Here is a 144179-nt window from a genome sequence, read left to right as displayed (position 1 = left end):
CACAGTCCAAAGGGTTAGCTTGATTGGTCATGCTAAATTGCCCCTTAGTGTCAGGGGAATTAGCAGGGTGAATGTGCAGGATTACGGGAATTGGGCCTGTGTGGGATTGTGGTCAGTACGGACTCAATGGGCTGAATGTCCTCCTTCTGCGCTGTAAGGATTCTATGAGCTAACAATATGTTTCTTTGAATATGTTCAAAAAGGCAGAAGAAGGGACTGGGTGCTGAACATGTTGATGAATGCGCAACAGAACTCATCTTTTGTTAACTAATTTGATCGTTAAAACACTTGAAGCTAAGAGAGTGGCTCATCTTCTGAGCCACCTTCAGCCACATATTCTTTCTAAGAGGAGCAGATTTCTTCCTTCCCTGTTGGGGAAGGGTACCTATCTCTTGTTCTTGACTCCCCCTAACAGTCTATCAAGTGAGGCACAACTGAAGCAGAATGCAGAGTTTGAACATCCTGAATCCGTTTTTAAACAGCTTAACTTTGATTGTTTCCAACTCCAGCTACTCAAAATTCCACCTGGGCCTCCAAACAAGGTGTTGGGATTGCAATCTGCAGATCTTCATCTCACTGGCTGTCACAGAATCATTGCCAAACTCCAAAGTAAAACCACACTGAGCTGGCTTTGTTGAATCTCCCCCAACAAACATGTTGAACGCGTGTATGTCTGGATTTCCCACATTAGCAAGACCAATCAACCTAACCCCACACATCTTTGGGGAGTGGGGGGAAACTGGGGCACCCGGAGGAAGCCCACACAGACGTGGGAGAACGTGCAAACTCCACACAGACAGTGACCCAAACTGGGAATCGAACCAAGGTCCCTGCTGCTGTGAGGCAGCATTGCTAACCACTTTGTCACCGTGCTGCCCATAATAACAAAAAGAATTGGTGGCGGTTCATTGTTTTTTCAAAAAAAATCAGTCGTAAACAGTTTCCCCTGGCCTACCTGGATTTCCTCCGAGTGCTCCAGTTTCCTGCCACACTCCAAAGTTGTGCAAGTCAGATGGATTGGCCGTGCTAATTGCCCCTTATTGCCAGGGATATTAGCGGGGTAAATGTGTGGGGTTACAAGGATAGGGACTGGGTGTGATTGTTGTTCATGCAGGTTTGATGGGCCAAATGGCCTCTTTCTGTACTGTCGGGATTCTAGGATTCTAAACTTTCCTGAACACACACGAGAAACTCTTGCTCCTCTTTGCAACAACTTCTTGTCATTGCTGACTAATAATTTATCTGCCTCTGAAGACTCTCATTTAAAATGTTAAATGAGATTTTGTTCACCTTTTGCCTTCCACGTTGACCTGTGACAATGTAATAATGGAGTCCTGGCTAATAATGGCAATCGGTCTTTATCAGTGAGCCTACAATGAAGGGCAACAATAAGATGGACTTTGCTTGCTGTGTGGTGAATTGCTGCATGAAATATGGTTTAAAGTGACCATTACCACCCGAAATGGAAAACATGTTTACATCTACAAACCTTATAACAGTCAAGGGGCAGGGAGGTCCCCTAATTTCTACATAAATCTGGTAAAAAAATATATATTTTAATGACAGGGGGTTTTTTTATCTTATGTTTTATTTATAATCTGTTGCAAGTTTTGTAATTAGATTGCATCTGACAACTCTTGTGCACAATAAGATGAGATGGATATTGAACCATTTCCACATTAAAATATTGACACATATTAAATGAGTTTCCCTGTTCTATAAGTTTCAAATTCATCCTGAAGGCTACTCACTGAGATTAATTTCAGTAATGCTGAAAATCTAAGGTATTGGCATGCAAATTTTTGAAATGTTCAATTATCCGATTCCTCTCATTTAACGGAATCATAGAATCCTACTTCAAAAGGAGACCATTCAGCCCATCGAGTCTGCACCGACCACAATCCCCACCCAGGCCCAATGTCCATAACCCTAGCTAGTACCCCTGACACTAAGGGCCCGATTTTACCATTGCGTCGCACCCATTTTCGGGCACAAAAATGTGGTAAAGTCGGGTGTGAGGCCATTAACGCAATCCGCGCCCGTATCCACGCAGATGGCCACTTTACTGAGACCTGGGAATGGCCATGATCCGATTCATGCTCAAAAGAAGGCACAGCAGTGATTTAAATGTATTTGCATGCATTTAAATTGAATTAATGAATTGCCCACCCAACTTTATCAGCATTTCCCCCTTTACCACCACATTTGTCGATCCAGAATCGCACCAAAATGGACATGCTGGGCCCAATTTTACCATTTTCATTCTAAGTGCTGACTCCAGGTGCAATTCAGATCCGACTTGGAAATCTGCTCTCAGGAGCCCCCATACGCACTTAGCCTGAAAAAAATCATATGTCTGAATCACATCGTGCGTGGGGCTTAGCGCACTAAGAATGCTCGAAGCTCTAAACTGTGCATGTGCAGTTAGAAAAAAAATTGAAAAAGCGCGCCCGTATCAGATTGCTCTTGGACCACAAAAAAGTAGAGAAAGTGGCTCAGGAGTGAAAAGCGGGAGCAATGGTTCCCACAGACATTACTGTTCCCCCCTATCCACCCACCCTCCCCACTACCCAGGCTGATCACAATCCCTGTCCCCTTCCCCTCCTCCGATTGTCTGCACAGTGGCAGCGGATCCCCTGCCCCCTCCCCCCAAACACAGTGGGTGTTTGTGGATGTGATGCCATTCAAGCAGACTGCTTTATCCTGGATGGTACCAAGCTTAAGTGTTGGAGTTGCACTCATCCAGGCAAGTGGGGAGAATTCCATTACACTCCTAACATGCACAATGTTCGGCAATACTGATCCTCGGACATTTGCAAGTTTTTTATTAATTATTTAGATATGTTAGGTGCCATTTGTAGACCCTCAGTCTAGTGAGGTACCTTCAGAAAATAGCTCTTTGAGTTCATCCTGTGTGTGTGGACCGGGCCTGCCAACCCTTCCTATTCACTGTTCTGCTCCTGCCTTCGCTGTGTCCTAAGGACTATTCTATGTCCAGTGATCATCTGAAGCTCCCTCTCAAAGCTCACTAACTCATGTACTGGCCATCATATAGATGCCCAGTCCTTTATTCACATTCTGGTTTGGCAAGACCTATAACCGCCCTTGCCCTATATCACATGATCAAATGGCCATAGCTTTGGCCACTCTGCTGCATTCTGTACTCTCATGTAATTGTCCCAATTTCCACTCCAAGGCCTTGTGCTCAACCTAGTCTATTGGGGGATGCTTCTCAATTCACTCTTCAGCACTCAGCCAAGAGTTAGGAGCAATCTCCTTGGGCAACGCGCCATTGCCAACTCTCTAAGGGAATGTATTTGCTTTCCCAGTTAGTCAATGGTACTGACACATGATGGCAGTCAGCAATTTTGGAAGTCAGTGCATCCAGGTTTAATTGTTGAGCAGCAAATAAAGGCACTCACGCATGTAAGTGGTGCTCGAGTGGGTGTAATGCTTGAGTGGTTAGTCTCCAGGCATGTCAATTAAGTTACAGCTGAATGGTCTCTGACTTGTTTTTCCACTCGCCTTGCCTTTGTTAACATCCCGCCTCCAGCATTATCCCTCTTTCCCCAAGATGAGTAGGTGAAGGCTCCCCCATCCCCAATCACTAAAATGTCACAGGCTTTGCCTCCCTTAGTGAGGTACTTCCAAGAAGTTCCGAGCCCAGCAGCAGCAAGTAACCTCAGGAGTAGTGCTTTTCAGACTCAACAGTCTTTCCCCAAACACTCATCTCTCCCATATCAACCCCAAAATCATCCCTAAGTTAACCCCCTGTCTTCCCTGAGATAAGCACCAGATCTCCCTCACAAGTCAACCCTTTGGTTTCCCTAAAGTCAAATAGTCTCCTCCCATCTAGACTCCAGGAACTTCCCCTTGGTACCATTTAACCAGGCTTTGGGATAATGTAATCATAGAATCATGGAATCCCTATTGTGCAGGAGGCCAACTGGCCCATCAAGTCTGCACCAACCACAATTCCATCCAGCCCCTATTCCTGTAACCCCACATATTTACCCTGCTAGTCCCCCTGACACAAAGTTTCAATTTAGCATAGCCACTCAACCTAACCTACATATGTTTGGATTGTGGGAGGAAACCAGAGTAGAAGAAGGAAACCCACACAGATACAAGACGAATGTAGAAACTTCACACAGACAGTGAAGAAGCCAGGTCCCTGGCGCTGTGAGGCAGAAGTACTAACCACTGTGCCACCGTGCCATGGGTCATTCCCCTGTGACCCCAACTAGGACTCTGGTGCCTTTCTAGTGTTACCCAGGTCTCCAACTAGGAGACTCTGACCCAACTAGGACCCCGGAGCCCTTCAACTAGACCCTTCCAGTCTTAGTCCAGTCTTGCTCCAATCAAGCAGGTCACCTCTATTCAGAGTCTGTTCACTTTGAGTCAAATGCTGGTTACCCCCCAGCCCCCCGACCCCAGTCAGAGCCAGTACCACAGAGTCAAGACACACAGCCACTCCGCAAGCACTGTGTTCACCTCCAAGCTCCCCTCAGTTGGGAGCTCATCAGCTGCCCACCTTTAGAAGTCAATCATGTTTTGCGATTTTCTGATGTCACATCGCTGAGGAGGGAATTTTTGATGGGTGGTAGAGGGTGAGGTGGGTGGGCATATGGGCCTGAGAATGAGATGTACGTGTATTCGAATAAGGCTCTGATTGTTAGAATGTACAAAGAAGTCTCACAACACCAGTTTAAAGTCCAACTGGTTTATTTGTAGCAAATGCCACAAGCTTTCGGAACAGGCTGTCCCTTCGTCGGGTGGGATTTCTGATCACAAACAGGGCACAAAGACACAAACTCAATTTACATGAATAATGATTGGCATGATAGAATGTAGCCAGTGACAACTTTGTAGTGGATGTAATGTGGCTAATGGAAACAAAATGTCAGCTGACCCAGTAAACCATGGAACCAATTAGAGTGATGTAATAGTCAGCTGACCAGCTGTATCAATAAATAGGGAACTGTGTAGAATTGTGGCGAGTTTGGAGTAGCCCAAGTTTGGAATAATGATGTTTCTTTATTAAACCCTTTCTTTGATTTATGAGTTGGAGTAAGTTTTGTTGCATTCTCATTAGCTGCATTTTGAAGGGTTCCTTTTGAAGAAACACTGACTGCTGAATAGTAGGAAATATGGCCCGCTGCTCACTGGGGGAGGGGATGAATGCGGCAAGCGATGTAAAACGTGACTTCGGTCTCCTCGTGATATCACCCGCCCCGCCCACCCCTCCAATGCTGAACCCACTTGATGACAACGGCCGAAGTCATCCAAAGCTTAGCCCACTTATAACAAATCCTTCAACGTCAATTCCAGAAAATTCTTCATTTTACAGTGGTCCATTAAGACAGCATGCAGCTGTTCAAACTCAAGCCTCATGGAAGATTAACGTTGTAAATCAATTAAGTCTTTGTTTGCCACAGACAGCAGCTGCAAAATATCGCAACTGCTTTGTCGCACTAACAGAAATTCAAAACTAAATTGTTTAATAATAATGTGGTTGACGATAAAATTAATTGATGTTACAAACCTTAAAACTCAGTAGCACTATCAAAATCTTACACAAGAAATGTCATCACAATTCTGCAACTGTTTCAGACCGATATAGCCGCAACTATTTTAATTGAGAAATCTGAAGTAGTTTTTTTCAAAATCAGGGCGTGTGTCAATCAAGGCAGCACGATAGCTCCCTTAATATTTACAACCTACATGATTGTGGCTATTCACCTTTACAACTAGTGTGGGTATTAAATACCTGCCAGGTGGAAAACTCCTTAACCTCGCCTCTGTGCTAAAAGTAAACTGACCACAATAGTTGAGCGATGATCTATAGTGACTCCAGCATCATTGCCCGCTTGGCAACAGATTTGCAAGCCATTCTTGACCTCTTCAGAGGCTTGGCCTGCTCTTGAAAGTCGCTAAAACAAAACTCATATCAACTCAGGCCTTGCCAACCCATATAGAAGAATCTCTGGAATATATTCAGCATTTTTCCTCCCTTGGCAGTCACTGCTCTCAAAATTGATGACAAGATCTAACATTGAGTCAGCTGTGCTAATGTAGCCCTCTACAAACTACTGCAATGGAAGTTTGACCACAAAGATCTCTGCAAATCAACAAAAATACTAACGTACAGAGCAAATGTTGTCATCACACCGTGCGATGATGCTGTGCTTTTAAGAGATATATTTATATTGTGTTTCTTGAAAGGGGTATGTTTAGAATTCAGATCTGTTTTACAGGACATGATTTGTCTAGGAAAACCTTTAAACTAGTAGCTGGGAAGACACGATAAGTATTTGTTTTAGACATTGTAGGCGAAACTTTACTGCCGCTTTACAACCATTTTGCAGCAGGAAAATGCCGTAAAATTGGGGGTAAAGCGGCTAGCGCGAGTGGCCACTGTTTTTCGTGACTGGCTTGATTTTACAACTTTGTGATAACTTCAACCAGGCTGAGGTTGGCTTGCTAAGGTATTGCACACCCTTTTTGGTTTTCTCAAACACCTTTTACTGATGTTTTGTTTGTACTTCAGTCCCATGCTCCTAATCTATGGGCACCTGGTGCGGATCAGGATGGCGACCTCCTTGTGAACCTGCTCCTGGGCCTGGTGAGATGCACCACCAATAGGTCCAGGCAGCAAGCAATCGACGGGGTCGTCCATCCTGACTGTCTGCTCCTCTACCGTGGCTACATTCGCGGCCAGGAATCCCTGGAAAGGGAGCATGCGATTTCCACAGACGCAGTTGATGCCTTCCATGCCCGCTGGGCACCGCAGGAGCTGGGGTGTATTATAGACCCCGACAATCACATTTTAATTTGATGTTTTAAATTTCCTTTTGACTTTATTTTTTGTTCGGGCTGTCCCTGTTTCCTTTTGGGAAGCTGTCCTTTTTAAGTTGTCCCTAAATTAATTTGAGTTTGTTTATTTGGTTGGTATGAAAAGAAATAGCTGATGAGTCTTATTTGATGGTTAAATCAGGGAGCTTCATGCCCCCTATTTAAAGCAGGTGTGACAGACTCCCAGCCTTCATTCAGCAGGGAGCAACTAAAGAGCTGGCTTGTGCAGAGGTGTGGTGTAAATAAAGTAACTTGGTGACTGGACTTTTGCCTCTGTGGAGTTACTACACATACTTGGATTTCCAGCTTAATCAGCCTCTTACTGACAGACTGACCATGGCATAAGCATGCACTCGTGAAATTCTACCAGATATGCCTCTGCGCTATTGTGTGTCTGGTCTCTGTCTCTTTAGACAATACAACAGAAGTGAGTTCCAAAGGAGCAAAGGAGATTGAGTTAAAGCAATCATACCAGAGGGTGGAATCCTCCGGTGGGCAGAGTCATCAAGCAGCCATGTAGTAGACGTGTAAAGGCTGCTGCTCCAGGGCAGCCAATGGCTGCAATCATTCCTGTACCAAGTTCTCTCATCAATAAATACCTTTCTTTCCCAGCAAAGGCTGAAATCTCTTGACACAACATAACGGACACAACTCCAGGATTCGGGGAGGTGACAGCCCAGTGGTATTGTCAGTAGACTATTAATCAGACCATATGCTGGGGACCCAGGTTCGAATCCTGTCGCAGCAGATGGTGGAATTTCAATTCAATAAAAAAAATTGTCTGGAATTAAAAAATCTGCTGATGACCATGAAATCATTGTCGATTATGGGAAAAACCCATCTAGTTCACTAATGTCCTTTAGGGAAGGAAATCTGCCGTCATTACCTGGTCTGGCCTACATGTGACTCCAGAGCCACAACAGTATGGTTGAATTTCAACTGCCTTCTGAAATGGCCTAGCAAGCCATTCAGTTATATTGACCAAGGGCAACTAGGAATGGGGAATAAATGCTGGCCAACCAGTGATGCCCGTGTCCCATGAATGCATAAAAAAAGTGGGAGATCTATTGAATAAATGCTAATGTCCTTCATGAAGTCAACACGATAAGCTTGCACGCAAAACTCCTGTACGCCCAACTACAATTAACGAGGCATTGCATTGGGTTGGCTGAAAAGCATTTGTTTTCTCAACTCTCCAACGGCCAGCATTCCTGGGGGGATAGAGAAACAAAAACACTCAAACTCTCCTGGAAGTCTGGCACCATTGACAGTAATGAGTGGGCGGAGCTCCCTACCAATTGTTCAAAATGGCCACCAACTTATCCATCAAGCTGTGACTTAAACTTTGAGTCATAACATCTTAATGATGAGGCAGAGCGTTGGAAGAGAAGTAAAACAAAAAATGGGGGCACATCTTGTACACTTGTGGCCAAACAGGCCACTGAAGATGGCTTGCAAGAGCATACTGAGCTGCAGCCTCAAAAGAAATAGGACAGAGAGAAATAGGCTGCAGCTGCATGAGCTGGAATACACAGGATGTAGGCCATCTCCGGGACAAAGGACACTATTTGGTCAAACTGAGTTGCTTACCAGACATGGAGTGCTTTTACTCTTTATTTGGGAGGGAGGTATGTGACCTTTGAACCTCCAGCACCTAGAGGCATGGCAGTTGGGTACACACCCAGAGATCAGGGGGTGGGTTGGCTGGCAGCACCTGATTGGACCTTATCAATCAGGGTGATCAAGTCCTGATCAACTGATTGGCAATGGCCAAAAAGGGCATGAAAACCAATGAGGTAGAAAGGGTGCTGTGCAACAGAAGTCTCTCTCTTCCAACGAACGAACGACAATGGTGACCATTGCCAGCAACAATCAGCACGAGGAGAGCCACCACACCCAAGAAAGAAGGAAGACCAGAGCCAGAATCTCAGGCCAGACCAAAGGACTAGACTACACAGAAGACTACAGAGACCAACACGCAGGTAAAGGCCAATATCTGTCTGGGTATTTGCCAGTCACTCAAAAAGTTAAGTCAAGGTCTAGTATTGAAGTTGATTTTAGTGATCTGTAAGATAACTTACTGTTGATTGGGTGTGTGATTAATAATTGTGTGTAAAAAATATTGTTGCATTAACAAGAAGTCTACTTGCAATTCTTTGTCCACCGTATAAGAATTAAAACAGACTGTGTGGCAGGCGCAGCAACACTCTGAATCCCTCAACCCCGTGAAACCTCATCCTGCCCCATGTGCCCAATGATCTGCAAGTTAAAACTCACATGGTGACCCATGGCAAAATCTCACAACCCTGAGTTGATGTCCTCAGAAGAAGAACAACTGACAATGACAGCTACTCCAGCTAAGTTTTGAGTCAGTGGTAACCACCAAGGTTGTTGATGGTGTACGATTTAGAGATGGATTGCATTCGAAGTCAAGTTGAGATTGTTGGGCTTCCTATTGATAGAGATGGGAGTTAACTGGCAATGCTGTAGTGTGAATGTACGTACTACTTGTCAGCCCGAACTATCTAAATCCTCCTCCAGATAGGAAAGGATCACATCGTTATCTGTGAGACATGCGAAATACAATAATTCTTAAAGAATAACAGGAAGCAGTAGGGACCCATTTCTCTACTTTATTTTTTGGATAATATACATCATGATAGATATTTATTCCAATAAAAAAAAAGAAGTGGCAGCATTTGCTGATGACTAGTTTGTTATTTCAACCTTGAGCTAAAACCCTTTGTGTGTTCTTTGACAGGATGTGGCATTGCTGGTAAAACTAGCACTTATAACTCATAGAAGGTGGTGGTGAGTCATCTCCTTGCACCACAGCAGTCCACAATGCCATAAGGAAGGACATTCCAGGATTTTGTTTTGTTGTAACTGTCAGTTTTATGAGTGGTTTTGCTTTAGCTGTCCTCACTGCCTTTATTGAACTGTTTCAGTTGCTGTCTGCTGGAGTGAAATAAATGAGAATGTAGGAAGTCCAGCACCAGTTACCACAACCAACAAAACTATTCTTGTTTGTGTTTAGCTGCCGAAACAAAATTTTGACTGTACAGAACTGTAAGAGCCCCAGGAGAACAAGATTGCAAAGCAATTAATGTGACTTATTATTGGTTAATGAGACAATGACTGAATTACGTGATCTCACAACATCCCAGGTGAATTCACCACAAGCATTGGCTCAGGGGTTTCATCAGTAGCAGAGTAGCTATCTCGCTGTGATCTATTGAAAGTTGTCACCACAAGTATTGTTCTATTTATTCTTCTGAAAACAACCATCACCGTCACCCAGAATTGTCACATCAAAGGATTCTTCTCAGACTTTCTGACAGGCCCCTCACTGCACCGTCTGAGCTACAGCAGCAGAAATCTAGGCTGTAAAGCCCTTTTGATTGTTTTTCGAGAGAGTGGGGCAATATTAATTGCAACCCTTGACCGTTTGGGTCTCAACAGCATTCTACAGAAAGTTATAAATGATAGCAACCACTATGCAACAAGACTAGCGTGTCATACTGAGCATCATCCACATCAGTGTTAAGGTCCTAGGAGTTTCCAGGAATGCCACAGACTGAAAGAACATTCAGGACCAGCTTTGTGAAGGCAGTGGGCTAGTTGGATGGTTCCTGAAGATTACGCCTGTCCTTCTTTGACTTGACGATGGTTAACAGTCACTGTGCTATCCAACAGGCTGGTACCAGTTAGTATCAGCAACAAGTGTCGTGGTTCCCCAGGACGACAACTTATGTAGCCCGATTGAAACAGAGAGTCTGAGTTGTAATCCTCCAAGCAGTAGACTTTATTTTCCAGTACAAGAGAATAAAGCCGGGAGGTCCGGAACACTCCACAGAGCCCTCGGCTTACAGTCTTTTTATGCACATTTCAGCTCCATATCTCAAGATTCTTATCTTGTCTTTACAATGCGACCTCGTTTAGCCACCATTGTTTCTGTACTGACCCCTTATTTACCTTGCTTGAGATTGGTCACCCATTGTTACATCTCTTTTCCTCTCGAAACCATGGTAGTTACATCCTTTGCCCTTATCTTTACGACTCTGCTTGTACAACAATAGTGGTTTAGCTGACTTAGGCCGAATGTGAAGAAAAACATGCTCACTTTATTCTTTCCTGCTTGTTACGATCATATATTAAGCTGGACAGCTGTATAGTACCCATTGTCTCCCCAAGTAACTGCTGTTTGCATTTGCTAATAAGTAACTGCTATACTACTTCTCTGGGTCTCCTGCTCTGATCACATTTGCTACACTTGATTATATTAGGTTACTTACTTATCAACTATACTTGATTACCCATCCCAATTCTACTTCAAGGAAGACACTCTAATACTATCCGTGATTCCATATTTCATACCCAGTTTAGGTACAATTATTCAGTACAAATTCTCTGAGTACAAACATGCTTACATACTGAGTACAAATTTCCTTACACAAGTAGCTACTTGTGCACTTCGAATCATAGAATCTCGACATGCAGAAGAAGGCCATTCAGCCCACTGAGTTTGCACAATAAAAACGATGCCACCCAGCCCCTATCCCTGTAACCCTAAATTTACCCTGCCTCTCACCCTGACACTAAGGGCCAATCAACCTAACCTAACCTGAGAGAATGTGCAGCCTCCACACAAACAGTCACCCAAGGCTAGAATTGAACCAAGATCCCTGGCACTGTGAGGCAACCGTGCTAACCACTGTGCCACCATGCTGAACCCTGTTACAACATTGTGAAGTAATGGTTCTGTTTGTTGCAAATGGTGTGTTGACCTTGATAGTGAGAGGATTTGAGTATAGGAATGGGGATGTTATACAGGGTGTAGGTGAGGCCACACTTGGAATATTGTGTGCAGTTTTAGTGTCCTTATCTAAAGAAAGGTGTCCTTGCTATAGAGGGAATGCAGCAAGGGTTTACCAGGCTGATTCCTGGGATGGCAGGTCTGTCATATGAGAACAGACTAAATCAGTTAGGATTACATTCATTGGCATTTCGAAGAATGAGAGAGGACCTATAGAAACTTACAAAGTTCTAGATTAGACAAAATAAATTCAGAAAGAACGTTCCCAGTGGAGGACAGTCCAGAAATCCCCCACCACGAGTTTGAGAATAAGGGGTAAATTTTTTACGACTGAGGTGGGAGGAAATTTATTTACCCAAAGGCTGGTAAATATATAGAATTCACTACCACAGAATGTAGTTGAGGCCAAAACATTGAGTGATTTTAAATAAGAAATTTGATATAGCTCTTGGGGCTAAAGGGATCAAAGGATGTGGGGGGGAAGTGGGTGATCAGGTGATTGATTCTGATGATCAGCCATGATCAAAAATGAATGGTGGAGTAGGCTCGAAGGGCTGAATGGCCTACTCCTGCTTCTAGTTTCTATGTTACTTCCTAACAATCAGCAGAAACAACAGATATCTGCCACACTCTGCTCTGCTGACAGACAATGATCCTAAGCTTGAATGGCCAGGTTATTTAAAATATAGAACAAAAGGGCAGCAAGGAGCGTGGCACCAGCATGCAAGTTATCCCGTCATGTATCCTATCCCATATCTATTAGGTGGAGGGAACAAGTTAAATAGTTTATTTAGTACCAACAGCTGCTATGATAATGAAAGTGACATCATTCTGACTATCTGAGTGCTGCATTTAAACAAACACAAGGTCTGTTGACTGATCAGCCTGTATCCAGCCGCAGGTAAATACAATTAACAATGCAAAAATCAGCCATGGGATACTTTGAATATCTTGTTAACCTCAGTAAATGCTGGACTAACTGAGTTTGGTTTCTTGTCTTTGCTGCCACCATCTGCACAAACCAGTAACATCTGCTAAATTCATTTTCTGGATAATTCTTTCATTGTCTCAAAGATAGTCTCTTGCAAAGAACCAATAAAGCATCATTTTCTTCTCCCTCCCACGCAACCACGGCATTTTCATCCACACCAAAATTCGGTTGAAAGTTAAATTTTATCAGCTTTCATCTCAGAATGTCGAAAGTTCCTGAACGTTATTGCCTAAACATTTGGTTCTTGGAGCAGCTGGCAGATGAAAAATGTCAAAGCTTAGTGGTTTCTTTTATTATGTAATTTATGTGCTTGAATTATTCTTAGCGTGGATGAGAGAATATGCTCCTAGCAATTGTGTGTACAAACTAAATGGGTGCAGAAATGAGATCCTTACAACACTGTTGGCTCAAGGATCTGACATCAAACTGAGATCCCAGGTGGGATTTTCCAGCCCCGCTCGACCTACGACTGGAAAATCCTGCCTGAGGTCAATGGACCTTCCCATTGTCCTGTTCCGATTCCTGTGGAGGCGGGCTGGTAGATTTCCAGCGCCCATCTCTCCATTCAGGTCAGGATTGTTGTATTATACCTTCAAGGGATAGGAGGATGTCATCACTCCAAAGGGAGTTGTGTGTCATAGAATCATAGAACCCTACAGTGCAGAGAGGCCCTTCGGCCCATCGAGTCTGCACCGAACACAATCCCACCCAGGCCCTACCCCTATATCCCTACATATTATACCCTCTAATCACTCTAACCTCCGCTACCCTGGACACTAGGGGGCAATTTCTTAGCATGGCCAATCAACCTAACCCACACATCTTTGGACTGTGGGAGGAAACCAGAGTACCCGGAGGAAACCCACGCAGACACGAGGAGAATGTGCAAACTCCACACAGACAGTGACCTGAGCCAAGAATCGAACCCAGGACCCTGGAGCTGTGAAGCAGGAGTGCTAACCACTGTGCTACTGTGTCATGTGATCCCGTCTCAGTTTCACTTCTGCCGATGAGAAGAGCACAGCACACGCAGCTCTGCTGCTGAAGCCTTTGAAGCTGTTTTGTACAGATAACGTGTTGTGATTTCAACACTCCCCAAAACTGCAAACTCATGTTTCCACCACAGCAGTGAGGATTGTCTCATGCCATATAACATGATTCAAAGTTGTTCACCGTGTTATTAGATCTGTGCTGAAACTTGCTGCCCACTGTCCTTCACGTTAGGAGAGTTCAGTGAAGGGAATGGGAAATATTATGAGAAGGCCAAAGTTGCGTTTCATTATGACGGAAAACTAGGAAGTGATTCCCCTTCCCCTGGCAGTGATGGGCTGCATATCCAGACCTTCAATTATTATAATAAATAAACATGCCAGAATCATACCCCATGTCCAAAAAATCCATCCACAGCCACATTGTATCAGAACGGCGAAGTATTACTGGTCTCAGAAGGCGTACACCCATCAAGTACCAGGCGAGTTTGGAGGTGAGTGCACAGAATCAAGCAGTGCCAGGTCTGTGTCCATTTTATGCCAAGTTGTGCAAGGATAGTGCTATAGGAATGCCAGAGGGTTGCTGGGGGGAAAGTGGGGAGGCAGTGGTGGTTGCACCAGGATGAAGATGGTTTTTCTGATAACCCCCAGGTCCTGCATGGGGAAATCGCTGACTCGCCTCCTTATAAGACTCGTTGAATACAAGCTCCCTGATGATTGGTAATGACCTTACCAGGTGGAGCTCATATCATAGAAATGATCATAGAAACCCTACAGTACAGAAAGAGGCCATTTGGCCCATCGAGTCTGCACTAACCATAATCCCACTCAGGCCCTATCCCCACGTGTATACATATTTTACCCACTAATCCTCTAACCTATGCATCTATGGTCAATTTAGCATGGCCAATCAACCTAACACGCACATCTTTGGACTGTGGGAGGAAACCAGAGCACCCAGAGAAAACCCATGCAGACATGAGGAAAATGTGCAAATTCCACACAGATAGTGACCCAAGCCAAGAATGGAACCCAGGTCCCTGGAGCTGTGAAGCAGCAGTACAAAACAGCAGAGGAAGGGTCACATGACCAATAAGGAGGCATTATCCCATGTTGATGGAGGTTCCCACACAGAGACATTTTGACAGCTGGCTGTAGCTGTGAAGCTGCTGGACAATCTAATTAATAAAGAATTTATGTGTTCATTAATAAAATGTCTGAAAATGCATCTTTACACCTGGCGATGTGGATAAATTATCATAACGTTGCCTCTGGCCCGACACCTGTGAGTTTCCTGTGAAATGGAAGTCTAGAAAAATACTCATCAGAATGCCTCTCCTTGGGTGAATCGACACATTTGAGATATTGCCAGACCCTGAGTAACGTAGAATCAGAACTGATGGACAGTTACAAGATTAGAGAAAACACAGCAAGACCCCCAAGGATGAGAATGAAAAAGAAGGGCGAGTGAAAGGTAGAAATGTATCTCTACTTACATTGTAGGCTAGGTGTGGTCCAGGAGGCTCAGTGCATTAAAGAAGCTGAAAGACAGACGTGGGAAATTAGACATTTAAAATTATCCGGCAGAGTCAAGGGTTGAAGAAAGAAAAGTACAGAGTGAAAAAAACAACAACTGGAAGCTGGAAAAACTTCAAATTTAAAAAGAAGAAATTTGCAATATAAGGCAAAGATTTGCTGCAGTTAAAAAGCTCAAAGGCTTAAAAATGGCATGAGAAAGTAGTGCTGCAGCCTTAAGAGTGAAAAAGGAAACAGCTCATAAAACTTTGTGCCTGCATTGATATCTTTGTCGCAAAACACATCTGCAAAGGGACGTCATCTGTGTCCTAAAAGCTGCAGCCTGTGTGGGGAAAATTATTCCTAAACAGTCTTAAAGTGGCAACAGCCTGAAAGAATTAATATGTTTTAAGTGGCACATGACTTAAAGCAACAACCACAGGAATAAACAAATGGCTATCGACAGGAAAGTTAGAAAGACACCAGACAGAGGACAACACTCAAGACCTCAAGATAGAGGCAACTAAGATTTCAGAAAAGAGGAACAAAAAAACCCAGAAAGAGAGCAAAAGACAACCTCAAATAGGCAATAGAAGACCCCAGAGAGAGGGCAAGATACTGAGATTACGAAAGAACTGTTAAGACAGAAGACTACGTTGTATTATGATGATATGTGCTTGCATGCGTTATGATGTAAGGTGCTTGGCAGAGCAAGAATTAACATGCAGCTGGTAAGTGGGACCACCCACCGAGTGTTGTGTGTAGTCACATGGAACAGTTTGGGACAAAATTTGGGTAAGCAGTAAGGCTGCATGCAACAGCTCCTTATAAGATCATATCTGGAACTGTATATAGTTATAACCTACCAGTAAAAGTGTTTATGTTTAAACATACAAGCCTCGAGATCTCATCAATGAACCATCCCCACCGCAACATAAAAAAAACTCATATTAAGTACATGTAGTGGAATTTTGGTCGTAGATCACGGGGATCCCAGAATTATTGTCTCTGAGCCTGGACCCCCATCATACCCAGTAGATTTGGAAGGATGGATCATTTGTAAGCATGTGGATCAATGGAGGAGTAGAGAGACACCCCAGCAATCAGTGTTACTGTCAAAAAATATTTTTGAACCCATAAGCTCTGAAGTACCTGATCAACCTATTACAAATGTAACTGATGTCTCCTAGGAAGCAAATAATAATGAATTGCATGTGTCAGAATGAGCACCCATTATTGTGTTATTGCAGTTTCTGTTAATGTTGATCCTGTGGAAACATCTCAGACCACAGAATTACGGCACTCAACAAGGAACAGAAGACCCCCTCAAAAACTCAATTTATAATTGTCCAACTCACGTGCATAATGTTAGTTAGTATTCGGAAATGAGTGAATAAGCTATTGAAGACTGTATAAATGACTTGAAGGGAGGGAGATGTGTGTGATTGTCCCTTTAAGGAAACACAGCAGAGTAAGGATCACATGGTCCTGTAGAACCAATCAGGACTCAGTGTGGAAATATCCCATGTTGAGTGAGGCTCCTTGGCCAAGACATTTTGGGAGCTGGCTGCAGCCAGGGGGCTTTCTAATGGAGTCTGTGAAAGAATATATTTACACATACACCAGTATGTGACCAGATTGGTCACAGCAGACAAAGACAAAAACAAACCAAAAATTGAATTCCAGAAGAAAATACATCCCAGGAAGGAAGGATCATGGAACCATAGAATCCCTACAGTGCAGTAGGAGGCCAGGTAAAGACTGACTCTCTGACAAAGTATCTTACCCAAGCCGTCTCCACCACCACCCTGGGGTAGCACAGTGGTTAGCACTGTTGTCTTACAGCACCAGGAACCAAAGTTTGATTCCCAGCTTGGGTCACTGTCTGTGTGGAGTTTGCTCATTCTCCCTGTGCCTGCGTGGGTTTCCTCTGGGTGTTCTGGTTCCCTCCCACAGTCCAAAGATTGGCAGGTTAGATGGATTGGCCATTCTAAGTCACCCCTTAGTGTTAGGGGGACTAGCTAAGGTAAATGTGTGAGATGATGAGGATAGGGCCTTGGTGGAATTGTGGTTGGTGCAGAATCGATGGGCTGAATGGGCTCCTTCTGCACTGTCAGATTCTATTATTCCATGATTCTTCCTTGTAAACTGACATATTTCCCATAGCTAATCTATCTTATCTACACATCTTGGGACACTAAAAGACAATTTAGCATAGCCAATCCACCTAACTTGTATATCTTTGGACTGTAGGAGGAAACTGGAGCAGGTGGAGAAAACCCATGAAGACGTGGAAAATGTGAAAACTCCATACAGACAGTCAGCCGAAGCCAGAATTCACCAAGGGCAACAGTGCTAACCACTGTGCCACCTTCCCTCTCTATGCCACTGTGCTGATCCGGGACATGGGACAAAAGGTCGAATTATGAAACAGCCATGGAAAATCCTGGACAGGTATGAGATCCCATGGCACCAATTCAAAGAGGGGCAGTGGAGCGGAGTCCTCCCCACTGTCTAGTCCAATAGCTATCCCTCAATTAACATTGTCTGGTGTCGATTACTTTAACCACACACACAAACGTTGGCAGAATACGGATGTTAGTCTGTGACGGCAGCACAACTGAAGCAGAAACAAAGAATCCAATGTTACATTGTCAACTTAAGCAGTCTGGATGTGGTTTGCTGTATGTTAATTGTGAATTGTGTTCATGGAAATAGGTTCAGATATTTCCAAACAGTTAATGGCTTGTTAAGGTTTAGATTTCTCTTCCTTGCCCTCTGGTGCACAGCCTGAGTAATTACCTCCGACTTTACATTAATTTTTTTCTCAGAGTTACAAAGTCAATTATGCAGAGGTGACAGAGCAAGCCCTTAATCCAGCTTTTTGCTTGCTTCAAAAACTAATTCAAATTCATATTAAATCCAAATCATGGTCCCTATATACTAGATCCACGTTAGCAAGAAGATGCATTATATCTGATTTCAGGCTTGGTCGTACACTCGATCTGAACCAAAGTGCCAAGAAGCGATAAGAGGAGAAGGGGCTTCCTTTGGGCCAGGCCAGGATGATGTTAGACCAACCACTGATAATGGTAGTTGGATAATTTCACTATGGTCTATAGCAGGATAAAGCTTAGCTAATCTGCTCAAATCTCCAAATTGAGATCACGTAGCAAAATAGCACTTCACTCACGTAGGCTCTTAGATAAATTCCACTGTGTTCTTTTTATTCTTTCTGCCTGCTGTGTTAATGGACCTTCACATTGATATGGTCTGATGTCGGCCAGGTCCCACCAGAGTAGCAAGTTTCCTTCCCTAAAGAGAATTGGATTTTTTTAATGCAAATCAGGATTTTCATGATCACAACTGCTGGTAGGAACTTTTTGTTCCAGATTTATTTTCATTAATTGAAATTAACTTCTCCTGCTGTCACAATAGGGTTTGAATTTACACCTTTGGATTTTCTTTATTCATTCGTGGGACGTGGGTGTCATTGGCCGGCCAACATTTATTGCCCATCCCTAGTTGCCTTTCAACTGAGTGGCTTGCTAGACCATTTCAGTGGGCAGTTGAGAGTCAACCATATTGCTGTGGCTCTGGAATCATATTTAAGCCAGACTGGTTAAAGGTGGCAGATTTCATTCCAAAGGACATGGGTGAACCAGATGGGTTTTTTCAACAATTGACAATGGTTTCATGGTCACCAATAGATGCTTAATTCCAAATAGTTTTTATTGAATTTGCCCAGTTTACGGACTTTTTGAAAGTTCAGTGAGGTGCAGGGGTGGAGAGATGTCAAAAGAAAATCCCAGGGTGCAACCAAGAGGAGACTGCAAGTTATAAAGATGGATTCGCAGCAGACATTCAGCAAGGTGCTTCACAAGATTAATATGGGAGAAAAAATCAGCAATATGTCGAAAGAGAAAAGCTAAGAGGTTGGTAACTGGATAAGAATTCAAGAATCAGGTTAAATAGGTAGTCTCAGACTTGTTATCCAGCTGTAGTGTACTCTAAGGGTGACTGTTGTCAAGTTTTCCTCTCAGTATATATGGATAATCTGGAAATTTTGGACATTTTTCAGGACGGCAAATGCTTGGTGCCCACAATGTTGTGAGATGGTGGAGAACCCATTCCCACCAATCTCAAAAGCCCACTGCCATTTTATGGTCAATTAAGTGTTGAATAGCAGCAGGTAGGACTTCCTGAAAAGACCACTTCAAAATGGTTCCTGTCATTGCTAGTTATTATTGTATTTTTTGGTGCGGGGGGATTGACAAAGTCACCTGTGAGAAATTTAGTTGAAGAAAGAGAGAAAAAGCTGGAAAAGAGGCATAAACAGTATTTACGTCATTCTTTTCAAGTTTGAAGAGGCTGCCAGAATGAGCTGAAGTTCTGATAAACAAAGGAAACGGATGAAAATCCATCTCTTTATTCTCAATTAATTTGATGGCCCTATTCTCTGGTCATTAGGCAAACTAGCAAAAAATACATTAACAGCTACAATGATTGTGCAGTTAGTTCATCCTGCTCAAAACCTGCTTCATAAAAAGTGATCCCTGCTGTGAATGAGCAAACTGCACGCAGATAGAGGTAAGATACAGGTCAGCTGTGATCTAATTAAATGGCAGAATAGGCTCGAGAAGCTCAATAACTTACTCCACGCTCACTAAAATACCAACTCTGGAAGGCACTTTACAACTTAGGAAAGAGCAAACACAATAAATCTCCTCGTTTGAAATGTTCTAAGGCTCCGGACACTCGGGACAGCAAAGGGAACATATTGTTCAGTGATTCCAGAATAAAATAACTGCTGAATTAATGACAGGCAGTGAACCGCACACTGACAGTCCAGAGAAATCACTATTGAGGGCAACTTCCTGGATGGAGTTGGCATTTTGCAGTATAGCCAAACTGAACATGTAGCAACAGAACTCACAGAAACCCTTTACTTCAACTTGGAAATATATACATGGGAGCCAATGGCCTTGTGGTATTGTCATTAGATTATTAATCTACAAAATTAGTTAATATTCAGAGGATCCCGGTTCAAATCCCACCACAGCAGATGGTGGAATTTGAATTCAATAAAAAGTATCTGGAATTAAGAATCTACTGATAACCATGAAACCATTGTCAATTGTTGGAAAATCTGGTTCACTAATATCTTTTAGGGAAGGAAGTCTGCCATCCTTACCCGGTCTGGCCTACATGTGACTCCAGAGCCACAGTAATGTGGTTGACTCTCAACTGCCCTCTGGACAAGGGCAACTAAGAATGGTCAGCCAGGAACACCCATGTCCCATGAAGGAATTAAAAAAAAGACCAAATATAACTATTTTCAAATTGTTCACTAAACTCGAAAAATGCTATTGTGTCCTATTGTTAATGTTTCATTTACAAATAATCACAATTATTTTGCAGGGGTGACATTGAAAAATGTATCTGTTGCAGTCAAATCTTTTGACAGGCACCAAATCCAGTTACACTGGATGAACTTAACCATCAAAAACAATCCACAGGTACAAAAGCATATGGGATCCTTGACTTTATTAATGAAGATGTAGGGTAACCTGAAGCAACAAAATTGTAAATCTTTACATATATTTAGCATCAGCAAAAGTAACATGGCCAATTCTGGGTGTCACACATTGGGAAGGATATCTAACATTAAACAAGCTACACAGAAGATTTGTTCCAAGGGATGAAAAACTTTCATTATGTGGAACGACTAGAGATGCTGAGATTATTTTCCTTACAGCAGAGAGGCTTAGTGCACCTTTAATACACTTCTTCAAAGTTACAAATGGTTTTTAGCAGAGCTGATAAGGAACAACATTTCACATTGACAGGAGGATTAGTAATAAATGGACATTGTTATGATGTAGAGGTTAATCCCCTTTACCTCGCTTCGTAATCTGGTAAAGGTGTTTGGAAAGGTGTCCCATCTCAACATTTATAGGTTCGTTAATATAAAGACCAGACACTCGCTTTAAATGAATAATTAACAAATTACTTTATTCAACCAACCAGGAACTTTAGCTAAACCAGTAGCATTTTAATTAAAGGATGGTTCGACTGAAATGCTGTTCAAATAAAGACAAGGACCAGTCAGTATCAAAACTGATAATAGAATCTTTGTCGCTCTCAAAAACTAAATACAAATAGGTCTGATGGCTTGGAAAAGTTATGGAGTTCATAGTTGTCCACTGTCTGTAAGCACTATCTAATTTGGTGCTGTTCGCTGGTTAGTGTGTGAGTCATCTTAAGACCTATCATAGAATCATACAGTGCAGGAGGAGGCCACTTAGCCCATCAAGTCTGCACAACCACAATCCCACCCAGGTCCTATCCCCATAACCCCATAACATTTACCCTAGCTTGTCTCCCTGATACTAAGGGGCAATTTTTAGCATGGCCAATCCACCTAACTCACACATCTTTGGGCTATGGGAGGAAACTGGAGCATTCGGAGAAAACACATGCAGACACAGGGAGAATATGCAAACTCCACACAGACAGTGACCCAAGGCTGGGAATCGAACCTGGAGCCTGGGTACTGTGTGACAGCAGTGCCAACCACTGTGGCACCCACCTCTATCTGAAACTGGCAGAGTTAAGAACTAACTGTTCCAGTGGATCTATCTGCCCTTAACTGCTTCAGCTAGTTTGGCCCTGCGTCTAGTTGATCTCTTGGTTCAACCCCTGGTGGATTTGCCTTCAAGTTATTTGAATTGCTCTTTTGTAATCCTTTATGGTCTATCAACATTCCTGTACTCAGATTGGCCTGAGGTTGACAACAGCAGCAAATTTAAATCTGATAGGTTCCATTTGGCTGAGTGCCTTTTTTAAACCCATTGGCTAACAAAATGCAAACTTTCAGAGGCAATCCTGATGCTTTCGGTCTCTGAAACAAACATTGCAATTTAGAATCTGTATGTACTCTGCATTTTGAACATCTAAGCATTGAACTAAACCCATGTTTAAAGCGACTGATACAATCAGCTTTAAAAGGGACCATGCGCTGTTGTTTCCACTGTGGTATTTTACATTCTTTACAGACATTCTGTATATCTTTATAAACTCAACTTCACAACAAACAGAGTAAGATAAATGCTAAAAGTGCCCGGGATGAGATGAGAGAATTATGTTTACATGCCAAACTGTTGTGATCTGGAATGTGCTGTAGAAAGGGTAGCAAAAATAAATTCAATAGCAATTTGGATATACACTTGAAAAGGAAATATTGGCAGGGCTTTTGGGGAGAGGCAAGGAACTGGAACTTAGGTGTGGAAGTTAAAATGCTCCGGTTAAAAAAAGAATAATGCCTTCTTTGTAACAGCTCTGTAACAGCTTGTGAGAATGTTATCAGTTGCTTCAAGGGAGTCTGTCTGCTTTCATAGGCGTCATAACATTTGCTTTTTGACATTCACCGGAGGGTAAGCAAGAGCAGATATTTTTCCATAACAAATACCAAAGGCAAGATATGGGGATATGCTATTGCAAATGAAGGATTAGCAGAAGTCAATTTTTCTTTGAATGAGAAAGGATGAAAAGTCAGGATTTAATTGGCAAATGTGTAAGTCAATGAAGAATGTGAAAAATTGCTTGTTCCTGATTTGCTATAACTGCTAAGTTGTTTTTTTGTGTAACGTCAGAACCACGCCAGTCATTTTGATGGCTTAGAGGGGAGTTCTTCTTGTCCTTGTAAAGGCCGTGCATTGGATGCATGGTGTCTAGTACTGTTTGTACAAGAGTCGACTAAGAGTGCTTAATGTTGCTGGTACCCAGGATCTCTGACTCGGGCAGCTGTTAAAACTGCGTTCACCTCATAAGGCCATGACTCTGTGAAGCTGATCGAATCTTCATACTTGTTAAAGCAACTTAGACTGGGGATGATTCTCCTTTTATCCAACAGGCTTCTATAGAAGCATAAACCTGATGCTGTGGGCAGAAGGGCAAGGAACGAACTGCACTCTCCAATTGTGTCCCTGTTTCCCTCCACAGTTGCCTACTTGCAGGTGAGGGGGGTAGGAACATGAGGACATGAGGGTTGGGAATGGGCTCAGGCTGGGTGGAAGGGGTTGACTTTGGGGATCTCTCCTGGGATGGTGGTCCAGTGACTGTATTTATCCTGTTGTCTTGGAAAAAGTGGTATTCACTCTCAGGATCCCAGAGGGAATCCCATTCATTCAATTTTACACCACCCCTACTCACGTCAGAACCCACCCGGGTGTTGGGGGTAGGGAGACACAAAATTCCGCCCCAACTGTATAAGGCAGAAGGTAGAATTATTGAGAGAAACACTATATTGAATTAGTTCCAGCAAAGTTCCAGTACAGGTATGATGGCCCGAATGGCAACAGTATGCATTGCAAAATTGGTACTGGATATGCTCTGAAATTAGGACTGAGCATCAGCCAAGCTTAATATTTTATTCATAGAATTCCTACAGAATGCAGAAGGAGGCCATTCGGTCCACTGAGTCTGCACCAACCACAATCCCACCCAGACCCGATCTGCACAATTCCATGCATTTATCTAGCTAGCCCCACTGACACTCGGGCAATTTAGCATGGCCAATCTATCTATATCGCATATTTTTGGACTTTGAGAAGAAACCAGAGCACCTGAAGGAAACCTACACAGACCCGGAGGGAATGTGCACACAGACAGTGACCCAAGCTGGGAATTGAACCCAGGTCCCTGGTGCTGTGAGGCAGCAGTGTAAACCACTGCAACCCCATGCCACCATTAAGCAATTATCTGATATTCTATCAGAAAACGGATTCCCTTCCTTCCAGCGTCAACGAGGGTGTTAGGATAATAATTGCTGTTTAGAATTTTAGGGATTTTTTTTACACTCTCCATCTCATTGTGATAAAGCAGATTAAAAGTCAACCCTCTCATTATTACTTTTTGCATGTAATAGAAACATAGAAAAATAGAAAAACTATAGCACAGTACAGGCCCATCGGCCCACAAAGTTGTGCCGAACATGTACCTCCCTTAGAGATTACTAGGCTTTCCTATAACCCTCTATCTTACTAAGTTCCATGTACTTATCTAAAAGTCTCTTAAAAGTCCTTATTGAATCTGCCTCCACCACCGTTGCCGGCAGCCCATTCCACGTACCCACCACTCTGAGTGAAAAACGTACCCCTGACGTCTCCTCTGTACTTACTCTCCAGCACCTTAAACCTGTGTCCTCTTGTGGCAACCATTTCAGCCTTGAGAAAAAGCCTCTGACTATCCACTCGATCAATACCTCTCAACATCTTATATACCTCGATCAGGTCACCCCTCATCCTTCATCTCTCCAAGGAGAAAAGGCCGAACTCCCTTTAGATGTGTTAATGCATAATCTTGAAATGCTGGTTATATTTTTGGTCATTGAAATGGCTTGCTAGTTAATTATGTATATAGTTTAGCCAGAATTTGTGGTTTTTGCGGGGGTACTCTTTCCATCACGTCATGGGTCAATTTGCTACCTTAACCAGTCAAAAATAGAATACATTTCCTTTTGCCTCTCATCAAACGTGGATTATGAAAGTCATCGGGTCTGTTTCTATATTATAGCTTGTCCCTCGCACTGGAATAAAGATGAATGATAGAAAGAAGACATTCTCGGGTACAAACTGTCCGTGGAAATAGAACGATAGCTCGATCTCCGAAAGTAATGACAATTGAAGTAGGAAGCATGTTGGTGCAATTAATTCTGCTCTTACTTTCAGGGTCAACTATAGTGGGTAAGTGATCTAAGCCATCTAACATTCAATGAATGAATTGAATTTACTTGCTTCAGACTCAGGCCAGTTATTTGAACCGGCTGTTACTCAGTGCAGGATATTCTTAAGTATTTGAAGGATTGGTTAGTGTTCTGAATCAACAACATGCAAAGAAATAAAAGCAAATTACTGTGGATGCTGGAATCTTTGACAAAGAGTCACTTTTGGACTCAAAACATCAGCCCTTTTCTCTTCTTACAAATGCTGCCAGACCTGCTGAGATTTTCCAGCATTTTCTCTTTTGGTTTCACCATCCAAAGAAAGTTTATGCTGGTAAAATAATTTTGGAAATACATTAATACAGAAATTTCCTTGATAGATTACTGTTTCAATAAACGCAATGATTGAACATTCTTCCAGTAAGGACTGCACTGATGGGCCTAAACATTTACAGGGAAGATTTCAATGTTTGTTGATTGAGATGACTAAATTCTAGAGTCCAGGTTGTTTTTGTGCAGCAGTCCATGTGTGCAGCCATACCAGGCTATTAATCACCTAACATATTTTGTTATTACAATGCTATCATTTGTTTTACTATTGTGTGAATGCTGTGAAAAAGATGTAACATTTTACATTTAATGATAACGTAACTGTCTGTCATGGGTCAATGTATCTGAGGGCTGATTTTTGTTTTCCCAATATATGTCCTGTTCACTGGGTCGTGACATACTGACGAGCAAAGTGCCTTTCTCTTCCTCTACACAACATGAACCATTTTGAAATAACACAATAAATCAAGAAGATTACCATAGAATGCCTACAGTGCCAAAGGAAGGCCATTTCTCCCTTTGAGTCTGCACTGACTATCCGAAAGGGCATCTGACCAAACCCACATCCCACCCTATCTCTGTTCATTTACCATGGCTAATCCCTCTAACCTGCACATCTTTGGACACTATTATCATGACCAATCCATTAAATCTGTGCATCTTTAGTCTGGGGGAGGAAACCAGATCACCCATAGGAAACCCACACAGACACGGGGGAAAATGTGCAAACTCCACACAGTCACCCAAGGCTGGAATTGAAACTGGGTTCCTGCTGCTGTGAGGCAGCAGTGCTAACCACCCTGCCACCCACCTTGATGATTCCTTGCCCATCTTAAAGATTCTATCTTTTAAAGCTAATATCATATACTGTGTACAAGAATATTTTAATCACAATTAGATAAGCAAAATGCAATCTAATAAACCAGACGATTACCATCATTTCAGCATTGTGGAATCCATCAATCTTGTTTGACATTTTTTTGATGTAATTTTCTTTTGTGCCCAATAACTTCCTCTCTTTGTGGCAAAATTGGGAACAGGCAAATTTTGCAATTTCACAATGAATAGTAAATCTCTGTTATTTGTTGTCTGATGGTAATCTTAAATTCAATCAACAATTGGAACATCTTATCTCATGAGGAAATTGAGCAACTGGGAGGTGACTCGCAGATCTAGTTAGCATCCAGTTTGGAAAGGCAGTTACATTATTAAAAAATCCATTTAATTTCAATGCACATCATAGTGATTGGATCCATACAGTTGAGGTAGGAGTTCTGCAAGGATGATTGGTAGTATTGAGAAAGGGAATGATCTGACCTGCTTCCCTAACATTGATCAGGGTTGATTTTAGCCGCTCTGCTCTCTTATTGAATATGGGAGATTTCTAACATTTCCTTTGTTGAATATTATTCAAAGTAATACCGACTTCTTCATAGAACAGGAAGCAAAGATCCCCTATAAATTATTAACGTGGCATTCTGATCAAAATGTTTAAGATGAGAGGGGAGAGATACAAAAGTGTCCAGAGGGGCAATTTTTTTCACACAGAAGGTGGTGAGTGTCTGGAACAAGCTACCAGAGGTAGTAGTAAAGGCGGGTACAATTAGTCTTTTAAAAAGCATTTAGACAGTTACATGGGTAAGATGGGTATAGAGTGATGTGGGTCAAATGCGCGCATTTGGGAATAGCTTAGAGGTTAAAACAAAGGGTTGCATGGACGAGTTGGGTCGAAGGGCCTGTTCCCATGCCATAAACGTCTATGACTCTAATCGATGATAGTTTATGTGGAATAAAACAGATTCAACGTTGTAAGAAAATATTAATGCAGAATATCAAACCTCAAATGCTCACTTAGTTTAGAACTAGTTTAAAAAGATAAATACGCTAAGGATTTTTCATGTTGTGTCAATTGAGTTTTTGATGTTAACAGTTTATATTGAAAATCAGGACAAACTCAACTTAAAATGAAAATAACAAAGCTTTTTAATCCATCAGGTGTGTCGATCATTGGGGAGGTGACTCAGCCAAGTCTGGTCAGTGTTCTGAGTGGACAGTCAGTCACAATAAACTGTACATTTACTTATAATGGAACTTCTAGTCACTGGATTCAGGCACGCTGGTACAGAATCTCGCTGAGGGGTTCCAACTATTCCTATGACAGCAATGAACCGACCTGCATTCCTGACGTTGCTCTGGGTCATTTGAATCACTGTGTTTCGTCGCTGAAGCTTGAAAATGTTTCTTCTGATCAGTCTGATTATAATTATGTCTGTGTGGTGAAGATACCAGTTGTCTACCCGCCAATCGAGAGAAGTGGACCAGGAACACGGATACAGAGTTATGGTAAAGTGTTTGCATGTATGATTACAGTTAGACAAACAATAATTGTATTTTATACACACACACACACACACACAAAATATAATCACAGAGGCCAATTTCAGGCTTAGTGTAATGTGCATTAATAGGACATGTTGCGCTTATCCAATTGGGTGACCCTGACACTCTGTAAATCTGTGCTTGGGCACTAGCTCCTCGGTCTTTTGGCTAAGGTCAATCTTCAGATCAAGCCCAATATGGGATGCAATGCCTTATCTTGTGAGCTTGTTTGTATCTCTTGTATACCTTGAGTGGGGTTCAATTGGATTTTGAATTTTGTTTTAGTGTTTGCCTGCTCCATTCTGAGTACCTGATTTGTAACTCTAAGGATGGAGTAAAAAAAAAACAAAAACAGTTCCTGAGGACACTGAGCAGCTGGCTATTACTGTTATGATGGAATGGGTGCCATGGTCCACTTTCTGAACTACATTGCGTTGAAATGTTGCACTTGAGCTGTTGTATCTCGAAGTATGAAGAAAAGAGAAAGGAAAGCAGCTATTGTGATAAAAAAATTGGACGCTGAAATTTATCAATCTGAAAACTTTCCTCAGCTAAACAGTAAAGCTCTGATTTCAGTTTGTGTTTTAAATATAGGAACAGAGTTTTATGGGTTTAAATGCACAGATTTAAAGTTTTAAACACAATCCCTTTTAGTAACAAAGCATTTATATTTTAGAAAGTATACGGTCACTGCTGTTAAAACAGTGTTTCAGATAACTTATGAAGAACATTTACAAAAGAAATCTTAGGTAACAGTTAAAGATCTTGATTATCAGGCATTTTATATGTCTGAATTATGTAATTTTGGAATTGATTTACAGCTGATGCTTAATGTAGTGAAACATTCACAGGAATTCCAAAACACCTTGCTGTAGTTTTACCATTCCCTTCATGTTGCCCACTTCATCCCATCTTCCCTTACATCATGGTATACGTCCTTTTGTCAACCAATCTTGGCCACTAGTAAGACTATAAGACCATAAGAAATAGTAACAGGAGAAGACCATTCAGCCTCTTGAGCCTGCTCCTGTTATCAGGCTGATTCCTCATGTTCACTTTCCTGCCCTTTCCCCATCACCCTTGATTCCCTTACTGATCAAAAATCTATCTATCTTAGCCTTAAATATACACAAGGACTCTGGCTCCACAACTCTCTGTGCCTAAGAGTTCCAGTGACTCACAACAAGTACAGTGAAGTGTTTTAAAATTCTGTGTGAACTATTCATTCAGCTGTAAATGCTTTTGCATTATGATAATGAGTACGTTTCCAAAATACTGGCACTAAAAATCATTACAAATGTCGCCATTATATTCAGTTATTACATTTTCACAAGGTTGGGAATTAACTTTGTTTTAACCCATTATTTTCTCCTCCCTCAGAACCCCCTGAAGTATCCACTGTGGGTGGTGCTTTGGTAGCTGGACGTGAGGTCAAACTGATCTGCTCTGTCAAGGGGCTGTACTTGGAGAATATCTCTTTTAAGTGGGCATGTCATGGAGCAAACACCTTCACATATGTCAGCATGCTAAACTCAAGAACAACAGTGAATGGTACACCTGTTGTCACCAGCCAGTTTGAGATCATTCCAAAAGTGACTGACCATGGAATTGTCTGTAGATGTGAGATAAACCATGTGACTTTCAGACAGCCGGTAACAAATGAGATCAAACTGCATGTTACGTGTGAGTACTTTGCAGTAATGGTTCTGTGCTTGAGGTATAAGAATAATGCTTCCTGTCCAGTTAGCAATTCCTCTTTAGTTTGTGGTTTACGCTTGGCTGAGCTTTGTTTGGTTTGCAGTACTCCCATCTCTGCATTAGAAAGTTAAGGCTTTGAACTTCATGCCAGGACATGAATACAATAGCAAGAAAGTGTTACATTGTTGAGGATATCCTCCATTAGGCATGTTAAAACAAGATCCTGTCTGCTGCTTCAAGTGAATTTCAAAGATACCCTAGTCCAAGTTGAAGCCAAGTTTAGAGTTATTCTGCTGACCAGTATTCACCCAAACATCAAATACCATTTGAGAAAGAATTTAACCATTTGTTCACCTCATAGTTGTTTTGGGTTATTCTGTCAGAGAACAGCTGCTGCGTTCAACTACATACAGCAAGGATATTCTAAAAATACAACTCTTTGCTGATTTCACAGAATCATAGAATCCCTACAATGCAGAAAGAGGCCATTCGGCCCCTCAAGCCTGCACCGACCACAATCCCACCCAGGCCCTATTCCCATAACCCCACGTTTTTACCCTGCTAATTCCCCTGACACTAAGGTCAATTTAGCATGGCCAAGCAACCTAACCTGCACATCTTTGGACTGTGGGAGGAAACCCATGCAGACTTGGGGAGAACATGTAAACTCCACACAGACAGTAACTGAGGCTGGAGTCAAATCTGGGTTCCTGATGGTGTGTGGCAATAGTGCCAACTACTGTGCTGTCCCTGATTTAAACTGACTATACAACATTCAGCAAATATTCCCATTTGGACATATGTTCTGTTTGGGATCAAAGTTTAGTGTGCTATCCCCTACTTTAATTCAGTCTCTGTCAAGATCCCTGAGTTCATGGAATCATAGAATCCCTACAGTGCAGAAGGAGGCTATTCAGTCCATTGAGTTTATGCCATCCAAGCCCTATCCATGTATTTACCCTGCTAACCCCTTCACACTAACGGGCAATTTAACATGGGAACTCATCTAACCCACACATCTTTTGGAGTGTGGGAATAAACCGGAGTACATGGAGAAAACCCATGCACTCATGGCGGGGTGGGGGGGTGGGTGCGGGGGCGGGGGGATTGTGTAAACTCCACACAGTAAGAAGTCTGACAACACGAGGTTTAAGTCCAACCAATTTATTTGAGAGTAAACTCACAAGCTTTTGGGGTTTGCCCCTTCGTCAGGTGAATGGAGAGTTCTGGCCTCAGACAGAGCATACAACAGCACAGACAGTTTACAGATAACTGATTAGCATGCGAGTCTTTACAACTAACCTGCTATTCAAACCTGGCACTATCTGTAATCCCCATGACTAGCCTGGGTTTGCAAAACCTCACTTACTATACTGTCTGGAGACAATACACATCTCTTTAACCTACGCCTAATGGTCTTTACACTCACATTGTCGGCATCTTTAAGACTCGAATAGCAGGTTAGTTGTAAAGACTCACATTCTAATCCGTAATCTGTAAACTGTCTGTGCTTTATATGCTCTGTCTGAGGCCAGAACTCTCCATTCACCTGACGAAGGGATAAACCCCGAAAGCTTGTGAGTTCACTATCAAATAAATTGGTTGGACTTAAACCTGGTGTAGTCAGACTTCTTCCTGTGTTTACCCCAGTCTAACACCGGCATCTCCACATCATAGACTCCACACAGACAGTCACCCAAAATTGGAATTGAACCCAGGTTCCTGGCGCTGTGAGGCAGCCGTGCTAACCACTGTCCTACTGTGCTGCCCCAAGTTATATGACATCTCATCCAAGTTCTTCCTTTCAAAATATTTTGAAACCAAGGTTGGGCCTCATTTGCCAACCAGCACCTGAGTAATCTTGTTGACATTTTTTTAACTTGCTCATGTTCCAAACCAGGGGCTTTGACCCTTCAACCAGATGTTACATATGAATGAGAAGTTTTGATATATAATGGGTGAGAGTTTTTGGCCACCCTCTCCCCGAGGGTACAAGATCCCATCTGTGATCGACGGACCTTTTAATGGTCTGTGTCCCACCTGGTACAATTCCCGTGGTGGGTGGGACAGGAAAATTCTAACTGAGGTGTACTTAAGCATTAATTTGCAGTTGTTACATTTATTCATATTTGATACATTTTGATTAATTTCTGCACAAGTATCCTTGGATAAATTTTGAATTTTATTTTGCTGTTAGATGGACCACGAGATCCCATAATCATGCACAGGATTAGCAACAGTGGAAGTTACCATCGAGGGACCAATAGTTCTATTACTGTTTTAATAGACTCATTCTTGGAACTGAGATGTTCTGTGGATAGTAAGCCAGTCTCTTCTGTGATCTGGGTAAAGGACAGTGAAAACTACACTGAAATGTCGCAAATTGCAGCTGGATTAAATAGTTCAAAAGTAAAGATGACAAACATCAAGCCTGAAGATACAGGAACCTACTGGTGTATGGCAAAAAATAGCTATGGCTGGAGAAATGCAAGTATTTGGATAAAAGTTGAAAATGAAGGTAATTTTTTTTTTAATCATGAGCATGGTATATGAGTACAAAGGTAGAATTTGTCCCTAAACTTGTCCACCATCAACAAGGCAGGAGTCTACTGAGTACGGAGCATAGATGAGTGCGGTTCCAACTACACTCGAGAAGCACAACACCGTCAAAGACAAAGCAGCCCGCTTTATTGGCACCCCATCCATAAATTCACCTACCACCCCTTCCATTACCAATGCACATTGGCAGCAGTGTGTACCACCTGTAAGATGGATTGCAACTATTCATCAAGTCTCCTTCAACACATCTTACGAACCAACAACCTCTGCCACCTAGGGACTAGGGGCAGCAGGGACTAGAGGCAGCAGATGCATAGGTAAAGCATCGACCGCACATTCCCCTTCAAGTCACACACTATCCTGACTTGGAGTTGTATCACCATCCCTTCACTGTTGCTGGATGAAAATCCTGAAACTTCCTTCATTACAGCGCTACAGCTGCACAGACAGCACATGGACTGCAGTGGTTTAGGAAGTGACTGAAAATCACCCTTGCAAGGGCAATTCAGGATAGACAATAAATGCTGGCCTAGAGACCATAACAAAAATCATTCTGTGATAACTGAATTTGCAAACCTTTCCATGATTATAGATCTGCTGGGTGTGTGCTACATCATGTATAGCATATTTCTATTCCATATTGTGTTCATGTAAAAATGTAGCCCGAATAATGCTCTGAATTTACACTGGTACTCTTTCCATTGCTTTAAAGGAATTTATATTGCTTTGAAAACAAAATCATAATAAGTGGAGAATACAGTTAGATTTAATAAAGTATCAGATGTGACTTACCTTTCTATATTTTATTAAACAAATAATAACCAGGTTAAAGATCGGTGATTAATATTTCTAGTTTGTGAAACTGTTGGCATGTTAGCTACTATAGATAGAATGGAGATCATTGGCCCAGAGTTTGCTGTAGAGTGCATCTCATGGCATACCCTGTTGGTTAGATTTATTTATGCATATTTAAATTTCAAAGTATCTTCCTATAAAGTTGCTAGAAATGTGAGCTAATGTAGACCCTATGGATAACAGGGAATCTTGAATCTTAGTGAGCAATGGCGCAGTGTTTTTTCATAACCAAGGAGGAAAAATAAGTGCTTTAAGATTTGATGTGTAAAGAAATTGCCAGCAACAATTGACGACCAGAAGGAATAAGAGTCTACATTTAATTGTCCATTTTCTAGGCAAGATAGATTGATTGGCAGTTATTAATAACAACCTGACATTAATTGGGTAATTACGATGTTAATTATAGGAGTAAGTTTTTATGATCAATTTAATGGACAAAAAGCAACAACTTCATGAAAGTCATGGGAAGATTGGGGGAAAATTGGAATTTTAGCAAAGGTCATGTCAGAATATTGCAAAATGGATATCAGTCTGTGACAATGAACAATCAATGGGGTATGTTTGCCTCATCATGAACTGCTGTCCAATTTTCACATTAATTGCAGCGTGTATTGTTCCGATGTTGTTTATTTTCAACATACTTTGGACTAATGTCCAGACAGAAAATACCAAAGTCTCGAGAAGATTAACCAACCCTCTCCTTCCCACTTACAAGAACAATGGGAGAGGGTCTAGCGAGAGATTGAAATATTAGGGGCGATTCTCTCAGCCCACTGTGCTGCTCTAGGACTAACAGGGAGTTGGTGACCTGACCCCACTGAAGTGAAGGAAGTCCATGAAGGCTCCCCGGGAGGTCTAGGATAAGGGGAGTATCCCCTGGGCAGTGCTAGCCTGGCCACCCAGCACTGCCCAAGGGACAAAGTGGCAACGTCCAAGAGGCACCTTGGCACTGCCTAACAGGCATCAGGCAGTGCCAAGGGTGGGCTGATTGGGGGAGCAGGGGGGATTGGTGGGGTGGGGGGTCCCGCTGCCACTCTGCACTTGGGATCAGTGGCAGAGGGAGGGAAGGGTCTGATTGGGGCTGGCCATCAGGGTATGGATTTGCCAGGGCAAGGGGGCGGGGTTGGGGTTGCCGGGGGAGGGGGGCGGAATAGGGGAGATCGGGGCTGCTGGGGGAAGTGGGGAGAGGAGGGGGGGAAACACTGGTGCTGTCCCAGAGACATCCAGGAGGCCAGTGATCAGGTGGTGGCGTCGGGGGGTGGGGGCCCCCCATGGGCAGCGATGCAGGGTTGCCAGCCTGGCCAACAATCCAGTGGCCAGCGATAGGGAGGCCGGCAGTGCAGGGCTGCTGCACTTGCGCTGATTTTGGCCCAGGCATGTGCAATGACCCGCTCAGCACTATGCTGCCGGCCTCTCTGGTGGGAATAGGCCCCGCTGCTGAATTGTCAACGTGAATCTGACTAGGGAACTCTGCAGTGCTCAGAATGTGGGAAATTCACTTTGAAAATCTCGCTAAAAAAACAGCTGGTTATTCCTGTATTCACTCAAAATCAACACTTAGAATTTTCTCTGGGAGAATCCTGGCCATTGTGTTTCTGGTCACCAATTTGAACATTTTTGATTGACCGTGCAATAAAGTAGATGAAATCTTTAGGACCTACTGTTTGCCTTCTTTAAAAATGATATACTAATCCTTCACAAACTTCTTACAGGTCACACACGGTTTTGGATTTTTATTATACGGCTCGTTGCAGTCGCTGTATTCATTCTGATTCTAATCACGCCGATTTGTTTGGTTAACTGCTGAAAACCAGGTAACGATGTAAAGCTTAAATCTCCAAGAAACATGACAGCTTTGATATTTTCCTTTAAATCAATAATGGTAAAATAATTCAACTTTCACATCTAATGCAATCATTATAATCTTTTAGAAATATACCTCACCTTATGAATTGCTCTCGACTAAATCAGTCGTCACTTCTTATATAACTTCCCATTAAATTGCTGAGATGTGTGAATGTATTTATGTTCACATGCCAATTGTTTTCAGATTCAATAGAAATTCAATAGATGAGAGAAAGACCATGTTCAAAGAAATAAAATTAACTGGGGGAATGGTGACTATTTTGTTCTTCTTTCTGAAATTGTCTCACAATAAAACAAACAGCAGAAAAAGGATACCACATACATATGAGGGATGGCACGTGGCACAGTGGTTAGCACTGCTTCCTCACAGCACCAGGGACTCAGGTTCAATTCATAGCTTTGGTCTTACTGTCTGTGTGGGGTTTGCACGTTCTCCTCATGTCTGTGTGTGTATCCTTTGGTTTCCTCTGACGGTCCAAAGATGTGCCGCTTAAATGGATGGCCATGCTAAATTGCCCCTTAGTGTCAGAAAGATGAACTAGGGTAAATACTTGGGGTTATGGGGATAGGGCCTGGGTGGGATTGTGGTCGGTGCAGATTCAATGGGTCAAATGGCCTCCTTCTGCAATGTAGGGATTCTATGATTCATAATTGAATTTTGACAGTAAAATTTCTATATCTATTACTAAACAAGATGTAAATTCATCAATCATATTGGGAAAGATACAAGTATGATTCCTCTCAAAAGACAGTGCAATGGCATATTAGAAGCTATAGTATTTTTGATGAACTTAATGGTAGTAATCAAAATTTGATTTACACATTACCTGAGCTGGTGGGGCAGCATCACATTTTGGGGTTTATTTTCATCAGCGCTAACAGAAGCATTGCCTATAACACTTCCAGGCTATGGAATGGAACACAAAACATTGTAATATTACTCCAAACAGGCATACTTCAAAGTAAGGTTTTGCTTTGATGCCTTTGGAACTTTGGAAAAGCCCTTGCCCAGACATGGAGCTTAAACGTCTGCTCAGCTAACTTAAGTTCTTTGAAAGTGGCAAGAGATATTGACAGAAGTGATGCTGATGGACGATGTCAGAGTTTGTCTCCTTTTGAAACGCCTAGGAACTAGGAGACCTGTGCTTTATCAGGTAAACTCTGTATTTAATTTTTTGAGCAACAATTTGAAAGAAGCCAATAACTGAAGTGACTTGGATTATTTAATTGTTCTGCATGGATTGTGCATGTGAATATGAAAGAGGGCTACTATTCCACTTATTGGTAAAGCTTTCAAAGGCACCAACAACATCAACGAGGAGTGATGGAATTACCACAGAAATTTAAATATATGGTCATTGTGAAGGACTCTCTGATGTCCTAGGCTGAATAAAGGATTAGATGTCACATTGGACAATTGTAGCTAAAGGTGGATTTGGATCGGACATCCAACTTACCTTGGGGGAAAGAAAGGTCTAAAAATCATTGCAAACGGGATGAGTTTAGTTATCTTCTGAATGGTGCATTGGATAAGGAGTTTGATCACTCATGGGGTGATATGTTTGATTTCTTATAACATGTTTGTGACAAATAGCTGTATTTTTAATGAATGTATTATCGGGAATGTTCCATGATTCCGATGAGAGTGGGATCAGATTATTCAAACCACAGAGATCGGGGCTGTTTCTGCTACACTCACCCTAGTTTTTACAGAAAGTGGCTTATAATTTTCCATATCAGGTGCGAAACCTACCCGGCAGTAAATGGATTACCTGGGATGCCCAAGCGCAAGGGCGACCAGAGCAATGTTCACCTCCCCATCCAGTCTCCAGCAATGTTCATTCTCTGCCCGTCACCCAAAAATGTTCACACTGCCCACTCCACCCAGCTCCCAGCAATATTCCCTTCTTTCCACGCCAGCAAAGTTCTGACCAGCCTCCTCTCTGCCTACCTCCAGCAATGTTCAATAATGTACAGCAGGGTCACCTACACAGATGAAATGACTCCTCAGTGTCCAACGTGGGATTCCTTTGGAAAATGTCAACAAAAATTGGCAGCAGTTTATTTTCTTTTCCCCTAAGGCGGGGATGTGGGATCAACTAACTTTATTTCCAGGATTCCTGAGCTGTTTGTATGGGCCCCTATTGAACTTATATTTGGGTTGCCAACTCTGGCTGGTCTTATTCTGGGAGATGTCGCTGAAAGTGATATCAGGAAAACCCGCTGGGGCGATGATAATTCCAGTCTTTCCATCGACTGAGCCTAATGCTGGGCTACTAGTACTCAGTGGAAGGAATCCGCACAGACTAACTTTGGATTCAAAATGGAGTGTGTGCTTTGTATTTTGACACAGCCAATGTGTGCTCAAAGGGACTTTGTGTTACTGAGACCATTATTAGCTTAAGATGTTCTTTGTAGTCTGTGTTAATCTTAAAATTTGTATATGTCTGTGACACTGGAATTTGGGAGGGTACTGTAAAGGAGTATTGTATCATAATCCAATGCATCATGATTAATAAATGTTCTTTTTCTTGTTAATTGTAATTTGTGATCATGTGACTCTGTTCCTCCACCTTTTCTAACAAAAAAGGTTACTGTCTGAGTTAGGGTTCCATTCTGGGATCTTCCCATCCAGTTATAACTGGGATTGTTACAGGTGGCAGGTGATATGATGCCAGCTGGTTTGAGTGATAGGAGGGTGGGGTGGTAGGATGACAGGTGGGTGAGTGGGTAAGGTAGGTTGATGGTTTGCATTTGGGAGCATAGTATGTCGAGGGCTAGTTAGGTTGGGTCCAGGAAGTTGTAGGGGGGAGAGATCAGGGGTATATTTTGAGAGGTGGGTAGAATCATAGAATCTCTACACTACAGGGAGCAGCCATGCAGCCCATCGAGTCTGTACCGACCACAATCCCACGCAGGCCCCTTTCCTGTAACCCCACATATTTACCCTACCAGTTCCCTGACACCAGGGTTAATTTAGTGTAGCCAACCAACTTAACCTGCACACCTTTGGACTGTGGGAGGAAAACAGAGCTCCTGGACGGATCCTGTGCAGATACGGGGAGAACGTGCAAACTTCACACAGTGACCCGATGATGGAATTGAATCTGGGTCCCTGGCACTGTGAGGCAGCAGTGCTAACCACTGGAGATGGGGAGTCAAGGGGATTTGGCAGATTAAGAGGGTAGTTGGGAGATCAGACAATGTAGTCATGAGTCAAGGGGTGGTCAGGTTGTAGTCAAAGGTTTTTCAAGTAAGTCAGAACTATCCGGGTTTAAGCAACACAGAGTTGGAAAATTTTCAGTGTTCCAGGGAGTATGAAAATTGTCCATCAGAAGTTCCAATCACTTGGACAAGTCTCCTGGAGCTGGTGCATTCCAAACTTCCCAATACGTCTCTCCTGGGGTCTCTGTTGATCTAAGATCTGGGCCAATATCTCCTGACAACTCCTGTTTTCAGAGTCTAATCTGCAAAGAGGAATCAGCATTGCATTAGACCCAGCTCTCCCCAGTGCCAAGAGCGGTTCAGTCTTCTATTAGATGCGGCAGTAATTCTCATGAAAACAGAAAATTGTGTTGACCAAAGAACGTGCTGTTGTCAAAGTAGAAGCGGGACTAAATTAGGTACCAACTTGGAGAGAAGTGAGGGGTGAAAATGGAGAAGAGTTTCAACACCTTCAGTGTTTATAGCTACCCCTCAATATTTTGTGTGAGAAGTTTATTTTTTTCCTTCAATACAGTGGTTAACTTTACAGCCTGAGTAAGAAAAGAACCTTCATACCTATTTATACTTATAGGCTTTTAACCCAGAGCTGTCAGCTCTTTTTGAATATAAATACAATTAATTTAGAACTTCCCAATATCAAAAATAGAACTATCAACAAATACAACAACAACATTATCATGTAGAAACCAGGAACTGAATTTCACCACAAAGACAGTATTAACCGCTGATGGAGAGACTGAAGTTCTCCTGCCACCTTGTGTGCACAATGGTTTCTGGGTGTTAGACAGAATGAAACCCCATATGATTGTTGAAGGGTCTCTCTTGAAAATTCAAAGTCACTTCTGCATTCGACAATGAACTGTCTAAGAATACAGTGAAATGGGCCTTCAGCGCTAAAGTTTAGGGGTCGAGTTATTTGAAGGAAACTACTTTGAATTCAGAGGAATGTTTTTAGGCAGTGCTGCATTCCTTCTCCATTTGCTGAGAAGGTGGCAGTGAGCCGCCTTCTTCAACAATTCCAGTCCCTGATGTGACGAGGCAGCCACAATGTGGCTAGGTACGGCATTCAGGATAGTGACAGCACAACAGTGAAGGAATAGCAATGCATATCCAAATCACAATAGGGAACGGTTTGGAGAGGAACCTGGTGTCCCACATTACTATTCCTATACTCTCTTTTTGTAGAGAACACAGGAAAATGAGTCACCGCAATAAACCCCATATCTTTCTTACTCAAGCCACAGTCGAGAGGTAGGACAGGATTTAAAACTGGGCTTAATAACAAATACCAACTGCTTTGTGGGAACGGTATGAAACCTCCTGAGTGCTGTTGAGTCTGTAAAAGAAAAGACATATATTAAAATAGTGCCTTTCACAATCTTAAGGTTTTCCAAAGCCCTTCAAAGCAAAATGCTGAAAAAGTCTGGCCACTGTTATAATGTAGAAAATGTGGATCCACAAACAAGAATGTGGGAATGACCAAATAACCCATATTAATGATGCTGCTTGGTAGATTAATAAGTTTTACTTTTACGAGCAAGAGGGATCTCAGTGTAATGCACCATCTGGAAAACAATGACAGTGTAACTCTCCCTCTATTCTGCACTGGTGTGTTCGCTTGGATCTCCTCCTTCACAGTGGGAGTTTAACAACCTTCTGATTCAGAGACAAGAAAGCTATCGCTGAACTCCAGCTGACACTTCTTCAGGTGAGTGGTAAATATTCCATCACACTCCTGCCTCAAGATAGTTGAGAACATTGGAGAGGTCAGGTTGATAAGAATATCCAGGATCTGCCTTGTTGTTATTTCAATAGCTAGGCTAGGCTCCCAGTTAGCGATGATACCTACAAGAGATTAATCATAATAGATCATAAAAATTGAAGGGGAGATAGTTGGCCTTTCTTTTTATTCAAAATGGTCGTTCTCTGGCGTGCTATTAGTGACTTGAATGTTACTTCCCTCTTGTCGACCCAATCCAAACATGACAGGGTCCGTTGCATTATTGGAGTGTTGTGCTGAACAGTGTGGAATGGAAAGGGAACGAGGGAAAGTGGAGTGGCACGGTGGCATAGTGGTTAGCACTGCTGCCTCTTAGCTCCAGGGATCTCGGTTCAATTCTGGGCTTGGATCACTGTCTGTGTGGAGTTTGTACATTGTCCCCGTGTCTATGTGAATTTCCTCCGGGTGGTCTAGTTTCCTGTCTCAGTCCAAAGATGTGTGGGTTAAGTTGACTTGCCATGCTAAGTTGCCCCTTAATGTCACGGGATGCGAGGGTTAGAGGGATTAGCAGGGTAAATATGTGGGGTTATGTGGATAGGACCTGGGTGGGATGTTGTTGGTGCAGACTCGATGGACCAAATGGTCTCTTTTTGTACTGCAGGGATTCTATGATTCAATCTATATCCTGTGTGATGCAAGGAATGTCAATGATGCAGAAGCTAAAGCTATTGGCCTGAAGACATTTTCCCAAGGAACTCTTACAGTGAGATTCTGGAGCTGTACAGATTGCCTGACGAGGTCATTTTCTTTATGACGAGAAAGGGTGCCTTGCTGCTATTTTAAAGAGGAAAGGAGGTGATTGGTGTTAATTGGTATGGGGCCTGCAATAAGCAAGCAAGCATTCAGTTGTTTCAAAATAAAGGAATCCAATGTTTGGGAAATTAGTGTGTGTGGGGGAGGGAGGATAAGGGATAACACATGAGAGATGGCTGAAGTGAGGGCACCCATGAGTTTAAAAATTGGTAGCGCTGATGCTTTTCAGTGGCCTGTCATAAATAGTTTCCACCAGAAATATCCAGCAGTATTGTTAGAATGGCACAAAATCATTAAAAGATTCACGCTCAACAATCAATTTAATGTTTAGGATGATCATGTCTGCACACTTACAAATCTTCACCTAATGAGCATTACTGAATAGAAGTGTCAGATCCAGGATCTGCCTTGTTATTTCAATAGCTAATCTAGACTCCCAGTTAACGATGACACCCACAATAGATTTGGTACTGATATCATAAAAATTGAAGGGGAGATAGTTGGCCTGTCATTTTATTCAAAATGGTCATTGCCTGTTGTGCTTTTAGTGTCTTGAATGTTACTTTCCTCTTGTCGACCCAATTTAAACTTGCTAATGTAAGCACATGTTTAAAGAAGAAAAATCAATGTAAGTATGCAACAGAACATTTGCCTCCAGGTAAATGAGCTGATCATTATTTGGCCCGATGTCTTTGATTTAGATCTGTCTCACTGTCGTGCTTAATGATGTCAATCAAGAATTTTTGTTTGGTATTGTTTTCTGTCCCAGTTCTACCATTGTGTTTACCAGGGTCTGAGTAGTTAAAACAGAACTTACTGCTTGTCTGAGTCTTTTAAGAAATGTGTTTTCTCCCATGTGAATCTATGAGATAAACGAAACACATTTATTCGCCTCTGATGCAAAGACCTGAATTATATGTGTTGGTAATTTGATAATGTAAGGTTTGAATATTACTGAAAAAAGCACATATTTTCAAAGCTTTTCATCTTGCACTCATCAGGACAATTTGCAAGAGTATCAAAAGTCATGGGAACAACAGTTTATATCGCATAAGAAGAGAGTGTTCTTAAACAAAGCTTGGCTGTTAATTAGTGTATTCTCTATGACAATGCCTTCACCAGTCAAAGTCTACTTGCCAAACAGTCGTCATTGCCTTCTCATGCAATATAAATTGTTGTTGACTTTACATTTGGTATCATACACACATACAAACATACAAAGTAAGAGAAGTAGGCCATTCAGCCCCTTGAGCCTGCTCCTCCATTCAATGAGATCATGGCTTGTGTTTCAAATTCTGCATTCCCATCTACCCCCATAACCTTTGATTCAGTTGCTTAACAATAATCTACCTATCTCCATCTTAAAAATACTTACTTAGTGACCCCACACACCTCCATTGCCTCCTGCTCCCACTAAACAGCTGAGGATTGTGGGTCTGTACTCATTGGAGTTTAGAAGGATGAGGGTGGATCTTACTGAAACTTACAGGATATTGTGAGGTCACGATAGAGTGGACATGGAAAAGATGTTTCCAGTAATAGGAAAAACTAAAACTAGAGGGCACAACGTCAGGCTAAAGGGACGATCCTTTAAAACAGAGATGAGGAGGAAGTTCTTCAGCCAGAGAGTGGCAAATCCATGGAACTTTTTGCCGCAGAAGGCAAATGAAGGAAGACACCAGGTCATTGAATGTCTTTAAGACAGCGGCAGAGAGGTTCTTGATTAATAATAGGTTATGGGGAAAAGGCAGGAGAACGGGGATGAGGAAAAATTCAGCCAGGATTGAATGGCAGAACAGACTCGATGGGCCAAGTGGCCTAATTCTGCTCCTATGTCTTATGGTCTTATGATCCTGTGGGAATAGCCTGGGAGGTTTGAACACCCAATCAGCATTTCACCTGCTGCCTGGGACCCTCTGAAAAAGTCTCTCAGAAGAAATCTCTAAGCATCTTATACATAAAATTCTATCTGCCATTTCCTAGCTCAAATACTGAGCTGTTTGCTATCCTGAATTTAGAAAGCGATCTGTTTGAACCATTCAAGTGTTGACATTGAGGGTCTGATTCCCTTGGGTGCAAAGTCTAGAATGAATGATTCTATCCATTTGCAGCAGTGATGGGCAGCCTAGGCTAGTAAGTGGGCAACATGAGTGGCCCTCCTTCATCACAGTGGGCCGTACGATTCAAGTCCAGCATGTTCAGTAACCACAAATAAGATTAATTACATTGAAAACACGCTGAATAATTCATAATGATTTATAGAAAATGCTTAATTGTTCTTATCTTTTATGGAGCTGTCATCAATTTCAAATGATTAAAACAAAAGAAATATTTACACTTTGGACAAAGAGGGAACGCACTGCTCTCACCGTAAATGTTGTGTACAATCAGGATGCATCTCATTTCACTTGCCTTTGCTTTATGTGCATAGCACATTAGACACACCAGTCAGGAAAGATACTACATGGATGGAAATAAGTGGAATCTGGCAACTCCACGGGAGGCAACGGTCAACAAAATGTTTTGTGGACTGCATGTGGCCCCTGGACTGCAGGTTGCCTACCATTGCTTTGCAGCCGTATTGTCTCCTCCTTAGGGCTTACTTTCCCACCTAGCTTTGTACTGCCAGTAAACTTGGATGTATGACACTCAATCTTCCTCCCATCTGGGTCATTGCTAAATATGTAAATAGCTGAGTGAAATGCACTGACTCTTGGGCACAATTGCCATCCCAAAAATGGCCCATTTATTCCTACTCTCTGATTTCTTCATGAATATGTCCACAAATTCTGATAATATAATACCCCATGAGCCCTAATCCTAACTCTGGGGTTATAGATAATTGTTCACATTGATTACGGGGCAGCACAGTGGTTAGAACTGCTGCCTCACTGCGCCAGGAACACAGGTTCAATTTCAGCCTTGGGTCACTGTCTGTGTAGGTTTCCTCTGGGTGTTCCGGTTTCCTCCCACAGTCCAAAGATGTGCAGTTTAGGTGAATTGACCATGCTAAATTGCACCTTACGGTCCAAATATGTATAGGTTAGGGAGATTGGTGGGGTAAATATATGGGTTTACAGGGATATGGCCTCTATTGTAGAGTTGGTGCAATGGGAGGAATTCCCGCCACAGGAATCATAGCAGGTGAGGGGCAGACCATGGGAAGGCCCATTGACCTCAGGTGGGAATTTCCAGTTTCAGGGCGAGCGTAGCCAGGAAGTCTCACCCAATGGGCCAAATAGCCTCCTTCTGAACTGTAGGGATTCAATGATTATGATAATAGAACATTCTTATTTGAAATGCCCTTCCTCTGCTAAATCAGAATATTTCTTGCTTAGTTTCTCCCATCTCTTTCTCCTTCAGTGTCTTTTTGCCAGGGTACATGCCCCGAACATGGATGAGTGCTGATGGGTTAATTTAACACGAGGAACATCAGAAACCTATCAATGCTATGTCCCAGTTATCCACGAGGTGGAGCACTGGTAGTTCACAGAGGAACAGTGACTGCAGTGACTTCAGGCTGCAGTTGTGTTTTCTAATATGCCATTAGAAAGCAGTTTCTGACGTGCATTGATGTCACTGGGACAATGTAACAGGTCAACTCTCAAACTAACACCAGTGTGCACGAAAGAAACTGGTGTGAAAATCTAATCAGAAAGATATTTCACTTTCACAAACTGTGTGGTGAGAAGCCCAGCATGAAGTACCTTTCATACAGTGTAAGTGCTTTGTGTGGGATTTTCCTAATGTGATGAGGAAAACAATGCTTCCAGCCCCACCTTAGAGATTCTAACTGAACCACCAGACAGTGGGGTTCTAAGATCAAAGACTACAGAATCCTACAGTGCAGAAGGAGGCCATTCGGCCCATTGAGTTTACGCCAAACACAATCCTACCCAGGCCCTATTCCCGTAACGCCACATACAACCCCACCCTACTAATCCCCCTGATACTAAGGGCCAACTTAACATGGTCAATCCACCTAACCCACACAACTTTGGACTGTGGGAGGAAATGTATGCAGACACAGGGAGAAAGTGACAGTGACCAAGGCCAGAATTTAACCTGGGTCCCTGGTGCTGTGAGGCAGCAGTGCTAACCACTGTGCCATTGTGCTGCCCATATGGAAGTTGGCAGGTCCCCACTCAGGGAATTGAACCCCGATCTCCCGCGTAACAGACAAGGATAATAACCTCTACACGAATGAGGAAGTTGCTTTCATTAAGAACTCAAGGGATACTCAATGGTGTTGTAACTCCCAGCCTGTAGGCTGCCCCTGACAATAATGATTTTGGATTAGGTATCAGTGGATTAATGCAGCTCTGGTGCTTGGGTACAAGGGATGGGGGTGGGAGATGTGTGAGCTATTTATAGTTTGAGAAAGGAAAAAATATTCTCCTGACCAATTTAACTGACATAGTTCAAGTAAGTAGAGGATTAGTGTTGCAAATGTAGAAAATAACAACAGTACTCCTGGGATGATAAGTGATTTGAATCAATGTAAAACTGATAAGTAAGCCTGATGTAAACCTTGTAAGGCGCCCACTGAATTATAATTGGAGCATTGAAGTTAGTATTGAAGCTATTAAATCAGCACCCTAGATTATGGAGCAGAAATGTGTTGGCAGGATTCTTTAATTTTTTTTGATTAAAAAGCTTCCTCAACTTAGAACTTTACAACACCGTTAAATCAAAAGAGAAAAGAAAGCAATCTTCGCTTCCCACGTAACTTCCTTCCTTAAGGTGGCAGAAAGTCATGGTATTTTACAGTTGTTGCCGGTTGCAGGGTGAAGTTCAGGTTAATTATCGGATGGAACATCCGCATTGATGTCTCAAACACACACGCACAGGATAATAACTGGTCCTGGAGCCTGAGTGTTTAAACAGCTTCGGGAAACACTGAAAAGATGCAATTCATGCTGAAGCTGCTCTTCATTTTACAAACAGGAGTTCAAGGTAAGATACTTTCTCTCTCTGCTCAGGAGATGTGTACATTTTCGGAGTGCTGGGGTATGGATGTTAGAGGCAATTGACCCATTTTTTTTTAGAATATTTCAGCGTTTTTAAAGAATGTTGTACTGCAGAGGGAGATTGCAAGTGAGGCTGAACTTGAATGATTCGGTTAAGAGCACTATTCAAAGGCCCACATCACAGTGGCTGGGTTAAATCTCCTGCTGTATAGTTTATATTTCAGTTGAGTTGATGCTTTACATAAGGATTGCCAATTCTCTCACTGATTAGGGTTGGATTATTTAAAGTTGTGTAGATCCTTGGTAAAAGTGTGTCATTCATTGCTCAGTGTTCACGCTGATATCAACAATTTCACAGAATTGGAAGCTGAAGAGTTTAGATTCTTATGGTGACATCAGAAATCTATACATTATTTGTGGTGACATCTGTCTAGTTTTACAAAGTGAAACAAATTTAAAATGGAACAAAATATTAATGTAGAACAGCTGGTCCCAAAGCGTTGCATAGTTTAGAATTAAGTCTGAGAAAAAATTTTTTAACATTAGATCCAATCGGAAGGTTATTGCAACTCGACACTGTTTAAATTGAGATTTTAATATTTCTGTTGAAAATAATGAGTAAGTAACTTCAAAATGAAGATGACAAAGCTTTATATTCCATAAGATATCGCAATCATTGGGGAGGTGTTTTAGCTAAGTCTGGTCAGTGTTTTGAGAGGACAGACAGAGACAAGAGATTCAGCACCGTAAAAAAAAATTAATGTAGAATATCAGGTCTCAAATACTCTCTTAGTTTAGAACTCAGGCTTAAAAAGATAAATAGAATCCTTACAGTGCAGAAGGAGGCTGTTCAGCCCATCAAATCTGCCCTGACAGCAATCCCACCCAGGCCCTATTCCTGTAATCCCACATATTTACCCCACTAATCCTTCTAACCTACACATCCCAGGATATTAAGGGGCAATTTAACATGGCTTCACATCTTTGGACTGTGGGAAGAAACCAAAGCTCCTGGAGGAAACCCACGCAGACACGGGGAGATCCTGCAAACTCCACTCAGACAGCAACCAAGCCGGGAATCGATCCCAGGTTCCTGTTGCTGTGAGGCAGCAGTGCTAACCATTGTGTCATCATGTTCCATGTTTCAATTGAGTTTTTGATGTTAACAGTTTATATTGAAAATCAGGACCAACTCAACTTAAAATGAAAATGACAAAGCTTTTTATTCCATCAGGTGCGTCGATCATTGGGGAGGTGACTCAGCCACGTCTGGTCAGTGTCCTGAGTGGACAGTCAGTCACAATAAACTGTACATTTATTTATAATGGAACTTCTAGTGAGTGGATTCATGCAGTCTGGTACAGAAACTCTCTGAGGGGTTCCAACAATCCCTATGGCAGCAATAAACCGACCTGCATTCCTGATGTTGCTCTGGGTCATTTGAATCACTGCGTTTCATCGCTGAAGCTTGAAAATGTTTCTTCTGATCAGTCTGATTATAATTATCTCTGTGTGGTGAAGATACCGGTTGTCTACCCGCCAATTGAGAGAAGTGGACCAGGAACACAGATACAGAGTTATGGTAAAGTGTTTGTATATCATGTAATAACTAAGAAGACATTGCAACTTTAAAGATTTACTGTAGAGTCTGCATTAATCATACGTTATAGAATCCTATAGTGCAGAAGGAGGCCATTTGGCCCATTGAGTCAGCACAATCCCACCCAGGCCCTATCCCCATAATCTTATGCATTTACCCTAGCTAGTCCCCCTGACACTAAGAGGCAACCCATCTAACCCCCACATCTTTGGACTGTGGGAGGAAACCAGAGCACCCAGAGGAAACCCACACAGACACGGGGAAAATGTGCAAACTCCACACACAGTGACCCAAGCCAGGAATCGAGTCCAGGTCCCTGGTGCTGTTAGGCAGCTGTGCTAAAACTGTACCACCATGCCACCCCTATAGATGCAACATGTTCACCACTTATACAATCAATAATTATTAATAGACAAAAAAATGTTGCACCAGGTTGTTTAAGCAAATTGTGTTGCTACCCAGAAGAGTACAAGTAAATGAGTGAGAATGATGTTCCCTAAACCTGGCTTGTGATCACTTGTTACTATAGAGTCTGAGGAGGTACAAAGGCCATCAATAAGGTGAATCCCTTCCATTTTCATTATCTATTACATTCATACCACAAGGATGGCACGGTGGCACAGTGGTTTGCACTGCTGCCTCACAGTGCCAGGGACCCAGGTTTGATTCCCAGCTTGGTTCACTGTCTGAACGGAGTCTGCATGTCCTCCCCGAGTCTGCATGGGTTTTCTCTGGGTGTTCTGGTTTCCTCCCATAGTCCAATGATGTGTGGATTTAGGTTGATTGGCCATGCTAAGTTGACCCTTAGTATCAGGGGGATTAGCAGGGTAAATACGAGGGGTTATGGGAATAGGGCCTGGCTGGGGTTGTAGTTGATGCAGACTCAATGGGCTGAATGGCCTCCTTCTGCATTGGAGGGATTCTATGATTATCCCTCTGTTTCATATTTGTTTGTTATACAATCATTCAAACATTACTCTTTTCAAGATTTACTGGATTTGTTAAACATGTTTAGGTGGGATTTTCCGGCCTCACTCACTCTGAAACTGGAAAATCCTGCCTGAGGTCAATGAACCTTTCCTTCTTCTGCTTTTCGCATGCTGTGATTACCATTGCGGGTGGTTTGGTAAAATTCGCCAAGTTAATAACGTTCTCGGTTAGCTTTTCAAGACTTTGATCTTGAGTTCAAGTTAATAGTCGAAATACCTAAAGCTATTCATTATTACATGTGTTGAGGCAAAAGATTGAAACCATTCCAGTGTGTAGTTTACAGTGACTGACACTCTATTCAGATGTGGAGATGCTGGCATTGGACTGGGGTAAACACAGTAAGAAATCTCACAACACCAGGTTAAAGTCCAACCAGTTTATTTGATAGTAGACCCACAAGCTTTCGGAAACACTGTTCCTTCGTCAACTGTGTGGAAGGTTCTGATCAAAGAAGGGCATATAAAGTCACACACAGTTAACAGAATACTGATTAGAATGCAAGTCTTTACAACTAATCTGCTATTCAAGTCTTAAAGATGCAGACAATGCGAGTGGAGATAGCATTAGGTATAGGTGTTGTCAGGCTTTTTACTTTATTCAGAAACATATCTGAGAGACAAATAGTCCTGCTCCTACAGAATGTCTGTCTGACACCAAGGCTGTGTAATATATTTATATCTTTTGGTTATAGAAAAACAGGAGGTCTTATACATCGAGATAATAGAATCTCTACAGAACAGAAGGGGGCAATTCGGCCCTTTGAGTCTGCACTGACTCTCTCTGACAGAGTACATCACCCACACACTTTCTCCCATTCTATCCTTGTAACCCTACACATTTGCCATGGCCAATCCACCTACCATGCACATCTTTGGACTGTGGGAGGAAACCAGCGCACCCAATGGAAGCCCACACAGATACAGGCAGAATGTACACGGATAGTCACCCAAGGCTGGAATTGAGCCTGGGTCCCTGCAGTAGTGTTAACCACTGTGCCTCTGTGCAGCAATAAATTGGTCACAGAGCTGATACAGATGGTCTCTTTTCTGCATTGTGTGATATTCCCGTCTCACAGCAGGGATAGCTCCCTGTCAGCTTTACCATCTCTTTATTGTTTTGGCTACCTTTCCCATCATGCTGCAAAGGCTCCCACAGCTGATTCTGAAACTATGAATATTCAAATTAAATATTGAAGTTGTAAATACACAACTATGTGAGTTTCAATATCAAATTATTTCACTTCAATGTATGCCCAGTAATATAAAATCAATAATCCAATAAAAGTTTGAAAATGTTAAAAATACACAGCAGGTCAGTCAGGATCACTAAAGGGAAAAGTTACCATAGAATCTCTAGAGTGCAGAATGAGGCCATTCGGCCCACTGAGTCCACACTGACCCTCTGACAAAGCATCTTACATTCCCCCCAACCCCCTTAATGCTTTGGTTCAAAGCTTTAATCAAAGCTATTACATAAAATCAATTATGATAAAATTGCACAAGTGTGTGATACATTGCTATTTGTAAGAAAGTATCAAACAGGGGATTTCAGAAAGCAAATAGAAATTTGCCATGGAAAGATTACAGCTTGAGACTAAAAAGGTCATGTCAGGAATCACAACCTGCCCACAATGTCCAATAGCATTTTCAAATGCTGATACTGTTACAGCAGGAGTGATACACAAAGGAATAATTAATGCAATAACATGCTTTATTGTGTCACATACACAGATATAAAACTCAGTTCTCAGAGAAAATTATTAACTTTAACCGCACTGGCAATAAGTTAGTGCAGTTTTTCCAAAATGGTTTTGTTGATGCCATTTGTAATTATTCAAAGATCTCCATCATGGTTTAGGGTAAATTTTCCATAGCTATTTGGATTATGCAACATTTTCTGCTGATCATTATCTCTAAGAATTTACAATTTTTAAAATTGGTTACATTGTCTACATTTGTAGCATCAAAATCCTACATGCATTGCGATGGCTTTTGTATAATACATATTAGAACATAGAACATTACAGCGCAGAACAGGCCCTTCGGCCCACGATGTTGCGCTGACCAGTTAAAAAACAATGACCCTCTAACCTAAACCAAACCCTTTCCATCCATAAACCTATCCACGGATCTCTTAAACGCCCCCAAACTAGGCGCATCCACAACTGCAGCAGGCAGGGCATTCCAATCCCTCACCACCCTCTGGGTAAAGAACCTACCCCTGACATCCGTCCTATAACTACCACCCCTTAATTTAAAGCTATGCCCCCTCGTGCTAGCTTTCTCCATCCGAGGAAAAAGGCGATCACTGTCCACCCTATCCAAACCTCTGATCATCTTATATGTTTCAATAAGGTCCCCTCGCAGCCGCCTTCTTTCTAATGAAAACAACCTCAAATCCCTCAGTCTCTCCTCATAGGACCTCCCCTCCATACCAGGCAACATCCTGGTAAACCTCCTCTGCACCCTCTCCAAAGCCTCCACATCCTTCCTATAATGTGGGGACCAGAACTGCACACAATGCTCCAAGTGCGGACGCACCAGAGTTTTGTACAGTTGCAACATGACGCTGCGGCTCTTAAATTCAATCCCCCTTCCAATAAACGCCAAGACACCGTATGCCTTCCTAACAACCCTATCTACTTGATTCCCAACTTTCAGGGATCTATGTACACATACACCTAGATCCCTCTGTTCATCCACACTATTCAGAGTCCTACCGTTAGCCCTATACTCTACACATCCATTATTCCTGCCAAAGTGAATTACCTCACACTTTTCCGCATTAAACTCCATACTCCACCTCTCGGCCCAGCTCTGCAACTTGTCCAAGTCTCCCTGTAGACTAAGACACCCTTCCTCACTATCTACCACACCTCTGACTTTGGTGTCATCAGCAAATTTACTAATCCACCCAGCTATACCCTCATCCAGATCATTTATAAAAATTACAAACAGCAGTGGCCCCAAAACAGATCGCTGAGGCACACCACTCGTAACTGAACTCCATGTCGAATACTTACCATCAACCACCACCCTCTGTCTCCTATCCGCCAGCCAATTCCTAATCCAATTTCCTAAATCACCCTCAATCCCATACATCTGCAATTTCTGCAGAAGGCTTCCATGATGAACCTTATCAAACGCCTTACTAAAGTCCATATACACCACGTCAACTGCCTTACCCCCATCCACCTCTTTGGTCACTTTCTCAAAAAACTCAATAAGGCTAGTAAGGCACGACCTACCCTCCACAAAACCATGCTGACTATCTCTAATCATTTCATTACTCTCCAAATAACTATAAATCCTATCCCTAATAATTTTTTCTAAAACCTTGCCCACAACAGAAGTAAGACTCACCGGTCTATAATTCCCGGGGAAGTCTCTGTTCCCCTTCTTAAACAATGGGACAACATTCGCTAACCTCCAATCTTCTGGCACTATACCGGTGACCAACGACGACCTGAAGATCAGACCCAGAGGCTCTGCAATCTCCTCCCTTGCCTCCCAGAGAATCCTAGGGCAAATCCCGTCCGGCCCAGGGGACTTATCTATTTTCAAACCCTCAAGAACAACTAGCACATCCTCCTTGTCAACTGCAATACTGTCCATCTTACAACCCTGTAACCCAGTGTTCTCCACAGCTACATTTATGTCCCCCTGCGTGAACACCGAAGAGAAATATTGGTTCAATGCCTCTCCAATCTCTTCCGGTTCCACACATAAATTCCCACTGCTGTCTCTGACTGGCCCTAATCTTGCCCTAACCAACCTTTTGTTCTTAACATATCTATAGAACGTCTTAGGATTCTCCTTAATTCCATCAGCCAAAGTCTTCTCATGTCCTCTTTTAGCCCTTCTTAACTCTCTCTTTAACTCCCTCCTAGCCAATCTAAAGCTCTCTAGTGCACTACCTGAGCCCTCAAGTCTCATCCGGACATAAGCCTCCTTTTTCTTTTTAACCAGCAAAACAACTTTCCTAGTGCACCATGATTCCCTAGCTCGACCAATTCCTCTTTGCCTGACAGGGACATACATATCAAGGACTCGCAGTAGCTGCTCCTTGAAAAAACTCCACATTTCGGACGTTCCGAGACCCTGTAGTCTCCTAGTCCAACCTATGCTTCCTAATTCTCTCCTAATAGCCTATTGGAATTAGCCTAGTGTGAATTGGAATTCACACTAGATACTGTATACTCTTATGTTGGCTTCAGTCCCAGTTTGTCAATCGCTTCAATTCAAAATATTCTTCCTTGTCTTCAAGTGCATCCGTGCCCTCACTCCTTTCTTTCTGTGTAACCTCCTCAAGCCCGACAATAATCTGAATCTGTGTTCTTTCAATTCTAACCACTTGTGTGTGCTGAGTTGCTTTGTCTTACCATTGACAGCTGTGTTTTCAGTTATCCAGTATCCAAGTTCTGGATTTGTTGTAGTTTTAAGTTTGTCCATCTTATCCGCAAATGCGGTTAGCTTTTCCGGACTTTGTCCTCAAGTTCCAACGAATGTTCGAAGTGCCTAATGCAGTTCATCATTGTTACTTGTATGAGCAGCAATATAAAATTGATAATCCAGTAAGAGCTTGAAAATGTTGTAAATACACAGCAGATATGTTAGCATCTCCAAAGCAAAGAGTTCAGTTAATGTTTTGGCTCAAAGTTTTAATCAAAGCCAATACATTTAATTGACAAACCACAATGAACTTGGACAAATATGTGATAGGTTCCTTAAAAACCATTCTTAAACATGTTTCTATTGTGAAGCTTTTGATCAATGTCCTGGTATCTCCGTTTATAAATCAATGTTAAAATTGGTCAGTGATGCTCTGTGAAATGCATGGGTGATTTTGCTATATAAATGCTGTTGTACCTATTGCGTTCAATGAATGAAAAATTATTGGCACTGGGCTCATAATATTTCAACCAACAATTGTGGCATGTGAGAGACTGAGGGGGGAAAAGAACCATAAACCTACTGTAATGACCTCAACGAGGTGCATGAAGTTGGCCTCTTGGAGTATGAGAAAAAAAGGCGGCACGGTGGCACAGTGGTTAGCACTGATGCCCCACAGCACCAGAGACCCAGCTTTAATTCCCGGCCTGGGTCACAGTCTGAGTGGAGTTTGCACATTCTCCCCAAGTCTGTGTGGGATTCCTCCGGGTGCTTCTGTTTCGTCCCACATCCAAAAGATGTGTGGGTTAGGTGAATTGGCCATGCTAAATTCTCCCTTAGTATGCCTGAACAGGTAGCAGAATGTAGTGACTCAGGAATTTTCACAGTAACTTTGCTGCAGTATCAATGTAAGCCTACTTATGACACGAATAAATTAACGTTGTCTTTGAGCCCAATATTCCCTGATTGAGATATTGTTTGCCTGCTCAATCAGGGAGTCTCACCTATATCTATTGAGGAACGTCAGGCCTACTGACACTCCAGAATCTGACTTTGTACCTGAAGCACCCTAAATGTTGGAATTGAGGTTTTGGAGTCACATATAGGCCAGATTGGGTAAAGACAGCAGATTTCCATCCCTAAAGGACATTAGTGAACTACATGGATTTTTACAACAATTGTTTCATGGTCATCATCAGATTTTTTAATTCCAGGCTCTTTTTAAATTCAAATTTCACCATTTGGGATTCAAACTGAGGTCTCCAGAGAATTACCCTGGGTCTCTGGATTACTAATCTAGCAAAAATACCACTACACCACCACCTCACCTGGATGACTGAGAGGTCATCAGGACTCGAAACATTGGCTTTATTCTTTCTCCACAGACCATACTGAAGTTTTCGAATAAGCTTCCTGTTGTATTAGGCTCTATCTTTCGCCAAAGGCTTTTGGGAATTCCTGTGCGTGTCCATTGTTGATGTCAATGCAGCAGAACATATAGGATGTCACCTATGGGAAATGTGCACAAAATAATTGTTCTCAGTGTAAGCATAAAGTAATAATGCAAAAGGTGACAGAGCTATTGGAAGTACCTTATAATAACTTGGGGTTAATCACAGAGAAGAATCCCAATATACATTAATCAAAATACGCTCATATAAGCCAAGTATGTTTCTGCTACCATTAAATTGTCTTAGTGTGTCATTACTGTTACCCAGTAGGTAAGATAAAGCTTAGGACTATGGTGTGTCAGTTACTGTGATCAGATAATTACTACTTAAAAATTACAATATGTAATCCTAATTGAACAGTGATGTAGAATGACGTGTGTATTTCTTGAATGTATCTTATTCCTTGATTTGTTTAATGTAAAGGGAAGGTTACTTTACTTGTAATCTGACTACCTTTTCTTTCCCTTTCTTCTCAGGACTCCCTAAAATTTCCACTGGGGATGGTACTTTAGTTGTTGGACACAAGTTCAACTTGACCTGCTCTGCCAAGGGGTTGTACTTTGAGAACATTACCTTTACCTGGGCATGTCATGGAGCAAACACCATAAAAAACATCACTATACTGGCCTCAAGGACAATAGCAAATGGTACACCTGTTGCCTCCAGCCAGTTTGAAATCACCCCAAAAATAACCGACCATGGAACTGTCTGCACATGTCACATAAAGCATGCGACGTTCAACCAGCCAGTGAGAACTGAGATCAAACTGCACGTTATGTGTGAGTATGGATTTTTTTACATTTTGATTACTCTGTAATGCTATTTTTTTGTTTTAAGTCCGGACCCCCTCTTATTATCTCTTCCATATTCTCTGTTTGCAGCCAGAATTTAGGTATCTGTGCCATGCCTATGTATCCTCAATTTCATAGGAACATAGGACAGAGAAACATAGGATTTAGATCCAGGTGTAGGCCATTTGACCTTTGAACTCACTCTATCGTTCCAATATAATCAGGGCTGATCTGACTGTGGTCTCAACTCCACTTTTCCGTCTACTCCATGTAAATTTTGGCTGTCTTGTTTGTCAAATATCTATTCAACTAAGACTTGAATAAGTTTAAACACTCAGCCTTCACTACATGCTGGTGAAGTGAATTCCACAGATTAACAACCCTCTGAGGAAAAAAAACTCAACTTTGTCTAAAAAGATTCTTAAACCATGTCTCCAATTTCAGTCCCCCCACAAGAAGAAACATTATCCGTCTATCTACTCAGAAAGGTGCCCTCAAAATCTTAAACGCTTTAATATGATCAACTCCAATGGGTATTACTCCAAACAGAGCAGTATTTCTACATAGGATAACCCTTCTTCCAGGAATGGGATTCCTCCATGTCCATTTTGTCTGCTGTTCCAGAACTGGTCCTATTATTTTTATCACCCTTTTCCTTTCTCTTTTCTCCCTCTGTTGGGCCCTTTTTCTCACCCTTCCTGTTACTCTGTCATACCTCCTTTCATTTCTCTCTTCTTGGGTATAGCCTAACGCTAACCTTTCACTGTTCCTCTATTTTCATACTCTCCTGGTGTTCTCTCAGTTTTCATTCCTCCTTAGACAAATCCATAACTGCCCTTCTTGTCTTTCAATAATCACTGCCTCTGTATGAACAGCAATCCCAACTGCTGCACGCTGTTCTCTTTTCTATCTTCCACCCCAGTGCACCTCATGAGCGCTAATGCTGATAATCTGCCTCCTGTCCTGTTTACTTTCCCTCCTCTGACTTTGTGAACTTTTCCAGCAGAATAATAATCACCGTCTCTCTACACAGTTTATGTTTTGAGTTCACCGTTAAGAATCATTTTGGGGTGTTTTCCTATCAGAAATGTGTTATTTAGGAGCAGGTTCTTGTTAAGTAATTCTATCTATGTATGCATTCATTATATTCATATGTTTTTTATGATTAAATGTACATTATCTTTACTGTTAGATGAACCGCAAGATCCCACTATAATGTATAGATTGGCCAGCAATGACACTTATCGTCATCAGACCAAGAGCTCGATCACTGTCCCAATGGACTCGTTCCTGGAACTGAAATGTTGTGTGGATAGTAACCCAAGTTCCACTGTGATCTGGATGAAGGACAGTGAAAACTACACTGAGATCTTACAACTTGAATCTGAATTGAATAGTTCAAATGTAAAGATAAGAAGTTTCCAACCTATAGAAGGAGGAGTGTACTGGTGTGTCGCGAACAATAGCTATGGCTGGAGAAACGCAAGTGTTCATATAGGTGTGAAAGGTAAACATGCTTGTTAAAATACGTGTGTGAAGAATACAGTGTTTCTTACCAGGGAATAATACTTTCAGAAAATTGGGAGCACAGATGAACTGTCAAGTATCTTCTCTCCTGGGCTCATTTGTATTATTTATTCTACTTTAAACTGGACTCGTACAGAAAATAATACGTCCCATCCTCAAAACATGGAAATGTTTAACCACTTATGGGTTAACACACATTTGTCCATGATTGATATTATTTTTTATAAGACCATAAGATATAGGAACAGAATTCGATCATTTATCCCATCAAGTCTGTTCCACCGTTATTCAGTCATGGCTGATAAGTTTCTCAACCCCATTCTCCTGTCTTTTCCCCATACCCTTTGAACACCTTATCAATCAAGAACCTATCTATCTCTGTTTTAATTACATAAATGACCTGTCCTTCACAGCCTTTTGTAGCAGTAAATTCCACAGATTCACCACCTTCTGGCTGAAGAAATTTGCAGTTCTATAATGTTGTCCCTTTATTCTGAGGCTGTGCCCTTGGATCCTAATCTCTCCTACTGATGGAGACATCTTCCCCACGTCCACTCTATTAAGGCCTTTCAGTATTCTATAAGTTTCAGTAAGATCCCCCCAACCCCCCATCCTTCTGAATTCCATTGAGTACAGCCCCAGATACATAGCCTTAACATCAGCAATTTGCTTTTCCACAGCACTTTTTAGTGTTTGGCAATTAGAAGATGAACCTAGGCAATGTTAATGATTAATTGCAATATGTGATGGGTACAAAATTGAAGAAAATTCCTACGCTATTATCATATAAACATTTAAAGAATTGCATTCATACAACATTTATTCGTGTCTCTCAATGATATTCTCTAGCACTTTGAATACATTGTTTAAATGTTGTGGCTGTTGTCATTAATTGTGATTTCATCATGATTTATTATCTCTTTCACAGATATTCGATTATTTCACATTCTCGTTTCAGTCAGTGCTGTTAGTGGATTCATCACTGTGGTAACAATATGCTTGTATCTGATCTGCAAGAGACAATTGAAAGGTAAAACTTAAAATAAGGCATTGGGCATAGGTGTTAACCTTACCATTGACATCAATAGCGAGCTGTAAAATGATGTGGTTTTCCACTAGCTGGTGTGACTCTAGCCCTTTGCAATAATTGTTTGTGAATGTTCTTGCTTGTCAGGTTATTTTTTTCATGTCCCAGTCTCTCACTGGGACTAAATAGGTTGCACACATCAAGCTAGAGCTTTCTAGAATATCTTTTTCAACATTCAGAATTTCGCCACTTGTGTTTTGGATGTTATATGATGATTTGCGACACCAGAAAGTTAGGAGATAAATTGGATTGTGGATAAAGACAAAACTACTATATTATCTTGCAATACTGAAACCAACATTTTCTATTAATCCAGTATGGGAAATATTTAGCAGTCATGGTTGAACTACGATGCAGGAAGTGAAAGGTTATTTCTATCTCAGTAAAATTCTCCAAGTTTCAGTTATAAATTGTACTGAAATATCAGGATATTGAAGGATTCTGAAAAATTTGTACTAAAGACTGAAAATTTTCTAAACTTCTTGGTCAAGAAAATTGTGCCTGGGGAGTGCCTTGTGAAATGACAAGATATTCAAAGGGTAGACAAAGCTGGATTTTGATGGTACACGTGTATTCCAGGAGTCAGCTGTCAAAGAACAGTGTTTTTATTGCACAAAATAAAATAAACAGAAACCACAAGCCTTGGTGAACACATGTTCCATTGGGGACTAAAAGCTAATGAACCCACTCAGGGTCTTGCTTTATATAAGGTTTGTAAAGTTCATTAGTGTCATAAGTAGGCTTTCATCAATGCTACAATGAGGTTATTGTGAAAATGCCTTAGTCGCCACACTCTGGCGCCTGTTCAGGTACAGTGAGGGAGAATTTAGCATGGCCAATGCACGTAACCAGCATGTCTTTCAGACTGTAGGAGAAAACTGGACCACCCAGAGCAAACCCACGCAGGAAAAACATGCAAACTTCACGGACAGTGACCCAAGCTGGGAATCAAACCCAAGTTCCTGGCGCTGTGAGGCAGCAGTGCTAACCACTGTGCCACCATGCCACCACATTGGTATCTGAGCTCCAACTGGTTGGTTAATTACCAATCTCCAGGGAGCTTGTATCCAACGAGCCTGACTGGGAAGTCAATTAGTGATTTCCCCATGCAAGTCATGGGGGTTATCACAATGTGTTGGTAAGCCACTAGACTCTATAATACAGGACAAAATTACTAAGAGGAGGGACAGGGCTAGTTGGCACATAGCTTTAAAGGGCAGGTTATGTTTGAACGAACTCATAGAATCTTTTAAAAACAGTGAGAAATTGCAACGGATGCAGGCAATGTCAGCTTTCAAAAAATATTTGCTAAATTATAAAGAGCTTCACAATAAAAGTAGTGACTTGTGCACTTAGCCCCAGGAATTATTGAAGAGCGCAAAGCAAAGAGTCAAGATAAAGAAAGTTTCTTGGTCAGACTTCATTTGTAGTATTGTGAGCAGTCTTGGGCCCCATAACCAAGGAAGGATGTGCTGGCCTTGGAAAGGATCCACAGGAAGTTCAGAAGAATGATCCCTGGAATAAAGAGTTTGTCATATGACGTACAGTTGACGACTCTGGGTCTGTACTCGTTGAAGCTTAGAAGGATGAGGGGGAATCTTATTGAAACTTACAGGATACTGCGAGGCCTGGAAAGTGTGGACATGGAGAGGATGTTTCCACTAGTAGGATAAACTAGAACCAGAGGGCACAATCTCAGGCTAAAGGGATGATCCTTTAAAACAGAGATGAGGAGGAATTTCTTCAGCCAGAGAGTAGTGAATCTAAGGAACTTGTTGCCGCAGAAGGCTGTGGAGGCCAGGTCATTGAATGTCTTTAAGACAAAGGTAGATATGTTCTTGATTAATAAGGGGATCAGGGCTTATGGGGAAAAGGCAGGAGAATAGGGATGAGAAAAATATCAGCCATGATTGAATGGTGGAGCAGATTCGATGGGCTGAGTGGCCTAATTCTGCTCTTATGTCATATGGACAATTTGACTGTTATTCCACAGAGATCTGTATTAGTTCACTTCTAATAGTACTTAAATTATCTGTTTCCAGGAGTTGAGGCAAAAATGTCAACTTTGGGGTCATGTGAAATTGAAAGACATAGAAACTTGTGATCAGAGTGTCAAAGATAGGCTTAACAAAATTGGAACATGGGTAGCAGATGCAATTCAACATGGAAATAAATTGAGTTAATAGACTTTTAAATGAAAGAAAAGATGATTTATGTGAATTTGATTTTTGGAGAAAACTAGGTGTGCAAATAGACAAGTAAACAAGGAAGGCCAAAGAACTGTAAACAGATTCTGTACTTTAGCATCTGGATTCCTAGGATGGAATTTTCCAGCGCTCCTCGGGTTTTTTGGCCATGGAGATAGCTCGCCATTTGCTGCCGGTGGGATCTTCCAGTCCTGCCAATGTCAACAGCATTTTGCATGGCTCTTACCCTCCGTCACTGGGGAGTCCATGATGGGGATTGCCATCAGCAAGACTGGAAGATCCTGCCAGCAGGAAGGGCCGGAAAATTCAGCCCATAGGATGTGAAAAAGAATTGTGCTGAACTTGTTTGATTTGCCGAGGTTAGAATGTTGTTTGTAAACTTGAGCTGCCATTAGAGGACGAGGAAAAAGGAAGGTTGGAAAAGGTGTAGCCTGGATTCACTGGAGTATTATAAGGAATGAGGAGTTATGAGGACATTTCAGAAGATGGGGTTTTTTGACTAAAGCTAAGGTGATCAAAGTCATTCTGAAAGAAGATTATGATAAGGTAACTGATGAGAGATTGGGCCACATCTCCTTGGAGTGGTAATCAGCATCAGGTTGCCACTCCATATTCAATTACTCAAAAGATTATTCTTCAGACCTTCTCTCACCTGATCTTTGGACTTGGGCCAGGTGAAATCCAGGCATTTCCAAGGCCAAACATCAAAATGCAGGAGGGTGGGAGTGAGAAGGGGTGGTTAGTTAAGGATGGGGGCTGCCCCCTTCGAGATCAGGGATCTGGGGGGAGTCCCCGAGAGGTATTGGGAGGATCCCTTGATGTAGCCAGACTGGGCGTTTGCAATGATTACTCAGAACTTAGGAGAAGTTTTAACTCTTCTAACTTTTTCAGAGGAACTGTTGGTATAGCCTTGTCAAAATCATCCATAGTATGCAATTTAAATTGCATCTTTGGTTAGTATACAGCTGTTTCTTGCATGTTATTCAGACAAAGCGTACCATTCATGGAGAAGGAAAGGAAAGAGTGCCAAATGTAGTGTTACAGTTATGGCCAGGGTGTAGAGGAAGGTCAACTTAATGTAAGGTAGGTCCATTCAAAAGTCTGATAGCAGCAGAGAAGATTAGCTGTTCTTGAGTCAGTTGGTTCATGACCTCAGGCTTTAGTATCTTTTTCCCACCAGAAGAAGATGGAAAAGAGACTGTCTGGGTAGCACGGGGTCTTTAATTATGCTGGCTACTTTTCTGAGGCAGCAGGAAGTGTGGACATAGTCAATGGATCAGAGGCTGGTCTGCGTGATGGACTGGGCTACATTCACAACCTTTTGTAGTTTCTTGCAGTCTAGGGCAGGGCAGAGCAGAAGCCATACCAAGCTGGGTGATACCATCAGAAAGAATGCTTTCTATGGTGTACCTGTAAAAGTCGGTGAGATTCGTAGCTTTAGGGTAGGATTTTCACCTCCGGCATCCCAACCCCACGGAATGGAGCATTTTCCTGATGACGGAGGTAGCTTGCCATTGGCTGCTGGCAGGATGTTCCAGTCCCACCGATATCCACAGTGTTTTGTGCAGCTTGCCAGGCCTGCCGCTGGGGAATCAGCCACGGGTCAGGATGCCTTTGGCAACACCAGATGATCCCGTCAGCGGGAAAGAGCTGGAAAATACCACTCTTTACTACAGCGATGCTGCTGGAACATTTTTTGCACTAATCAGAATCCATGCAACTTTCCATTGTGTTGTGATTGTTCATGACTTTGTTATTGGTGCCAAGTTCAACTTTCCTAATCCTCTTGCGATTCAAATACACTGTCCCACCCACACTTCCTGTTCTCAGCACTGTCGGCATATCGAAACCAAACTTAGCACTTCAAAACCTCAGAAATGTGGAATGCTTTACCTCCCTCCATGTTGCCTTTCTCCTGCAGTTTACAGAGTTTTATAACCAAAGTGTGATGTCACCTGACCACTAATTCTTGCAATTTGTCATCCTTTTCTTCAGGCCTTTCTATATTAATATCATGACTTTCTCAGAAAGGCAGAGCTGCCCAAATTGACGCACAATCTCAACACAAATTCTATTGACAATTAGTAGTTAATCACTTAAAACATTTGTATGGCATTCCTTTGTCACCTGCTTTAACCTTTTGTGCTTTAAGTGGTATAATGTCAGTAAATACGGTAGGCAAAAGAAAAGTCACACAAATGTGAGAAGCATTGATCCATAAATATCAATATCTTGGTTTATCACTGTTAGGGTGACATGGTAGCACAATGATTAGCACCGCTACCTTACAGTACAGGGACCTGGATTCAATTCCAATCTTGAGTGACTGTGTGTGTGTGTGTGGAGGCTGCATATTCTTCCCGTGTCTGCTCTGGTTTCCTACGGGTGCTCCGGATTCCTCCCACTATCCAATGATATGCGAGTTAGGTGAATTGGCCATGGGAAATGCACAGATTACAGGTGTAGGGCAGGGTGGTGGGCATGGGTAAAGTACTCTTTTGGGAGTCGGTGCAGACTAGATGGGCTGAATAGTCTCCGTTCCATAGAATCACTAGTGCAGGAGGCCATTCTGCCCATCAAGCATACACCAACAACAATCCCACTTGGGCCCTTTCCCTGCACGTATTTACCCTTCTAATCCCTTGACACTAAGGGGCAATTTAGCAAGGCTAATCCACTAAACCTGCATATGTTTGGACTGAGAGGAAACCAGAGCACCTGGAGGAAACCGACGCAGACACGGGGAGAATGTGCAAACTCCATACAGACAGTGACCCATGCTGGGAATTGAAACTGGGTCTCTGGCATTGTGAGACAGCAGTGCTAAACACTGTGCTGCCCTAAAAATAAGTATAAGGATTCTATGGTAAATGATGGAGACTAACTGGCGATTGCATTAATGAGAATAAATATCTCAACTCAACAAAAGCTCTTGCTTTCGTTTCTGCTGGTTTCAGCTTGTTATGTGACATCCTCTCAGTATAATGTATAGGTGGCAGATTATTTAAAAATATTAAAAGATTTGTGACTCATTTGCTGAAATTTAGTTGGGTGTTGGTAAGGGTGAAAAGAAAATGTTATTGCATTTAATACCTATACACACTGAGTCATCAGCTCCATGTGAAACATCAATGGAAATCGTGTGGTATGCACTCTTAACTGGTTGATTATGTATACCTGGCTAGATCAGTCAGTAGAGCACAAGACTCTTGACCTTAGGGTCATGGGCTTGCGTCCCATGTTGGCTGCCATTGTTTTGGTGACATGGTGGCATGGTGGTTATCACTGCTACTTCACAGCGCCAGGGAAACAGGTTCAATTCCTGCCTCGGGTGACTGTGTGGAGCCTCACACGTTCTCCCCATGTCTGCGTGGATTCCCTCTGGGTGCTCTGGTTTCCTCCCACACTCCGAAAGACATGCCGGTTAGGTGCAATAGCCATGCTAAATTCTCCCTCAGTGTACCCGAACTGGCGCCAGTGTGTGACGACAAGGGGTTTTTCACAGTAACTTCATTGCGGTGTTAATGTCAGCCGACTTGTGACACTAATAAATTAACTTCAATGGTTTTCATATTTCCACTGAATTTTGGATCTGCTGTTGTGAGATATGAAATATTATAGGAAGAAATGTGGTGGAAAGGCCATAAATATTTGAGGACTTAACACTGGGAATATTTGATGACAAGTGCAGTGAGTGGTTGTGGATGTCACAGAAAATGTCTGGTAGCACAGACTTGGGCATTAGAGAGCATGGAATGTATGATGGCACAGCATTGATGGTACAGATCAGTGGGCTATTGCGGAGGTCACAGAGCTAGGAGTATTCGACAACAAGAGAATATTGCAGCATCTGAAACTAAATTCCATCATATAAGGGCGGCACGGTGGCATAGTGGTTAGCACTGCTGTGTCACAGTGCCAGAGACCTGTGTTCAATTCCCGGCTTGGGTCACTGTGTAGAGTTTGCACATTCTCCTCGTGTCTGCATGGATTTCCTCCAGGTGCTCTGGTGTCCTCCCACAGTCCAAAGCTATGCGGGTTAGGTTGACTGGTCATGATAAATTGACCCTTTGCGTCATGGGCTCTAGCGGGGTAATTAAATGGGGCTATTGGGATAGACCCTGGGTGGGATTGTGGTTGGTGCAGACTTATAGTATCCCTGTAGTGCAGAAGGAGGCCATTTGGCCCATCGAGTCTGCACCGACCACAATCCTAAACAGGCCCTATTCCTGTGACCCCACTTATTTACCCTGCCAATCCCCTGACACTCTGTGTGGAGAACTCCACACAGACAGTGACCCGAGCCAGGAATCGAACCTAGGACCCTGGAGCTGTGAAGCAGCAGTGCTAACCACTGTGCTACCGTGCTGCCCTTTGACAGAAGTTTCTCCTCGTCTCTGTTCTAAACTTGCGATCCCTTATCCTAAAACCATGAGCTCTCATTCTAATTGCCCCCATAGGGGGAAACATCAAGTCCAGAGACTACAATGCCTTTACTCATTCAGCAATATCACATTTAGTGATTCCTCAGTAATGCTAATCAATTCGGATAAACGTTATAAATAATTGTTATTCATTGACATTAATTAACTTTAACTTGAGCAATTAATGTAAAGAGGAAACATTAGGATATTCTTAACATGAATTAATTTCAAATGGTGATTTGTTTTCCTTTGCAATGCACTCAGAAAAAAAATTCAAAGAACACGGAAACTTTCAGTAAAGTGGGTTCAATTAGTGAGGTTTTATGGGTGAGTGACATAGTAATACTGATGGTTGTTTTGCGGTAGTTCCTGAACTGCTATCGGTAATTATTTATCATTGCTTGACTCAAAGTGCGAGGTGGTATTTAAATAAAATCATTAATTTTGCACTGTCGACATTTAAAGCCAGAGGAAGTTGTTTAATTTCTGAGAATCCTTCAACTTTCCTTCTAAAAAACAAGGCAAAAGTTGGGGGTGGGTGGGGGTGGTGGTGGGCAAATGTACTGAGTTACATTGCCTAACAATAAATGGATGGGGGGCGGTTGGGTAGCCATATTCATGCTAATCTGTCACGGTACTTGATGTGTAGAGATTGTTTGGAACATCACTTGGGGAATACTTATGTTTAAAAGCTCCAAGTCTGAAATGCAAACCATATTCAGTTAGTATGGCTTTTTTTTTTGCTTCCATTCACTGTTTGCTCACCGCACTCCTGCCACGAAAGGAAATAACAGCTTATTTTATAAAATATTTTGTTTCTTTCAAGAGAAATCTGAAGAATTATTGTATTAGTTCTGGATCTCAAAGGGACTTTCCAATTTAGTGGACAGTTTCCTTCCTGACCTATTGTCTCAACTTTGAAAGCGTTTTCCAGGATTTTGTGAAAACTTTGGCTCTCCCAGTCCTTCCCCAAAGATTTTATCAGTTGCCAGCCACCTGGGCGGTACAGTAGCACAGTGGTTAGCGCTGCTTCTTCACAGCTCCAGGGTCCTGGGTTCGATTCTCGGCTCAGGTCACTGTCTGTGTGGAGTTTGTGTGCTCTCCGTGTGTCTGTGTGGGTTTCCTCTGGGTGCTCTGGTTTCCTCCCACAGTCCAAAGACGTGCGGGTTAGGTTGATTGGCCATGCTAAGAAATTGTCCCTTAGTATCCAGGGCAGTGGAGGTTAGAGGGATTGGTGGGTATAATATGTAGGGATATGGGCATAGGGCCTGGGTGGGATTGTGTTGGTGCAGATTTGATGGGCCGAAGGGCCTCTTTCTGCACTGTAGGGTTCTATGATTATGATCCCTCTTTCTCTTCCCCTGGTGTCATTCCTTTCTGATCAGATGCTCTACCCTACCAAAGCTGTGCTTGAGGAGTTTATGGCTATCCTTAGTCTCCTTCCTTTAGCCTCCTCTGGGTTACTGTGTCATGTGTTTAAATCTCTAATCTACTGAATTCCAGTGGATGACAAAAGTAGGAAGGAGTTTGACCCATTTCTCAATTACACCTTTTAAATATATATTTTTTAAAGCAACAAACTGGGAGAGAAATTAGGAGCAGCAAACAAAAGTTATTCCATTGTCCACCCATGTACTGAATATCAGACAGGTGGAATAACCAGTGGTCACACTGAATTCCTTCAGCAATGACTCACCAACTCAGGGAAATTAAGCTATAAAATGTAAATGGGAATTAAACTCCATATATCATGCACAGAACACTAGGTAGTCTCGCAATACCAAGTTAAATTCCAACAGGTTTATTTGGTAGCATGAGTTTTCAGAGCACTGCTCCTTCTTTAGGTGAGTGCATTCACCTGATGAAGGAGCAGCGCTCCAAAAGCTTGTGCTACCAAATAAACCTGTTAGATTTTAACCTGCTGTTGTGAGACTACTTACTGTTCCTACCCTAGTCCAACGCTGGCAACTCCACATCATGCACAGTGCTCAGGTCCCAGATTTCCTATCTAATATATTTGTATAATATTTAAAAAAGAAGGCAACTATTTAATTTAATATGAATCTGTTAGAATTTGGAAGAGCCATTTTGTAATACACAAGTAATTCACAGGAACTCAATTTATAATTTTTAAAAAATCCGACAACCGCAGATTTTTAGATATAAATTTGCAGAGATACAATGTTATTGGGGGTGAGGGGGAGGCAGCAAAGTGAAGTCGAGGTTAAAATTAGATCAGTGATGATTTTGTTGAGTAGCAGAACAGGCTCGGCGGTGGGAGTGGGAGGGATGGTGGCAAGTGACCTTCTTTTGCTACTAATTCTGTATTCTGTAAACTTTGCCACCATGCAGTGAATGGGCTTTGAGTGCTAAAGTTGTTAGCACTGCTGCGTCACAGCACCAGGGACCCGGGTTCGATTCCCAACTCGGGTAACTGATTGATTGCATGGAGTCTGCACGTTCTCCCTATGCCTGTGTGGGTTTCCTTCGGGTGCTCGGGTTTCCTCTCACAGTCCGAAGATAGTGCCAGCAGATTCGCACGGCAAATATGTGGTGTTACGGGAATAGGGCCTGGGTGGGATTATGGTCAGTGCAGACCCAATGGGCTGAATGGCCTCCTTCTACACTGTAAGGGTTCTGTGAAAATTACTGAGACAAATCGAAAGCTTTATTGATAGCATGTCAAATTGCAAATAATTTCTGAAAGTATATAATTTTTTCAGGAAACTGTAGATTTTTCTATAAAAGCTTCTTCTTTCTAAGGTAAAACTGGGTTAACTTGTGGCATGGCACACTGAATTGCCCCTGGCTTTCAAAACAAAGTGATAATAAACAGCACCCACTAAAATAGACCATACATTTAGTTACTTTAGTACTTCCTCGCAATGAACAGCTGCATAAAACCACTGAAAATTAATGCTGCAAAGATTGGAAAAGTCAGTAGTTTTGCTCTTGCATTTGTTATGCTTGGAGAAACAAGTCGATAATTTTCGAAAACGTGGTTTACTGCAGCTTGATACGTCCGAAGCAGCATGCTCTATAAAATTAGATTCACCTTCACCACAGTAGAAATCCTCAAATCTCCCTCAGTGATCTATCATGCTTAATATTTTAAACTATCTTCCTTTTTAAAATGCTTCAATGTGCATGAAGATGTTTACATCAAGGAAATCATTGGAGTGGAAACTATGGTCAGACCGATTATAAATTCATTGACAAAGGCTGTACTGATTATTTTTCAGCATCAGGTAAATTGACACGTGCGGCAAGAAAATTAAACGGGCAAACGTCATACCTAATGATTAGGAGTAGTCAGTGCTGTGTATGTCAATATTTTTACATGACCATCGTCAGAACAATTCGCTGGAATGTTCCATGACTAAAATTTGTTTTCAAGTAACCAACCAATGATCACCGAAGAACACCTCACAACAAGAGAGCAAAATGAAAAGCAAGATTTGCATTTAGATAGCACTTTTCAAAGCCACCGGATGTCTCAAAGTTACCACTAATGAAATAAATGTTGAAGTGCACTGGGAGGCATTTGCCCACAGCAAGCTTCCACCAACTCTTAATGACAGAAAGTTTGTTTTTGTAATGTTGGCTGAGGGATAAGTATTGGCTCAAATGCTGGGATGACTCCCATTTCTTCTTTGAAATTGGCATGGGAACTTCTCGATCCACCTGAGAGCTGGAGCCTCAGCATTAACAGCTCATTTGAAAAATGGCACCTCTAGTAGTGCAGCCAGTGTGGGCTCAATGGGCCGAATGGCCTCTTTTAGAGCTGTAGGGATTCTGTGATTCTATGGATCTTCTGGCCCAGAGGTGAGAGTGTCACCAATTGAGATACAGCTGTCACTGTGAGGGAGGAACATCTAAGGAAATTAAGCTTTCCTTTAGCAAAGATTAAAAGATGTGTGCGGGGATGTAAAATTCCACAAAAGGAATGTTAAACTGGCTTCATGATAACCAAAGTTAATGATATTTTAATTTCCATTTGAACGACAGTTGATTAATCCTTGACCTCAAAATAACTGCAAAATGTTACGACAACAGCATTATAGAGCTTTTTTTTGTAGTGAAATAAGCATTTTCATAGATTTTAACAGATAGCAAAATATTACAGGAAAGGTGTAAAATTATAGATGTAAGGTGTTTTGCCTGTAACAGAAGGGGGCATTTTTAGATTAAATGCAAAGTCTACCAAAGGCCAGCAGAAAAAAGCTATGGTTTTGGTGCATAGTTTAAAAAATAACTTTTAAGAAGAACCTGAAGTTTACAGATTAAACAATATTAAGCGAACAAGTCAGTCCCAGTTATAATTGTGTTAATGGTGAGCAGTCAGCTACTGAGAATGAAGGTGCATACAAGAGTATCTGTCACCATCAAAGGAGGAAAGACATATCGGTATTTTCAGAATGTGGTCCAGCCTCTGAAATTGAAAAGCACAATGGCCATGCTGGCCACATACATTGGAGAAGCCTTGAAGACACTCAGTACCACAGCAGCACCAGTCGCCTACCAACCTACCAGTCAAGATGAAAGTCGAGAGCTTTAAGGTTTTAGGGGTCCCGATCGCCAACAACCTGTCCTGGTCCCTCCATGCCGATGCTATAGTCAAGAAAGCCTATCAACGCCTCTACTTTCTCAGAAGACTAAGGAAATTTGGCATGTCAGCTACAACTCTCTCCAACTTTCACAGATGCACCATAGAAAGCATTCTTTTTGTTGTATTGCAGCTTTGTATGGCTCCTGCTCTGCCCAAGACCACAAGAAACTACAAAAGATCGTGAATGTAGCCCAATCCACACGAACCAGCCTCCCATCCATCGACTCTGTCTGCACTTCCCGCTGCCTCAGCAAAACAGCCAGCATAATTAAGGACCCCATGCACCCAGACATTCTCTTTTCCACCTTCTTCCATCAGGGAAAAAGATACAAAAGTATGAGGTCATGTACCAACCAACTCAAGAACAACTTCTTCCCTGCCACCATCAAACTTTTGAATGGACGTACCTATGACAGTAAAACTACATTTTGCACTAATTCCTTTCCTTTTCTATGAACGGTATGCCCTTTCTGTATAGCATGCAAGAAACAATACTTTTCACTGTAGACTAATTAATGTGACCATAATAAGTCAAATGAACATCAGTCAGACCAGTTACTTGTCATCATGGTCAAGGGCTAAGTCTCGTAGGATGAGATTGGCTCCATCAAATCCGATTAAATTTGTTAGAGATCTTCAGCATTAAATAAGGCAATTTTCATGAAAATTAAGGAAATACGAAGAAGTATTTCAGAGCGAACTGGGTAAGATGCAGGGTATCAAGGCAAAAACATACATTGATTTTGAGTCAACAGTCAAGTTGTACAGAGCTTGTCCAGTGCCTTATGCTTTATACCAAAACATAGAAGCTGTGCTCAAGTAGCTGAAGGACTCAGGAATAATTAAGCCAGTGCAGTTTTCTGAGTGAGCTGTCCCAATCATCACAGATGTTAAACCAGACAGGATATGTGGAGATTATAAAATAGCCATCAAACAAGAAGAAAAACTGATGCAGTGCTCTATACTAAAAATGGAAGACTAAATGCCAAATTAGCTGGAAGTTTCACTCAACAAAACTTAGTCAGTCGTGCTTAACAGACGTTTAAATTAAATGAGGCATCTAGGTAATTCATAATGATTAACACCCACGACAGCTTGTATCAATGTACCCAGCTGCCATTTGGTGTATCTTTGGCTTGTGCCACATTCAAATGTATCATGAAGTCTTATTACAGGACCTGCCTAAGATAGTTGTCCATTCAAACGATGTATTAATTGCTAGAGCTTCTGAAGAAGAGGAAGTGCTGAGCAGATTTAAAATAACACGGGTAAGGCTTAAGAGAGAGAGTGTAACATATTTGGGTTTCACAAGGTTAATGCTAAAGGACTGCATGTTATGGAGTCGAAGATTAATGTGATCCAGGGAGCATCAACCCCCAGAAACGTATCAAAACTAAAGTCATTTTTGGGGTTGGTGAATTATTGTGGACAATTTATCCCCAACCTATCCACATTGTTGGCACCCTTACACGCGCTTATGGACAATGCTGTTAGACGAATTGTCTGTGCAAAATCAGGAACAACTCCCTGGCTTCCCTCAACAGTACTCCAAACTCACAACTCAGTTCATCCTTTCTGATTTGGAGAAGTCAAATTATTCGGATTTGCCATCTTGCCAACGGTGAAGGACCACCTGTTTGACTTTAGATAAGATTGGGGTCGCTTTGTTTCTGGAAATGTCTTACTGATACCGATGACATGTCCAGAAAGTTAAGAGTGAGCACAATTTCATGGGGCACTGGTGGCGATGGAATACTTTGCGGCAAAGGAAGACAGCTTGAAGAATCCCGCTATGCCAAAGTTAAAATGTTAACCCGGAGCTGTGTGGTCACCTGGGATTGATAAAGATATTGAAGAACCCATAAAACACTGCAAGCAGTGTCAAGTACAGCAAAGTTTACCACTTCTGGCTTTTCAGCACCTGTGGAAATGGCCAAGTTGGCCATGTGTGTGACTCTGTGTTGATTTTGTGGGCCCTTCATGGGCAGCATGTTCTTCCTCATTATTGATGCTAATTTTAAATGGATGAACATTCATGAGATGAAGACTATGACTTCCTTAGCCATAATTGATAAACTACAGCAGACAATGGCTACACATGGGTTGTCTGAGGTGCTGGTCTCTGACAATGTGATTGCATTCACAAGTGAGGAGTTTCAACACTTCATGCTAACCAACGGGATTCGGCATGTTAGAACAGCCATCCAGTCTCAAATGGGTTCACTGGAAAGGCTATCCTGACGTTTAAAGCTGCTTGTGTTTTTGTGTTTGTACTTGTATTTTTACAAATGCAATTGGCCCGCTTTTTATGAATGTACAAAACAACTCCCATGCCATTACAGGAGCTACCTCTGCTGTATTGCTCATGGGAAGATTTCTTTGGATAAGACTTGATTTAATATTTCCAAATTTGGTGGGGAGAGTGAAAGCAAAACAGAACGCACGTATAGAGATATCATGGTTACACCAAGGTTCAGACTACTTTTCAGGTAAATAATGTTTATGTAAGAAATTTTAATGCTGGTCCGAATTGGGTCCCTGGGATGGTTGTGGTCGAGGCAGGTCGAGTGCCACACGTTGTTGATGTACAAAGGAAGAGAGTGAAGAAGCGTGTGGACCACCCGTGCATAGTATGATGTAAGCTGTCTCTTTCTGCTACACCTATTAGTGTGGATCCAGCGATTGCGAGCGGAACTGAGTCCAACAGCCCTAAAGAGGGATCAAGTAACATTCCAGAGGTTATATGCACTACAGCATGTGAACAAATTGAAGGCCCTCTTGCTTTTATTCAAGACGGAACTACAGTAACTACAGATGAAGTGCCAGTAAAAGAATTACAGTGCTTTCAAAGAATTAGAAAATCACCAGGGAATTACTTTGAGACTGTATTAAGTTTCCACCTTTTGTTGTATAATATTGTAAATAGTTTGGTTACTGTAAAATATTTAATTAAGGACTTAAAGTGGGAGGAATGTGGTAGCCTGCCCCATTAAGGGCTATATTACTGGGGGACACATGACCCATTGGGACAATTTCAGCAAGGTGAGTGAATTGAGGGAGAGAGTGTGGGCTTTTTGACAATTGGAGTCTGGGAGTCATGGAGTTGTGAAGCATTCTTATTTCTATCTTGTATAAAGTGATTTTCCCAAAATTAGCTCCTGTTTGTTTCTCTGCCTTGTTTTCATCAGTTCCTCACAGCTATTACAATCTCCGTACTATAGGGAACTTTGTACAATACCAGCTCACAAATTATTGAAGTGACTGAATATAACAGATCTGTAATAATATCACTTCCACATTTGCCAAGCAACTAAATGCTTATAAAGGGTCAATTGATGCAAAGTTTGTGAAGCAAATGGGATGTTAGCATTCATTACAAAAGGACTGGAGGATAAAAGTAGAACAATTGTATTGGGTGTTGGTGAGACCACATCTGGAGCATTGTATCCAGCTTTGGCCTCCATATTGGAAGAATATGGTGGCATTGGACGCAGTTCAGATGAGGTTCACCAGATTGACTCCGGGGATGAAAGGGTTGACGTATGAGGAGAGATTAAACAATTTGGGTTTATACTCGCTGAAGGTTACAGGAATGATCGAGGTATATAAAATACAAAAAAGGATTGATAAAGTAAATGTAGGCCAAATGTTTCGCCTTGTGGGGAATCTTGAACATGAGGTCACGGGTTGAAAGGCAGCAGATTTAAAACTGAGATGAGGTGGAACTACTTCTCGCAGAGGGTGATGACTTTCTGGAAATCGCTGCCCCATGGTGAGGTGGCGTCTGAATCATTAAATGGTTTCAAGAAGGAGATAGATACATTGCTGATTTTAAAAAAAGATTAAAGAGATGTGGGGAGCAGATGGGGAGGTGGATCTGAGACCAGGGAGAGATCAGCCATGATCTGATCGAATGGCCGAGCAGGCTCAAAGGGCTGAATTTGTCTATTTCTGCTCCTAATTTCTATGCTCCTAAATTTGATACATGAATTAGATTTTCTGCTCCTGTCTTGATTCATATTTATTTTAGTCCATCTTCACTAGCTAATCAGAGAGTTCGACTAGAGGCTTGAACTAGAACTGTCGAATCATATGAATACATTTCTGCAGTTCAACTTGTGGATGTACTGGTGAGACTGGTCAATAGTTAAATTGATAGTCAAGGGGATGGGATTTTCCTTCTGCATTCGCCCCAAGATCCGAAATTCCTGCTGAGCTCAACAGACCTGCAAATAGTCTGCAAGTTTTCTATATCACCTACTACGGTTCCCACAGCAGGCGAGACAAGAAATTTTTGGCCAAGGTTTTTTTTTATGTGAATGAAAGTATTGCGGGTTAAATGAGGAAGGCTTTTCATTCATTCACACAAAATGGTAAATCATGTTCTCACGATCAGATTGTGGGAAAGACTGTGGTGATAATGAGAATTGTGTGTGCTCAAGCCTGTTTCCTCTAAACTATAAGCCCAAATTGATTTTACAGTTTTCATTCTGGGCATAATGCAGATCCGACTTAGAAACCTGCTCCCGGGCACCCCCATACGCACTCAGACTGAAAAGAAAAATCGTGGGTCTGATTCGTGCTGTGGGCAGGGTGTAGAACTGCCGGGACGTTCGGAGCTCCGAACTGCACATGCACAGTTAGAAAAAAAATTTGAAAAAGCGCTCCCATGTCAGATCGTTCCCGAGCCACAGAAGGCAGAGAAAGCGGCCCGGGAGTGAAAAGCGGGAGCGTTGGCCCCCACAACATCACTGTCCCCTTATCCAACCCCCCACTACCCACACAAATCGCTGTCCCCCTTATCCACCCACTCCCCGCTACCCAGACTGATGGCCACCCCTGCCCCCTCCCCCCACCGATCGCCTGCAGCATGGCAGCGGACACCCACAATAGATCCATCTGCCCGCACCCCTCTTACCAATGAGCGATCAGCCCCCCCCCCCCCCCCCCCCAACCCCGATAACACTCTGGCCTCACTCACCCCCACCCCCCAGACAACAATTTGCCACACTCATCCCCCACCCCCAAAGAATGGTCTGGCCTCACTCACCACCCCCCCCTCTCCCCCTCCCCTGGGAAGGAACATCTGACCCGCCTCCTGCTCCCTCACGACCAGACAATGATTCGCCCTCCCCGCTCCCTGGACAATGATCGGTGCTCCTCCCGCACCCCCCCCTCCCCCCACCACAGAGGAACATCTGACCTGCCTCCTCCCTCCCCACCAGACAACAATCAGCACTAACCCCCCCCTCGCCCAGACAATGATCGGCCTTCCACCCCGTCCCCACCAGACATACATCTGACCTGTCTCCTCCTCCTCCCCGACCAAACAACAATCTGTCCTCGCTTCTCTCCCCAACCAGAGAATGATCTGACCTGCCTCCCTCATTTCTTCCCCCCCGCCCCACCACTGATCTGAGTCAGTGAGCCGTTGGAAGCTCTTTAGCAGCTAGAGCGCCCGATTCAGACTTTTTTTTTAGCAGGTTCATTACAGCTCAGTTCCGGATTGGTGAACGTTGTGCTAAAGGGGGAAATGCTAATAAAGTTGGGTGCGCAGTTCATTAATTCAATTTAAATGAACGCAAATGCATTTAAATCGCCGTCGCACCCGTTTTGGGCGTGAAACGGAGCGCCACTAATCCTGGGTTTCGGTAAAGTGGCAATCTGTGCGGACGCGGGCGCAGATCGCGGTAATGGCCTCACGCTCAACTTTACCATGTTTTCATGCTCAAAAACGGGTGGGTTGCAACGGTAAAATTGGGCCCAATGTCAGAATCAGGACTCTGATCTATTCTGCTGACCTTTTCAACTGCACCAATATGTTTTTAGAATAGTCAAGTTCTTTTTTGAATAGAGATAAAATATCATTTTTATTTTCAGACACCATACTTTGTTTCTGCTAACTCACTGTCACCTTTTAAAATGTGAGTGAGATTGTGAGTTCTAATAGTGCTACGGTGACACATACAAACTCACCTACATTTCTTTTTTTCATTCAAGTTAACACTGCAAGGACTGCATCTCCCTCAATGTGAACAACACATCAGTTGACTCCTCCCTTGCCTTTCCTGCACTGTTGCTGACTCAAATGATATCAATTCACCGCTGTGCCTGTTTTCCTGTGAACAGTTAATTTACATCACTTTAATTTGGAAATAAAAATACATTTTTTTTTTGACATATAGTGACTCAATTCAGACCTGACTCATCAAAAAAAATCATTAAAATTTACAAAAGCAAAGCAGGCTGGTAGAAATTATTAATCTGAAAGGATCGATTACTTTGTCACCTAGTCAGTTGCAAAGACTTTCATTTTGGTTTGAACAGCAGCATGAACCAATATTTCCGCTTCTGTTGTTACCTTCAGCTTTTTATTATTCTTTGGGATGTGGGTATTGCTGACAAGTTTGCCCATCTCCAGTTGCATTTGAATTGAAATACTTGTTTGGCCACTTCAGAAGGAATAACCAACCACACCAATGTGCGTCTGTGAGTTACGTGTAGCCTAGGCCAGCCAGAAATGGCAGAACAGGACGTGAGTAAACCAGATGAGTTTTAACAAAAATTAATGATGGCCACCATCACTGATGCAAGCTCTCAAATCAAGATTTGATCGATCAAATTGAATTTAAACTCCACCAGTGGTGGGATTTGAACCCTTGAGCCTGCACCAAAAAAAAATCCCCTCTGTAACCCTACACATTTGCTCTGCTAATTTCCATGTCACTAAGTGGCAATTTAGCATGGTTAATCCACCTAATCTACACATCTTTGGGCTGTGGGAAGAAACCGGAGTACCTGGAGGAAACCCATGCAGACACAGGGAGAACGTGCAAACAGTGATCCGAGGCTGGAATTGAACCAGGATCTCTGACACTGTGAGGAAGCAATACTAACCACTATGCCCCTGTTAATATTAATCATAATATTATTAGGTTATGGAAAGGGATGAAGAAACATCAAATTTAAAAATTTGCAAGTGGACCAGAGCCAATAGGCAGTGATTTGAGTAGAGATCCAGCACAGGCAGACTGGAATTTAAAAAAAAAGCCAGGGTAAGAATAAATGAACAAAGCTGGCCTTCAAGGCAAGTATAATTCAGATACTAAGCTGCCATGTTCTCATCAGGAGAAAGCCATGGCATGCAAAGCTTGAGCTCCCTGGATACAAGAAAATGAGGTTAGAAAATAAGGATGTTTATAACAAATACCAGACTCAGAATAACTAGGTAGCTAATTAAAATTCAGGCAGAGTGCAGGGGTAATTGAAACAAGAAGGGTATAGTGTATGGAAAGGAACCCTAAAATCTTTAAATGGAACACATAATTTAAAGGATGGTTAAAAGAATGGTGAGACCAATTAAGAGCGAGGAAGAAATCTTATAGAGGCAAAGTACATGACTGAAGTTTTGAATGAATACAAAGAATGAGATGAGGTTAAGATTAAAGTAGATGATAAGAATAAATATAAAACCTTTGAAACAATTATTCAATTGAACAGCCTGTATCAATGCATCTAGGGTGAAAACTCACAGTGCAGGCTTCAACTAATATTCTCAGGAATACTCTCTGTGTCATGTGGTAGTGAGGTGAGAATTCGGAAGATAATGCAGCTTAGTAAGTGGCTTGAGAGTTGGTGCAGGAGGGAGGACTTCAGATTTTTAGACCACTGGGATCGCTTCCATGACAGATTGGATCTGTACAAAAAGGATGGGTTGCATTTTAACTGGAAGGGCACCAATATCCTAGAGGGGAGATTTGATGGTGCAGTTCGGGTACATTTAAATTAATAAGGCAGGGGATCCACATTGGTAGGTCAGAGAGTGCAGAGACTGTGGAAAACTCAGTGAATGGGTCCAGTAAGGCTGAGAGGAATAAAACACAGGGAGAGTGTACAAAACATGACAGGACAGATGGCCTGAGGTGTCTTTTCTTTAACACAAGGAGTATGACAAGTAGGGCAAATGAACTTAAAGCTTGGATTGCTACACAGAATTATGATGTTGTGACAATTACAGAGATTGGATGAAAAAAGGGCAGGACTGGCATCCTGCCAGATTTTAGATGCTTCTGGTGAGATAGAAAGGATGACAAAAGAGATGTTTCCTGATTGGGGAGAATGTCACTGCTATATAGGGGCAGGATTAAGGAGAATCTCAAGGCTTTGTAAGTGTATATAAGGAGGAAGAGGGTAGTTAAAGAAAGGGCGGATCCACAAAAAGACAGTGGTGGGCTTTTGTATCTGGAGCCAGATGAAGCGGGTGAGGTTCTTAACGAATACTTTGCATCAGTATTCACAAAGGAGAAGGATGTGGTGGATGATGAGTGTAGAAAGGAGGGTGTTGACAGTTTAGGACCTGTTGCGATAAAAAGGGAGGGGGTATTGAAGGTTTTGAAAAATATTAAGGTAGACCAGTCCCTAAAGCCAGATAGGGATTATCCCAGAATACTCAGAGAGCTGAGGGAAGAAATTGCTGAGGCCTTGGCCAAAATCTTTCTATCCTCTTTATTCATGGGCATGGTACCAGAGGACTGGGGAGTAGCTAACATTGTTCTTCTCATTGTTCATGAGAAAATTTAGCCTGTTTAATTTTTGACTACTCAGTTCCACTCTCAGACTGGTCAATATATTTTGTACCTTCTTCAATGCCTCTATTCTTTTCATAATATTGATGTCAGAACTACTCACAGTATTCCAAGTATGGTTTAACCAAGTTTCTGTACATGTTTAATAGAAGTCAGTGCTTTTCAATTCTATTTCTTGGAAAGTTGTCACCAAACCCAATATGATACATGAGTTGAATTTGTCTGAAGGACTCTTACAATTGGCTGTATAACTTATATATGGGTGGCATTGTGGCACAGGGGTTAGCACTATTGCCTCAGCGCCAGGGACCAGGGTTCAATTCTAGCCTCAGATCACTATCTGTGTGGAGTTTGCACATTCTCCCTATGTCTTCATGGGCTTCCTCCAGATGCTTCGATTTCCTGCCACAGTCCAAAGATGTGTAGGTTAGTTTGATTGGCCATGCTAAATTGACCCTAGTGTCAGGGTAAATATGTGAGGTTGCAGAAATGGGGCCTGGTTATGATTGTGGTCTATGCAGATTTGTTGAGCCGAATGTCCTTCTTCTGCACGGTCGGAACTCTATGAAATATCAAATCACCTCCCTCACACAATCCATCATAACACCTCCACTAAGCAAACTTCCCATTATTTTGTTGCCACAATTTGAAAAAAAAACAAAAATAGATGGTCAAAAACTGAAATGATATTTCAGAATTCTTTGTAGCTATTTAATTTTGTGAACTGAGTAACTGGTGCCACAGACAGTTTTACAAGCAGCAGTCTTTACATGGGTGAGTTGCAATGTAAAATTGGATAGACCCAATTTCTTTAACAGCTATGGGATCAGAGAATTAAGCTATTTTCCGTGATATGTCATGATGTACTTTCCAGCAACAACCAATACAGAGACAAAAGGATGAGATAATTAAAATCTTGAAAAAATTATCTTCTTTGAAAAAAATAACTGGAGCAAATGAAAAGAATAGGTGTCTTTAATTTGATAATGTTCATCTTTTTATATTTCCCAAAGAATTAAATCAAATTATCACCTTTTTGTTAAAATAATGATAAATGCAATTTTGTGAAAATGCAATTACAAGTTGTATTGTCAATATTCAACAGCAATTTCAATCCTGAGTCCTTACAAAGATGAAAGAACAAGGAAGAATATTCTTGTCTTCAGTAAATATGGTTTATATTTCCAAAAATGCAGGAAATAAGTATGCAACAATTAGAAGTTGAATTATCTTCTTTGCACAAATTAAGATACTTACATCACACACTTCTAGTGCTTAGAGTTTTAAACATGCTCACTAAAGTACCACTGCTGAACAATTTAAAGCATCTGGGGAGTCAGTGGTTTACTGGTATTATCAATGGATTAGTAGTCCAGAGACTCAGGGTCATACTCTGGGGAGCCAGGTTCGAATCCTAGATGGCAAAATTTGAATTCAATAGAAATGTGGAACTAAGGTTCCAATGGTGACCATGAAACCATTGATGTAAAAACCCATCTGGTTGACTAATATCCTTTAGGACTGGAAATTTGCCGTCTTTACTTAGTTTGGCCTATGTGTGACTTCAGACCCACAGTAACGTGGTTGACTCTTAACTGCTTTCTTAAATGGCCAAGCGAGACGCTCAGTTTAAGGGCAATTAAGGATGGGCAATAAATGCTGGCCTGGCCAATGACATCCACATCCCATTAAAGAATTAAAAATAAAAATCTTCTGGTTTCTAAACAACAGAAAAAACAAAAATAAATTAGCAAAGCTACTAAAGCAAAAAGACAGCCGTCAAATCTAGAAAAAATAGTTCACCAGTGCCTTAAAATGTTTCTCAGAAATGTTTCATTACCTCAAATAAGTGAATAAGAATCAAACACAGCTTAGCAGAGAAAAAGAACAAAAGATAATGTTGCAGCAATCCATTTGAAAGGTAAGAACGTTGCTCAGTATTTTATAAAACATAATTTCATCGCTCTTAAGCTCATAATTAACTGAAATTGGACGGCACTTCAAATGTTACAACGCACCTTATTCTTGTCGTGTTTTAAAATAACCACATCATTTATGTGCTCTGCAGCTTGCGCAGGACTTGCTTGTGATGGTCCTGCGGTTCTCAGTGTTTAAGTTCCAGCTTCATAAATTTGCTTCACCGTAGCTTTCACAGGCAATATATTCATGGTTCTGCTAAGCAAATTGTGCTGTTGCTGTTAGCTCTATGGGGTTCATGTTAACACGTAGGACAACAATTACGGGAAGGTTACTGTGGTGCAAGGAGGTGTAATAATTTAATAGAATTAAAAGCAATATTAATTGAAGGAAAACATTCAAAAAGAAAATTGGAAATGGAGCATTCAGTGCTCAATATATATCGATATTATATATATATATATATATCGATACCTAGCTAAAGTAAAGATTGCCCTTAGGAGATAGTGATCTGATCAGTTTCTCTCAATATTAATGCTGAGAATGCATTAGGTTTGTTAATGCTGCATTTATCTTGATGATTTATGGTAGAATAATGCTCAGAATTGAAGATTTAACAAAATTAGGACAAGTACTTTGTTAGTATTCCAATCTATTGAGAAATCAGCATTTCCACCACTTTCTTACATTCTGTGCAAGATTTCAGTGCTTGGGCCTGAAGATTACTGCATCTGTAGGCTTTAGTTCCTCCAATTATCCCATTATTTTGCCGCTTTCATGCTATAATTTCCCAACCTTTTTTGTTTGGTCCTTCTTTGTCTCATTTGTCGCATCAATGGTCATTTTTGTACTTAACACCGTCACTTGTCAGTTGGGTTATGGTTCAGATTTAGGGGATTTCAAAAAGTTAACTTGTCTTTTTTCTTCCTTGGTACTGATTGGCACACTGTGTATTTCCAAAAAAAAATTAAATTAATTTTGTTTTGCAGATGACAGCTCTTTTTAGTAAACATAGGCATTATGATTCTATTACGGTAGTTATAAAACTGCCATAAATCAGTACACAACAAATTGTGGTTTAAAGTTAGCCTTGTTGACTGCTAAGGTGCAAGGGCAGGCCAGGAATACGGCAGAAAGTAACTCACCTCCTGACACCCCAAAGCCTATCCACTATCCACAAAGCACAAGTCAGGAGTGTGCTGGAATACTCCCTACTTGCCTGGGTAGGTGCAGCTCCACCAACATTCAAGAAGCTTGACAGCATCCAGGATAAAGCAGCCCGTTTGGTTGGCACCACATCTACAAACATTCAATTCCTCCACCACTGACGCTCAGTAATAGCAATGTGTACAATCTACAAGATGCACTGCAGCAATTCTTAGATCCTTAGACAGCACCTTCCAAACCCACGGCCACTTCCATCTAGAAGGACAAGGGCAGCAGATAAATGGGAACACCATTACCTGTAATTTCCCCTCCAAGCTACTCACCGTCCTGACTTGGAAATATATCACTGTTCTTTCCCAGTCGCTGGGTCAAAACCTTGGAAAATTCCCTCCCTTCCAATGGTTGATCTATTACGGATCAACCCACAAAAATAAGGACTGCAGCGATTCAAGAAGGCATCTCACCACCATCTTATCAAGGGCAACTAGGGGATGAGCAATAAATGCTGGCCAGCAAGTGATGCCATGTCCTACAAATTAATAAGAAAAATTGTGCTGAAAATCAGGGAAGGCTACTCAACAATGTGTATCTTGAAATTTCCTCATGTTGGGCAAATTGAAACAATAAATTATTTTGTAAACTGCAGTTCAAAGATCATTACGTTAATATTTATAGGTCTAAATTATTATAAGTATATTAGTGAATAATATACATCATTTGTCAATTTGCACATATACTTTCTGTAGCCTGTTGTGACGTGTTTATTTCTTAGTGTCACAAGGAGGCTTACAGTAACACTGCAAAGAAGTGACTGTGAAAATCCCCTAGTCGCCACACTCCCGTGCCTGTTCTGAGAGAGAATTTAGCATGGCCGATGCACTAACCAGCACATCTTTCAGACCGTGGGAGGAAACCAGAGCACTGAAGGAAACCCATGCAGACATGGGGAGCATGTTCAAACTCCACACATGCAGTGACTCATGGCAGGAATCGAACACAGGTCCCTGGCACTGTGAGGCAGCAGTGATAACCACTGTGCCACTGTATTGCCCTTACCTTTACTCATTTTCTCTTTCATGTTGTATAAATTTGGGATTTTCATAGAATCCCTAAGTGCAGAAAGAGGCCATCTGGCCCATCTGCACTGACCACAATCCCACCCAGGTTCTATTCCCCTAACCCCACATATCTATTGTGTTAATCTCTGACACAAAGGGTCAATTTAGCATGGCCAATCAACCTAACCCACACATCTTTGGATTGTGGAGGGAAACCGGAGCACCCGGAGGGAATCCACGCAGTCACAGGGAGAACATGCAAGCTCCACACAGACAGTGACCGAGACCAGATTTGAACCTGAGTCCCTGGTGCTGTGAGGCAGCAGTGCTAACCAATGTGCCACCATGTCACCCCAGTTTGTGAACGCATTTGGACAAATATGGGTGGCAGCCATCTTCTTTCAAGAAAGGTTTGGAATAAATTTATAATTATACCCATATGAAAGGAACGGCTTCAGGATGCCTCAAGATGTTTTATTGTTAGTTCAGTAATATTTGATACATAGTGACTGTTGTAAAAATCACAGCAGCTAATTTATACACAGCAAGATCTCTCAATCAATCATGTGATCATTACCAAATTAGATGTAGGCTGCGAGACAAATATTGATTAAGACCCTTCGAAATAGTCACGTTAAAACTTTTACGCCTATCAGAGAGGGCAAATGGAATTTTAGTTTAATATCTTCATCTGAAAGATAACTCATTCATCAGTGCAGCGTTTCTTCAGTACAGTATTAAATTATCAGCTCAGAGTTCAGTCAGATCCTTGCTGCGTGACCGGAACCTAAAACTTTCTGGCTCAGAGGTGAGAGTACTACAGACTCAGCCACAGCTGACACAGCTGCACAGCTAGTGTGCTGGTTTCAGTTGTCTCCCTTCTCCATTTCCTAATTAAATGGGACAGATGATGCAGACCACATTTTTTCTTCATTTACAACATGTGGCCATCGCTGGTTAGACCAGCATTTATTGTCCGTCTCTAACTGCCCTTGAGAAGATGATACTGAGCTGCCTTCTTGAACCGCTGCAGTCCATAAGGTATAGGTACTGCTGGTAGAGCTCCAGAATTTTGATCCAGGTGACGAAGGAATGGTAATATATTTCCAAGGTAGGATGGTGTATGGCTTAGCGGGGATCATCCAGGCAATGATGTTCCTATAACCTGCTGTTCATGTTCCTCTATTTGGTATGGTCATGGGTTTGGAAGGTGCTTCTTAAGAAACCTATTAAGTTCCCGCAGTGCACCTTGTAGAGGGTATAAACTGCTGACACTGTGTGTCAGTGGTGGAGGAAGTGAATGTTTGTGGAATTGGTGCCAATCAAGCGAATGCTTTGTCCTGGATGGTGTCGGGTGGTGGAGCTGCAATCATCCAAGAAAGTGGAGAATATTCCATCACACTCCTGACGTGTGCACTGTAGATGGTGGACAGGCTTTGGAGGAGTCAGGAGGTGAGTTACTTGTTGCAGGATTCCTAATCTCTAACCTGTTTTTGTGGCCACAGTACAGTTCAGGTTCTGCTTAATGGTAATTCCCAGGATGTTGACATCTGGGGTATTCGGCAATGGGAATGCTGAATGTCAAGGGGGATGGTTAGATTTTTTTCTTGTTGGAGACGGTCATTTGCTTGAACTTGTATGGCTTGAATATTACTAAGCATTTGTCAACCCAAGCCTAGATACTGCCCAGGTCTTGCTGCATTTACACTCTGACCATTTCCATGCTGGTAAATTGATTACTTACTGATATAGTGTCGTCTCCTTCAACTTTCTTTGACGCATTGAGTAAACATTCCTATTAGTGTATTGTGAAAGTCATAATTCCCATGAAACTACCTTCTATTGAACTCTGAGTAAATTTGCATTCATCATTACCAATGTTCTATATGAGGGTCTCCATATTTGAATTAAACTCTGTGAGACAAGAATATAAAATTGTTTTGTTAGTTGCTTCAAAATGCAAACAAGGATTTATTTACAATGTTCCAATAAAGGATTGGACAATCTAATCTGAGAATTCACCATGACCCAAGTTATAATTTATTGTTTGTCAGTTAAAAAACAGAAGTCCTGAAGTTCCTTGGATTCTGTTTTTGCATTGTCGTAACATTTCCAAATTTCCAGCAAAGATACAGTTTGCAGCAGTAGGAATCCCCAGGAAACAAATGCACCAGCTTGGAAATAGCAACCTCTTTCTTCTGCCTCGTGTCCTTCATTGTTTCCTTCTTGGCTTTTCCTGCGTCCCCTGAACACTCTTGAGCACGGATTTGGGTAAGAGGTCGGGAGGATCAAGAGCAACGTAAATGGCGCCCTGCATGTTCCCAGTTCCTGTAAACCCCAATCATTTACACATCTGCGTTTGAGTCAGAGAGAGCGCTGCAACTCCCGCAATGAGTCAAGTAGCCTGCCATTTAATCTCGGGCCTTAGACATGAATGTTTGCCAACTGGATCCAGGACCTGAAACCACCCATTAACCTGACCTTGCAGATCAGTCAGGTTAGAAGAATAGAAAATGAATAGGAAGAAAGGTTTATAAGGGGAGATAGCAGCACTTGTCATTTAATCATAGCATGGTCACTAGAAGGAAGTACAGCAAAGTTATAAAAAAAGCTAGCAAATATTTGTTTAAAGAGTGCGGTCCTGGTTTAAATAAGTCCCGTGGATTGGACTGAGACAGATTCTTGTGAGAGACCATAGGTTGAATAAACAGATATATCAGGTAATGTTTGTCTATTAGTCACAAGCAGGCTTACATTAACACTGCAATGAAGTTACTATGAAAACCCCCTAGTCACCTATGCTGAGAAACAATTTAGCATGGCCAATTTACTCCACCAGCACATCTTTCAGACTGTGGGAGGAAACCAGAGCACCTGTGTAAACCCACATAGACACAGGGAGAACGTGCAAACTCCACGCAGACAGTGACCCCAGACAGGAATCGAACCCGAGTCACTGACGCTGTCAGGCAGCAGTGCTAACCACTGCGTGACCATGCCGCCCCTCAGTTACCATAAAAAAAACAATAGCTGTAGAAAGCTAAAGCTAATATTTTGTACGTAATGTAGAAATGGGTAGATGGAAAACTTCTGAATGATAAATGCTGGTAAATCGAAGCAGTCTCTAACAAAGGGTCACCTACACTCAAGATGTTGGCTCTATTCTCTCTCACAGAGGCTGTCAGACCTGCTGAGATTTCCCAGCCTTTTTTTGTTTTTGTTTCTAATTCAAGCCTCCACAGTATTTTGCTCTTGAATGGTGTTCTATTTCAGATTTAATGCCAGATTTCTGGTTTAAGTGACTCTTTGCTTTCAAAGTTGTGCTAAGAATTTAAAATGTCTGTCACAATTCTCCCATCCCAAGTTTCTGTTTAATAAGGCTGATTGATACAATGATCTTACTAACAATGCTGCTTTGTTCGCTCATGAGGTCCTGCAAGATTTTAAATCATAGAATCCCTGCAGTGCAGAAGGAGGCCATTGAGTCTGCACTGATCACAACCCCACCTAGGCCCTATCCCTGTAATCCCATGCAAATACCCTGGCTAGTCCCCCTGACACTAAGGGGCAATTTAGCATGGCTGGCCCACCCAGAGGAAACCCACACATACACGTGGAGAATGTACAAACCCTGCACAGACAGTGACCCAAGCCAGGAACCCGGACCCCTGGTGCTGTGAGGCGACACTGCTAACCACTGTGCCACCCTAACTTTGCTATTAGTATCTCATCATATGTCTTTGCAGCACTGTCACATTTTTAAATGCCTGGGACATCATAGGACGAGACCCTCACTGTTGGAGGATCCTTTAACAGGCCTTCAAGTTACAGAAAAATGATTTAAAAAAAAAATGAATATTTTTAATGCTGACAGTCAGAGGGGTTTGGGTATCCTTGTGCCTATTTTAAGATCTTTTATGGCCGAAGATATTACTTTCAGAATTCTAGTTCAAATAGGACTCACTAGATTTCTAAAGCATGCAGTTACATTGATGGCCTTTGTTAATGATAGCTCATATGCAGAAAGATGCTTAGTTGAAATTGTTATATGTACAGTACCCATTGCTTCATGACTTCCAACCATTGAACCATAACATTAGGATCATTTGCATCATTTTTATCAATTAATTCACTGTAATGGTTAAGTAAGCTTGTTTTTGGAGATGGCTATGGTGAAACCTTCACACATTACATTGATCTGTGATTGGAAGAGCTAATGGTTGCACTTCATGACTTTAGCACAGACATCAAGTCACAGTACTGAGGGAGTGCAGCACTGTTGGAGGCGCCACGTTTCAGATGAAACATTAAACTGAGGGCCCATCTGTCTCTTCCAGTGGATGTAAATGATCCCATAGCATTATTATGAAGAATAGCAGAGGAGCTGTCCCATTGTCCTCACCATTTCTACTTCTTGATCAACATCAGAAAAAATTATTTTCGGTTATCAGCGCTTTGCTGTTTATGGGAGCTTACTTTGCATAATTAGCTGTCATGTTTTCTGCATTAAACAGTGACTAAGTATTCAAAGGTGTTTAATTGGCTTCAAAGCACGTTGAAGCATTCAATGGTTGTGAAAAGCACTGTATAAATACTAGTCCTTTTTCCTGTGTCCCCAGGAATTGATGTTTGTTGGAAGGGCAGCCCTTTTAAACACTTTAACATCTCTGATGATCACCTGAGGAATTTCCTTAAGATTATGTTTCCACAGCTAAGGATCTTAAATAAATTTGAATTTATTGTTGGGGGAACAATGTGTTCCAAACAGGTAGACACGTTTCATTAAAGAGTATCATTACTGAAGATAGATTGTAACTTGAGGTTCCAGGTCACTGTAATGTTAGCACAATTTGACATCAGCAATGTTTAATTGAGATGAGTTTTAATTTATGTTTTTCTTTATATGTGGAACTTTTTTGGAAAAAATTGGATGTTACGTGTTGAGCCAACTCGAATAACTAATGAAGCATATTTTCTAAAGGATCAACACTGCTGATAACGAGGCCAGGACCATCCTGGAATTGTAACTGAGAACACTCATAGAATCATAAAATCCCTGCAGAAGAGGCCATTCAGCCCATCAAGTCTGCACTGACTCTCTGATAGAGTATCTTACCCAGGCCCTCTCTCCTGCCTATTCCTGTAACCCTACACATTTACTATAGCTAATCCATCTTGGGACTCTGAGGGGCAATTTAGCATGGCCAATCCACCTAACCCGCACATCTTTGGATTATAGGGGGGCACCCAGAGCACATGGAGGAAACCCATGCAGACACGGGAGAGAATGTGCAAACTCCACACAGACAGACACCCAAACTGGAAATTGAACCAGAAATACAGCAGTGCCAACCATGGGCTGTCCATCATAAATTAAATGTCCACCCTGCCTCCCACAGATTCAGAAGTTGAGGGTTATCAGCAAACATTCAATTTGAAAATACGTTTTATTTCTTTTCCAGATCCTGTTAATGTATCTGTTGAAGTAAGGTAAGAATCATTATTACATTTGGTCGTTAATCTTTACTGTAGCACTTTCTTGCTGAATAATACTTTTAACACAACAGAATGTTATGTTGGTGTGTTTTAAATAATATGTATATATTTTTAATTAGATTCAATTATTTCCTATCCTATCCCTGTAAACACCAGCTGCATTGAAAGTGGTAATTTCAAGAGTCTGAAATTCTGCTGGCCTATCTCACGGTTCTATCATTCAGCTCACCAAATGTATTGATCACAGCGTATGGTATTTAAGAACATAAGAACATAAGAACATAAGATAACATAACATAACATTTCCTGACTGGCATGATATGCTTCTTTGTCTTGACGAGATACATCAAAATTTCTTGGGAAACTCAGTAGCATTTCCCAGAATATACAAACTGGTGTAAAACAATTGGAATTCAATGAGAACAACAGAGACCTGAATAAGGCACCACATTTGGAACCATATTTCTTCTTCAAGTCTCTCTCTGTTGAATAAAATTAATATCTGAAGCCAACAACTGCCACTAATGTACATTTGGTGCTCAACATACAAGAAAATGCAATTGCAGTGTTTTTCTTAATGCAATTAATAAGGGCCCATCAAGTGCTCAATACTTAAATAAAAAAGTATCACCCTCTAAGTGATAGTAAGGTGAATGTATTAAGTTGCTCTTGAAATAGCTTTTCTATTCTCTGTCCTTTCAAATGAAATATATTTTAAAGAATAGTTCCCTCTCCCAACTCTCCTGCGATTTGTGCTTTCTTTCTAACCTTGATTTTTAATCTTCTTTTTAAAAAAAATAATTTGGAAGCTCAAACCTTTTGGCACATTATTTTTGGAAGGGAATTTAATTTGGCGACATATGGAGGTGATTTTAATCTCACCGAACACTCATCAATTTGGATAGAGTTGTGGTTAGATCCAATAATGTTGAGCCAAGGTCACTATTTGGCACATCAATAGATACTTTTAATGAGCCTCTACTGCAAGTAACTCTTAACATGAGCACTTTCTTTAATGTTCTACATAGTAGAACGGAATGATGCCTTAGACTCAGCAGTACATTTTAATCTGACAGACCGTGGCTTTGAACACAAGGGCTCAGAGAAGTTCAAAGGCATCTACGGCCCAGTATTTAAATGCCTGGTGTATTTCTACACACGGCAAAAAACTAATGGATTATGTCAGATATTGGAAACTAGTTTCACTGGAGCAGAGAATGCAAAGAGGTGCCTAAGTGGAGGTTATTAAAAATATGAAGGGTGTTTAATGGCAAATAATGAAAGACTTTTCTCTAAAGGGGAAAAATGAAAGAAAGGGGATCATCAATTTGAAATATTTGTGCAGTGAGATTAACTATATGTATAAGCAGGAGTTTATTGAAACTTGGACTATTTTGTTGCAAGGAATGGTTGAGACAGATAGAATTGCACTTCTAAAGAACAAAGAACAACACAGCACAGGAAACAGGCCATTCGGCCCAACAAGCCCACGCTGCCGTTTTAAAGGGAACGAGGATGAAGATAGAGAAAGATACAGAGTGAAGAATAGAGAAATCATTGCACTGTGACTCACTTAGGCTTGCTCTAGCAAATAGCTAACACAGATATAATGGACAGGGAGGTCTTGTTTTGCATTATATGAGAGTCTTTGCTAAAAATATAATCTCTTAAATGTGACATAGACTTCTGTTGAGATCAGGACAGCAAGACTATAGATAAATTAAGTTAATTTATTAGTCACAAGTAGGCTTACATTAACACTACAATGAAGTTACTGTTAAAATCCCCTAGTTGCCAATACACTGGTGGCTGTTCAGGTACACTTAGGGACGATTTAGCACGGCCAATGCAGCTAATCATCACATCTTTCAGACAGTGAGGGAAACTGGAACACCCGGAGGAAACCCAGACATGGGGAGAAGGTGCAAACTCCACACAGGCAATGACCCAAGCCAGGAATCAAACCTGGATCCCTGGCACTGTGAGGTAACAGTGCTAACCATTGTGCCCACCATGCCGTCCTGTTGCAAATGTGATGAACGAAGTTCATGTGGTTTTCCAACCAGGCATGTGGAATCCTGGATTTTATAATTCAAGGAAATGAGTATAAAGCAACGATGAATCTTTATAAAACACTGGCTGAGCCTCAACTAGGGTATTTAGTTCAATTTTGGACATTTAGGAAGAATGTGAAAACAATTCAGAGGAAAGATTTACGGGAATCGTTCTGGGAATGAAAGACCTGGGAGGGGGATGATTCTCCCAACAAAAGTCAGTGTCAAATCTGTGTGAAAACTGGAGTAATTCACACTTTTTTTCAGTGGGAGTTCAGAGAAGAATCTCCCACACTCTGTGCACTGCAGAGTGCACCAGTGTGAATCACAGCTTGAAATGAATGGGCAGAGCCTATTCCCACCTGGGAGGCTGGCAACATAGTGCTGAACGAGTCACTGCTCGTGCGCTGTTCTGTCAGCACTGAGATCGGTGCACGTGCAGTGGCCCCTGTCTACCAGCCTCCTTATTGCTGGCTACCCCTGCAACGCTGGCTCTTACCCCCTCACAGTCCAGCCTCAACCACCTCGGACCACCAGCTTCCCGTTAGTAGGGAGCTGCTGTAAACCCTGCTGGAGTCAAATACTCCTGGTGGGGCGGGGAGAGGCCAGCAAGCTAGGAAAATTCAGTCCTGGGGCCCTCTAATGATATTTAAATTATATTAAAGTGACATCTTGAATACACCATGCAGCTCCGTGCCTATTTTCACGTGGAGTCAACGGTGCCAGGACTCTGGCGCCGGGAGGCATGCTCAGGGCCGGATGCCCAGCGTGGATTGCGCTAATCCGGCCTCACTGAAATCTCCTGGAGTGGGATAAGAACGTAAGAAACAGGAGCAGGAGTAGGCCATCTAGCCCTTCGAGCCTGCCCCGCCATTCAACAAGAGAATGGCTGATCTGAAGTGGCTCAGTTCCACTTTCCTGCTTTCTCCCCATAACCCTTAATCCCCTTGCCTACCAAAAACCTATCCACCCGCGTCTTAAATATATTTAGTGAGGTAGCCTCAACCACTTCAACGGGCAGAGAATTCCTGAGATTCACCACCCTTTGAGTGAAGAAGTTCCTCCTCAACTCTGTTCTAAACTGCCCCCCCCTCTTATCTTGAGGCTGTGCCCTCTAGTCCTGCTGTCCTTTCTGAGCAGATGAGGGGAGAATTGCCTCCTTCAGTTATGAGGATAGCTTAATGAAGTTGGAGCTGATCTCTTTACAGGAGTGAAGATTAAGAGGAGATTTGATAGAGGTTTTCATAAGCATGAGGCGACTGAACAGAATAGGTAGGGGGGAAGCCGTTCCCTTTGGAAAGGCCGAGAACTAGACAACACTGATTTCAGGTATTTGATAAAAGCAGTGGTGGCTTGTAGAAAAGTTTATTTATGCAGTGAGTGTTTAACGTCTGGAACACACTATTTGAGTGTGGTGGAGTTTGATTCAGCTGTGGCTTTCAAAAGGGAATTAGAAAATTTATCTGAATAGAAAAGAATTACAAGGGTATTGGGAAAAGACAGAGGAGTGGAATAAACTGAGCTCCTGTTACAGAGAACTAGCATGGAAAGAATGGGCCAAATGTTCCCCTTTTATGCTGAAACCATTCTATGATTCATGAAGCAAAATTTTAGAGTTGCTGTGTGCATTTCTTATTGTGAAAATTAAAATGCAGAACTAAAGAATTGTACCTAACCCTGTAACCCTTAACGGAATTCACGAATGAATTTAATTCTTGTTATAGATTTGACTGAGATGAGGGCGCTACATTTAAATGATTAAAGTATTATGTGTTAATCCTGTGACATTTAGTGGCCTAATTTGACAAAGGATAATTGAGAAAGCCACAGTAAATGAATGTCTGACCATATTTTCTAACTGAAATTAAGTGTATTTATGGTCCTGCAGATGACACTAGTTGATACATTACCAGTTACAATAACAAATGCGCTTGCAAGTACCGGTGGGTTGTCTAAAAATACAGCCCTTTGCTCAGTGATAAAGAAATGGTTACTCATTACCACTGCTAAATCTTGGCTTTATGTAACTTGTGGTTTGGCTGTCTTGCTTTTCCACCTCCCTATACGCCTACCTTGATGAATGTAACAGCGAGTTGCTCTATGACTATTATGTGATTCACCAGGGTACCACATCAATCCGGTGGGAATGGATTCCGATAATCAGCATTTCCAGCCATGATTTCTATTTTATTTTTAGCAATGTCTTTATTTTCAAGATGTTGTGTTGGTTGGTTGGACGGCACGGTGGCACAGTGGTTAGCACTGCTGCCTCACAGGATCACGGACCCAGGTTCAATTCAGATCTCGGGTGACTGCCTGTGTGGAGTTTGCACGTTCTCCCCCTGTCTGCATCTCTCCATTTCCTCCAGGTGCTTCAGTTTCCTCCCACACTCCAAGGATGTGCAGGTGAGGTTGATTGGCCACGCTAAATTGCTCCTATAGTATCAGGGGATTTATAAGGGTAGATAAATGGGGTTACAAGGAGTGGGATTGTGGTCGGTGCAGATTTGATGGGCTAAATGGCCTCCTTCTGCACTGTAGGGATTCTATGGGACAAGCGAGGCATCTTAACTCAAACTGTGGTAACCTTTTAAGCTCTGATACAGGTGGGTGAGGAGGAGTGAGCTGGAGCCTTGGTATTCACTCTCCCCTCAGTTGGTCACAACAAAGGTTTTAAAAATTATTTTCCACCATTGATAGCTTTCTCCAAATGTGTTTCCTTTTCAACAAAGAGCCAATCAAACCAGATTCCTTGAGTCAAAGAAAGTATAAATCTATTTGTTAATAAAATCCAAGAGAAGTAATAAAAGGTATCTCTCTCTCACACACACACACACACACACACACACACACACACACACACACACACACACACACACACACACACACACACACACACACACACACACCAGAAGTAAGAAAATTAAGAGTCAAAGTAAAAATTAAAATAACGTACAAATAATTCCTTTGCTTGTCCATGAAGCATAGATTGTGGAACATTGCAGCCAAGGAAGTTTAGTTGTCACCAATAGAATTATGGGCTGTGACTTTATGATCTCACTCAGGCAAGGTTCGTAAAACCCCATCCGAGGCCAACAGAGAATTCCATTCTGTGAGCCTCGCCCACCCCAACTCTGATACTGGCATTAAAGTTCCAGCCATGGAGTTGGTTTGGTTCAGGTCTGCACTCTGTTGCATATGCACCTTTTTGCTTCCAGAGAAAGCGAAGGAGAGAAAGGGAGAAAGATCCTATTATCCTTGTCCACAGTCTTTTCAGATGGTAGTATAGCTTCTGTTCCCCATCTCCTTTCCCTTTCTCTGACTGCCAAAGCCAATTTTAAACTTATTTCTATATATTCCTGAAAGGGAATTTGATTAACATGCTTTCCATTCCTTATTGTTATAATTCCAAGTTTTTTGATCTTTCATTTCAGAAACTTATTGACATTTTTGGGATGCAAGTTAGCTGGAGATGGGGTTATTCCATCCTCCGCAGGGGGGTTTGAGTGTCTTGTGGAGTGTAACTGGCTGGGTAGCGAATCTCATTGTCTTCAGAAAACTATAGTGGATTAAAAGTTTGTTATTTTGCGTTATTAGTGTCCACCCTTCAGGAGTCACTGTTTAAAGTGGACATTGACATCCTTTCAGGTATGAAGTTTCGTGTAACAGGTTCGCAATATAATTCAAAGAGATTTGCTAGAGAAGTGGTGAATTTTACAATATCAGCCATCAAGTAACTGCTGGAATTCACTGTTGGTCAGAGTCTTTATGTGTATTTTTAAAAAAAGAGCTTCTTCAAACAGTTCAAAATGTCTGCAGTTAGCTGGTGAAGTTGTAGTTAACTCTCACTCAGTCACAGTTTCCTGTTGTCATATTTAAGAATTACACCAATGGTCACCTGCATCCTCAGTGTAAGGGTGAAACTGAACGGTGCCATGTCACGTAGCTTGAAAATTAAAAAAGATTGGGAGCATCAGAAAGGTGCAGTATTCTACAGAAGTCTATCTTTCTTTACTATGCCTCTTGTCATAAGACTCCATTGCCATAATTATTGTTAGAAATATCTTCACATTTTTGCTGCACCTTCACTAGCATTGACCATTTAGGATGGAGATGAGGAGACATTTCTTCACCCAAAGAGTGGTGAGCCTGTGGAATTCATTACCAGAGGAAGCAGTTGATGCCAAAACATTGAATGTATTCAAGAGGCAGCTGGATATAGCAGTTGGGGTGAATGGGATCAAACGCTATGGGGAGAAAGCAGGATTAGGATATTGAATTGGATGATCAACAATGATTGTAATGAATGGCGGAGCAGGCTTGAAGGGCTCCTCCTGCTCCTATTATCCATATTTCATCAATTCTCTCATTTTGCAAGTCATCCTGAAGTTGATCAGTAGCTCTTTCACAACGATTTTTCCAGGCCTGTGTGCATCTTCCTTGCATTAGAACCCAAAGAGCAGGAGCCAAAACTGGAAATGTGCCCAGTCTAATCCTAGTCATGTTGCATGGCTGTACATTTGACAAGGCCACATACAATCGATAATGTTTTAGGAATGAGAACATCAAGGCTAAATAGATTTGTATAACAGCATGCCATGCTTAAAGATCAGAGGATTGAACCTTTGTCACATTCTCTTCTCCTCCCATTATTCCCACTGGAGATGGCCACAACTCCCGGGCAAGTGCCTGCACATGGTGATTTACATTATGAAGGGAACCATTGCATTTCTGTCAAAAACATGAAGAGATAGCAGGGGTACCCACATGAAATCTCAGAACTTAGATGCTTCATTAGTGGCATTGGAAGGAGGGTCTCTGAGCTTATTAAATATTGTTTGCCAATGGATTTGAGCTACTTTGCCAGCTTTGTGGTGGTTGGGGTTGTCAGAAAAGGAACACATTTACCTCTCCCACGTTATCTCTGAAATACTGTTCGGGATTTCTGGGGAGAGGAGCTTGGTGTGGAGGAGGTTTGGGGAGAGGGGAGGTGGTTGAGGCTGTAGCCTTATGCAGAACCCTAGAGATGGGGGTGGAGGGGCGGGTAAATACAAAGAAAGAACAAAAACAGCCTGGGAAACAGGCCCTTCGGCCCAACGAGCCTGTGCCGCCATCTCAACACCACCAGTCCCCCTCTCCACCCACGACCCTTGTCTAATGTTTTATGGCCATCCAGATTGAGGGATAAAGTTGTCGTCGTGGGAAGAAGTCAGATGGCACTGGCTTTGACTGGCACACACTAACAGGTCCTTCTCTTGCATGTTTGTGGTCTTTCACCGCAGTGCTGGGTTACGTCTTCTTGCAGCTTGCAATTAAAATGCTGCTAACATGTTGGGCAACATCCTCATTGCCCTCAAGGCATGGCTGGCCGACAGAGAACCGAGTCTGAGGGTTTCAGATGGGTGGTGTTGCTTTTTGTGGTGTAAAGGAAGTGCGTACAACTAGTGCGGTCTCTCTGTTTTGAATGGAGTGGAGCAAATGGAGATTGTGCATCAGAGAAGACTGTGTTATCCACATATTGCCGCATTTAGTAATTTGGAGGCTTTGAATGGAATTTCCCAGCCACTATACAGAAGAAACCATGAGCTGGGCCTTTATGTCCCCAAAGGATCACTGAACATCAAACCCGTGCCTTCTGCTGTGCACTATTCCATTGTTGGAAATATTGTGTACTATGCCACAATCTTTACATAGCAAATAGTTTCTTTGTTTTCTTTCATTAATCAAAAATGCATATAAATACCTCTTTTAAATTATTTCATGAGATGTGAACATCACTGAAAAAGATTAGCATTTGTTGTTCATCCATGATGTCCCTTGAGAAGGTCATGCAACAGATCATTTGCCACAAACTGACGTATCTGGATCTTTGATCTTCTTCATCTCCAGTTCTCTACTTATGGTGGGCCTTAAGCAGAGCAAGGAGGCAGGTCTTGATTCCATCCAGCCAGAACAGGGATCAAGCCCCATGCGGTTGGCACTAATCTGATCCACACTGGCTATCCAACCAACTGAACTCTGAAGGAATCAGAATTGCTGTAGTTAGAGAAACTTCTATAATGTACGTTGTAGCCTGGAACTATGGATGGTGGTGGCAGAATCTCCAATTTCTTTCCATCACATGTCTGACCAGAAATCTCTCCCACTCTTTGCGACTGGCTACTCAATCGTGTTATGAGCCCTCCATGGCCACCAAGTCCTGGAGTGGTGATGAACCCAGTGCTTTAGATTAGATATAGTTCTTGGGGCCACAGGGATCAAGGGATATAGGAGGAAGGCTGGATCAGGGTATAGTATTTCTTGATCAATAATGAATGGCGGAACAGGTTCAAAAGCTTGATGAACGGCCTGATCCCGCTTCTATTTTCTATGTTGCTGGCTCCAAGGCAGTGACCCTTTGCACTGTGCCACCAAGACCTTCACTATATTGTTATATACGCCTACCAATTGAGAAATTATAAATACAACCTGATTCTGGTAGGAGCAGTAATCTTTCCTTGGGCTAACATTGCTCTTTTGTTATCTGCGAGTGGGTTGACCTGTAGGGTTGACTTTTTTTTTCAGTACTGTTGAAAAGGTTCACTGAGAACTTTGTGTTTTAATGGTGCTGATCTATTCAATGTATTACACACACCACTTCAGCAAATAGTGTGTGTTTATGCTCCCAAGGACTGAGATGAGATTTTGTTTTCAAATGAATTTGGTAGGGCAGCACTCATCAAACCAGAAATGGAGTTACATGGTCATGATGAAATGCTACACATTTAAATACATATTTCAAAAAAAAGGGAATGATTGTGCTCTGATCTACTCTAAGTGAAAAAGTAGTATGGATGCAGGTGAAAACATTGTTTCTTTCATTTGCAATATGGTCCACTCAAGTCATTACAACAGTGGGTTAGATAATTGGAAGCACTCACCATCTGAAAGCTCTTAAAGCCGTGATACACCATTATGTAGGCTACATTCAAACATTGAAAGTTGCTGAGTGTTTTGTCTAGATCCTTATACCCAATGTTACTGAACCATAGGTGAATAAAACATAACATTAATTTTATTTTATTTCAATCTGTTCCAGTCAAGAAATCATGGACAGGAATGCAACTTGCAACAGTAATTTTGGTAGGTGCATATTTATATACTAAATATTGTAAGGATGCATATCTGTGCAATCAAATTTTTTTTTAGTTTATTTATCAGTGTCATTTACATTAACACTGCGTGATGTTACTGTGAAAATCCCCTAATTGCCACTGTCCGGGTACACTGAGGGAGAATTTAGCATGGCCAATGCACCTAATCAGCATGTCTTTCGGAGTCCAGTGACACATGTATCCAGTAAAAGGAATGAACCTCCAGTAATTTCCACATTTTGCTTACTATTCACTTGAGTCCACACCAGGCTTAATTAATTAAGCACAGTGAGCATCAATAATAAACAGACCCACATAATTAAACACAAAGTGGTTGAGTATGACAGAAAGAATGACACCACCAGCTGCTCTAATGGATCTCAGTAACTGTTTACATGTCCCAATTGACAGAAGTGAGCAAGCTGGCTTGTGTATCTGTCCATTTTTCCACCACAGCATCTACATCAACTATGAGGAACTAAAAAGTAAGGATAATTTTCTTGAAATGGTGTTGAAAACTTAATCTGTTGCAATTATATCTCCTAATTTTGACCTTTAAGAATAATTGGAATTCATATGGGGGAATTTGAACCATATAAATTAATTTTAGCGTCATATTTTCTTTGCCAACTTGGCAAATGTCCAATTTGGCAGATGTAACACAATTGCATTATCATTTAGTAATTGCCTTGTTTAATTTCTTCACCTGTCCGCAAAGCATATTAAACTTGTCATAACTTAAGGTTCCCTTTTAAGTTATGACTCTTCTTCCAAATGTCATCACAGCTCATTGTGGCATTCCACAGAAAATTCCATTCCATTCTAATTCCAATTCTCTTCCCACATGTATTGGTACACTAAGGTAGACTTCTATCTACTTCCAGAGCTAGCAGTTCCTGAAACAGGCCACTAGTCTGTTGCACAGGCTTGGAGCTTGAGGGGTGCGACTTCACATCAAGAATGGCTGGCCAGGAGTCTCTCCTGCTCTTACTGCCAGCCACGCTGAAGGATTTGCAAGTTGACACTTAACCTGTTTGGCTGTATTATGAATGCACCTTAAGCCATAGAATCATAGAATCATCATAGAATCCCTACAGTGCAGAAGGATGCCATTCAACCCATCACGTCTGCACAGACACTCTAACAGAGTATCCTATCCAGGCCTTTCCTGTAACCCCACACATTGACCATGGCCAATCAACCTAACCTTGCACATCTTTAGACCGTGGGAGGAAAACAGAGCACCTGGAGGAAATCCACACAGATGTGCGGAGAATGTGCAAACTCCACACAGTAAATGACCTAAAACCAGGACTGAACCCGGATCCCTGGCGCTATGAGAGCAGCAGTGCTAACCACTATGCCACTGTGCCGCAGTCCTAGGGTGGGACTCGAAGCTGGAGCATCTGATTCAGAGGCACGGTTACCTCCTACATTCAAACTTCACTGGTCTGTAATTGTCAGCCCTGCTCTTTGGCTTAGTGCAAGATTGTGGACTGTTCCTCTTCCACCAAACCAAAGAGTCAGCAGGACTGGAAATACCCAGCCAAAGCCAATGAACATTTGGCCACTCTCCAAATGTTCCAGTCTTGCCTGCGACAACTCCCACCATTACTGGGACTCCCAACCAAAAAAGTTTCTAATATGTCCTCAGTGACCACTTCCATACCCTAATGAATAAACAGTTGTTCCCATTTTGTTTTGTTGCATCATTGTTGAATTGTACTTGCTACACTTAATAAAATATTTGACACTTTATACTGGTTAAATGCCAACATCCCATGACAAGCATGAAAAGAACATTAAACTGTGCATCATAATGGCTGGTTTTCTTTCAGTCCCACATACTTGATTTGTACTCCAAGAAGTCATTGCCAGAAATATTGCAGCCACTTGCTTTTTTGATTTCCGCCCATTAAACTAATTAAACTTGGCAATTGATGCTTTGTACGGAAAATCAGGAAGTTAGACTCCCAGGTATTGTGGCAAACCACATGGACAAGGAGATTCAGCAGTGTTGAATACGTCACTGATACTGGAGACAGAGCTACATTCATTCCTCTATACCATTTGTGGTTAAAGTGTGATTGTACACTGACAGCGAGGCAGCCGTACTAAGTGTCCCTGAGCTATTATTCATTTCGTTTCTAGTTACTGACTGTGGTCAGTGCTTTAAAGCTTGGAGCTTTTGCTGGTATTGTGACAGGAAAGTCCCAGGTTTGATGAATTTGCAGTTTTCAGCTGGGCTGCACAGGGGAAACCACAACGTGCATCAGCTTTACTGTAGCAGAGAAAATGAATCCTCAGTGTGTATTACCAGTGACCACTGCTAGAAATGTGAGCTCTGCATTTACAATCCTAGATGATTACTCTGAACTCAATGTACAGACTCAGGTGTGAAACTTCCACCTGAAAATCTATTTAATCAAATCCCTACAAAGCAGAAGGAGGCCATTCGGTTTTTCAAGCCTGCACCAACACTTTGACAGAGGATCCCATGTATGCTCTTTCCCATAACCACACATATTTACCCCGCTAATCCCCTGACACTAAGGGGCAATTTAGCCTGGCCCATCAACCTATCCCACACATTTTTGGACTGTGGGAGAAACCCGGAAGAATCCCACGCAGACAATGTGCGAACTCCACACAGACAGTGATCCAAGCCAGGAATCGAACCCAGTTCCTGGCACTATGAGGCAGCGGGACTAACCACTGTACTGCAGAGGTAATCTGCAAGAATCAAGGTGAAGGTTAAGAATAACCACAAAGTGAATTCCTATTTCTGGAACCACAGCTCACATTAGACTATTATTCTTTCCTTTTGGAATGAATTCATCTATCCATCCATGGCTCAGTTTAACGTGTATAGCGGGATTGCAGCAGATTTGCACCATCAAGAGAGAGGCTATTATATCTGACCGTAACACTGAATGACCCAATCAGGGATTGCCAATGGGCAGATGATCTGAAACTAAGACCCACTGATAATCTCAGTGGAGATCAAATTGTTCAACTTGTAAATCACTGAAGACAGATTGAAGGAAGAAGAGATTCTTTCAAACCCCTTCTGGTTTTGTGTCCAGAGGGAGAAAACAGTAAAACTGGGAAATAAGAATACTTATGTAAGACACCTTGGTAGTGTCAGCCTGGGACCCCTGTTTGATTCGCTTAAAGGCACCAAATAAATCCAAACTGTAGTTGTTGTTGTTGGTGTGAGTTATTAACAATCAATCCTTGAAGACAGCAACGGTCCAAGGTTTCGATTGCTATGTACTGCATGATTCACTATGCAGCAGGTTGGCTGCATTACCACCTTTATTGCTCAAATTTCATTTCTAAGAGCCCACTGGAGGATGTATTGATCAAAGGAGAGCTAATGTGTAGCTAAAAGGCAGAGCAAGTTGATAATTAATCAGCTTATACTGCTTCTACCTAGTTCCTTGTAAACAGCTGAAGTGGTAAAGTCCACCATGGAACTCTACAGTGCAGAAAGAGGCCATCTGGCCCATCGAGTCTGCACCAACTACTATCCCACCCAGACCCTACCTCCATATCCCTACATATTAGCCCGCTAATTCCTCTAACCTACACATCTCAGGACACTAAGGGGAATTTTAGAATGGCCAATCAACCTAACCTGCATATCTTTGGACTATTGGAGGAAACCGGAGCTCCCAGAGGAAACCCACACAGACACGAGGAGAATGTGCAAACTCCACACAGACAGTGACCCAAGCCGGGAATCAAACCCAGGTCCCTGGAGCTGTGAAGCAGCAGTGCTAACCACTGTGCTACCATGCCACCATAGTCTTAGATGACCATAGCATGATGATCATTTAACCTGACGGTTACCACACCTCAGGCGAGGGGCAAGGTTGAGAGGTACGTCTTCACGAACAACCTCAGCTGGTATGCGCTTTTGTTATTGTCACTCCACATCACAAACCAGCCATCCAGCCAATGGAGCTAACCAAGTAAAAAAGGCAGATAAATGGGAAGTTTCTTAAGTTTGTTTATTTAGTCACAAATAGGTTTACATTAACACTGTGAAAATCCCCTAGTTGCCACACTCCAGTGCCCGTTCACGTACGCTGAGGGAAAATTTAGCACAGCCAATACATCTAACCAATACCTATCTATCACACTTCTTAACATCTGAGAAATTATCAATGACACAAATGAGTTTTTAAAATGGGTGGATAAAGAAGAATTGGGGAAAGGTATATTTTACATGGAACGTACAGAACCAAAGGAGGCCATTAAACACAATGGTTCTGTGCCATCCTCCACATGATTCTCTTCCCACCTCTGTTCACTTAAATCGATTAGTGAATCAGGTTTGGGGTTTATTCACTTTAATGTTCGTATATTTCAATTTACAGATACAGTATATGCATTAGTCAGAAGAGATAATCTACAACGGAATCCAAAACATGAGACAGGTAAGTTAAGATTCAACTTAAAATTCTTCCCTATTTTAATGCTATGATGAATGTTTCATGCAGTTTTTTATCCCCAAAAGCAGATTATGTTAATGAAGAGGAAGATGAAGAAGTGTCCTATGCAGATATTGTCATTCATGATCCGAATCAACAATGCCACAATCAATGGCCCAAGGTATTAATACAATTCAAGTCCAACTTTCTCTGTCATTTATCTTTCATGTACCTGATGTCCATTGTCCAGCATGGGGTCAATTATGAGTCAACGCCCTCTGAGGGAAAATGAAGCGTTGTCACTTTTTTTTGCTGAATAAAAGTCCTTTCTCTTCAAATATTGTTTTTTGAGGGCAGAATGGATTCATTGGCCAGCAATATCCCTTAATAAATTCTTAAAGTTTATTTATTAGTATCACAAGTAGGCTTACATTAACACTGCAATGAAGTCTGCTAGTCGCCACACTCCTGTTCAGCGCACTAAGGGAGAATTTAGCATGGCCAATGCATCTAACCAGCATCTGTTCCTGACTGTGGGAGGAAACTGGAGCACCCCGAGGAAACCCACACAGACACTAGGAGAATGTGCAAAATCTACACAGTCAACCAAGGTCGGAATTGAACCCAGGTCCCTGGTGCTGTGAAGGAGCAGCGCTAACCACTGTGCCACCGTGTCACCATAGGTCTGGAGTGAGGCAAAGTGATGTAATCAGAAAGAGATTCTGATAATACAGGAAATTGTCTTGGAAACATAGAAAATGGATGCAGGAGTAGGCCATCCAGTCCTTCGAGCCTGCTCTGCCATTCATTATGATCGTGGCTGATCATCAAATTCAATATCCTGATTCCACCTTCCCCACCCCGCCCCATATTCTTTGATCCCTTTAGCCCCAAGAGCTATATCTAATTTCTTTTCTTTTTGTAGCATTAGGGAGAACACATGGATTTGTCCATGACCTATCAGTAGACAGTGTATCGCTCTGATATTATCTGTTATCATGCAGTGGAAGAGTACTGCTGTAGTGTTCCATTTCATTCAGTATGAATACAGTGCTGATCTTGGACTTTAAAATCCAAATGCAAATCTTGGTGTCTCTTCACAGTTACAGATCTGAAACTGGAAACTAAATTCAGGGCCCGGGAGGAATTAAAGCAGTTTTTAAATGTGGTGTTCAAAGTGCATCTATTTAGCACAAAGAGCACACTATTTGTCTAACGTTCTGCTCATGTGAGATCTTAGTTCTTGTTCTAGGCATATGTTCCCCTATTCTGACTGAGAGTTGCAGGGGAGAGACCTAGCGTGTTTAGCATCAGTGAGAACCTCCTTGCCCCCTTTCCTCTCCCCCACCCCAATCTAGACATTATCTATCAAGACTTTTCCAATCAGAGCCAAATGGCCATCCAATCAACAGCCCTTTTCTCATGTAGCACAAATTGTTCTTACTTTTGAAATTTGGTATTCTTGCATCTGTCCTGCTGAGCGCAAGAAAAGAAGCTTCAACAACGTATTTCTCCTTTTCAGCAAGTTCAAAAGCTTAAGTGAATGCCTCCATCTCCATTCATTACCTTTTGTTGAAAATTAACTTGTTCATACAACTCATTTGTGCAACATCTGCTCCTTCCTCCTTTGATTATGCAAAGGCTAGAAAGTTTTGTAAGTTTCCAGGGCTGATCAGGTACCTGCAAACTGGGAGTAGGAGAAGGATTTTTAAAATTCTTTTCAGCCTCTGAGAATGCTGTGGACCTCATCCGGGCTATAAGTTGGATGGTTGCTGTAGGGAAACACACAGCAAAACATTTTAATCAGGTGGGAATAGGAATACAATGTGGTCCCATCTTTGTCCAGCAGATGCTAGAAACATTCAGTTAATCTGGTAGTCTCTGTGGAGAGGAAATTCTGGTTAACATTTCAGATTGTATGACTCTTTGATTCTGAAAAAGGGTCATAAACCCTGAAGCATTAATCCCTCGCCTTCCTCTCTGTACAGATCCCACTTGATCTCATAGAAACCCTGCAGTACAGAAAGAGGCCATTCGGCCCATCGAGTCTGCACTGACCACAATCCACCCCCATATCCCTACATATTTTACCCACTAATCCCTCTAACCTATGCATCTGAGGACACTAAGGGGTAATTTTAGCATGGCCAATCAACCTAACCCGCACATCTTTGTACTGTGGGAGGAAACTGGAGCACCTGGAGGAAACCCACGCAGACATGAGGAGAATGTGCAAACTCCACACAGACAGTGACCCAAGCCAGGAATCGAATCTAGGTCCCTGGCGTTGTGAAGCACCAGTGCTAACCACTGTGCTACTGTGCCACCCACCATTGTGCTACTGTGCCGCCCACGGTATCTGCAGAGTGTTTCCGACACTTTATAGTTTTATTCCACGTTTATCAGATGATTTTTGAAAAATTCTTTTCTTTTTTATACTTGCAGCACACATCTGATATAAGAGAGAAAAGTACTGGGAAAGACTTCAAATACATCCATGGTTCATCTCCTCACAGACAAGTCGTTGATAACTCTGAATATTCTACAATTCGGATTTCATATCAGGATTTAAGGCCTGCTTGACTGTGCAACAGAGATGAACTTCCTGCCAAATTTGCAGCATTATGAATAAAACTGCTCACCACTCTTCATTTAAAACAAAGTCACCTGCCAAACATTTGCAAAGTGAAGGACTGTGACTGAATGAACTAGAATTGCATTGCAAGAGTTGTATCTCACTTCATAGTGTTTCCTGATCATTTTTTTTAAGCTGCTGGAAATTCATAATGGGTCAAACAGTTTGAAACATATTTCCCCATACTCTGGCCGTGATGAGCCACCTTGACTGTCCTTCCCCTGCTAAGTGCAGAGACGAGGCAGCAGTAATGCCATTTGTACTTGCAGCTCCGGGTGAATCTCCACAAATTGAACCTTTGTTATGTGCGGCATAAGCTCTTACATTTATATTTCACAAAGAAGGTCCCAAATTCAGTCCCTCAGAAGCCTAGGGAAGCACTGCAGTCAACTGCTCTCTGTTCCCAGTCATCACCCGTGGATTTTACAGTTGGAGATCCCGACGGCAACAACTTTAGCTGCCCTTGTTCGTGTATACTGAGGGCCAAGAGGACAAGTGCATTACTGCCATCAGAACTGAGTTTAGCTAACTCAGTACAGACCAAGGGTCAAACCCTGAACAGTTTCTTCTATGTGGTTCAGAATTGCAGTGCCTGATATACTTACTACTGGGCCATCCACAGAACCATGAGAAATGTTAATATAAGAAGCTTCTTCAGCAGTCGAATTCTCAGCATGTAACCAAAGATAGATAATTTTTTTTATCATTTCACTGCTTCAACTTAGAAAATTGCACATTTGTTTAAGAAAAAATGTTGATGAATGCTATCCATAACTGAAAAAAAAATTGAATGGAAATGTTTATACAGATTATTATGTGTAGGAACCTCAGGATGACTGTGAAAACCACTTATATTGTGAAAATAGAATAGATTCTGTAAGCTACCACAGTGCAACAATTTATAGATCGCAAGATCTATTTACATGATCTTGTAAATAGAAGAGCGTTGTAAGTCAAAGTGTCTCTTTTGCACATCTGCAGAACCCTGGAGCAGGCAACTAACAATGAAAAATGTCAGATTTTATGTAAAATAATGATTGAAAATGGGCAAATGCTTAAGGAGGTGAGGATGGAATTAGTTGATATGCTGCAGTGCCAACTTATTATTTGCAGCAATTTGATAACATAATATGAAATTTCTTGAGTGTGTATGTGGACAAAAAATCCAGTTTTCCAAGCTTACAAAAGCCGTGGATGCCTTATGATAAGGTGAAGAGAGGATCTGGGATTAGACAGCATGCCAAATCTGGGAGTATAGGAGACTTTGAGAGTGCGTTCCTGCATCTGGGAACACTGACAGCAGCCCCTTGATCATAGAATCATGAGAATCCCTGCAGTGCAGAAGGACGCCATTTGGTCCCTTGAGTCTGCACCAACACTCAGGCCCTATCCCCATAACCCCCACATACTTTCCCCATTAAAACCCCTAATCTACACATTTTGGTACACTAAGGGGTGATTTAGCATAGCCAATCCATCTAACCTGCACAATATTTGGATTGTGGAAGGAAACTGGAGCATCTGAAGGGAACCCACTCAGACATGGGGAGAATGTGCAAACTCCACACAGACAGTCACCCAAGGCATTGTGGTGGCTCTGGGATTTGGGAGAAAGTTCATATGAAGAGAAAAATCCTTGATGGGGTGGGTGGGCATTGACGTGGCAGTACTGGGGGAAGAGGGACAAGGGCATTCAGATCTGTGCTTAGCTCCAATCAGACAACCTCAAGGTGTTTGCACCAGTCAGGTCCCTCCTCAAATTTGTTTGCGACTGAATTTTGATTCACACAACCTCGTCCCACGATGAAATGTACCACCTCTTACTGTTAAGCACTAAGTACATTGTGTCTGTCTTTATTATCAACTCTTCAGTAAGCATGATTCTCCAAAATATTCAAAATTTCATTGTTTATGCCAAAAGAATTGACCCCAAAATATTTTGCCCCTTGTCTTAGGAGGAAATGGTTTTAAGTGAAGTTGGGGCTACCCTGCAGAAGGGAAGGAGGACATTGCCAATCAGTGAGCCATTCACTCATTCAGCTTCATGTCCGAATAAGGTTCAAATCACTTTTAAAAACAAACCAAAATCCTGCAACTCTCCCATTGAACGATAAAAACAGTCTTGATAAAATAAACTGCTGGTGCGATTAATCGAACTGGAAGCAAAGTAGAAATTGAGAAGTTCATATAAGACTGAAAATTCAACTTCAAATTTGTTTTGGAACAAAGAACAAAGAAAATTACAGCACACAAACAAGCCCTTTGGCCCTCCAAAACTGCACTGACCATGCTGCCCGACTGAACCAGAACCACCTCCCTTTCCAGGACCATATCCTTCTATTCCCATCCTATTCATATATTTGTCAAGACATCCCTTAAAAGTCACTATCATATCTGCTTCCACGACCTCCCCCGGCAGCGAATTCCAGGCACCCACCAGGTTCTGTGTGAAAAAACTTGCCCCTCCCCAGTAATTGACTCTTCCTGGGAAAAAGTTTCTAACTATCCACTCTGAGCATGCCCCTCATCATCATATGGTCATAATCTTTTGTTTTTTGTTTGAACAAAGAAAATAACAAGTTGTTACAGGGATGGGGAGAGATCCCTTTTTCAGTAACTGATAAGAAATGTGCTAAAATCTGTTGAAAAAAATGTTATAAATGTCCTTGCTTACAATGTGCTTAGTAACATTCATTAATTCTTCTGGGAGAAATTATTCAGTCAGACATTAGTCTTTGACACTGTTGACTTAAAATCTTAAAAGTGGAAAAAGGCACATAATGGATATATGTAATCATGTTATTATGCAACATGTCTTTTTAAAAAACTTCTTTGATATCTTAATTTAGAAATTTTGTTGTTCCAAAAAGCATTTTAAGTTATCTGATTGCACTTACTTTCTTTGTTCTTTTATTTATAAAGGAAGACTTGCATTTAAAATAATTACAGGTTATTCATTTTCTTCATTAATCATTCATGGGATATGGGCATCGCTGGTTGGCTAGTGTTTATTACACATCCCTTGAGTAGCTTGCTAGGTGATTTCAGAGGGTGGTTGAAACTCAGCCATATTGCTGTGGGTCTGGAGTCACATGTTGTCCAGACTATGGACGGCAGATTTCCTTCCCTGAAGGTCATTCGTGAACCTGATGGTTTTTCTGACAATGTTTTTATGGTCTTCGGTAATTTTTCAATTCGACTTTTTTTTAATTGAAATGAAATTCAATTATCTGCTGTGGGGGGAGATTCAAACCTTTGTCACCAAGCTGAGTTTCTGGATTAATAGTGTAGTGATGAGACCACTTGGCCTGCATCTCCCCGATTAGGATTGATTATTAATTTAATGTTGTAAGTTTGTGTTAATCAAGGAAGTCTGACAGTGAAAGTGTGATTGTAACACAAGACATGTTGTTGTTACAGAAAGTAAGAGTTGTATTATGCATAAAATGCATAAAATCCTTTGTTTGCCAAGTTATTAGATTCAAGGAATGATACAGCATAGAAGAGACCATTTAGCCGGTCTTTGAAAGCACTATCCAATTTACCCTATTCCCCAGTAATGTTATTTTGCTCCCACGTTCAGTGTCTGCTCACTAAGTTTGCTGCAAGAAGATAAATCAGCTTATTAGTGTTAGAAGTAGGCTTACATTGACACTGCAATGAAGTTACTGTGAAAATCCCCCAGTTACCACACTCTGATACCTGTTCAGGTACACAGAGGGAGAATTTAGCATGGCCAATGCACCTAATCAGCATGTCTTTCAGACTGTGGGAGGAAATCAGAGCACTCTAAGGAAACCCACAAAGACATGGGGACAACGTGCAGACTCCGTACAGACAGTGACCCAAGCTGGGATTGAATTTGGGACCCCTGGCGCTGTGAGGTAGCAGTGCTAACCACTATGCCATCGTGCTGTATGGATTACTTTAACATCTTTATATGCACTAATAAATTGTAGTTGATTGATATTCTTAATACATAAATATATGTAAAAGATCATCAGAAACTTAACTTAAGAAAATCACTGCAGAGATCCGTCAAGTGGTCTGAACCTGTGGTAAGCATTTAATGAAGTTAAATAGGAAATGTAGTAAAGAGCACTTAGAGTATATGTTAGCATGAAAGAATAACCAAAAAATCATGACAACAGGAAGGAAGTTTTGATGGCAGGAAGTATGTTCCCAGCTCAAGATTTTTAATAATATATTTGCTAAATTTGCATATTGTTACATAAGTTGAATCAAATGTTGTAGCTCTCTCATCTGCCACTGATCTCTCTGTGTTGCTTCTATCAACAGCCCAATATTGACATCCATTTCACTGCCTGCAAATAAGCAGCAGAGACCTGCAGATTACTGGTCAAGTTTAAATGAGGCCTAAGGCCCAGTTTCAGGTGGGCTTATAGGGAGTTTGCACATTCTCCCTGTGTCTGTGTCGGTTTCCTCTGGGTGCTTTGGTTTCCTCCCACCCTCCAAAGATGCGCAGGTTGGGTTGATTGGCCATACTAAATTGACCTTTAGTGTTGGGGGTATGCAGGGTAAATGTGGATTTCGGGGATGGGGCCTCTGCGGGATTGTTATTAATGCAGGCTCAATGGGCCGAATGGCTTTCTGTATTGTAAGGAATCTATGATAATCTAATCTACTTGTTCGGGTGTCAAAATAATTTCCTTTCTAATCCACACTTTGAAGTTCACAAAACACATAGCAAAAGCAACAATGTGTTTGTCTCACCAATGTACATTGATATTGCAAATTTTACTATAAGCTTTTCAAGTTAGTCCTCTAACTTAATGAAAATCATTTAAAGAGAAGCTACTGAGTGGTGTGTTGAAGAAAGTATAGAACAATTTCCACTTGTATAAGTTGAATGGCTGGAATGGATGGCGTCTTAGCAAATTAGATGCACTTCACTTGAGCAGAAAAATATAAAATTTCGTAGTGTTACAGGTCTCAGTAAAATTATCAGCTTCAAGCCCAGGTTTTTGAGAAGGACTAACACCATCTGGTGAAAACTTTAATGAAGTTATTGAACGTGGATAAAATAGATTAGGTGGTGAAATGTCTCCTTCCCTTTTTTCATGTTTATATTTTGATTGAACACCTTACTTTGGACATCGAAGTTACAATCACATAGGGAAAATGTCAAGTGTGACAAAATTCAAAGAAAACGCTCTTTGAGATTGGTCAGATTGTGTAATCAGAACCCTTTTTTCAATGTAAATTGTCAATACCTATTGACAAAGAATTTTAAATGTAGAAATGGCCAAATCTAGACAACAGGAAGATAAGTTGCACAGAGAGGAAGTGCATACAGACACACATCTGTCAAAATGTATCACTATCTTGGCTCCAGCTGTTTCTGTGTACTTCTTTTTAATTTTAGGTTCTTCCTCAATGGTAAATGCATGTATAGCAATGCCTGAAAACCCCAGGATCAAGCTGTACGTGTTGAGTTGCCCGATCTTGGTTGGAGTTGGAGGAGTATTATCAGTGGCTGAGATCAGCAAAAGGTAAACTATTAAGCCTTTTGTCCAATTATCTTTGGTTTAGGTAGGTGTAATAGATTGAGGGGAACTCAATGAAGTTTTAACTATAAAGGTTTTATTGCCAACAGAGAACTTATGTGCAAGAACAATAAAGTGAGACCAGATGACAAATGTGATGTCTCCTCCAGATTCCCAGCCTCCAACTGCCAGTCCCTCCTCAACCTGTGGTCCCTGCCCTTCTACTCATTGGGTCAGCTCCCCACTAGAGCAATCCATAGGGCTCTTGCAATTGCACAGTGGCACAATGGTTAGCACTCTGCCTCACAGCGCCAGAGACCCAGGTTCAATTCCCAGCTTGGGTCAATGTCGGTGTAGAGTCTGTACGTTCTCCCCGTGTCAGCGTGGGTTTCCTTCGGGTGCTCCAGTTTCCTCCCACAGTCTGAAAGACGTGCCAGTTAGGTGCATTGGCCATGCTAAATTCTCCCTTGGTAAACCTGAACAGGCGCAGGAGTGTGGCAACTAGGGGATTTTCACAGGATCTTCATTGTTAATGTAAGCCTACTTGTGACACTAATAAATAAACTTAAAACAGGTCACACGGGCCTTGAAACATGCTGTCTCTTTAAGGGCCACGCTGCTACAGTGGGAGTCACCTCAATAAAGATGTTCCTATTGATCAATTAGCATATGCTGTTATTCACTATCTTGATTCACATATGGAACAGTGACATGTGGGCCGCCAGTGTCTGTCTTACTTGTACGCCAATGTCAGTTGACGTCCATGGGATGGAAAAAGGGAAGAATTGGTAAACTTCACTCAAATGAAAGAAAGCTGTGATGCACTGGAAAAATAATGCTATCACATCTTCATCTCAAAAAAGCCTAGCTTAGGCCAAAAGTGAACAGAGGAAGTAATCGCTTTGAAAGTCTTCCAAGAGCATTTATTGCTCGCTTGATGTAAAACTTGATTGTAAAACTTCTGAAATATGTGCAAACTGTCGAGCAATGCATCTGGCTTATTTAAATATAGATCGCTGCAGATGCTATGATGATGTATATCTGACAGCTTAAGTAACATGAAAGATGCTGACAGTTCCTGTTTTAGAGTTCACATGACAGAAAAAAATATGCAATATGTATGAACAAAGTGAAATTTATTACCAAACATTCAAAACAAAATGGTGACCTATCTCCACTGTTGCTTATGTTCATCCGTGCGCACTAAATGCCTACGGTTTCTTAATCTTTGTCACTCTTCCACTACATCTAGTTGTATCTCTAGGATCTGCAGCTGAGGATGTGGAAGCCTGATGACCTCCACGCCCTTTAGCCTGAGGTGATCTTGGCGGTCGTGCCCTTGGAGATTGGGACCTTGAGGGACGTTTGCCTCCTTGGAGACAGGAGCTAGAGGTGTGCCGTTGACAGGGAGCGGGGGGGGTGTCAGATGAGCTGGAGATGCCCAGGGTACCCCCCGTACTCCTGCCGATCCTTTTCACATCATTCGGCTGCGATGTAGAAATCTATTTGACTTCAATAATATGCAACTGCAGAATATGTTTGAACTCATGGTACATATGTATAGCCAAGGTTGAACTTGTCCTCAAAAATTATCAAAAATATCTGATCTATCTTACTAATTTGTTTTAATTAAGATTTAATTAAATACTTTTCATTTAAATTCAATGTCGAGTTTGTTTGGGCTGTATCTTGAAAACAGGTTTGGGTTCATGGTATGCATTGGACTGATGCCCCCTGACTTTGCAGGAATGCTCACTTAAAAGTTAATTGAACTCATCCAACAATACTTTATCTCATCAGCATGCAATCACTTTCATATTCAACTTGCCACAAGCAGGCTTGACATTTTACTGACTGTACCCCAATCCTGATGCTTCTTAACATCTTCCAGTTTAGCCCCACGAGGTGCGTTACTTCCTCTTAGGTATCTACCTATAGCTGTGGTTTCACAGTTTAACCATCAGCTTCTGCGGAGTTCAAGACTATATTATGTATTCACAAGTACAACCAGCAGAGAAATATTTGATTTGGATGTTATGCCTTGATTGAATGTATCAGCTCCCAATTGAGATATTAAAGACCAATAATTTGGCCCTTATGCTACTAAAGGAGCTAAAAGAATATCTAAGCAGTAAAAGCAAAGAACAAAGAAAATTACAACACAAGAACAGGCCCTTTGGCCCTTCAAGCCTGCACCAATCATGCTGCCCAACTGGAATTAAAACCCCTACCCTTCCGGGGAACATATCCCTCTATTCCCATCCTATTCATGAACTTGTCAAGATGCCCCTTAAAAGTCACTACCGTATCCGCTTCCACTACCTCTCCCAGCAATGAGTTCCAGGCACCCACTACCCTCTGTGTAAAAAAATCTGCCCCGTACATGTCCTTTAAACCTTGCCCTTCACACCTTAAACCTATGCCCTCTAGTAATTGAGGTTACTAGGTTTCTGTTCTCTTTGGTTCAAGCCTAGTTCCACATGCATAATATGAACAGGATACATATTTCAAGAATCTTTATCAACATTGCATCAGTTATGTAGAGTGACAGGATGACGAAGCACAGAAAGAGGACATTTGATCCATAGAGGTTTCATAGAATTCCTATAGTGGAGGAAGAGGCCATTTGGCCCAACGAACCTGCACTGCCAACAATCCCCACCCCCACCCCCAGGTCCTATCCCCGTAATCCCATGTATTTACCCTGCTAGTCCCCCTGACACTAAGCATGGCCAAAAACCCAAACCTACTCATCTTTGGAGTGTGGGAGGAAACCGAAGCACCTGAGGAAACTCATGGAGACACGGAGAGAATGTGCAAACTCCACACAGATGCTCACATGAGGCTGGGAATTGAACATGCTGGCGCTGTGAGGCAGCAGTGCTAACCACTGTGCCACCTTGCTGTCATCGTTCATGTGCTCGGTCCTGATTTTCAGTCCTGATAGCAATTTATGTTCAGTCTCATAATGAGTCTCTTCTAATTTAACGTGGTGGGAGGGGGCCATGTCACTTATTGCAAAGTCTGATCACCACACTGCAATCCCTGTTGGAATAATTGATAGTGTGGATCCTTTTCCCAGCTCCTTTGGGGTCATTAAGGTTTTACACTACCATGTCTGGGACGGATATCCCATTTCTGAGAGCAAATTGGAGACCATCAGCTTTATTTATCACAGCAGCACTGTGAGTGGTGGCAGCTGATGGTGTTGAAGTGGGGCCCACCTGGATGATCAGCAATGGATCCTCTGGAGTCAGGTAACAGGGGGGTGGGGGGCTTCTCAGAGAGGGGAGCACCAACTGGACAAGACTTTGACAAGAAGTGCACAGAGGGTGGCATCCTGTGGGCGTCACACCTTCCAAACCTAATGCTGCATTGGGCACAGAGTGCCAAAGAGTGAGGGATCCTGCATCAAACCCAACCCTGCCTTCAACCAGTGCCCTGGAAAGCCACAGAAGGAGCTGAAAGGGTTTACTGGGCAGAATCCCAAAGGACAAGTCCTACTTCTTCTGCTGGTTGAGCACCAGTGAGGGCAGCATGATGCCCTTAAGTTGCACTGCTGCCGCACAGCACCAGAGATCTGGGACGCTATCTGTGTGGAGTCTGCACGTGTTTGCGTAGGTTTCTTCCGGGTGCTCTGGTTTCCTCCCACAGACTGAAAACATACTGGTTAGGTGCATTGGCCATGCTAAATTCTCCCTCAGTGTACCTGAACAGGCCCTGGAGTTTGGCAACTAGGGGATTTTCACAGTAACTTCATTACAGTGTAAATGTAGGCCTACTTGTGACGAATAAATAAACATAACTTTATTTATGAGGGTGCTACAATAACATTTAGATTAGTTATTTTTAGTATAAAACAATATAAAATTAACAGGAAGTGCAGAGTCACTAGAAAAAAGACTTATAATATTGCTGTAAATACGGAATAATTGGAACCTGAAGTGATTGAGGTTATTTCATACTTCAATAGGCAGAGTATTGCAGTAATAATTCTGACTGATGAATAAATTCTATTTCTTACTGCGCACGGGTGGATAACTTTATATCTTTGATCCTGAGGGAGATATATTCAGTCGCAATGCCATGCTCTCGTACTTACCTTGGCTCATTGGGGTGGATAGTGTTGCATACCTGGATGGCACATGGGGCAATCTTCACTGATGTTATTTAATAGCGCCATTTGGGCCATACATGTTGTGTCCTGTTGCGTAACCTATTCTAGGGAACAAAGGTAAGTCAAATAAGCGCAACACAAATGAATTTCTCTCCCTTTGAAAAATCAAACTATGACCCACTTTGACAGCAGCTTAATTCAGCCTGTTTCTCTGCTATCTTTGATACTTTCTGTTGCAGATCATTGTAGCCCACTGACTAGATCCTTATCTGTACTTGAGCTGTGCATGATTCCATTTTAGAATTCATTTTTTAATGTTCGTGTTCAAATGGGCAGACCAATGCCCCCTGTCAAAGTGTAAGGCTCGCTTAATGTCGCTGTTTTATTAAGCTAGACAAGCTCCCTTAAAACTGTACCAATCTGTAACAATAATTACTTTCCATTTTATCTTTTCCTTGTTATCGCAAACGTCAGGTTGACATCATGAATATAGGCCATGGGAAACTTCTGTGCCTTGATTCAGCTTTCTGAAGTGAGTGAACTCTGCTCCGAGTAAGGATTACAGGTAGAACAATTCTGTTCCAAGAAGTAACTATTTACACAATGGTTCGGGGAAACCTGAAATTTTCTCTGCCAAAACACTCTCGATGCTGGATCAATTGACAATTTTGTGACTGAGATCGATAGATTTTCAGTAGGTAAGGATATCATGGAATGTGGAGCAAAGGTTAGCAAATGGAGTAAAGGTACAGGTCAGCCACGATCTGTGGAGAATCAGTACAAGACTCAAGGGACCGAATGGGTCTTTTCCTGCCTCTGTGCTCCTTCATCAGAAATTTAGAGATTATTTAATTCCTGATAGGCTTGTAATTCAAAGTAGGCCACCATCATCGACACTGCTTATCAATTTGAAATTTAAAAACAGCACAGTGAAAAAAAAGCTTTGATTCCCTCAGTTTCCTGCAGCAGCTATAACAAAGCACGGTGTGGTAAAGTGTATCAGCAGCTGCTAGCCAGAACACAGGACGTGGTATACTGGTGCAGAAGCAGGAAATGGTGGTTAGCTTAAAGCGCATATTATTGCCCTATGAATGGTACCTTGACCAGGTGCCAGATCCTACAAGCTAGAATTAAAAACCTGACTTGTTACCCATTCATATGCCGACAGTGGAAAAAAAAGTGCTTTAAAAACAACCTGCAATTTTTGTGTAAAGTCAATCAAGGCATTTGTGCAAATGTGTATTGTAGATTTGCTGACGGTCCTGTTGCTTAGTCTGGTACTAAGCCTTCTGAAACATAGGCTTAGTTTATGGTCTCCACTGATCTTAGTCTCATAGCACTAAGGGTATGATAATGGAATAAGGTGCCCACTAATTGGAGGATGGTGATGTGATGGTGAGTCCGGCTGCCTTCCAAACAGTTGATCCAGGTTCGATTCCTGGCCACCTCAGTGAGGATTTATTTAGAACCTTCTGGATGGCTATATTGTTTCTAAATGAAGGGACAGAAACATTTCTTATGCAAAATTACAGTCAAAATTTGATGGGCAATTAAATAAAATGGACATTATTCTTGGTTGATCGTTGAAGAGGACCCAGTTGGCTGAGTATCCTGGTGAGATTTATCACCTTCGGGAGAAAGGGAAAACCGATACCCAATTAAAGACCCTGACTCTGAAATATTTTGCTCTAATAATGACAAAGATTAAGTAATTAGTGTCTGATATTGATTTGTTCAGAACTGGTTTTGTGAATTTGGTGGAAATCTCACTTGTTAAAAGTGGATATCAGAGTTTCTGATCAGATGCACAAGGTTCCTGCTAGACGTGTGATATAGATATTGATCTCATTGCTACCAGGACTTTAGTATCAATCAGTGCACAGGCACAATCTGCGGAGTTAGACCTTACTTTCTCTTGCCTGAGGAACCTCAGGAAATTTCTTAGTTAGGATGACTCTTTTCAATGTGATTTATCATAACATCCCAGCCCTTCACTTCTTGACTAGGCCTCGGTACAATCCCCATGAGGAACCCATAAACAAAAACAAACAAACTTAGAAAATAACGACTAAAGCAGAAATTACCAACAAAATTTCACTTTTAGTAACTCCAACTTTAACGTAAATCAGAATCAATGCAAATTAAACATAAATTAACAGGTGAATGATACTTCAAGTAAAAGGATAAGCTCTACAGCAAATAGTTAATACATTAAACATGCCTATTACAAGCACCCGCAAAAATGTGGCACTATGTAGCTACACTGTTTCACAATATAAAAGCAAACGACCGTGGATGCTGGAATCTGAAACAAAAAAAGTACTGGAAAATCATAGCAAGTCTGCTGCGATTTCAACTTGCTGATGTTTTCCAGCACTTTCTGTATCCATTCCACAATATGTTGTTCTTTATTCATACAAGTACTGGGTCAGAAATCTTATCCAGCAACAGGTTTCATCTTTGAGTTTGGTGGGTGTCATTATCATCAGTAATGCACACTGCTATACACCATCCCTTCCTCACATCACAACTGTCCAGGTGCTGTAGCTTTCCAGAATTCCTTTTCAACTGACCAACCTATAACACCCTCATTCACTTCTGGGAAAACAGCCAACTTTTAACCATCTCTGAACTATTATCACTTCATTCCAGGTTTTAGACCTTTTTAGCCAGCTTACACAGTGCCTCCCAGACAGACCCTGTCTCCTTTCCTGTTAAGTGAAGAACTGAGTTCTGAGAGTCATTTGTTTCTTTTCTTCATAAGCATTTTTTGTGGTCCTTTTTTTTGTCTCTGTCTACTTTCTCTTTGCATCTCCATCTATGTGCTGATAATCTTCATGCTCCAACTCCTCTGTTAGTTGCTGTCCTTTGTGTTTGCCAGCCACATAGAATCATAGAAACCCTATAGTGCAGAAGGAGGCCACTTGCCCATTGGATCTGCACCGACAGCAATCCCACCTAGGCCCTATCCCTCTAAACCCACATATTCACCCCACTAATCCCTCTAAGCTGCGCATCCCGGGGACACTAAAGAGCAATTTAGTATGGCCAATGCACGTAACCTGCACACCTTTGGACTGTGGGAGGAAACCCATGCGGACACGGAAAGAATGTGCAAACTCCACACACACAGTGACTAAGGTGGGAATCGAACCCAGGTTCATGAAGGTATGAAGCAGTAGTGTTATCCAGTGTGCCACTGTGCTGCCCAAAGACTGGAATTTTACCATTCTGCCTGCTCTGGGAAACAGAGCGGGTGATTGAGGGACCCTGGAAAGGTCCATTGACCTCAGGCGGGTTTTTAGGATTTCAGAGCGAATGAGGCTGTAAGATCCAGCCCAATTTCCTTGTTAACTTCCTTCCAGTTGGTAATATTGATAATGAGGTCACATGACCTGATTCACATGGACTAGTTTGCTTTTTCTTTGGTTATTCATCCAAGGGTAGTGTGCATCTCTGGCTGGGCCAGCATTTGTTGCCCATCCCTAATTATCCCTGAACTGAGTGGCTTGCAGAGGGCATTTAGAATCAACCATTTCTCTGGGTCTGGAGTCACATATAGGCCAGACTAGGACAGCAGATTTCCTCCCCTAAAGGACATCAGTGAGCCAGATGGGTTTTTACAACAATCGACAATAGTTTCATAGTCATCAGTAGACTTTTAATTCCAAATTTTTTATTGAATTCAAACTTCACCATCTGCCGTGGTGGGATTTGAACCCTGGTTCCCAGAGCATTACCCTGGATTACTTAGCCCAGTGATAATACCACTGCACCAACGCCTTGCCCTAGCATTTCTTATGATCCTAGAAATTCTGTTTTATTTATTAATGGGAAGTGGGCATTGTTGGCTGGGCCAAATTTTATTGCTCATCTCAGTTATCCTTAGGAAGGTGAAGACAAGCCACCTTCATTGAGCTCTGCATGATAGAGATACACCCACACAGTGCCCTTAGGAATCCACTTCCAGGATCGTGACTCCAGCAACAGTCAAGGAAACGTAATATATTTCCGAGTCAGGATAGTGATATGCTGTAGGCGACCTTGCAGATGTTAGTGTCCCCATGTGCTTGCTGCCTTTGTGCTACCAGCTGGTAGATGTTGCAGATTTTATAGATGCTGTTAAAAGAGGCTAACTTGTGTCTTGTAGATGGTGGACAGGCTTTGGGGAATCAGATGAGTTACTTTCTGCAGAATTCCCAGCCTCTGACCTGCTTTTGTAGCCACAGTATTTATGGGGCTCATCCAGTTTCATTTCTGGTCAACAACAATGCCCAATCCTTTGACGAGTGATGGAGCTTTTTAAAACTCCTTTATTCGCGAAAACAATAATCAATTCAATGTGAAAGAAATTACAAATGTCCCTGATCACACCGTTTCCAGATCAAACTCATTGCAAACTGGGAAAAAGATTTAGGTGCTGAAATGATGGTAGTTGGGAGGATACTTTTAGCCCAAATTACCATGTGTGAACTCACGGGATGAGGTGGCACACTGGTTTTATAACATTTCATGTTATTACCCACTACTAGTTTCAATGGAGAGTGGAACTGGGTCGGTGTCAGTACGGTATTGTGCCCAATTCCAACACTTACTACCGGGCCATTGAAAGATATTCAGCTCCTGCTGCCATTAATGCCCTTTACATGCCCTGATCATATCATTTTAATCTTCTCCTTCCTTTTGCAATTCATTTCAATCTTCATTTGATCCTTTATATTCATCCTATTATTAAGTAGCTAATACCTGAGTAAAAATGTTTTTTCTAAATACTAAATGGCACGGTGGCACAGTGGTTAGCATTGCTGCCTCACAATGCCAGGGACCCAGGTTCAATTCCGGCTTCGGGTCACTTTGTGTGTGGAGTTTGCACATTCGCCCCGTGTTTATGCTGGTTTCCTCTGGGTGCTCTGGTTTCCTCCCACAGTCCAAAGATGTGCGGCTTGGGTGATTTGGCCATCCTAAATTGCCCCTTAGCATCAGGGTGACTAGCAGGGCAAATATGTGGGGTTACAGGGATAGAGCCTGGCTGGGATTGTTGTCGGTGCAGGCTTGCTGGGCCGAATGATCTCCTTGGGATGGCTCCTGCACTGCCTCAGACCACAAGAAATGACAAAGGGTTGTGAACGAAGCCCAGTCCATTGCTTAAACCAGCCTCTCCCCCCATTTCCACTGTCCGCACTTCATGCTACCTCGGAAGAGCAGCCAGCACAATTAAGGATCCCACACAACCCGGACATTCTCTCTTCCGCCTTCTTTCGTCAGAAAAAAGATAAAAAAGTTTGAGGTCATGTATCAAACGCCTCAAGAACATCTTCTTCCCTGCCACCATCAGACTTTTGAATGGGCCTACCTCACATTAAGTTGATCTCTCTCTACACTCTAGCTGTGACTGTAACATCACATTCTTTACTCTCTCCTTTCCTTCTCCATGAACAGTATGCTTTGTCTGAGTGCGTAAGAAACAATACTTTTCACTGTATACTAATACATGTGACAATAATAAATCAAATCAAATAAATCAAATTCTGCACTGTACGGATTCTATGAACAATATTAATTGCCCAGTTAGAGAGTATCATTCTTTGTAAAATGTATTTCCTGGTCTTAGTGATTTCTCAACAATTCAAAGAAACACTTAATGAAACGTAAAATAACGCACTTTCACAGCCAGGTGCAAAAACATTGAAGTGTCTATGGGTGGCACCATTGAGTTTGTAGAAATTATTGTTCTGAACAGTGTTACCAACAGCTACCAATGGCTGTAAATGTAAGAACAAGTTTGAAAGCAGCTAACATGCAATGTAATAATGTAATAATTAAACAGGCTTTACATTAGCCCTCACGTATACACAATTCACATTATCCACTTCTAATTGTTTGCTGATATGCAAATTTCGTGCAATACATTATAATTGGGGTGATTTTCCGTTCTTGCCTCATCTGGCACACCAATCCCAGGAAATTGCGTGAGGGCCTAAAAATCAGTTCCGTGCCTGGCGCTAAATTGTTTGCAGTCGTCCGCGTCCCTTTCTCATGACGTGAACCGAACAGCGCCCAAAAAGAGGGTGAGGCAGATTAGCATATTTAAAGTAGCATTTAAATATGCATTGCCCGTTTGACACCGGATTCTCCCAGCTCCCGGGATCTTCTGGCCTTCGGGTGCGGTGTGGGAATGGCGAGAATCACTATGGATCTCCATGAGCGGAGGCCTGGCACGATAGCCGCACTGGGGGGGTTGGGGGTGGGTGGCTGTGTTCGGAGGGGGTGGGGGAGCAGAGGCTATTGAAATCCCGGGTGGTTGAGGGCATGGCTGAGTAGTGCCTATCAGACAGTGCCCATCAGGCAGTGCCTACCTGGCAGCCAGGTGATGCCCACCTTAAGGCATGAGTGCTTAATGACTATCATCCAGTGCTCTGACATCCATCATTGTGAAGGCTTTCAAAGGTTTGTCATGACACAAGTCAATTCCAGCCTCCCAGACTGTCTGGATCCACTACAGTTCACCTACTGCCACAGCAGGTCCACAGCATCTCCCTGGTCCTACACTCAACCCTGGATCACCAAAACAACAAAGACACCTATGTAAGGCTCCTATTTATCAACTCAGCCTTCAACAGCATTATTCCTACAAATCCCATCTCTAAACTCTGTGACCTGGGGCTTGGTTCCTCCCTCTGAGGCTGGATCCTAGACTTCCTAACCCACAGACCACAATCAGTAAGGATAGGCAACAGCACCTCCTCCACAATCATCCTCAACACTGGTGCCCAACAAGGCTGCGTCCTCAGCCCCATACTATACGTCTTATACACCTATGACTGTGTGGCTCAATTTCTCTCCAATGCAATTTTCATGTCTGCTGTTGACATCACCATAGTGGGTCGGATCTCAAATAATGATGAAACAAAGTACAGGAATGAGATAGAGAATCTGGTGAATTGATGCAGCAACAATAGTCTCTCCCTTAATGTCAACAAAACAAAAGAGATAGTCATTGACTTCAAGAAGCATAGTGGAGGACATCTCCCCATCTACATCAACTGGGACAATGCGGAAATGGTTGAAAGCTTCAAGTTTCTAGGTATCCAGATCACCAACACCCTGTCCTGATCCCTCCCTGCCGATGCTATAATGAAGATAGCCCACCAAGACATCTACTTTCTCAGAAAGGTAAGGAAATTTGGCATGTTTGCTATGACTCTCACCAACTTTTATAGATGCACCATATAAGCATTCTTTCTGGTTATATCACAGCCTGGTATGGCTCCTGCTCTGTCTAAGACAGCAAAAAACAACAAAGGGTCGTGAACAAAGCCCAGTCCATCACACAAAACAACCTTCCACCCATTGACTCTGTCTACACTTCCCACTGCCTTGGAAAAGCAGCCAGCATAATTAAGTACTCCCCAGACATATTCTCTTCCACCTTCTTCCTTCAGGAAAAAGATACAAAAGTCTGAGGACATGTACCAACTGATTCAAGAATAGCTTCTTCCCTACTGCCATTGGAGTTTTGAAAGGACTTACCTCATATTAAATTGATCTTTCTGTCCATCCTAGCTGCGACTGTAATACTACATTGTGCGGCATCTCCTTTCCTTCTCTGTCTACAGCATGTTTTATCTGTATAGTGCACAAGAAACAATAATTTTTACTGTATGCATGTGACAATAATAAATCAAATTCAATCAAATTCTGCACCCAGCAAATGCTGATCTCATGCAGGGCAGGCAAATTATGATGGAAATTGGTATACAACATTGATTTGACACCAACACTGTCAATTTTGAATGTCCCGGTCCAGCGTACCCCCTCTCCTCACACAATGATGCATGGCTTTGTAAGCATGACTGAACTTGCACTAGTGCTATTTAATGGAACAATGGACCTGAATATTTTGGATGGTGAAAGCTTGTCCCTGCCATCCAAATAATTGGCTGGGGACCCACTCCGCCCATTCCGAATGCCCCAATGTAATTTTACACCCTCTCAAGTGTTGTTTGGCATAAGATGAGACTCAGTCAGGAGAAAGTTCAGGTTGGACAGCTGCTAGTCAATCAGTTTAGCCATTAGCTCTCCATTCCCTCCAGCAATGCTGCCGCAGTGGCCGGAAGAGGCACTGCGTGGAGCTGCCAGAGCTTAGGTCCTCGGAACTGGAGATCCAGGTAAATGACAGAGGTCCCAGCCTAGGCAGGGTAAAAAAGGCCTGGGGTGGGGTCATGAGATGAGTGATCATTATTCTTCAGGGAATATGCTTGTTGTGGTCTTAACAGAAATGCAATCCCAGTCAGATTGGGGTTTCTGACAGAGGCACCCACCCCCTTCCCAATTGAGATTAACCTTTTATTTCTAGGCTATCTCCCCCTTCAGTTGTGAAGGGTCTGCTAACCTAAAAACTGAGAAAGGGTGGGAAATGGCCTTTAAGTCAATTGGCTACTTAGGGGCCTCAATTAGGTCAAGGTTAGGCTTCCCGCCTGAGGCCCTGGCCACCCCAGCACAAATTCACAACCAGGTGGGGCTGGGTGTGAACCTGGGAGTAATCCTGTCTATGCAATTTCACGCTCACCTCTTCCCCCCGACCCCACTGTTAGCGCGAGTGGGCGAAACGACCCCTACGGACTCAGGGTGAAGTTCAGTAACGGCACAGCTTTATTTTCTTTACATCGACGAAGCACAGTCAGGACATTCAATCGGACTGTCCCGAAAGTGCTCTAAAGACTCCCCCACAACGGGCTACAGTTATACCTGAACTTCGCGTTTCAAATGCTAATCTTTTATTTACAGTATTTGACTTCAGCCATCCTGTTCCGATGTTTTTGAGTGTTGGAGCAATTGTTTTAAGTGTGTGTTAATCGTTTTTGTCTGGTTGGTTATCAATGGTCTGGAATCTCTGGGGTTTGAACCATCGGTGTGTTATTGATCTCAAGAGTTTTGAGGGGCCAGGGACACTTCCTTAACTGTGTTAATTTTAGGTGTCTCCATGGGTTGTTTGACTGGTTTAGAAGTGCTGATTTTGATGGGGTGGGGATGTGTTCTTTAATTTAGTTCCTGGAGGTGCCATCCTGTCCAATTTCCCTTATGTGCTCGCCCTCATTTGCATTCTAAAAGCATGCTCTTGCCTACTGATCGGTGTCTGTTACTTTGTGATTTTAGTGGAGGGGTCTGAGGATAGCTTTAGTTTGCTTCCATTTTGTGTGCCCAATTCCATAAAATTTGTTGTCCGATAACACCACCTTCCACTTCAGAACACACGGGGGGAAAAGGTTGTGTAGAATGTGAAATTCTGCGTATAGGCTACTTGCAGGGAGATTAATTGTTCAACGGGGGTATGATTCTTCACATTTTTTGATCTTTCCTGTATTTAGCTGAAGTTTAAATATTCTTCAGAAGGGGTCTCACAGGTGCAGAGTACTTTCCTGGGGGTTCAAAGACTTCTGCAGAAACCAGTTATTAGTGCCTCATAACTATTGACATTAATTGGAAAATGAAGAGTGTCCTTAGTGAGCAGAATAAGATGCTGGAAGTTGGGGGACAAATTGTGGGGGGATGGGGGGATGGTGGGGGATGTCTTTTAGCCAAAGTGAGTATGCATCCAGAGTTTTCAGTGAGCACCCTCCCTTTTTCAAGTGACAAATAATTTCTTGGCATAACTTGGGCTTTTCTACAGCGATTATGACTAAAATCTACGAACTGCCATAGCCACAACACCTCTTTCAACACATGGCTGGCAAAGAACCACATTGCCTGTGACTATCAAGGTGTTTGTGGTTCTCGGCTTTCATGCATCAGGTTGACTGCTGGAGGCATAAGCAACATCTCAAAATATGCAGCAAGTTGTTGCCTAAGAGATACAGCTTCACCTCATTCCCCCTTGTCAGGGACAGTCAGATGGAGTGAGCATAAGGGTTTGTTCAGATTGCAGGCTTCCCAATGGTGCAGATGCCTGGGTTCCTTAGAGTTCAACAGTAGTTCGCTCAATTTTTTTGTTGCTTATAATAATCATTTGGATTTGAATACATGGAGTATGATTAGAAGTCTGCAGAAGACACATAAATTGTCCATGGGGTTGACAACGGAGAAGACTGTCAGAAGTATCAATGGATTAGTCAGGTGGGCAAAACAGTGGCAAACGAAGCTCAGTCTGGAGAAGTGTGAGGATCATGCATTTTGGAAAGGCTAACAAGGCAAGGAAACGCACAATAAATGGTAGGATACTGAGAATTGCATAGGAATTGCACAGGGGTGGCACGATGGCGCAATGGTTAGCGCTGCTGCCTCACAGCACCAGGGACCTGGGTTCAATTCTGGCCTCGGCTGATTGTCTGTGTGGAGTTTGCATGTTCTCCCCGTGTCTGAATAGGTTTCTTCCGGATGCTCCAGTCTCCTCTCACAGTCTAAAGATACTTGGGTAGGTAAATTGGCCATGCCAAGTTGCCCTTAGTGTCAGGGGGACTAACAGGGTAAATATGTGGAGTTACAGGAATGGGGCCTGGGTGGGATTGTGTTTGGTGCAGGCTCAGTGGGCCAAATGGCCTCCTTCTGCACTGTAGGGATTCTATGATCCTTTGAACAGGGGGGGCCTTCAGATGCATGTCTGCAATTCCTTGAAGGTGGCTGGACAGGTAGTAAAATTGTCTTTTTTAGCTGAAGAATCAAATATCAGATCTGGCAGCCTGTGCCAGATCTTCTTGTATAAAGGAGCAATTAAGCCTGGGTTTGAGTACTCTGTATTGTCCTGGTCACTGCTTTGGAGAAGATGTCATTGTGTTAGAGAGGCGATAGAGGAGATTTACAAAGATATTGTCCAGAATGAAGGACTTTTCTTCAGATGAAAGATTGGATCGGCGAGGGTTGTCCAATTTAAATTTAGGTGGCTGAGACAAAACCTAATCATAGTATATAAAATTAGGAGGGGTCTTGTTAAAGTGTATACACATTTCCTTTTCACCTTGGCTGAGGGATCCAAAACGAGATGGCATAGATTTAAACTTAGAGGAAGGAAGTTTCAGACAGGATTAAAGGGAATTTTTTTCTCTCAGAGGGCAGTAGAAATCTGGAGCTAATAGATTGAAAGGATGGTAGAGGCAAAAATCTTCGCAACGTTGAAAAGTATTCCCATTGAATCCCTACAGTGCAGAAGAAGGCCATTTGGCCCATTGAGTCTGCACCAACCATGATCCTACCCAGGCCCTTTCCTCGTAAGTCTACGCATTTACCCTGCCAATTCCCCTGACACGAGAGTCAATTTAGCATGGCCAATTAACCTAACCCACACATCTTTGGACTGTGGGAGGAAACTGGAGCACCTGGAAGACAACCACACAGGCACAGGAAGAATATGCAAACTCCACGCAGACAGTGATCCGAGGCCAGATTTGAACCTGGATCCCTGGCGCTGTGAGGCAGAAGGGCTAACCACTGTGCAGCATTTGAAGTATGTCAATCTATAAGGCTACAAACCAACTGCTGGAAATTGGGATTCGGCTGGTTGGTTACTTGTTATCCGGCAGAGACATGATGGCCATAATGGCCTCCTCCCTTGTTGTAAATTTCTGGGTTTCTATGACTGCACACAATTGGTTTTCCGCATGGTGAACTCTGCCTGTACTCTGAACCAAAGAGGATCCTGCTTCCTTAATGTGAAGCTCAGGACCAGATAGCACATCATTTGATTTGATTTATTATTGTCACATCTATTAGCATACAGTGAAAAATATTGTTTGTTGCGGATGATACAGACAAAGCATACCATTCATAGAATACATAGGGGAGTAGGAAAGGAGAAAATGCGGAATGTAGTGTTGCAGTCAAAGCTAGGTTGCAGAGAACGATCAACTTAACGAGAGGTATGTTCATTCAAAAATTAGTAGCAGCAGGGAACAAACTGTTCTTGAGTCGATTGATACATGACCTCAGACTTTTATATCTTTTCCCGACAGGAGGAGGTGGAAAAGAGAAGGTCCGGGATCCTTAATTATGCTGGCTACTTTTCTGAGGCAGCTGGAAGTGTAGGGGGAGTCAATGGATGAAGGCTGATTTGCATATGCAGGAGAATGTCGGTTACCTTCTCTCCCAATTGCATTTGAACCACTTGAACAAGTTAAAGGCTGCCAATGGCTGGCAAGGGTTTTCCAAATTTGCAACAGGAACCCACACATATGTGCACATGAGGCACACAATGAGAGTCTTCCTGACACAATGCCTTTGTGTGCTTAAGCAATGTTTCCACCTTCTGGACAACTCGAGAGGAGCCTAGCAACACTCAGCTGAACTGGTATCAAGGTAGTGTGTTGAGTACTAAACATTCTTGTCATGATGAGGGAAGCAACCCCCCTGCCCCCGCAGCCCCCCCCCCCCCCCCCCCCCCCCACCCACCCCATCAGTCCCAGTCAGGGGGCAGCAGGAACACAAGAAGCAGGAAGAGGGGGTGCAACAGGAAATGGAGATATAGGCTGAGTTTAGGGTAGATAAACCCCACACAGTTCCTTTCTGCCCAAATTCGAAGTGACCAAATACTTAATGTGTAATTACAGTAACCTCCACCACTCCTCCCCATTCACAAAAACATAGAAACATAGAGAATAAAAGCAGGAGTAGGCCATTCAGCCCTTTCAGCTTTCTCCACCATCCATTTTGATCATAGCTGATTATTGAATTCAATATCCTGATTCCCCCCTCTCCCCATGTCTCTTGATCTCTTTAGCCTCTAGAACTATATTTAGTTTCTTCTTGAAATCAGACAGCATTTTGGCCTCAAATACATTCTGTGGTAGTGAATTCCATGCAATCACCACCCTCTGGGTGAAGAAATTTCTCCTCACCTCAGTTACCTTCTCTTCCAATTGCATTTGATCCACTCTAATAAGTTAAAGGTTGCCAGTGGGTGGCAAGGGTTACCCAAATTTGTGTGGAACCTACACATATCAGAGGTTGAGGAGCGACCTGATAGAAGTCTGCAAGATTATCAGAGGCATGGACAGAGTAGATAGCCAGAAGCTTTTCCCAGGGTGGAAGAATCAATTACTAGGGGGCATAGGTTTAATGTGTGAGGGGCAAGGTTTAAAGGAGATGTATGAAGCAAGTTTTTTGCGCAGAGAGTGGTGCCTGGAACTCATTGCCGGGGGAGGTAGTGGAAGCAGATACGATAGTGAGTTTTAAGGGGTGTTCAGACAAATACATGAATAGGATGGGAATAGAGGGATATGGTCCCCAGAAGGGTTTTAGTTCAATTGGACAGCATGGTCGGTGCAGGCTTGGAGGATCTGTTCCTGTGTTGTAATTTTCTTTGTTCTTTATACTAAGAGGTTTACCCATTATCCTCAAACTATGACCTGTAGTTCTGAACTCCCCCACCGTTGGGAATATTCTTTCTGAATTACCCTGTCTAAAAGTTTCTATAAGATCGCCTCTCACTCTTCTAAACTCCGGGGAATATAAGCTGAACCAACTTAATCTTTTCTCATATGTTAGACCTGCCATGCCAGGAATCAGCCTGGTAAACCTTTGCTGCATGCCCTCTATAGCTGGTCCTTCCTGAGATAAGGACACCAAAAATGCAACAATACTCCAGATGTGGCCTCACCAATGCTCTATTCAATTGCAGAAAAACTTCCCTATTCCTATGTTCTATTCCTCTCACTATGAAGGTCAGCATATCATTTGCCTTCTTTACTGCCTCGTGTATCTGCGTGCTTACTTTCAGGGACTAACGCACAAGGACATCAAGGTCTAACTGAATATCCACCTCTCTCAATTTACACACATTCAGATAATAATCTACCTTCCTATTAATGCTACCAAAGTGAATAACCTCACTTTTATCCACATTATACTGCATCTGCCCACGCACTAACTCTGTCCAAATCTCACTGAAACATTTCTGCATTCTCCTCACAGCTCATCCTCCCATTCAACTTTGTATCATCTGCAAATTTGGAGATTACACATTCAGTTCCCTCTTCCAGATCATTAAAATTTATTGTGAACAGTTGGGGTCCTCGTGCAGGTCCCTGCAAAACCCCACTAGTCACAAACTGCCAATCAGAAAGGGACCCATTTATGTCAGCTCTTGGCTTCCCATCTGCTAACCAGCTTTTTACCCATAAACAGTTTTCTGTCAGCACATAAAATGACAGCCAGCAGAAAATTCCAGTCTAATTAATTTAAATCATGGCAATAGTGATGCATACAAAAATAAAGTCCTGTGCATTCCCTTGTTACCTTTGCTGCTGCCACTGTTCTTGTTAGGTTCTTCTCCATTGGCTGTGGGTCCTGGAAGAGTGCTGACCTTCAGTTAAATGGTCGTCAGGGACAATCTTCAGGGAACGAGATGGTCTGGTTGTCATTTCTAACCTGGGCTATAGTAGTCAGGACTGGCTGGCTAAATGACAGTGAAAAGGGCACTAGTGGAATGCCGAAGATGACGCCTGAGAGGACAGCGAGTTCATGCACAGTGGAGCCATTGTCCCGAACCCGTGGGCAGTGACTCAATAATCTGAGCAATCTGTTGGAGGACGGATGCTGTGATACTTTGGAAGCTCTTCCAAATACATATCCAGAAGCTGACTTTTCACTGCTGTGCTCGACCCTTTAGAGAAAGCTACTTGTATTGCTATGTAGATGGTGACATCAGCCATCAGGCACTGCAGCATCAAAGCAAAATATTATGGATGCTGGAATCTGAAATAAAACAGAAAATGCTGGAAAAGAGGATGGCTCATGTAACCTCGAAACTCTGGTGGCTCTCTCCACAGACACTGCAGCAAGATGGGTTCACAGTTGTGCTGATGGAAGTGCCTACCTATTACATGTTGTAAAACTCTGCTAAAAGCCTTGTGACAAAATAGTGCTCATCTCCTCAATTTTCCATGACATTACACGGAGGTTTTCTGGCAGTTTATCAATGCACGAGACATTTTGATATATATTCTTATCAACCGTCTTTCATAACCTGGCCTGCTGAAGTCCTCGTCTGAATCCTCGATTTGCAGCAGATCTATTTTACAAACGCACCCTCTGGGGTGCTGTCATCCATGTTATCCCATCTCTCTGCCCTGACTCTCCACAATTGCACCTGGTGCCTGAAGTAGACGTAGTGTCAGGATTTAAGTTGATAACTAGCAGTGCAATATCGAGCCATGGTGTTTCTTTTCTTCAATGTCTTCTTCCATTCCCTCCATTGACTAGGCCGGTTCCAGTTCTTGGGTGAAAAAGGGATGAGTGTTGGGTCGTGGTGGCTGAAGGTGGCAGAAATGCACTCACTCAGGAGAAATTGGAGATTGAGGGAGATGGTGAGTGGGAGAAGGAGAATTAGGTGTGCAATTCTAATGAAGCACATTATCAGTTCTATTAATTGGGAAAAACTGTACAGAGGCTGGCAGCTGTCACACGCCCTACTTGTCATCTGGATACCTTCTGCTTAAGAGAGGATCTCACCTCCTGGAGTGATTAGTTACTCAGTCTCAATTGGTCCCTCAATCCAGGTGACCCTCTTTTGCTGTGTTGCCCTTAAAGGGACAATCAGCACACAGGCAGCCTCTTCGTCAGTCATTTCAGTACTGCCTGCAGCTATAGCTTCAATGCTGCAGGCGGTTTCTCATGATGGCCAGTACTGACTCTTACCTGAGTGCCTGAAGGTACAGGAATGGCCGTCAGCCAGTAGTTTTCTTCTGCCGCCACCTTGTAAATCAAGGAAGTGAGACACATGTCAGTGAGTGTCAAATATAGTTAGATGATGCGGCTGCCAAGTTTGAATAGTTGTACAGCATGCTCGAGCTATGAATTATCAATGTGAGGCTTGGACGAGTGCCAGTCAAGTAAGGGTAAGGTGAAATGTAAGAGTGTTAGCGTTGAAACTTGATTGATGGAGAGTACATGATGTTGAGGTTAGCTTTGACAAGTCGTGTTACAATTGTATAAGGCATACACAAAGTGACATGACTTTTGTTTGTTCATTTTCTCAACATCACAAGATTTCAGATTTTTTTTTAAATAAAGCAAATTTTTGCATTACCAAACACATTTGTGCCCAATTTCAGTCTCCTTATTCATAGAATCCCAACATTGCAGGAGACTATTTGGCCCATTGAGCCTGCACCAATCACAGTCCCACCCAGGCCCTATTCCTGTAAGCCCACATATTTACCCTGCCAATCCCCCTGACACTATGGTCAATTTAGCCTGGCCAAATTCAACCTAACCGGTACATCTCTGGACTGTGGGGGGAAACTAGAGCTCCCGAAGGAAATCCACGCAGACACAGGGAGAAGTGCAAACCCCAAACTGACCTGAGGCTGGAATTGAACCTTGGTCCCTGGCTCAATAAGGCAGCAATGCTAACTACTATATCACCATCTTTGAGAAAGGATGTGGTGGCACTGGAGGTAGTTCAGAGGAGGTTCACCAGATTGAGTCTAGGGATGAAAGGGCTGTTGTACAAGACGTGGTTGAGTAGATTGGGCTTGTACTCGCTGGTGCTCAGAAGAATGGCCGGGGGGGGGGGGGGGGGGGGGTGGTGCTAGGATCTGGTTGGGGTATATAAAATGCTAAAGGGGATTGATATAATGGACTTTGAATAGATGTTCCCCCTTGTGGGACAGTCTGGAGCAAGAGGTCACAGATACAGAGCAAGAGGAGATAGTTTTAAACTGAGATGAGGAGAAACTATTTCTCTCAGAGGGTTGTGAATCTGTGAACTCACAGCCCCAGAGTGCAGTGACAGCAGAATCAATCAGCAGATTCAAGAAAGAGATAGACTTGTTTCTGATGAAAAGTGGGATAAAGGGCTATGGGGAGCAAGCAGGAAAATGGAGCTGAGACCAGGATAAGATCAGTTATGATCATGGTAAATAGTGGAGTGGACTCAAAGGGCTGAATTGTTTACTCCTGCTCCTAATTCCTCTGTTCCTATTCATGTTTGAAGATTAACACACCTGGCATTGATATCCATTGCCATTTCTTCCCACTACTTACACATCTATCTGGAGGACCTTTTGCTGCTTTAAAGACATATCAAGATCCTGCATTCCACCCCATCCACCAGGGCTCTCAGAGCAATACCAAAATATCCCCGAGCACTGTCAAACTACATTCAGTCATTGGTCAGTCAGTACAGATGCAGTTCCCATTTTCCATTCCAACTACAATGCACCTCCTGTTTAAGACATGAAATTTATCTTTCAAAGTTGTGCTAGCCACTGCTGGCCCATGATGTATGTATGTTAATAAACAGCGCTGCCCTAATGCAGGAATTATTTAATCAGCAAGCGCACATTTAACATGAGCCCAATATTATGGTAAACAGTTTAATTGCCAATTGTGGTTCTGAGCACTGCTATCCAAAGTCACACTGACAGCAGTCTGGCTTATTTTTGTTTTGGGCCATCCCCCGTTAAGGGGCGACCCTTCTTGCTTTGTCCCTCAGTGTATTTAGAAGAATCATAGAATCCCTACAGTGTAGAAAGAGGCCATCTGGCCCATCAAGTCTGCACCGACGACAATCCCATCTGGGCTCTGTCCCCATAACCCCATGTATTTACCACACTATTCCCCTAACACTAAAAGGCAATTTAGCATGGCCAACCACCTAACCCACACATCTTTGCACTGTGGGAGGAAACCAGAGCACCTGGAGGAAACCCACGGAGACATGGGGAGAACGTGCAAACTCCACACAGACAGTGACCCGAGGCTGTAATTGAACCCAGGTCCCTGGCACTGTGAGGCAGCAGTGCTAACCACGGTGCCACCATTAAACAACTTAGCTTAATTGGTTAGCTAGAAAGGATAGCAGCAGTCTGGATTTCCACTTAATCCTTTCGTGCTGCAGTGTGTTTATTATGGAGGAGTTAGCAAGTTTCCAAATCCATTTCCCTACATCAACCAGTGGGGTTTTTTTCTTGTATTTTTCCAATGTTTTTGCAATTCTTTTATCCGGGGCCTCAAGTGTCACTGAATAATATGAAATGTACTGAATTGAAAAATGCAAATATTGTCACACTCTGTGGTATTGATGGGACATCTGAATACGTTGGTGAATGTCAGACTAGTCATTTGTTTTCTGTTTTAACTTCAACCTTAAAACAGCTCATTTCTGCTGAACTTTGAAAGCTTAAAACACTGTTTTTGATTGCTGTGCATGAAATATTCCACTTGCAAAATACCTATTGCACCCAGTATGGACATTTCAAATGTTACACGGCAATTATATATAGGAAACCAAAGCAAGACTTTGGTTGTTTTGATAACTACAAGAACAAATGTAAGTCTCTTTGAAACAGCGTGTTTACGGTAAACTGGGGCTCTGTCTGCAGTGTGGAAGTCAATAGGCAAGGTCATATTTTCACTTCGTACCGCAGTTTCTGATCAGCTTCAAAAACGGATTAACCTTTTAATTTCATTATGTTGCAAGAAAAGCATTTCCTACATACACGTTCCACAAGTACAAGTGTGAAAAGCTATGCCTAAACCACATAGCATTGCCGCACACAAATAACATGCTTGACCGCTATTCTCAGCTGCAGTCCCGTGACAAAGTGGTTTTGCAGGTACTGTACACGCCTCCCCTCCCCACCCCATGCACGAACTCTGACAGCTGAGCACAAAATTACAGGAACAATAAAATATCCATCCATCCTTGGGCACTGGATAGTATAACTTAGGATTTACCAAAGCCCAATGACAAAAGAAATCAGAAATAAATATTTGGAAGGGTGATCAACTTCTTCATCAGAGGGCTTACCAAAATCCTCCCTTTAGCGGGGGGCATGGTGGCACAGTGATTAGCACAGCTGCCTCATAGCGTTAGGGACTTGAGTTCGATTCCCAGCTTGGGTCACTGACTGTGTGGAGTTAGCACATTCCCCCCATGTCTGCGTGGGTTCTTCTGGGTGCTCTTGTATCCTCCCGTAGTCCAAGCAATGTGCTGTTAGGTACATTGGCCATGCTGAATTCTCCCTCAGTGTACCCGAACAGGCGCCGGAGTGTGGCGACAAGGGGATTTTCACAGTAATTTCATTGCAGTGTTAATGTAAGTCTACTTGTGACAATAATAAATAAACTTAAAGCACTGGATAGTATAACTTAGGATTGCCCAAAGACAAAAGAAATTAGAAATAATATTTCGATGGATGATCAACTTCATCAGGGGATTTACCAAAATCTTTCCTTTACTGGACATCATGGTGGCATAATGGTTAGCACTGCTGCCTCACAGTGCTAGAGACCCGGGTTTGATACACTGGGACACTGTTTGTGCGGAGTCTGCACGTTCTCCCCATGTCTGCATGGGTTACCTCCAGGTGCTCTGGTTTCCTCCCACAGTCTGAAAGACATGCTGGTTAGGTGCATTGGCCACACTGAATTCTCCATCAGTGTCCCCCTCCAGTGTGCTGGAGTGTGGTAACTAGGGGATTTTCACAGTAATTTCATTGTACTGTTAAAGCTGTGACTAATAAATAAATTTCACTTTATCTTGAGAATTCCTGTGCACAGTTAGTATTCTCTCACTTGCACATCACCTTTTGTAATTCTTCCTTGGGATATAGATGCCACTATTTTCTAACCCCTGGTTACCATTTAGGATGTTGCGGTGCGCCGTCTTGAACCACAGATGTCTACGGTTGTCTATATGGTGAACCAGAGTTAATTCTTTTGTCCATTTATTGGCCTCCTAAGTAATAGAGGTTGTGGAGTTGCGATACATTGTCAAAGAAGTCTTATTATTTACACATCACCCTGGAAGTGACCTTCTGAGCAATATGGTTTCAGCTAGTCTTCTTCAAATTCATTCTGTTAGATATATTTGTCAGTGACAGTAAAAATGTGGTTTCTGCACTTAAGACTTACCATTTTGGGATGAATTTTCTAGCCACGTGCACTGCGCAGCTGCTGCAAGCAAGAATTTGGCACTCTGCCTAATCTCTTCTGTTCGCTGCAGCTGGACAAGAAAATCCCCAGATGTGAATGGTTGGATAATGCTGACCTTTAACTTTATAACTGAACTAAGTCAGCACTCTCACAATTTAACAGGATTAGACAGGGTAGATCCAGATAGTGGAGGAGTCCAGAAGTAGGGGTCATAGTTTGAGGATGAGGGGTAAACCTCTTAAGCATGAGATGAGGAGAAACTTTTTCACCCAGAGAGTGGTGAAACTGTGGAATTCACTGTCACAGAAAGTAGTTGAGGCCAAAACGTTGTGTGATCTCAAGAAGGAGTTAGGTATAGCTCTTGGGGCCAAAGGGATCAAGGGATATGGGGGAGAAAGTGGAATCAAGGTATTGAATTTGATGATCAACCATGATCAAAATGAATGGCAGAGCAGGCTCTGTGTTTCTATGTTTCTGTGTAAGTTCAAATCTACAATTCAAAATTCTCATATTTAAATCTCTTCATGATTTAACTTCTTCCAGCTGTACATCACCATTCCACTTACCCCAACAGCCCCAGGATATCCATTGTTTTAACTCTGCCTAGCTCCCCACCCTTCAGCCATCATTGGCAGCCTTGCTTTCGACAGTTGAGGTCCCACACACTGGAAATTCCTTCCATAAACATCTCCACCTTTCCATTCCCCTTTTACGATGTTCCTGAAAGCCCATTTCTTTGATGAAGCAGTTGGGTATCATCGAGTCATAGAATGATAGAATCCCTACAGTGCAGAAGGAGGCCACTCAGCCCATTGAGTGTATACTGACAACAATCCCACCCAGGCCCTATCTCCGTAACCCCATGTATTTACCCTGCTAATACCCCCCTCTGCCCCCCTCTGACATTAAGGGGCAATTTAGCATGGCCAATCCAGCTAACCCGCATATCTTTGGATTGTGGGAGGAAACCGGAGCACTTGGAGGAAACCCACGCAGGCACGGGGAGAACATGTGAACTCCGCACAGACAGTCACCCATGGCGAAATTGACCCCAGGTCCCTGGCTCTGTGAGAAAGCAATGCTAACCATTGTGGCACCGTGCCACTCCTTCCTAAATATTTCTTCCTTTTGTCCTAGTGTCCTTTTGCGTTTGTGATGTTTGGTGATGAACTTTGAGATGTTGTGCCACGATAAAAAGTGCTGTATAAAAACAAACTGTTGTTATCGCACTTTCATATCTGAGTTCAATTGTGATTTGAGTGTCTAATCTAGGCTGACCATATAGAGCAGAACTGTGGGGCTGCTGCACTGCTGGAAGTGATGTTGTTTGAATCAGTTATTAACCCAAAACCTGATTTACTTATTTAGACAGATATAAGTGATTCCATGAAAAGTGGGGCAATTCTTCTGGTATCTTGACCAATATTTGTCCCTGAAACAACATCAGCATAAATAGATTAACAGGTCATTTATCTCAATGATGTTTTTTGGACTTTGTTACATTGCATTTGCCTTCTATGTTCACCTAGTTAGTAATAGTCACCATGCTTTGGAAACAATTCATTGGATTCTGCCCATTGATCAGAAAGCTAAGGATAGCCCCACTGCAGCCATTTCAGAGTGCCTCCCCTGGAATTAAATGGCAATTGGGCAATCTGTTGCCTACTCCAAGAGTTCCCCTACCACTGAAGGCAAACAGCCTAACTCCAAGAGTTGCCAGCCAATCGGGATGGACAGAAGCTCCTTGATCTCACTGGTGCCACCTAGAGTGATGGCCACTGCTGGGTGTGCAGCAGGACTTGGACCAGAAGCATCACTGTTGGCCCTGGCTGCAGGCCCCGACAGACGTCAGTCATAGATCCCAGCGGAAGGGTAGTTGGTGGAGAAAATAGGGAAGCCTCTCATGGAGGAAGTAGATTTTGCCACCAACAGAGCCTTCTATAGGGAGCCTGGTTCGGAGGGCCCCACCTCTAGAACCAACAGGCACCCACTGGCATTCTGCCAGTGCCAGCAAGATGAAGCCCTTAAACAGACATTAATTGGCCTATTATTAGCCTCATTTGGTGTAGAGATGTGAAAATTTTCACTGCATACTCATATAAATGACAATAATAAATCAAATCAAATCAAGAGGTTGACTTTGACCTTCTCTCCCCTTGAGTCCCCCCACTCACTCTCGCCATTATTATATGCACCCACCACCTCCCAGTTTGTTGTTAAATTCTACCCATTTCCTGCATTGCATCCCGAAGACAGGAGAGATGCGATAGAGTTGGAATGTTTTCTCAATTTTTCACCATCATTCACTGCTCCCACAAGTGTAAAAGGAAGTACCTGGTATTATCATTTCAGATGAGGCACAAAGATAGAGAAGGACAAATGACAAATTCACCTCATCTGGTGCGACAACAATAATCACTCCCTCAGTGTCAACAAGACGAAGAAAGTTGTCATTGAATTCAGTAAGTATAAAGGAGAATATGCCCCTGTCTACAACAATGAGGATGAAGTAGAAAGGGTCGAGAGATTCAAGTTTTTAGGTGTCCAGATCACCAACAATCTGTCCTGGTCGCCCCATGCTGACACTATAGTTAAGAAATGCCACCAATGCCTCCACTTCCACAGAAGACTAAGGAAATTTGGCATTTCAGCTACAACTCTCACCAACTTTTACAGATGCACCATAGAAAGCATTCTTTCTGGTTATATCACAGCTATATCCTGCTCTGTGCAAGACTCCAAAGAACTACAAAAGGTCATGAATGTAGTGCAATCCATCACACAAACCAGCCTCCCATCTATTGACTTCGTCCACACTTCCCGCTGCCTCAGCATAGCAGCCAGCATAATTAAGAAGCCCAGCACCCCGAACATTCTCTCTTCTACCTTCTTCCTTCAGGAAAAAGACACAAAAGTCTGAGATCACGTACCAACTGAATCAAAGACAGCTTTTTCCCTGCTGCTGCCAGACTTTTGAACGGACTTACCTTGCATTAAGTTGATTTTTCACGGCACCCTAACTATGACTGTAACACTACATTTTGCACTCTCTCCATTCTTTCTCTATGAATGATATATTTTGTCTGTATAGCACACAAGAAACAATACTTTTCACTGTATGTTAATAATTTTAACAATAATTAATCAAATCAAATGAAAATGAATGTTCCGGCTAACCGTAGAGTTAATGTAGCTGCGTCAGGTTAGAAAAATTGCCCCACTGCAATACAGGGAGGCGCAATTAAAATTAGTTTAGGGGCGTTGTTGTTACTAGTTTATAATGCAAAGATGGATAAACCAGTGTCCGTGGTTATGTAGTAACAGAAAAGTAACCCTAGAAGAGAACAAAAACATATCAAAATCCATGTTTTACAGTTAATTTATTAATCACAATGCTTACATTAACACTGCAATGAAGTTACTGTGAAATTCCCCCTTGTCGTCACAGTCTGGTGCCTTTTTGGGTCAATTCACCTAACCAGCATGTCTTTCAGAATACGGGAGGAACCCGGAGCACCCCCGGAAGAAAGCAATGCAGGCGCAGGGAGAATGTGCAGACTTCACACAGACAGTAATCCAAACCGGGAACCGAACCCAGGTCCCTGACACTGTGAAACAGTAATTCTACCCACTGTGCTACCATGCCGCCCTCTAAGTTTTTCAGTTTAGAATGGATGGATATGGTTTTACAGTCCAGAGTTGAATCTATTGACATATGAAAATATAGAGGAGTAAGTCACAATTGCTATGCCACATGCGATACTTTCATGCAAGTTGTAGCATGTAGTCCATGGGATGCCTATATTGCAATAATAGTTAGAAAACTGAGCAAACTTTCTCCAACTCATTACAAAGTTCACTGCAAAGCTCCATCTAACTGTTGAGTCGACATTGATCTGTTCACAAAATGTTTAATGTGTCACAGATCGAGCACAGGTCTTTGCCTGTTAAGGTTTCAATTCATACTAGTGTTATCTTGGAATTTATCTAATCTAAACATCAGTTCAGCTTTCATTTTTTTAAGAAAAGCACAGGCGGTATTTTCCAGCTGTTCTTGCCACGAAGCCAGGAAGTCCCGCCTGAGGTCAATGGGCTTTTGCACGGTCCATGTTCCACCCACTACGATTCCCATGGTGGGCAGGATGGGAAAATTCCCCTCCGGTATGTAAAACTTTAATATAAACGTAAAGCAATGTTGTAAAACTTGAAAAACAAAAGAAAAACACCAGAGTGGGATTTTACGGCCTCACTCATCCCGAAACCATAAAATCCCGCCTGAGATCAATGGACCTTTACCATTATCTGCCCCTCGCCCGCTTCAATTCTATTGGTAGGCGGGCCAGTAAAATTCTGGCCAGGAAGCTAAAAACACACCACCACTAATCAAGATTTTGTTTAGCAACTCGACCTTTGTAAGAAAAATGTTTTAAGTTTGAACCTCTCAGTGGGTATCATCGAGTTTATAAAGTGAAGAGAATGACTTTCATTTACTTGGCTCAGTTGTGGGTTTAAGCCGTACTCAACTCATTATCTAAGGGGACAGTGCTAGTTCACTGGTGAAACTTTCTGTGTTTGTTCACAACTAGCACTGCCTTCCAGTACAGAAACCAAGCCTATGACTGTCTTATAAGCTGTATGAATACATTACATGCGCCGTACAAGCACACGGACAGAATGGGCTGGATTTTCCGGTGGGCATCGGGAATGTTACAAAGCTTGGCGTGGGTTCTGGGGATGATCCAGTTAAGGGCCATTAACGTTTTGATTAAAGTGGGCAAAGTTTGTGATTCAAGAAGCATAAAGCCAAAAAATTCCATGAGCTTTGAGCAAACAAAAAAAAACTTTATCACACAACTTCAGAAAGATAAAACAATTTATAACCTCTGTTTTATACATTCTGGATATGTAAGAGGTACATATGAATTAACAAACAAGCTGTGTCGAATGAACCACACAAGAGAATGAATGTCAAATTTGACCAAAATGGATGCCGGGGATTCTCAACAATCCACTTAGGTGTTAGTCACACTGTGAGTCACCTAATCTCGTTGAATCTTTTTCATTTTCACAGTGGTTTGCAATCTTCACCTTCAAAGATATTGGGGGGAATTTTCCTGTCCAGCCCACCATGGGAATCGTGGCAGGCGAGACACAGACCAAACAAAGGTTCATTGACCTCGGGCAGCATTTTCTGGTTTTGGGACAAGCGCAGCTGGAAAATCCCACCCATTGCCTTGGAATTCTTTCCAAAAAGTCTCTTCAATTGAGACAGCTTCAACAATGGTGAACCTCATGGGGTTTCAATCTTGCCTTATGAGGTTAGGGTCCCTTACATTTCTGAATACACTTAAACATCAACCCCCTAGTGCGTTTTCAGATTTTTGTCCATGCCAGGCAGAACATCACTGCCCCAAAGTAGTCCATTTGCCCCAACAGCCCACAGCTTGGAGTGATCAATCCTTGGCTGCCTTTGCAGACATTCAGGACTTCTCCAAGGCTCATTTCACTTAGAATCTGCTAACTGCAGCCCCTTTACCTGCGTGTTAACTGAACTGGAACTTCTTCCTGTCCCCCTCCCTTGTCCCTTACTTGGGACTCTTGCTGGCTGGTGGACCAAAAGCCACTCACAGACTAAAAACTTACTCCCAGAACTGCTGTTCAGTGACCCTTAAACTGATCCGGTGATCTATCACAACATTCCAAGAGATCCCCACCCTTATTTCGAGGCAGGAACAAATGTAACAATCAGTGGATAACCCGGCACCTTAAATATGACAATCTCCACTAGACTTGCAAGATTGCATGGCAGACAGAGACACAGAATGAATGGATTTCATAACAGGACTCTGATGTTGGAATAAAATGGGGACCCAGAGGTCACATTTCCTGGCAGCGAAACCAGTGTCACAATCTTCTGAGAGGCAGTTTTCTAAACTGGCTGTCACTAAGTTTTCAGTCATGGAAGATGAACATGAAGACATTCAGGTCAGTAAAAAATCATTGGGATTTGAAGTTAGGCCCCTGGGAAGGAATTCACAATGTTCATATTGATAAGGCCCTTCCTGGCCATGACTTTATCGCTGGAGCACGATGGCACATTGATTAACACAGCTGCATCACAGCTTCAGGGACCCAGGTTCGATTCTGACATCGGGTCACTGTCTGTGTGGAGTTTGCACATTGTCCCCATGTCTGTGTTTGTTTCCTCCGAGTGCTCTGGTTTCCTCCCACAGTTTGAAGATGTGCGGGATAGATTGATTGGCCACGCTAAATTGCCTCTTAGTGTCAGGGGGATTAGCAAGGTAAATACGTGGGGTGACAGGGATAGGGCCTGCATAGGATTGTTGTGAGTGCAGGCTCGATGGGCCGAATGGTGTCCCTCTGCATGGTAGGGATTCAATGCTTCTATCATTGTAACTTCAATGGCTGTCCAGTGCTCTACCTCCATTGAGGCAGTGGATGTGCCCACATGCCTGAGGCCGTAGGTCTTTATGCCCCAGGCAAAATGCCTCTGAAATTACCAAATCACCCCTAATTGAAACCTTCGCTTGAAATTTGCAAATGAGCAAGGTTTTGGTGGGGAAGGTGGAAAATGCCAGCCATCGGAGAACATTTCACTGACTCATAGCTATTTTCTTTGTTCTTGAAGGTGTTGATACTGTGAAGTTTACCAATGAATTTAAATGTCTGATGAACATGAAGAGAATATAAGAAAGGTTACAGATTCCTAAAGATAAGCAATATATCCCTCTCGCCTCCATCACTCAGTGTGACACAAAAGAGATAAGCTATATGGAATGAAAGGAAATGCATTCTACACAGTGATCTGGATGATCAGTTCACGACTCATCAGATTCTGATAACTGATACTTAATACTTTTTCACAAGAGGTTTTCTTCTCCATTCAATAAACAATCCTTTTTAAAAACACCCAGAGGGTAAAACTGGATGTGGTCAGTTATTCAGCACAAGGGTTACCATACATGGTTAAACCGTTGCCTGAATTCTCCAGCTGTTTGCACCTGTGGGATTCTCCGGCCCCACCGGCAGTGTACCCCTGCCTGCGGGTTTTCCCGCAATTCCCCAGGAATTCCCATCGACAGCGTCGGGATCAGATAACCCTGCAAACAACGCGCCACCTCCCGCTGGCAGGAAAAACACGACTGGGAGGCTGGTGAATCTTGCCTTACGTGTGTTACATAGAAACATAGAAAATAGGAGCAGGAGTAGGGTAGGCCTTTTTGATTCTGTGAGCCATTAGGTATGACCATAGCTGTTCCTCTAACTCAACACCATACCCACACACTCTCCCCATAGCCCTTGACATATTTAGAGTTTAGAAATCTATCTATTTCTTTCTTGTAAATATATTCAGTGACTTGGCCTCCACGATATTCTGTGGTAGAGAATTCCATAGATTCACCACCCTGTGTAAAGACGTTTCTCCCCATCTCAGGCCTAAATGGCTCATCCCTTATGCTGGAATTGTGACCACTTGTTCTTGTTCTCCCAGCCAGAGTAAATATCACCCCTGCATCCTGTCTGTCCAGTCTGGCAGAACTTTATGCATTTCAGTGACATCCCCTCTCATTCTTCCTAAATTTCAGTGAATACAGGCCCAGTTGTCCCATTCTCTCTTCATACGACAATCCTGCCATTCCAGGAATCACTCTGGTTAACGATCACTGCACCTCTAACCATGGCAAGTATGTTCTTTCTTAAACAAGGAGACCAAAACTGCACACAATACTGCAGTACTCAGCAAGGCCCTGTATAGTTGCAGTAAGACATTCCTGTACCTGTACTCAAGTCCTCTTGCAATGAAGCCCAACATACCTTTTGCCTTCCTGTTTTTTGTATCTGCATGCATGCTTTTAGTGGCTGGTGTTCTGGATACCCAAATACCTTTACAGGATACTGCGAGGCCTGGATAGAGTGGACATGGACAGAATGCTTCCATTAGTCGGAAAGGCTAGAAACAAAGGGCACAACCTCAGGCTAAAGGGATGATCCTTTAAAACAGAGATGAGGAGGAATTTTTTCAACCAGAGAGTGGTGAATTGGTGGAATTCTTTGCCACAGAAGGCTATGTAGGCCAGGTCACTGAGTGTATTTAAGACAGAGATAGATAGGTTCTTGATTAATAAGGGGATCAGGGGTTATGGGGAAAAGGCAGGAGAATGGGGATGTGAAAAAAAATCAGCCATGATTGAATGGCAGAGCGGACTCGATGGGCCGAGTGGCCTAATTCTGCTCCTACGTCTTATGGTCTTTTGGTCTGTGGATGTCAACATTTCCTAATCTATCACTGCAGTGGGGAATTTTGATTTGGTGGTTGGATATCGTTAGAAAATCTAAAGTAATTCTGAAAATGTAAGCTTTGCAAAGGTAAAATGACTCAGTTGTTGAAGCATAACAGAATTTATTTTAAACTAGTTTATTAAAACACAAAAAAAAAAGATGATATACATGAAGACAGAACAATAACTTTGGCCAAAGGAAGACCTCAGACAGCACAACAGGAGCACAGGGCTTTCTCAAAAGATTTCATCTTTCGTGCCAAAATACGGACAATTATATTCTTCTGTTATCTATAGTTCAACCCATTAATTAGCTAAGTGTGATTTCATTTATTATTTAATATGCCAATCTAATCATGACAGTATTTTAAATCAATTAAAATCTGCTCTCTTAAATAATGTTATTACATTAGTTCATTCCGATTAGCAGAAGTCCACCTCTTGACATAGATTGCTTCCTTGTTTCCATAGTATCCATGAAGATTTATTTTACTTAGGTCAGCACTGGCTAAATGCCAAGACTTGGTCTAATAGCTCTGTGACTATCACTGATTGCTGTGCAGATATATGGATTTGGGCCAGTGTCTGCGGGAGTTTTGCACATTCTCCCCGTGCTGGCGTGGGTTTTCTCCAGGTGCTCCAGTTTCCTCCCACACCCCAAAGATGTGCTGTTTGGCTGATTGGTGTAACAAATTGTCCCTAAATTAGTCTTCCCTCAATGTGGAATGCCACAAGCATAGTCAAGGGTCATGGGTGGAGAGGGGACTCGTAATGTTAAAATGGCAGTGCGGGCTCGTTGGGCCGAAGGGCCTGTTTTCCATGCTGTGTTGTTCTTTGTTCTTTGTTTAAACGTGGTCCCATCACTCAACATCATTCCAGGCCTGGGCATCTTGAATCATAAAGAATGTATCATCAAATGTTCCTGTGTAAAGGTATATTTTGAATATATCTGTTTCCATCCATTGTTTTCTTAATGCAAATTACATTTAATGTTGCTGAATCTGCATTCTTTCATCAATGTTGCTGGTTTCTTTAGTCATTGCACTGACAAATTGCATGTTTTATTTTATAATCTTAATTAATGCAATTCAATGGATTATTTTAATACAACAGATTATTTCAAAATCATTATTGTTGATTTAATTTATACAAAGCATATAGTTCATGATTCAATTTCATTTCAAATCTTTTCACAATCCTCGTGTTGGGTAAGATTGGTTATATAACTCACTCCATCCTAACTGTTGGCAGCTAATGTCTATAAGCCCTTTCCAGAATCACCATTAAAAAAAAATACTCTGCTATTCTGTTTTTCCATCCGGAGTGGATAACATCACAGTTATCCTCATTAAACTGCATCTGCCATGTATTTACCCACTCACTCAACTTGTCTAAATCACCTTGAAGACTCTTCATATCCTCCTGACTGCTCTCCTTCCCAGTAAGTTTTTTGTCATCAGGAAACATGAGCACATTAATTTTGATTCCCTCATTCGAATTATTAGGTGTGCATTGTGAATAGCTGGCGCCCAAACACTGATCTCTGCAGAATTGCATTAGTCACTGCCTACCACTCTGCAAAGACTAATTTATTCCGACTCTCTGTTTCCATCTTATATGGGTTTTTTGATAAGCTATCGGAAAATCCAACTACACTACATCCACAGGTTCACCCTTATCTATTCTACTAGTTATGTCGTCAAAAAATTTCCACAGAAATTTTTGTTAAATATAATATCTCATTCATAAATCCATGTTGTATTTATTCATGATAGTTTAAAAGACAATTGTTTGCAACCTAACATTCTCAAATCTTCTGGGACTTTGGAGACTCACAATCTATCCATTATTAGCAGACTGGTTTCCTCCATTGTTCTCTAAGTGAGCATCTTTTATGGTTTTTCCCGTGTCTAGTGACACATAAAGCAGTTAAATCATGTCCTTATGTCTGTTTTCATGGCTAGATTTTTTCTGGGAAGAGCTTGTCGGACTGTTTCCATAGTTAATGTTCGAGGGGTGGCGTTCTGCATCAAACATGGCTCCCCATAATACTCCCACACTCTTATCACCTGCCATAGGCACACTGGAATGTTGATACTCTGTCAGGTTGGCCGCATTATGAATGCATCTTCTGTGAACCATCCAGTCCTGGAATGAGACTCAAACCCGGAACTTCTGGCTCAGAGGCAGGAACACTACCTATTGCACAAGACAGGCAGTAAAACAATTTTGGCCTCTCTTAATTGCCAACAATCAAAACACCCAGGCTTGCTGCCACGCAGATTTCAGAGTAGGTCATATAACCCTGCCCTTCGTTTTACCCTAAGTTAAGGACACCTTTCAAAAACTTAACAATTTTATAAACTTCATAATTGTGGCAGAATTATAGCATTCAAGAACAAATTAGATAAAGCTCTTGGGGCTAAAGGAATCAAGAGATATGGCGGGGGGCGGGGGGGAGGCAGGATCAGGATATTGAATTTGATGGTCAGCCCTGATCATAATGAATGGCAGAGCAGGCTCAAAGGGCCAAATAGCCTCCTCCTCTTTCTATTTTCTATGTTACTATGTTCCTGTGTTTCTCTTCCCAGGTCTCTACCATTCCTTGTGTAGTTACTCCCAAGTATCAATTGAGAAACAAAGAAGATAGTCATCAACTTCAAGAAGTGCATTGTCCACATGAATGGGGATGAGGTGAAAATGGTCAAGAACTTCAAGTTTCTAGGTGTTCAGATCACCAACAACCTGTTCTGGTCGTTCCATGCCAAAGCTAGAGTTAAGAAAGCCCACAAATGCCTTTACTTTCTCAGGAGGCTAAGGAAATTTGGCATATCCATATGACTCCCATCAACATTTACAGATGCACCATAGAAAGCATCCTCTCTGAATATATTACAGCTTGGTATGGCTCCTGCTCTGACCAAGACTGCAAGAAACTACAAAGGTTTGTATACATAGCCCAGTTCATCATGCAAACCAGTCTCTCACCCATTGACACTGTCTACACTTCACACTGCCTTGGAGAAACAGCTAGCATAATCAAGGACCCCATGCACTTCAGACATTCTCTTTTTCACCTTCTTCCTTTGGGAAAAAGATGCAAAAGTCTGAGGTCGCATACCAACCGACACAAGGACAGGTTCTTCCCTGCTGCTATCAGATGTTTGAATGGACCTACCATATATTAAGTTGATCTTTCTCTACACCCCAGCTATGACTGTAACATTACATTCTACACCGTCTCCTATCCTTCCCCCTTAAGTGCTGTATGAACAGTGTGCTTTGTTTGGATAGTGTGGAAGAAAAAAATACTTTTCACTGTACACTAATACACATGACAATAATAATCAAATGAAATCAGATCAAAACAATGTGTATGTGTTTAATGAAGAGCAAGGTCACAAGAAGAACAAAACCATTGGACCACGTTCTTGCTGCAACTCCATAAGGATTGTATCAGTCATGAATTTCCAAAAGATATTGAATTAGCGAATTTAAAGTGCAGATGTAAGTGAGATAG

General features: G+C 42.2%; 2 protein-coding genes across 2 annotated transcripts; both read left to right on the top strand.

Annotated features, from left to right (window-relative positions):
• Nucleotides 1–24778: 24778 nt before the first annotated feature.
• Nucleotides 24779–35092, top strand: LOC145359927 (uncharacterized). The gene is made up of 5 exons (XM_080214797.1): nucleotides 24779–24912; nucleotides 27216–27563; nucleotides 28980–29282; nucleotides 31495–31815; nucleotides 34424–35092. Exons 1-5 carry the CDS (start codon nucleotides 24843–24845, stop codon nucleotides 34516–34518), a joined length of 1137 nt encoding a protein of 378 aa, XP_080070923.1. The 5' UTR covers nucleotides 24779–24842; the 3' UTR covers nucleotides 34519–35092.
• A 10114-nt stretch (nucleotides 35093–45206) lies between these two features.
• On the top strand, nucleotides 45207–102978 carry LOC145359918 (sialic acid-binding Ig-like lectin 12). The gene is made up of 10 exons (XM_080214783.1): nucleotides 45207–45291; nucleotides 46540–46887; nucleotides 54214–54516; nucleotides 55721–56035; nucleotides 56984–57085; nucleotides 86572–86599; nucleotides 95738–95781; nucleotides 100178–100237; nucleotides 100321–100412; nucleotides 102677–102978. The coding sequence occupies exons 1-10, from the start codon at nucleotides 45243–45245 to the stop codon at nucleotides 102812–102814; spliced, it is 1479 nt and encodes a 492-aa protein (XP_080070909.1). The 5' UTR covers nucleotides 45207–45242; the 3' UTR covers nucleotides 102815–102978.
• Nucleotides 102979–144179: the final 41201 nt, after the last annotated feature.

This window comes from Carcharhinus amblyrhynchos, chromosome 29 (genome assembly GCF_965287045.1).
Source record: "Carcharhinus amblyrhynchos chromosome 29, sCarAmb.v2.hapA, whole genome shotgun sequence".
Classification (NCBI taxonomy): Eukaryota; Metazoa; Chordata; class Chondrichthyes; order Carcharhiniformes; family Carcharhinidae; genus Carcharhinus; species Carcharhinus amblyrhynchos.
The sequence above is the reverse complement of the archived record's forward strand: the minus strand, read 5'-3'. Positions and strand labels throughout refer to the sequence as shown.

What these genes read in the sequence shown, in the direction of transcription:
- LOC145359927 (XM_080214797.1), top strand. Translation starts at nt 24,843, where the DNA reads ATGACAATTGAAGTAGGAAGCATGTTGGTGCAATTAATTCTGCTCTTA. An exon ending in TTCAGGGTCAACTATAGTGG is followed by an intron (nt 24,913 to 27,215) that starts GTAAGTGATCTA and finishes TTAATCCATCAG; the next exon opens with GTGTGTCGATCATTGGGGAG. An exon ending in GATCAAACTGCATGTTACGT is followed by an intron (nt 29,283 to 31,494) that starts GTGAGTACTTTG and finishes TTTTGCTGTTAG; the next exon opens with ATGGACCACGAGATCCCATA.
- LOC145359918 (XM_080214783.1), top strand. Translation starts at nt 45,243, where the DNA reads ATGCAATTCATGCTGAAGCTGCTCTTCATTTTACAAACAGGAGTTCAA. An exon ending in TTTACAAACAGGAGTTCAAG is followed by an intron (nt 45,292 to 46,539) that starts GTAAGATACTTT and finishes TTATTCCATCAG; the next exon opens with GTGCGTCGATCATTGGGGAG. An exon ending in GAATCCAAAACATGAGACAG is followed by an intron (nt 100,238 to 100,320) that starts GTAAGTTAAGAT and finishes CCCCAAAAGCAG; the next exon opens with ATTATGTTAATGAAGAGGAA.